Raw genomic sequence first — 144,179 nt, 5'->3', positions numbered from 1 at the left:
CCCAGGGTTGGCAATACACTCAAGAGATTAAAAAGTTTGTCAGGGAGGCATCAGTTGTCCTTCAAGCCAAAACTGAGTGTTAGTCATTATAACAATACTACACTTATGTACTGCACGATCTTTAGTGGCCATTGGGAACAAAACAGACATCACTGCCAAACCCTTCAGTTCTGGTTCATGGGCCAGTAAACACAGAACGATATCCTCATCTACCTCCTCATACCTCCACACCTGATTACTATGAATAACTCCTGTCTTCACCTCCCTACCTGCCAAAAGTCGGCCTTTATTTTATATTACTGTATACTGTACTCACAAACTATGGTCCATCTTCACAATTTTTATTATTTTTTATTTATTTATTTTTGTTGTCATAAGTTGATGAAAAATTGGAGTTATTGCTCAAGAAGACTATGGAGGCAGTGGCCCAGAGTCTACCCAGTGTATCCCTCATCACAGACTCAGGACAAGAAGGTGAAAGGTCTCCATCCTCAGTGTAGTGCACATCAAACACATACTGGACATTATGGTTGGGTCACTTCGTCCTTTTACAAACACCAGCCTCTCTCAAACTGAGTAAAAGCAGATGTCCCAAGTGGCACTAGGGAAACCTATCCACCTATGGGCATGTTGGAAATTTACCAGTTAATTGGCTAAAATTATTATGACATCCGAGAGCTAACATAAATCACTGGCTAAGGTGTTCATAACAAAATAAGGTAGGGCAGATCATTTATGGGTGGTGCTTTGCGTATGTTTCTTTACAAATGGCTGTCCACTAGGGTTAGACATATTCCTGAAAACTCTGATTTAGACAGTAAAATATTTTATACACCTTGAGGATGTTTGAGTTGTGTTTCACCGATATACTGATAGTGTGGAAAATTTATACTATGATAAGCAAAAAAAAAAAAAAAATGGCAAAAAAGAATGAAAGAAATTTATTTTAACTATCTGAGAATTGATAGTCTGATCCTAATTCTATGCCTTTTAAACAAAGCTTACATTAATACTGTGGTCATATTACAGAAATATGTTCATAGCCTTGTTCTTACATCCTATTCCTCTCCATGCCATGTTTAGCCAATCTTCTCCTGTATACATTGTCTGCAGTGTGACACATGACAGGCAGCACCTAAATATCACCCCCAAATAACCTCCTTTCCCCACACACACACACAGAGTCATATGCAAGACCATTTAGCATGAGATCTCCCTATGGGGACTGCCCACGTTTTAATTTCAAGAAGCTTAGTGAATCCTCAACGTGTGAGCAATGCTCATTGATATTACTGGAATTATCGTGAGAACAGGGTGGGCACCCTGAGGATAAATCAGTGTTGACTATTATCATAATTGCAATTACAACAATGTTGCAATGCTTCTAGTATAGTTGACAAAAGTAATCATCATACATATATGATGAATTTCATCGATAGACATTCTTGCTCTACCCCCAAAAATGTGATACGTACTTCACATTTAGTTACCCAAAATCAGACAGCCAAATTTGAAACTCATCTGCAGATGACACCACAGTAAATCTCATTCAAGCCTCAAGGTATGTTTTTCTCAGTTGTATTTCCTATAGATAAATGTGTATTTGATTAGGTTAGTTCAAACAAAAATAGAACAGCAAAATGCTTGCTATTAGAATATTTTGTATATTCATGAATCCAGTGTGAATTTAGAGGAAGGTCTTACTGTAGAAATATCCCGTCAGCTTTGTTGATGTCTTTAGGCCTACTCTAATCTAATACACACGTGTGAACTCATTTGCCACTAATATAGAAGATACATTTCATAATTTTATTTAGTATACAGGTATCTTTATTTTTATTGCCCATAACTAACATTACAGTATGGGTTGTTTGACACACTCCAGGAAGATTTCTCTTCAGTCGTCAATATTTTTACTGGTGATATATTAATCAGATAGTACAGTATATTCAAAATTAATGAAATATTTCAATACTTGTAGCATATTATCCTAGGTCAGGGTTGAGTCAATACTGATGTTGAAATCTTTACTCTACCTCACACTCAAATGTGAACTCAATCATCACCAGTATACAAGATTTGTACAGTAGTACCCCGATTTACACGGTCAATTGAACCCACAGGGTACCGCGGAAAGTGAAATCCGTGTAAATGGAACAACAGAACATATGGGATTAATTCCAATAGAGACTGGCCCGACCCCCAAACTCCACTTTTTGAGACACAATACCTACGTTGTAGTAAAAATTACATCTTAATTTTATGATGGTATGCACTCACAATTAATAATTAAGAGAAATATCAATAATATTAGTTTTTTTAACACTTACATTAGTAGAAAAGATGGCTGGGCACACGGGGATGGGGGGTTGGTTCCAAGACAGAGGGCAGATTATTGGCCCTCACCTGTATCACTATCCACCACAGAGGCTTGCAGGGCCTCTTTGTCAAACCCCTCAAAGTCCATATAAGTCCATATCCTCACTATCTCTATCACTGACTTAGGCCGGCTGTGGTGGGTGGCGGGTGAAGAACTCGGTAATGTTTTGAAGACTGGGCGACCTTCTGCGCATCCTGCCTGCGCCGCTTCCCGCGTATATGAGTAGATGCACCGCGGAAAGTGAAAGTTCGGTTCTGGCGAGGCACCGCGTAAATGAGAAATTGCGGAAAGTGAAACCGCATAAAGCGGGGTAATACTGTACTGTACTTTCTTTTAATGTGCTCCCGAACACGTTTTAGCTGCACGACTGAGTAGGGTTCCTGTCCAGGATCCATGGAGTTGAATGCCGCCCTAATTTCGTCCCAAGCCCTCTTTTTCTTCTCCACGTTACTGGGCTCATGTCGTTTATCTTGAATGATTGCTTGTTTCTTGACTATCAAGGCAACAAGTGTCTGTCTCTGGCGCTCAGAATGGTACTGTGCATTGCATCTTCGTCCCTTTGGCCTCCATCATCTCCGTGAAATGTTTGTTATTGTGATCAGCTGTTTGCATATGGCATTCCAACATTCCCCTTTTTTCCTATGTTGGTACACCTGAAGCAAGTCCCACGCAAACACCACGATTTGTACCACCTAGGAAGCGACTTAGGCCCATGGCTTGGGCAAACCTTACCATGAGGATTCCTCATGAGGGGAGCCAGCATAAAACAATCTTGCATACGGCCGACAGTCTCACCTCAGCCTTGGGTCCCTCCTGAGCCCCTACTCCACAGTCCTCCTTCACTCACCTCCCCTCCTCCTCCTCCACCCTTCCCCTCACTCAATTTCCCTCAAGTTATCACCAAATACTGAATTATCTTTATCGATATGGTTATGCAATTTAATTTTAATATGTTTGTATTTGCATTCATTTTAAGTCAGTTCAGTAAACCAATTTTGTTACATCATGGGATACAGTCCTTGAACCCTGGCCAAAGGTCATCAAGTCATCAGACTTCTCTATGCTAGTTTCCAGGAAATTGGAAGGAAAATGAACTCTTGCTCCTTCCATGCTTGAGACTAACAATCCTCTGACATACTTGAGTTTGTCTGTATATCAAAAACGACTCCCATCCTCTTCTTAAGAACAGTAACAGATCTAGATTTAGGCCCATTTCATTAAATGAAATCAAGCATTCTGTTACATTCCTCACACCGATTATGGTAACTTTTATAGGATTGATAGGCAAGTCATCATCACTGACATCACACCCAACAAAATAAAATGTTCCACTATTAGAATCATAAGACCAAACAAATAAGGAGAATACCAAGATTGCTGGTCATGTTGCAAAACCACTTGTGAAGATGCTACGTGAGCAATTACAGCCATGAGAAATGTACTCGTAGAAATCCCCTAAGAAATGCATCACATGGGATTACAGTCTGGAGTGAGCCCACAGTCGCAAATGGATAATGCTGTATGAGGGGCAGTAATCGAAATAAGCCAAATTATTTAAGCGGGGGTGTCAAAATTCCAAACTTCCCGTCCCGGTAGGTGGCAAGCAACAAAGAGTGCCTGGGCCCGGGAGTAGACCCAAAGGATTGCCACAACTGCAAGAATACAAATTAAATGGGTTTTAACATTCTAAACAAGTAAAAATTAATTCACTCTTTATACAACTACAGAAAAAATAAGTACAGAAGTACTGTATAAGTAAATTAAATGGTAAAATATTGGGCAATCTTCTCCTACGGATGGGGCTACACGTTTCATATACAGTAAATTAAAACTTGAAAGCTTTAGATAGAGTAAATTTATAAACCATATACAGTGACCCCTCGGTTAACGAACTCAATCCGTTCCAGAAGGTCGTTCGTTAACCGAAACCATTGTTTCAATGGGTTTTTGGGTAATTGGTTCCAGCTCACCGAAAATTTCCTAAATTCAACAAAAATGGTAGAAAAGTTCACTTCCTTTGAGGTGTGTATGTAGAAGGCTCCTGGATGATGATGATGGGAATTAGAATGGGGGTGGAGGAGAAGGAAGAAGAAAAGGCATTGGGGTGGAAGAGAAGTCACCCCATGGCACCATTTCATCCATAAAATTTTAGTTCTCTTGGTGTATTTCAAGATTATTTTCTCTAAATCAATACTGCACCGCATTATATATTGTCAATATGTAAAATATATTTAAAAATGACCAATAATTTGCTTGGAAACACAGAAAAAAGCATTTAGTTGAAGAGAGTCTCAAGCAAGATGTTACCTCCACTGAAAACAGAGAGAGACTAATGCCTGTCTGGTGTGTTAACAGGCTGGATGGCACGCCAGAAACTAGTTTCTTTACCTTCAATTATGTTCAATAATTGTTAAAATGACTAAAAAAGTTAAAATTAAACTTTTAAAATTATTGAATAGTATAAACTTCTTGATATTTACTAAAATAGTAAGGAATTTAAGCCCTAGAACCAATTAATGTATTGGCGGACTGATACTAAAGCTGGTTGCCCGGTCAGTGCAAGCGAAAACATGTTGAGGTCGGTTCGTAAGAAATTCGTTAACCAAATTTTTGTTCGTTAACCGAATTGAAGATCCTTATGGAAGGCAGTTCGTTAACCGAAATTTCGTTAACCGAGGCGTTCGTTAAACGAGGGGTCACTGTATAAATATTTACAGGGGTCATTACAGGATCCACCCTGGGTCCCCTTGGACAGCATATTTCTATGGGTCCCATGTAGATTTCAGGTCAACCCTCCCACCTCTATTCCTTTTGATCACTGGTAAGGGTAGTTCAAAATTAGTAGGAAAAAGGTCATAACCTACAGTATATGTCGTATAAGTTCAACCCTATTCATAGTCAAAGGATGCCAGATCCCCTAAAGGGTTCCAACATAATAATCCTTCAAAATAGAATCTTATGTGCAGACTCAACAAACTCTAAGGCAAAATAAATAGTGTGACTTTCCAAAATTAAACTTCCTTGAAATTCCAGCAATAATCCAAATAACACAAGTGGACAATTTTAGTATAAGCATACAATTTTTCTAGACCGTTTTTTGATGTCGTGTTCAATGGTTATACCGGGTAACACCTGAATTCATTTTGGGGGGCAATATGTGATCTCAGTGACATGGCCCTTTTTTTCCCCAAGAATACTGAATTACCATAAAAGTGGGCAGGGCTTTGAAGCTGGGTGAAAATGTGTGGTTATAAACATTTAAAAACACATAACCTAACCGTGACTTATCTAAAGCTAACCTAATTAACCTACTGAAACTCCCAAAGTATTTTTATAAATTTACCTACTGTGGTAGTGGGTATGCTCTGGCAGTCTCCTTGGAGATAAGCCAGACCAAGTCTCTGGTATAAACAAAGTGCTGAGCCACATCCTGTTAAATTTGGGCATGACAGTGGGCAGTCCTGACCTTGAATATCAGCTCTCCAGCAAATTTACAGCCAGATAGTTAAAGGAAATGGGAGAACATTTGCAATCCAATAAATACACCTATAATACTAGCACCTAAGCCTGCATGGTAAACAGTCAAAACCTGAAGAAACTGCACAAAATATGCCAGAGGAAGCATTTAACTGCCAAAATAAAAAGAATAAGTTTGGAGGAGGTCCAAATTTGTGTGCTCTAGTGACCAGACCTAAATGGTTTGATCATATTTCCTGTTTTGTTACCAATGATAAAGGACTGAGTAGTGTAAGTGCAGCAGTGTAACACCAAAAACTTTCAGCTTTCATTTAGAGTGGCAATTGATGCCTCCCAGATCCCCCCCCCCTTTATATACGGGATTAAGCTTGTTTTACAAAATGCCAAATATTTTTTTTACGATTTCGTAAATTCAGTTCTACTCATATATATCTGGAGTTCTGCAAATCCAAGTTGTTACATTAAAATCTTGGTGACTATACAAAGGTCTCCCAATCCACATGTAAACTATAAAAAAGACTAACCATTAAGGATGACCTGGGAGGTTGTAGCAGGTGAGGATGGGTCGAGGCTGCTGGCTAATCCTGTCTGGGAGTGACTCACCTCCCCGTCACTCAGGATATCTTCTTCCTTAACTCCTCCACCCAGAGCTCCTAAAAAAATATTAAATTTAAACCATATTGCATTTTCTAACAAATAAGAGACAGATTAAAAGTTTAATCCATTGGTATTGAGCACGTATATGTGACACACCAGGTCAGTAACACGACTCGCTAATCCCCACCTCACCTCCATCGCAAGTGATAAGATGTGATTATAGTTGCCGATTACATTCAGCAGAGTGGATAGTGTAGGCTCAAGATGATACCCTCTGTTGGTGAGTAAAGTATAATAGTAGTCTATATTTTATTTATATTTTTACAGTACTGTACATGTACGTATTAACAATATATTGTACATGTACAGTGCTGTTTGCTTAAGTAAATAAAGCTCCGTGCGAGATACGTCGTTTAGACTCAGGAAATTTTTTCCCAGTGCAGGGTGGAAAATTCCAGTCTTCACTATGACACAGCTCCATTCACATCCAGATCATATGGATTTTTTTTTAAATGCATTTATTTAACCAAACTTTAAGATAGACTATTCAGGATTATTTTGGTAAAAATATAGTATTTCTAACTTAAGTAGAACTTATTTTCTATGCTCAGATATCAACATTTCTTACATTTTTTCATAAAAATTGAAATATTGTGTTTGAGGATTTTTTTTTATTGAAACAGTCTTGTAGAGAATTTATTCTGTATCATTATGGTATAAAATTTCTCTCTCTAACAATTAAAACAGATGCTGTGAAAAAAATTTTACACACTTTTTTGCTAGCCATAAATATTTTCACTAGTGTCCACAGTCTAATGTGTAATGGCCGAATGTTTGTCCATGGGAGATGAGATGTGTTATTTAAAGTCGAGATGAGATGCATAGTACAGACTCTCTTAGACTCTCAAAAATCTTTTCCCAATACCCGGAAAGATTCTGGGGATATGGGATATTTCCGGTTTTGAGAGCTGTCTCGTTAACCGTAAATTTTTCATCCTTGGAAGAGCTCTGTAACAATTGTTCCGACTAACGGGGATATCACTGTAGTAATGAAATCTCCTACAGGTGCTCCTCTACTTACGAACGAGTTACGTTCCTGAGGCTTGTTTGTAAGTCCAACTTTACTCTTGTAGATGCCAAACATATTGTAAAAAATGAAAAGATTATGGATATTTAGTACAGCTATACCCTTTAATACAGCCTTAAAACCTGGCTCACTCTTCTCCTCTTAGGTAATGTTTGTTCTATCTGGAATTTTCTTCAAAATAATCCAGTCTCATTTACATTAAACACCTGTTCTGGCAGGTAACCCCCCTCAGTGATGATGTTTGTATCTCTGAAAGTTTGTAAGTTGAACGTTATTAAGTAGAGAAGCACCTGTATTTTGAAAGCCCTTGAGCTGAAAATAATTAAGTTATATGTCCGTTAGCCAGAATCCCTCAAACCCGGAACTCTCCGGTGGCCGGAAATTAAATTTTCTTGGAAAATTCTTCCCAAAGCCGTAGTTCTCCGGAAAATTACGGCTTTGGGAAAAATTTTCCGAGGTGCACATTTTCTGGAAAATTCCGGGGATGGGGGAGTTTTTCCGAGTTTGAGATGTGAAAATCAGGCGCATTTTGCGAAAATTCTGAGAAAAATTTTCTGGAACCCAGAAAATTTCGGGAGTAAGGAATATTTTTCCAGGTTTGAGAGATACTGTAATGACAATTTCTGGAACTTCTGAGAAAATTTTTTTGTTACCCGGAAAATTCTGGGGATGGGGTATATTTTTCCGGGTTCGAGAGTCGTCTTGTTACCCAGAAATCTCTCATACCCAAAAGTGCTCTGCACCAATTGTTCCGGCTAACGGAGATATCACTGTTATTAGGATATCAGTTTTAATGGAGTTTTGGCTTTAGCGACTGTGGTCTTCCCCCAGTTAGTCCATTATCTCGAGGCTGTACTGTACTGTGAAAATTGTTGGACCCCATTTTAAGTTAACTTAAAAAAAATCACATAAATATAATACATTCTTCACATTTTATACTGTCCTTACCTTGGTCAAGGAGTGTGGCATGCCTAACCTCTGTCCCGGTTACCCCTGATAAGTGTATCGACATTGGATCCTGGGGAATATCAACATAATTTGGATTAATCTGATGAATATTTGTATTTCCCTGATGTTTACAATCTAAACCTTAGAAAAAATAGTAATGTTTACAGTATATTGACATGTATGTCTCAATTAACACCTAATATGACAGAGGAGCATAACTTTATTCAAAGTCAGTCACTTAACCAAAACAACCAGATCTTGAGCATCTGTACATGAATGACCCTTCTATAAACATATGTTGGGACTTGGGAACCTTAAAAAAAAAAAATTGTGACTGAAAGCTTTTAGATTCTAGAAGCTTATATACATCGATTAACACTTTAAATAAAAAACAAGTGAGCTTACTGAAAGTATATCATAAGTATAATATTTTACTTGAACTAGTTATTATGAGCTTAAATAAGCCAATCTCTGTTAGTGTAATACGCTGGCTGTTGTTTTGAACAGTTGTGCCTCCCTGCTGATATGGATGTCCGAATATCGGATTCCATCTGAGTAACAATGGCGCTGAGGCTTAATTAGTCCAGTACTCGGGGTTTTTGCTATAGTGTATTGTTATAGTTATTAAAAAACTAAGGCTTTAAAAGACAAGTAACCCCCCCACCCTCCCTACCTCCACCTGACATTGCATCAGGTCAAGTCAGTTACACAAGACCCACTAATCCCCCACAGCTCCATGGGAGTGGAAAATAACAGTCTTTGCTATAACACCAGCTTCATTCACGACCATATCCTTTAGATTTTTTATTTTTAAATATATTTATTTTACCAAACTTTTAGATAAACTATTTTGGATTATTATAGTAAAAAAATTAAGTTTTTAACTTAATTAGAACTGTATTTACGGATTCCAGTAGTTTAAGCTTAAGGAAAACATCTCCAGCACCCAGAAACATTCTGGGGAAGTGGGCTAGTGTCAGTCTGTGCAAGAGGTCTAGTTTAGACACAAGGAAACTTTTCCCACTAACCGGAAAAGGTTCAGGGAAAAGGAATTTTTCCGGGTTTGAGAAAGTCGTCTTGTTACCCGGAAATTTCTTATCCCTGGAAGTGCTTTGCACCAATTGCTCCGACTAACGGAGATATATACAGCAACTCCCCGACTTACGACCTACTACCTCCCGCACTTACAACCTGCCTCAGTCGGTGCGACCACCCGCACATACGACCGCCACAGTCGGTACCAAATTTTTTTTCAAATGACACAAGTATTTTCTAGACCAAAACGTTTCCGTCCCGTACCAGAGCGTCGAGTGGCTTGGGTCGCCTCATGGCTACAACACCCATGCCGCTTAGTTGGTGTTTGGCTGTCATTGTATCCGCAACTGATTGCACTGTGTACTGACATTATTTTCGTATCTAATTCACTTTAGAATGACTGGAAAGCATAGAAGTGAGAGTGCTGGTGGTGCTCAGAAGAAAAGGAGACAGTCAATTACTTTTGAGACGAAAATGAAGATAATAATGCAGCATGAAAATGGAAAAACTGTAGCAACCATTTCACGCGACCTAGGCTTCTCGCACTCAACCATATCTACTATTTTGAAGGACAAGGAATGTGTTCGTGAGGTAGTGAAAAGATCAGCACCTATAAAGGGAACTATACTAACGAAGAAAAGACAAGGTCCCATTCAAGAGATGGAAAAATTACTTGTGATATGGATGGAAGACCAGATACAAAAGCGTGTACCCTTAAGCCTTCTAACCCTACAGGCTAATGCAAGAAGCCTTTTCGAAAGCCTGAAGGAGCAGGCAGGAGATGAGTGCGACCAAACCTTCAAAGCAAGTCATGGGTGGTATAACAGATTTAAGAACCGCTACAGTTTACAAAGTGTAAAAGTGAGTGGAGAGGCAGCTAGTGCTGATGTTGGTGCTGCCGAAGCTTTTAAGGAGCTAGATCGTGTAATCGTCGAGGGAAATTATTTGCCATCGACCCTAGAGGGTTAATTATTGTCAAACATTTCTCTCGTCATGGTCATACCACCACACACCCTCCCCATTTTTTCTCAACGGATCTACGCGATTCACGTAAGTCATCTAAAACGATGGAAAAAACGGAATACTGGAAAAAAATGGAAAACTGGAAAAAAAATAGAAAACTGGAAAAAATTAAGAAATCACATCCCTGCTCAAGGAAAAAAAAGAAAAAAAAATCTAAGAAAATATTTTTCCTTCCCATTTTTTGCACTTTTCATGTGGTATGAATACATTAACTTTTATAGAAAAATTTCCCAAAGCTGTTGGCTAACATGCATATTGCATAACTGTTGTCCAGTATTACCACTGATTCTATGGGTCACTAGGTCAGTTGGAAGCAGTGTAGCTGTGATGTATTGTTTTACTTTCTTCTTACCTTTACTTTGTGCAACTTTCTTCATTTTTGTATGGTTCTTTTTATTTCTCCATGGTGTACCAGAACATTATACTTTTTTGTTTGTATTCAGTACCAGTAAGTAAATAAAACCTTTTATACATTTTGGGGTAATTTTGGGGGGCCTCCAGTCCTTAACCCCTTATTTTGTATTAACCCTAAGGCACCGGGCCGATATAATCGGGAAATAAAAAAAAATATATAAAAACTAATTCTAATCTCACAAAATGGACATGAATGATATAAACAGTAAAGAAATGCATGTTCTTACCACAGGTTGGCATCACAGAGGGTCAGGAAGAGTCAAGCATATATATGAAGTGACATGTCTGTGTGTGTGAGGCAATGGGATAAGGTTGACAGTACAAGGTACACAGGACATTTGTTTTATTATGTTATTACTTTTTATACTATTTACACTTATTATTACTGCCTTCAGTAATTGATCATGAGTCTGCGCCTAGGGGATAGAAACATGTGGTGAGGCACGTAAAATCCAAGGGTGAGATCCCGACATCACAAAAGCTGACAAGTTACTAAGAACGGAGACTGGGAGGCTTGCATGTGTGAAAGAATGAAAGATAAATGTCTACTTGGCAACATAATCTAACTAAGCCTGTGTGGTAATTCAAACAGTACCTCAAAATTACAAAAGTCCTGTGAGCACATGTCATATAATGTGAACTGAAGCCTAGGGGTTAAATCACATGTACAGTACAGTATTATTATACTGCATTTTTTTTTCACGAATGTTCTTGGTCCCTATCTTGCAAAGTAACCAGAGGCTACTGTAGAATCTTTCCCAAACACAAAAATTACCACACTGATAAACATCTACAATACAGTATATACATATCAGTTTGAATGAAGTGGGTAGTACACATGATGAATAAATAATAAAGTAATGTGGTTAGTCTGTCTGAGATTGGTGTATTATTGGAGATTTTTTAGAAACATGTTAAAAGTTTGGTGTATGAAGAGTCTAAATGACCCATCCTTCTGTATAGCATGAGAACTTACACTGTATTATTTAGAAAGGTCGAGAATTTTTAAAATCCATGGTACAATATTGTATAAGGTCTTCTGTCTTTCATGAACAACAGGATGAACATCGACTGTGTACAAATTCGGAGAATGCATAGATTAAAATAGAGAATATACTGTTTTAACACAAGTGTGATTATGTCATTTATACAACTTACCTCCATAGTTTCTACAACTATTGACTGAGTCTTGACACCACTTGATAGTGTGGGTGTGAGGTGAGTGGAGAGCTGAGGGAGTTCAGTGGTGAGCTGTGTTGTGAGTGTTGGAGATGTAAAGGACTGTGGCTGTGACACCATCACAGTGGCAGACTGGCATACTCTTACATCCACACTTTGGGCTAATAATGCACTCTGTACCAGTCCACTTAATCTTGACCCAAAGTCCTCTTCAGTTTCATCTGGGAAAAAAGTAAATTTTTAGTGGAAGATCCTGATGTTTTAGAAGATTTATTTTAATTCAGTCTTTATTTTAGTACAATAACTGACATATTTAATAAACAATGACAAATGATACAAATTAAAAATCTGAAACTTAAGGAGCAATTGAAACTGTAAACAACACAGCATGCTGTGTTGTGGATTATATGATAATGTTGTGATCAAGTTTGCAAAAATTTGGGAATGACTTAGATGACTGTGAACTGTCTGATGGATAATGACTTTAAGACGAGTTCATCCGCACTTGCTGACTCCCCCACTTACTTTAAGATTATTATCTGTAGGTTTTGACACCGAATTAATTTTACTTTACTACCCATAAAGAGAACTGAAAATTCCATGGCAATATGCATTCATCATGGACTGACTTAATATGTTTAAAAAGCTGTACCTACAAGCCACAGGAGAAAAAATATCAGCACGCAAGAAGGCAAAACATGTTTATATGCCAGCTACCAGCCAGCCAGCTGACACATCACTCACCCTCCTTTGTACACTGCCAAACTTTACTGCATTTCCAAATTCAACGCTTTCTCTTACAATTTTACACCTTCATTGTACACTCTCACCAAAAACTTATCGAACACTATAAGCACTATGTAATCTGAAAAATGAATGAAGAATCTGAAACCATTTCGAGGTGTTCAAGAAGTTTTTGTTGAAAGTTTACATAATTAGCATATAAAAACTAAGGATACAGATTAATTTTCTTTGGTTTAATTTTCTACACATAACATGAAAGTAAATAATGAGTAATTAGACAAGCAACTGGCTCAGTGACTGCATGGTGGTGTGAGTGAAGAGTAAACTTGTCTTCTTGTGAGTTTGAGGATTAAGTTATATGGTGATTGAAGGAGAATGATGAAACATAGATAGCTTATTCATAGACTTTGTAACATTGTGAGTGTTAGAGAATTATGAAATAAGTAAGAATGCTGGTTGTAAAAATAAAAGGAATTATTTAATTGCAGTACCCCTGTATACAGTACAGTGTTTTCACTACGTTTGGGGTTTCACAAAATAAAATTGCATATGCAGTAAACCCTCGACAACTCGGTACATATGGGGCTTTCCCCCCGCCTACAAAAATACAATAATAAAAAATTATCGATCCATATAGTATGTGTACATGTAATTACTAAATGTAAAAAAGTAAAACTTACTAGCACAGTAGGTGAAGAATGAAGCATCTTAGTAGGTGACACAGAGGTATGGTAGGTGACACAGAGGTATGGTAGGTGACACAGAGGTATGGTAGGTGACACAGAGGTATGGTAGGTGACACAGAGGTAAGGTAGGTGACACAGAGGCATGGTAGGTGACAGAGGGATGGTAGGTGACACAGAGGCATGGTAGGTGACACAGGCATGGTAGGTGACACACAGAGGTATGGTAGGTGACACAGGCATGGTAGGTGACACAGGCATGGTAGGTGACACGTAGGTGACACAGAGGTATGGTAGGTGACACAGAGGTATGGTAGGTGACACAGAGGTATGGTAGGTGACACAGAGGCATGGTAGGTGACACAGAGGATGGTAGGTGACACAGAGGCATGGTAGGTGACACAGAGGCATGGTAGGTGACACAGAGGCATATGGTAGGTGACACAGAGGGATAGGGTGTGACAGGCATGTAGGTGAGGTATGGTAGGTGACACAGAGGCATGGTAGGTGACACAGAGGCATGGTAGGTGACACAGAGGCATGGTAGGTGACAGAGGGATGGTAGGTGACACAGGCATGGTAGGTGACACAGAGGCATGGTAGGTGACACAGAGGGATGGTAGGTGGCCACAGAGGCATGTAGGTGACACAGAGGCATGGTAAGTGATGCAGGTGGCCAGATATGCCAAGATATTCCCAGATAATTTTATATATCTTAGCATTTCCTGAGTTATACTATACTGTAATACATTCCGAAACCATATCCATGCAGAGTTATTTGAAATGCTGAGTTATCAAGGGTTTACTGTACAGTAACTAAGAACTTTTTTTTTTCAACTAAATCATCATAAAACAGGGTGTGCCTGTACAATAATGGTGTAGAGTTGTACAGTATAAGAAAGTGTTTATTACTGGCTCTCCCACATCGGGTTAATGGAAAACTCCAGTTAACAGAAGGCCAGTTAGTGGAAAACACACAGTATATACACTCTCAGCAATAAGCACATTACTGAGCACTTTGTGAAGCATCATTTGAGTGAACCAGCTATCAAAAGTGTTCAAAACAAAAGTGACAACAACTTTGGAACAACATTTCTTCTCTCTAATAATAATTTTTCAACTTTCTCTCAGCTGCAATACTTCATAACACTGTTCTCATAACCTTATTCTTAGTTTTAAAATACAAATCTTAACTATTTACAAATAAATTATAATGAGAGTAAGACAAAACTACTGTAATAGGGTGAACTACATCTTTGGAGGCAGGACCAGCTGATATACATAGAACATTACATGAAGCTCATATGAGGCACTCCGCATCAGAAGGGGGTGAAGCAAAACCCCGGCCAAAATGCGTTTTTTGATGGATATCACTATTTTCACCCTTCCTCTACATGTTGGCATTGGATGTAATCCTCTAGCTAGAATAGCAATATGGAAGAAAGTCATTCAAAAATAAGGTGTGATTTCACCTCAGGCTTGGAGCTACGTATCTGGCTGTGCGCTCAGTCCAAGAAAGTGGCAACATCCCGTTCAGAGCGAGAAGAGCGCGAACCAATGACAGTGCACCTCCCTCAGACCATACCCCCCCGAATAAGCCAATCACAATGGATTTCCCTTTGCTACGTCACAGCTCCTCGGCCAATCCGCGTGCCCAGATGCTGCCTCCTTGTTAGTTTTGGCGCGTTGTATAGCAAAGGAGGTTCAATGTACTTTCTACTACTATTTTTGATAACTTTTCGGCGTAACGTTGACGTTATTCGCATTCCACGGGTGTGAGAAGCGCTGTGCTATATCTGCCCGATATTAGAGCAACACTCAAGTGAGGCGAGGCCTTCTGGGGTGGGTTCAGGAGCCTATTATTCCTGAGTGTGTGTTTAGTAATTACAGTGCTCACGTGGACACCTCAGGAATGCTTGGTGATAGTGATAGTGATTTTGGTATACTCATAATACAAAAAGTGACTGCTATGCATCAAAAGACCTTTTGCAGACTGTGTTCCGGTACAGAGTTACGTGACATGCACTGACGGCAATAATGACGATGAAAGTGAAGATGAAAATGATGAAAGTGAGTCTAATGGTAACACAAACAGTGACACTAATGTATCACAACAAGAACATACAGACTGTGAGGGGGTAGAAGTGGACAGTGACGAGACATGCATTGACCTTGATAGTGATGAAAGTGAGCCTGACCCAACGAATGCTAGTGAAAGTGAGCCCATACCTCAGTTTTATAATGAAACTGAGCTGTTGCCGGCATCAATAATCAATGATTTAGTTGAAGAATCTGTGTTGCGATTTTTAGAGAGGGCACAGAAAGACTTTGATCAGTACGTGATTGATTATGACGAGGCCATTAAAGTTATACGCACTCCTCAGGATTTACGTAACTTCAAGTTGCTACGATCTTCAGGGATAATAAAAAGAAGGAACTAAACAAAGTAAGATTGTAATACTATTATCATAATACTGTTTTTACCAAAGATTATGCAAACTTTCTCCGCCTTTGTATTCGTATGTTAAATTACGTTGGGGGGGAGGGGAGAGGTTATTGGTAGGGAGGATGAGTGTAGTGGTGATTCCTTATTATTACACACTATTATACTTAACAATATTATAAATCTTTGGCTAATAATAGGGATGGAGAGATAAATACTGATAGGCAAATGATTTTTTATTATAATTTTATTTTTTGGGAGGTTGGGGGGTTTATGGGGGGGTGGGTGTAAGACGAGTGTTGTTTCTGGTGATCATTAACTTGTTTTACAGTATTAGCCCACAATAATAAGATAATTTTGCAGAAAAATGAAATTATTATTGGTTTGAAGACCAAACAACCATACATGATGGGTAGTTATTCTTATTCAACTTGTGATAATAACTATTCACAGTACAGTGGTCCCTCGGTTAAAGAATACAATTCGTTCCAGAAGGTTGTTCGTTAACCAAAAATTTCGTTCACCGAAACCATTGTTTCAATGGGTTTTTGGGTAATTGGTTCCAGCTCACCGAAAATTACATAAAGTAAAAAAAAAAATGCAGTAAAGTACACTTACTTTGAGGTGTGTATGTAGAAGGCTCCTGGATGATGATGATGATGTGAATTTGAAGTGGGAGGTGGAGGAGGAGAAGGGAGAAGAGAAGGAAGTGGGGGTGGAGGAGAAGCATTTTACTGCTTCTTGGAAGGCAAGTCACCTTCCATGAAAATGTCAAGAACCTCTGGACTGACAGATTCTCCAGCAGGAACATCCTCTCTCCTTCTTGAAGTGGAAGGCTGAGGGGTAGCATCTTTCTCTCGCTGCCTCTTAGAGAAGAAACTGTCGATTTTTCTTTGTGGGGCATTTTTCCTCCTCATCATTAACTGATTTTTGAAGAAGGAGACCACTCTGTCCTCAACATTACACAAAATAGGTTCTGTTGTTTCCACATCAGGGTGCCTTGAAGCCAGTTTCCTGAACTTCTCCCAGCAGTGAACAACATCTTTCAAATCTGAAGTACATATGGTCATCACTTTCCCTTTCCTCCTCACCACTGTCAGCCTCTAACATCTCATCCAGTTGCTGCAAGTCTTCAGGAGTAAGTTCCTGCTCATGAGACATCACAAGCTCTTCCACATCAACCTCCTCCACTTCGAGGCCCAATGACTGACCAATGGACCCAATCTCCTTGTCCAACTCTGCTTCTTCCTCAAATCCCTCAAAATCATGAACTGCTGATGGCCACAGTGCTTTCCATGCGGAATTGAGGGATCTAATGGAGACTTCTTGCCATGAGGACACAATCAATTTTACAGCCTCCAGGATGTTAAATTGTGTCTTCCAGAACTGTGCCAGTGTTAGTTCAGGATCAGTGGAAGTTGCCTGATAACACCTCCTGAACATTTTCTTCATGTACAACTTCTTGAAGTTGCTGATCATATTCTGGTTCATTGGCTGCATGATTGATGTAGTGTAGGGAGGCAAAAACAACACTTTGACAAAGTCAAATTGAGCCTCCAAAGTGCTGGCAAGTTCAGGGTCATGACCAGGGGCATTATCCATAAGGAGAAGAGCCTTTAAAGGGAGTTTATTGGTGGTTAGGTAGCTCTTCACAGAAGGGCAAAACACCTCAACAACCCATTCATTAAAGAGCTGTCTTGTCACCCATGCCTTACGGATGGACTTCCAATAAGATCCAAGCTGTCCTCTTACCACTTTTTGTTGCTTGAACACCCTGGGGTTCTCAGAGTGGTAGACAAGCAAAGGCTTCAGTCGGAAATCCCCTGAAGCATTGGCACCAAGCGATAGAGTGAGACGGTCTTTCATGGGTTTATGCCCAGGTAAAGAGGCTTCATCTCTGGTGATGAATGTCCTTTTGGGCATTTTCTTCCAGAACAGCCCAGTTTCGTCCACATTGAACACTTGCTGTGGAAGATAATTTTCTTCATCCACCAGTTTCTTAAACTCCACTACAAACTTTGCTGCTCCTTCTTTATCTGCACTGGCAGCCTCACCATGCCTAATAACACTGAAAATGTCACTTCTTTTCTTAAATTTTTCAAACCAGCCCTTGCTGGCCCGAAAATCTTCAAACTCTGTGTCAGTCGAACCAGGTTGATCTTCCTTTAAATGTTCGTAAATTTTCCTGGCTCTTTCACAAATAAATTCAGTAGAAACTGAATCACCTTTCATTTGTTTTTCCCAAATCCAAATGAGAAGTAAGCTCTCTGTTTCCGCTATTAATGATCTACCTTTAAACAGTCTGGTAGATTTATCTCTCACTTTCACTTCCTTGAACTTGTCTTTCTGTGCAAGAATTGTCGACACAGTTGATGCCGACATGCCATTGTCTTTACTAAGCACATTTGTTCTAATGCCCTGTTCATGTTTCTTTATTATTTCCTGTTTTACCTGGATTGAAATAACTTTTCTCGATTTCTTTGGAGCCATGCTGGATTCACTTTCAACACTGAAATTTTAAGTTTTATTGCTGTAAATAAAGAATATTTTCTTTAAATCAACACTGCACTGTGCTATATATTATCAATATGTAAAATATATTTCAAAATGACCAATAATTTGACTGTAAAAACGGAAAATAGTTTATGTTCAAGAGTCTCAAACAAGATGTTACCTCCACTGAACAGAGACACAAACTGACGCCAAGCTTGGTGTGTTGAGTGGCTGTTTGGCGCGCTAAAAACTAGTTCCCCGTACTTCAATTATGTTAAATGATTGTTAAAATGACTAAAACTTTTAATATAAAACTTTTAAAATTATTGAATAGTACAACCTTCTTGATATTTACTCAAATGGTAACGAATTTAAGCCCTAGAACCGATTACTGTATTGGCGGACCAATACTACAGCTGGTGAGCAGGCGAAAACATGTTGAAAGGAATTCGTAAGAATTTCGTTAACCGAATTTTTGTTCGTTAACCAAAATGAAGATTCTTATGAAAGGTAATTCGTTAATCAAAATTTTGTTAACCGAGGCGCTCGTTAACCGAGGGATCACTGTACAGGTACTAACTTCCAGTTTTCACAGTTCACCAGGAGAGGGATTGAGCTGCACGATGAAAAAAAAAAAAAAATAACCCTCTAGCTTCAAAAAAAAAAGTTATGGTTGTTTGAACTTCGAAAAACTTTTAAACATGTTTTTCTCAGCTTTTTTAATTTGGCGCTTCACCCCCTTCTGATGCGGAGCGCCTCATATATTGACTGTCTATTTTCTTAAACAACCACAACTCACAAAATCTTAAATAACTGCACTGTAGTTTGTGTGTTAGTTGTTATCTTATATATTGAGAACCACTCCCTCCCACCCACTTTTCATAATCCATAAATGACTCGTAGAGCTACATACCTAAACAACTGTGGTGTAAAGCAACATCAATTGGCATGTTTCTTGTCATTTTTTACTCTTTTATTCTAGCCCATTCACATAAAGGTAAGCAATTATAACGGCTCTAAAATTTACAAACTTGACTTGTACTTATATTCTCCTAGAAGCTGCACATTCTTTTACAAACCAATTCTTTGTATCTCTCACCTATTATCTCATTAACATACCGGAATTAATTATATGAGAAAAATTTGCAGCTGGAATGCACAACTTGATGGTACCAACAGAAACACAGTCTTGACTTGATCCTGTTGGGGATTTGTTCCCAGGTGTGGTAGCAGAGGCAGCAGTCAACACAGTGGCATTAGTTACAGAGTTGAGAAAGGTTGCTGGCAGCTCCACTAGGGTCGACTGGAGAAGGCTGAGAGACTGCATGTTATAAAGCTGTTGGCACATTTCTGGTAGGAGTACAAATATGCATTACTAAAATTTTAGTCAACAAACAGTGAAAACAACACAAGCTTATACCGTAACTAAAATGAACATTGATGGATAAATATATATATATATGCTGATAACCACAGAGGAAACAAGAAACACAAAGTTCCCAAGTGCTTTAGTGTAATTTTTGGTTAACGAACGACCTTCTGGAACAAATTGAGTGAAAAATATATGACGTTTATATGTTTATATTCAAATTATTCGCTGTCTTGCAAGGATTCCAGCAATGCAAATCTATTCTCCTAACTTTAATCTGTGATATTATTGAAGATAAAAACTTAAAGCCTACTGAAAACCCCCAAACCTTTCTTGGGAAGGTGGGGGGTAGGGAGGGAGGGAGGGAGGGAGGGGTGACAGTGACATGTTTGACAGTTGGCGCTGAGGTGTGAAGTATTTAATTGTTTATTTATGTCCTTTAGATTGAGTTTTTGTTTTTTGCTTATAAAATTTAATAGAAGTGACCGGGGGGAATTTAATTTGCATTGCTGGAATTCTTATAAGATACTGATTAATTTGAATGTAAACATGCCCTAGTTTGCACTAGACAAAAATTTTAGTAATCATTTTGTACATTATTCTGATTACATGTACAGTTCGGCTTTGCCCTTAGGACAGTGTGTGCATGTAAATGAGTTTCAATAAATGAATAAAGTTACATATATCAAGCCAAAAATAATAGTTGAAAAACTTTATGTAGACAGAGCTTGGATGGCTAAATTTTAGAATGACCAATAATTTTAATACAAGTACTGTATAAAAAAATGCACAAATATTAAAGAGCACAATTTTCTTGATATTTACTCCATTGGAAACGAATGTAAACATAGAAGAGATCACTGAATTGGCTGAGTACCTCCTCAGCTTATCAGCTGATGTTCAAAACAAAACGTGATTTTCGTAAGGATTTCGTTAATCGAAATTTTTTCGTTAACTGAATTGAAGATTCTTATAACCGAAATTTCGTTAAAGGGTAATATATATATATATATATATATATATATATATATATATATATATATATATATATATATATATATATATATATATATATATATATATATATATATATATATATATATTATATATACTATATACAGTATTACCCCGCTTAACGCGCTTTCACTTAACGCGTTTTCGCATATACGCGGTGCCTTGCCAAAGCTGAACTTTCACTTAACGCGGATTTTTCCACAGCAACGCGGTGAGTGTCCGGCTCGAGAGCTATTTTTAGATTCGCACCACCCCCCACCCGCCACCCTGCCTGACTGCCTGTTTTAGCTCATAAAATTCATACAAATTACCCAGCCAGAATATAGTTTACATTGCTGGAATTCTTATAATTTGGTGATCATTTTGAATATAAACAACATATTTTTTGCATTAAACATACAATTTTTAGATAAAATGTTTAATCTGAGTAAGTATGTTATCTTTTGTCCAAAATATATGACATTTATATTCAAAATATTCCTGGTCTTACAAGGAATCCAGCAATGTCAATTATATTATCCTAACTTTAGTTTGAGGTATTATTTATTAAAATTTAGTGGTTATCCCACACATCTCCTTGGGACGGTTGGTGGGGGGTGGGGGGGAGGGAGGGACCAACCGACCGACCATCTGTTACCCGGTGAAGAATTATTTTTTTTTAACTGAAGATATTTGTTTTAGCTCATAAAATTCATACAAATTACCCGGTCAGAATATAATTTACATTGCTGGAATTCTTATAATTTGGTGATCATTTTGAATATAAACAACATATTTTTTGCATTAAACATACAATTTTTAGATAAAATGTTTAATCTGAGTAAGTATGTTATCTTTTGTCCAAAATATATGACATTTATATTCAAAATATTCCTGGTCTTACAAGGAATCCAGCAATGTCAATTATATTATCCTAACTTTAATCTGAGGTATTATTTAATACTGAATGGAGGATTGGTGGGGGGTGGGGGGAGGGTTGGGACTGACCGCGCGGTTGGAAGAGGGGGGGAGGCAAGGTGGGGTACTTTGATTGACAGATAGTGTTGAAGAATATATTTTTTTTTTTATTAACTGTAGATATTTGTTTTAGCTCATAAAATTCATACAAATTATCCGGCCAGAATATAATTTACATTGCTGGAATTCTTATAATTTGGTGATCATTTTGAATATAAACAACATATTTTTTGCATTAAACATACAATTTTTAGATAAAATGTTTAATCTGAGTAAGTATGTTATCTTTTGTGAAAAATATATGACATTTATATTCAAAATATTCCTGGTCTTACAAGGAATCCAGCAATGTCAATTATATTTTCCTAACTTTAGTTTGAGGTTATCCCACACATCTCCTTGGGACGGTTGGTGGGGGGTGGGGGGGGGGAGGGAGGGACCGACCGACCATCTGTTAGCTGGCTGTGTACTGTAGTGTGAGAGGGGGAGGGAGTTGAGTCCATTATTTGAATGGACATTAACTTGGCGACTGTATTTCTCTTAAGTATTAATTGTGTGCATGTACCATCATAAAATTAAGATGTTATTTTTACTACAACATAGTTATTTGTCGTCAAAAAGTGGAGTTTGGGGGTCGGGCTGGGTTCTATTGGAATTAATCCCATATGTTCTGTTATTCACTTAACGCGGTTTTCACTTAACGCGGGACCCTCTGGGTTCAATTGACCGCGTTAAGTGGGGTACCACTGTATATATATAATATATATATATATATATATATATATATATATATATATATATATATATATATATATATATATATATATATATATATTATATATATATATATATATATATATATATATATATATATATATATATATATTATATTTTAGCCCCCAGGCCCCAATGTGGGTCAGTGACCTGTGCCCGGGTGGGCTGATCCCTGTATAAAAAAAAAAAAAAAAAAAAATTCTGAAAACCGAAAAATTCCAAAAACCGAAATGCATCTGGTCCCAAGGATTTCGGATAAGGGGGTAAGTTGTCAAGTCCATGTATGTATGTATGTATGTATATATATATATATATATATATATATATATTATATATATATATATATATATATATATATATATATATATATATATATATATATATATATATATATATATATATATATATATATATATATATACTTGTATATATATATACTGTATAATAAAAACAGCATGTTACATCTGAAAGACTAAATCTGACAAGAAACAAAATAAAGATATATAAACAACATTAGTTGGGTGGCTCCTATGACAATAAACGCTTTTGATTCAATGAAATCACCGAACTAATTCTACAGTCTTCCTATAAGTTCATCTTTTTTAATTCCAATTACATATGACCAATCCACTAATCCAAGGAAGGACAAAGGGTAGCTTGATCCACCAGGCATTAGACAGAGTGAAAGGACTAACAGATCATATACTTAACAGTATATACAGTACTAATTTATTGAAGTGACAAAAAAGGCTCATCACCACGTGTCAAGTGTGCTTCTTAAAATGAGACACCCATCATGCTCGCAAGCCAATAAGTGGGATTTCAGGATTCAATCCTACATTTATCCCAATTCCTTTCATATTAAAAATAATTAAAAAAAAAAAATATATATATATATATATATATATATATATATATATATATATATATATATATATATATATATATATATATATATATATATATATATATATATATATATATGCAAGTAAATCACTGTAGGTGCGTGATCTAGGTATATGCTGATAACCACAAGGAAAGAAGAAAACACGAAGTTCCCAAGCGCTTTCGTGTAATTCACATCTTCAGGGGTGAGTACAGACTAGAGAGAGAAATACAAACCAAGGTGTATATATACAGAGGAGGGTGAGACCAGGTCCACAATGGTCAGGTATTAGGTAATGACCCTACTAATCTTTAAATAGCACACAACGGTTGGTGGTCACGGGTAAAGGAAACAACATATATATATATATATATATATATATATATATATATATATATATATATATATATATATATATATATATATATATATATATATATATATATATATATATATATATATATATATATATATATATATATATATATATATATATATATATATATATATATATATATATATATATATATATATATATATATATATATATATATATATATATATATATATGAGGCACACAGCCAACTTCCTGATCTTAAATAAAGTGCTTAACTTCTAATAATGTCTCATATATACCGTAGTGGGATGTCATTCTGTGTAAGAGGAAAGTTGACTTAAACTGTTTGCGAGTACTGCACTACATTCTACTGTATACAGTACACCACAGAAACAGGCATCCTGAAAGACCTTTCTGGCCCTAAAGGGAAAGTTTCTAGAAAGCAAAAAGTAACTACTGTATTACTTTGTTACCTGCAAATGAGCTGTACATCATCCGCTTTGCTCCATTCTACCCCAGATGTGCGTTTCCAGTTGAGGAAATTAAGCCACTTGGTGCGACACTGTTTTTCTGACCGTGTCCTCACTCTGTCAGACACCTCACCCCATGAGATTCCACTTGTTACCTGGATTATTAAGTAGTAATTAAAAATATTTTACAACAACAGTGAAATCTTAGATACAATAAAATCCCACTTTCATCAAGTGGCTTGGGTCTAAATCTATTCTGAATAAAAGGAGCTTCCTCAAAATCAGTACAGAACAATATTGGGAAGAGTATGCCCAGTTATGCATTCAAGAAGAAGGAAAAATTTTAACTTTAAAAACATTAACTTTAATGAAGCAAATGTACTGTATCAAACTGTGTATTTGTATAAAATGAAAATAAAATATTTAAGAGTTTCACTTTTTTATTATGTACTTTAGCTCACAATTCCTCTAGGTCTTTGAATGCTCCAGGTAGAAACCTATAGTTTTCTTTACCGATATTTACAAGGACTTATATTACTTTTGTTTCAAGTAGTAGATAGTAAACAGCTACCAAACAGAGGTACTACCGCCTGGGAGAATATTGGAAGCATAATGTGTTGTCTAATGGTAGACCCTGCTGCTATATGGCATCACAAAAATTGTGACCAAGTCCCAGGTTGCTGATCTGACTTTATGCCTCATTTACACACAATTGCAGGGTCTCAATTGTTTCTCTTACTATTGACAACACAACATACATATCGTTTCTCACTCTTGATCTATTTTTTTCTTTTTAATTTGTTTTTATGTATTCATTCTTTGACTTATTTTTATTAAATTTACTTATTTTTTTATTTTTCATCCACTCCAGGCTCCAATGTGGGTCATTGACCTGTGCCCAGGTGGGCTAATCCCCATAAAAAAGTATACACCCTCAGATATATGAAACATGTATCACCCTATACTGTACAGGTAATGTATACAATGGTCCCTCGGTTAACCGAAACCATTGTTTCAATGGGTTTTTGGGTAATTGGTTCCAACTCACCGAAAATTGCCTAAATTCAACAAAAAAGGGAGAAAGGTACACTTACTTTGAGGTGTGTATGTAGAAGGCTCCTGAATGATGATGGGAATTAGAATGGGGGTGGAGGAGAAGGGAGAAGAGAAGGCATTGGGGTGGAAGAGAAGTCACCCCATGGCTCCATTTCACCCATAAAATTTTAGTTCTCTTGGTGTAATTCAAGATTATTTTCTTTAAATCAACACTGCACTGCATTATATATTGTCAATATGTTAAATAAACTTCAAAATAACCAATAATTTGCTTGTAAACACAGAAAAAAAGCGTTTAGTTGAAGAGAGTCTCAAGCAAGATGTTACCTCCACTGAAAAGACAAAAAGACTGACGCCTGTATGCTGTGTTGGCAGGCTGGATGGCGTGCCACAAACTAGTGACCCTGCCTTCAATTATGTTCAATAATTGTTAAAATGACTAAAAAATTTAATATTAACTTTTAAAATTATTGAATAGTATAAACTTCTTGATATTTATTAAAAGGGTAAGGAATTTAAGCCCTAGAACCGATTACTGTATTGGCGGACTAATACTACAGCTGGTGGACCGCCAAATGCAAGCTAAAAGAATGTGGAGGACGGCTCGTAAGAAACTCGTTAATCGAGGGATTGCTCGTTAACCAAAGTTAAGAATCTTATGGAAGGTAACTCGTTAACCGAAATCTCGTTAACCGAGGCGCTAGTTAACCGAGGGACCACTGTATACATTTACCGGTATTTGTGCACATTATGAATAGATGCCTTTGTTCTAAAAAGTTACAAAAACTATGATAAAAAAGCTGTACAGTATGAACCATTACCTGTTCTCCTGGCAGCACATGAGCCATGTCATAAACAGCTGCTGCAAGGCGATCTTCCTCATCTGTTGACCAGGCACCTCTATTGCAGTTTTCATTCAAAAGACGACAACGATCTTTTACAGAAGCAGCTGACCGGCCGAGATGGGCTGCAATAGCCTGCCAGTTTTTACCGTGTTTCACTCGCAGTTCACGCAGCTTGTTAACCTCCTCAGAGGAATATTTGCCAATGTGGTTGTGGTAATCATATATTCTGTAATGAAGAATAATTCATATTTTCTGACTACGTACTGTGTAATTGACTCACATAACATACTGTACTGGGTATACAATGTCACTACACCTACAATACAATACATTATACAGTACAATATTTAAAAAGGGTAATTTTACTACAAAACTATTACATTCAGAGGTGAGCAAGTGGATTACAGTACTGTAAAAATGAAGTCATGTTAGTTAACATGAAGAACTATCTGTTATCATGTTCCAAAAGCATAGCAACAGTTACTGCTCACATATTTTCCTTTACAACCATATCTGGATCTATCAATTGTAACTAAAATGAGTCTCCAATTGATGTAGATCTCATCTTCAAAAGCCAAATGACAACAGTACCAAGATGATTGCTCACAAAAGAATCATAAATCTGACATGATTTGACCATAGGCAAACTGAACCTTCAACCCCTCTATTTAGCTTCTTTCCTCCCTCTCCTCACCACACGGATGACTGCAGGAAATATGCTATTTTCTCACCTCTGATCATAAAATGGATTTCAAGATCAATCTCCTCTTCATGATCATGGGACTCTGCAGATGGTTCATGTTTATAGAAGCTAAATAAATAATCAAAGGAGTAGGAAATTAACAAAAAGATGGAAAAAATGCTCAAACAAGTTGAGAGGCTGGAGGCAACAAAGAGTGACTATAATGATTCCAGAACTATGTCATCTTGATTATCCTTAGGTCTAGCAACTCTTCAGACAAGACACAATGGGAAAGATCTCATAGATACATTCAGAATCTTGAAAGGGATAGAAAATGTGAACCCAGATAAATTTTTCATGGTCATACATACCACCAACTTGAGGGGGACATAACTTCAAACTCACCAAGATATCATGCAGGATGAATATAAGGGTATACTTCTGCACACAGTCTGTCACCTCAAGTTGTGGAATTGAGAACAGTACTAGGTTTCACAATAGCCCTAAACGAGACTACAGTATCAAGAACAATGGAGGGGTCCTACACAGGTCACTGGCCTTCTTCCCATGGCAAATACAGTCACAACTTTTTTCCTGTGGCAGCATGTATCTAAGTACTAAAGGAAGTTTGGTGAAGATGAAACTAGTGAAGTAACAAAACTAGTGACAAAATATGAGGTTAAATTATCTTGCAGCTGGCAATCTCCCTGCTTACTGTAGCAGATGATGCAAGTGCATCACAATATGCAATTGTCAATACTCTTATGTCACATTATGTAAACATTTAATGCAATTTTTTTTTTCTTCATAACTTGAACATGTATATCTCCATCATAATGTATTTACTTTGCCTTTTGTAGTGGTTTTTATATGTGCATCCCACACCAGCGACCAATTGCTGGCCACAACTTTTGTCAAAATATAAATTCATGAATTTTATTAAATACAGGGTATACTGTACACTGTATGGGTTCCTGGAGTAGATACAGAGGACCCCATTATTTGTAGGAGTTACAGACTGAGGAGTTTATCAGGGAACCTTTACAAGTTTTGGATCACATACAGTATGCACAAGTCACTCCAAAATGGTTGCCAAGGTATACTATAATAGTACTGTACAGGTATACCCCGATTTACAAAGCATCAGTTATGGAAATTCGGAGTTAAAAAAATAATAATTTTGTCCCACATTTTGATTTACAAACAAAAATCCCCAAATTAAAAAAAAAAAATTCAATATACAGTTCTATATTTGAATATATTTTTTCTTTAGTACTGAAATACATGTAATGAAAATATGCAAAAAGAATGCAGATTTTTTTTACCTCAGTATTCTTGCTTATCCAATTCTGGATTTTCCACCATGAATCAGTGGAAAGAATAAAATGTTAAATGGAAGTCCAGTAAAACCTTGATTTAAAGGGACTCAGTTTAATGGGTTTCAGATTTAAAATACTTCAGTTTAACGGACCAAATATTGTCTGGACACATTTGCTGGAAATAATGAAAGCTGTATGATAATTAATTTGTGAGTGTACCAATAGAGCGCATTGGGAGATGGGTAACCAGCCACTCTATTACCGGCTGCGTTACCCATCAGACTGGAGAGTAATGCAGTTCTTTTAGATTTCATGGCTTTTCTGTTGTTTATTACTTGAGAGCTTTTATATAACTGTATACAGGTTAATTGTTTAATGATAACCATTATACACAGTATGGGTTTATTACAATAATATTTACAGTAATGAAATACAGTATGTATATAAGCTAGTTATATGTTAACGAAAATATCACTTCAATTTCTCAGAAGTTTGGCATCAACAGACACCTCTTTCCCCTTAATAATCCATTTAATCAAGGTTTTACTGTACGAACATATCAAGAAACACAATAATAGCACCATATACAGTCAAGCGCCGGTTAACGTCCGACCGAACAACGTCCGATCGCATATACGTCCGTGCCCCCCCCCAAAGTGACGCCTGCTGGACCACCACTCCACGACCCCCTGACGGAGACACGATGATCCTCCCCATACTGGTCAGATATTATGTGTTAAAGGAATATGCTTCCTTACTTAGGCTTTTTTTAAGCATTTGCCTACAGGTGAAATGTTAACCTACATCTATTGAGGATAAAATCTTTCACCTACAAATTGACAATAACACATTTGCTGTAATCAGACATATCTAGTTGCCTCAACAATTGCAACCCCAGTTGCAATTGGGGTTGCAATTTCAAATTCTGTGGCATTACTAAAAATAGTAAAGTTTCTGGTGCACTCTAAGATTAAGAGAGAAAACGGAGGACTCAGGCGTCCTGATGTGAGAGAAAACGGACTCGTATGATGGGGGACCAAATAAAAAAAGCATAGCTACATGTTTTGTGGACTACAGTATTAAGCGTACCCTTTTCATCACTTTGTAATAAACCTAGCCATGCCTATGTGTGTTTATGATATTTACCATAACATTATATATATATTTAGTGGGTATAAATGGTCGTAAAATGGGAAACTTGGGGTTGGGTCTTGGGTGCCTGGAACCAATTAGAATAAATCCCATAGGTTCTGTACTTTCGTTATCGGCGGGGTCCCAATTAGGCGCAATAACCAAGGGATGACTGTATATACTTGTGACACTGGCTAGTTGCTTCTGGTGTTATGGTACAGGGGTACCAAGTGACAGCACTAGGATCCTGCTTCCTCTATCAAGGAATAAACAATTAAAATTTAAATTGAAAAAAAAAAAAAAAAAATCAAATAAATTACTATCTTACAAGAATCCCTCCAATGAAAGTTATATTCACCCAGGTCATTTGGGTGGAAAATTATGAAAAGAGCTTAGTCACTCTTAAGTAATGATAAATAAACACGCAGGCAGGCAGGCCTTCAGCGCCAACTGTCAAATCATATCTCAAATAAATAAACAAACAAACAAACGCCAGACATTCTGTCACCTCACCTCCCTCCCCCCCTTCCCGCCATCCTCGTGTTCAAGATAAAAAATTGGTGATTTCTTTATGTTTATTTTATATAATATCTCAGACTAAAGTTATGATAATATAATTTGTATTGCTGAAATCCTTGCAAGACAGAGATTAATTTGAATATAAGCATCATATATTTTGCTCAAGATATAAAAAATGTAGTACATTAGTGTACAATGTACATTTTATAAAAAGTTTTTCAACTGTATTTTTGGGTAGATTTACACAAATTTCTACATTTATTTTCACCCATTTACATTCACACACCATACTAAAATAAACGTAAAATAAATTCGTGCAAAGCTGGACTGCACATGTACTAATTTGATTACGGTTCTAAAATTGTTTTGTCTAGTGCAAATTATAGCATGTTTATATTCAAATTAATCAGTATGTTACAAGAATCCCAGCTATGTTAATTATATTCACCCAGGTCATTTCACTGGCTTTTTATAAGAGAGAACCTTAGTCACCTGAGAACTGATAAATATACACACGTTAGACCTGGGCCTGTGCCAACTGTCAAACGTACTACCTCCCCTCCCCCCACGCCCCCTCGCACCCTCTCTCTCCCCTATCTGCTGGCGTTGCTGGAATCCTTGTAAAACAGTGAATAATTTTAATATAAACGTCATAAGAGATAAAATTTAATCACCTGTATCACACTACAGTAGTGATTTAAGAGTAAAAGTGTATATGTACGTATACAGTATTCCACATACACGTAAGTATAAATAAAAAGTTTGTGATGATCGGACAATGTCCATTTCGGTTAACGTCACGTTTCCAAGAACGTATCTAGGACGTTAACCGGCGCATGACTGTACAGTAATCCCGTGTTTTTCATGTTTTTTTTTATTGCGGTTTTGACCATTCGCGTTTTTTTACTAAAAAATTATGTACAGTATACTTCCCCCCTATAAAATATCCTTTAAAAACAAAAATTTAAATTTCGCGGTGCGGCAAACAGAAGCCACCCTTTCCCGCCTCAGACACCCTCTGCTCTGAGAAGCCTCAGTCCACACATGCCTACCGTACTGTGATTACCTCTTCTGTTTGTCCTCCCACGTGCATTCCACATGGCTCTGGGACGTAAGCCAGCCTCATCAAAGGCAAATATTACTAGCAAAGACTCTAAAGTGACCAAGAGATCAAGAATAGTGATGGCCTTAACGGAAAAAACAGTTTTATTGGACAAGCTTTAAGGTGGTATGAGCTATGGCTCGAGATGTGGTGAAGACTGACAATTCATTTGTGTCTTTTGTCAGTGGAGGAATGTGGGTGGAAGAGGACTGGTTGGCTGCCTGCGTGAGGGCGGGCAGATGCTGGGACAGCAGGGAGAGGCTGGCAATGCGGGTGTTGCCGACCTCAGCAAAATACTGTATAACATTTTTTATTTACTTGTAAAAAATTTTGTTTTTTAAATAACTGTTTATGTTTTTCCATTATTATACTACAATATGATTAGTTTCAAATAATGATGTTAGTAAATGCTGGTACAGTGCATCAGTGATCAGTGTGACCACTGGGCCGTGAGTGGAGAGCATGGTGTGGTTAAGTGCATGACCTGCCTGAGCTGTTTGGTGGCCACAAGTACAGTGATTCCTAAAAGAGTGTTCGCGTTTTGGCTTTTCTCAGGAGTTTCAGGAACGTAATTCCCGCAAAAACACACGGGATTACTGTACATATGCACTGAGGTATCCTGCTGTAAATGGAAGAACATTGTTTTCTTTAAGTGCCTGTCTGAACCATTTACTTTTTTTCTTTCTTTTTTAACATTCGGGTGACATACCTTTGTGGATAGTATTTTGTATATTGCTTCCCTATTCCTAAGATTTTATAGAAATTTTTTTTAGTTATCATATATCACTCAGGTAATATAATCATTACAGATATGGCTTGTCATTTCATATTGTTCATATTGTTTCCAATCTCGTCAAGTGTCTCGTAAACATAAAGTTATTACTATACCATACTACAGTACTTGTATTACACTTAGATGTTTTGGTGAAATTCTTTATTTGTAGTAAGGTAACTCAGCTTTTATAGTGGGAATCAATGGAAAAATGGGCTTTGATTTATGAAAAATCTATTTACGAAAGCTTTTTCACAAAAGGAATCCTTTCGTACATCAGGGTTTACCTGTACAAGGAAGATATTGAATGGGTAATACAGCTCAAGCAAAAAAAATTATTTGATAAAAAGAAGATACTGTACTGTAGTTTAATGGCATCATACTTGCCTAATAATTCTTCTGTACACTGAGAAGAGAGGTCTGTTCAAACCCCGAGCAACAACCCGGTAGAAACCACTTCGCTCCTCCTTTGACATCTTGAATATGACGGATCCTGGATCAGACACACCTCTTTGGGCACAATACTGTTCAATATTGTGCTTTAAGAGCTCTGTCTCCTCTCTCGACCACATACCTTGACGCCAAGCATGACCACGCCATCGCAACATCTCCTTATCTTCCCGGGATGTGAACCAGCTTTGGTTCACATTTGCATTTCCAGTCTGTAAGTTATTAAGTTTCAAGCTTATGAAAAAAGCCTTAAATAAAAAATACTTTATAATTAACATTATTACAGCTCCAAGATCATCAGATGAAAGACAAATAGGACAAATTTCAGTAGAGACAAAAAAAAAGAGAGAAAAAGAGACTGATTTGAACATCAGCCTTTTGCTGCTGACAACATTAAATTACGATTATAAATGACATACTGATCCCATTTTAAGACAGAGCCTAGAACCAGGTGCCCAGTATAATGTACTCAATTAACAATTGGTCTACTGACATGTCTTCCCCTATTGCACCTGATGCTCAGAAAGGGAAATTCAACTAGAGGGAAGAGGTTCAACAAGGTTGTAAAGTCACATCAGTTAAGGCATACTGTACTTCACCTTTATTTTTGGATTAACCATGATAGTTTTCATACATCAACTCCAATTCATTCCTGGCCAGCATTCACAATAATCCATAGGAGTTCTGGGCTCAGTCATGCAGTGTATAAATCCCCCATAATTCATACTCCCCTTATTCAAAATCACCCATAATTCATAATGTTTTGCTGTTATGAAATATGTTAAAAATTTCATATTTGGTCAAAATTTTAAATACGAGAGACATTTCAAAATACTGTAGTGTATTACGATAAACTGTTGATATTCAAATTTTCGAAATATTGGTCAAATTTTGAATTATGAGATACATTTACGAATATGTAAGATGCACATGTTGCCATTGGAAGTGACCACCTGCCTCAGTGTAAGTACAGTATATGTGTGTTAGTCAGTTCAAGTTGGTCAGTCGTGGAGTGCAGGTCTATGGTTGACTGCGCTACCTTTTTCCACTTGCTTTTCTATCATTGCCCAGTGTTTAAGCCATCATGTCTGATAACCCTAATTCTGGTAGTGTACAGTACTTAGCAACTTTAAAATTTTAATTAGGGCAGATAACGGAAAAGTACCGGTGTTTTGTTTGTTTTTCCCTCGAGAGAAGGTGCCCCTCATAATTTGTGAAATCGCATAATTCGTAAAGGCTAGAGCCCTAATTACAGTATTTCGAATTACGAAGGTTTTACTGTACTGTATATGTATATGAGAAATTCATCCCAAAATTCCAAATGAAAGCTTATCACAATCTATAAACTCTTTTCAGTTTAAAGTAACAGGGTTGAAAACCTGAGTCGGAAGCCGTGGATATGTCTTTTTAGTCATCATCATCATCATCGTTTTAGATGTTTTCCATACTTGTGTTGGTTAGCCACAGTTACCTGAAAGACAGTTTTCCATGTTGCATGGTCTTTTGCAGTTTATTGTGTCAAGTTTTTAACTCTAAATACAATCCTTACAACCTCTCCCCATGTAATTCTTGGCCTAGCCCTGGCTCTCCTCCTCCCCTCCATATTTAGATTCACGCACCTCTTGGCCTAATTGGTCTCATCCATTCTCTCCTTCATGAGTGTCAAGTGTTCAGGTACAGTCCAACAATTCAAGATTATCCCTCAGTTTATAGCTTATGCAACCACTCCCAAGTCACTTAATCTGTACATGCCCACAAGCCAGAATTTCAGGATCAGTCCCTCAAACAGTAGATATATTGGCTAAGCCAGGGGTTCTCAAACCTTTTTCAACCAAGGACCCCTTATATACCATGATGCATACAAATATTTTCAATAATCAAAGAATAAATCATAGTCCAAAGCATTTGTTCATTTCAACCCAAATCCAAAATATCCTGCTAATTGGAATCATCAAATCTCTCACAAACGTTAAATGCACTATTTCTCAAAAACTTTTCGCGGACCCCTGGGGGTCTGCTGAACCCAGTTTGAGAATCACTGGGCTAAGCATACCTGATACCTCAAGCAACTCCAGTCACCCAAAACCAACAAGAAACAGTAGGGAGGATGGAGGTAACAAAAACCTCCACCTGTACTCAACTTACATTCTCTTTATGGCCATGCAATCTTTATCAAGTATAAGTTCATTAGGGTACTTGGTGATGAAGTCCCCTCAACATTCGTGCACCCTCTCCAGATCACTTAATTCTCCAGATTTATTGCAATTTACTTAATCACCGTTCACACCTCTTCGAAAACCAAGATTTATTTTAACCAACATTCACACTGAACCAGAAATTGTGTTACATCATATTTGCAAAAATATCATATTCCTGAATGTGAGTATCTTTCATCTGCTGTTTATTTATGACTTACCGGTACTACCTGAGGGTATTTAGTGTTTTCAACTCTGCAAAATAGACACACCATCAAAGGAGCCACCTTTATGCTTACCTCCACCTGAGATGCTGAAGATGTCTGTAAGTCTACTTGGACCTCCTCAACATTTAAGCCTTCTGTCTTGTTCACACCACTCTGAAAAGGTAAACATAGAGGAATGATCCTGATACTCCAGCTAATGATTGAGCTCACAGCTTGGTAACTCAATTAACATGCTCATTAAACCTAGTAGGGTGTAGACTAGTGGTGTCAAACTCAAAACCTTTCGAGGGCCAATTCTTATTTTAGTTACCCTCTTCAGGGCCAACACAAGTGCTATATCACATATTTGCAGGATTGAAGTTTACAGCTTCACACACTGCCTTACCTGGCTTACCAGGAATATCTCATTTGGGTTTGTCTGATCTTAAGTACGTAAAATTCATTTTACTAAATAAACATGATTATATCTATTTCTATCATAATTTCAAGGGATGATAAATTTTACCATCATCCCGCAGGCCACACCTGACCATCCCAAGCGCCACATTTGGCCCCTGGGCCATGAGATTGACACCCCTGGTGTAGACCAAGGAGACCTTGAGCATTAGTAGGCAGATAGTATCTACTGGTTACATCTATTCATGGAACTATTTTATGGTTAGTTCTTCCACATCACAACTACATACCTTATAGCAAGAGGTTTGAAAGCAGAAGTCACCAACAAAGGCAGTAGGTTGCCAGGCTACGGTGTTACACTTGCATCTATGCAATCACTTGTCAAATGCTCAATCCCCATTTCCCAGCCTACACATCACTAATACAAAGGAAGGAAGGAAAACATATGAGTGGCTCAACTGTGGGCTCAGTCATAAAAAGGATTTCAGGATCAATTCTCCATTTCTAAATTAATGCCCACAGCTAGGTGACTCAAGTAACTAAAGCCAACAAAGGGTATGGGAGGGGTGGTTCTTATTTAATGCCACTGTTAGGTGAGATTATTTACCCTTTGAGGACAGTGATGGCAACTCATGATCATTACCACTGGACAAGGGAATAATAATAATAATACAGTAATAATATAATGAATCTTACCCTAAACTCTTGATTTACACTATCAAAATTCAGGTGTCAGGGGGAATAAATGGAGAATCACTCTAATTCCATGTGGGAGCCTCAAGGGTGGACACATGGCCTGTAGAAGCTGCCCCGCCACCACCACCAGCATATTTCTAGTCCTCACCCAAATTCCTCTTGGATTCACTAGATTCACTTGTCAAATCTTGAGGAAAGTTATCACCTTCACTTGTAACACTGTCACCATGCATGGAGGGGTAATCCTTGTTTCCAGAATTAAATATACTGTAATGACGCCAATTTCCTGCTGTGTGTGGCACTGCACACAAACGTATGTGCTATGTTCTTGACTCAGCCATGGTCCATCCATTATAAATGGGCAAGAGGCGTACACTGCCTCGGGCCAGTTGCCAAAGGCCCCAACAAAGATGCTCAGCAAATATAAAACATGATAAATTTAAATTGGGCTCGCTGGAAATTTGTCTCAATACGGGTATAGTTGTGAGATATGTCCTGAAACCTTGAAAATTAGTAAATTTGTCATCACACCTCCTACAGTCAAACAAAACCTTGGTCACCACCCCCTTTTCTTCCATAGAGGAATTACAAGAGGAACCTAATTTAAAACTAAAGAATTATTTGAAAATGGGCTCATGAACCTGAAAGGTTCATAAGGGTGGTGCAGCTAAACCTTTGTCAACCAATGAGGCAAACTGACCAGCATTGCACTAACTACTTTCATCTTCCAATTTTCCAACTAAACCAGACACCCATTACAGCTGGGTCAACTGCAGAAACCCTGTAGCCAAAGGTGGTAAATCAGGCAACCCTATCATTACAAAAACAAAAGACTGGGATCCACCGCATCAGTGCAGCATTTGAAAACTATTCCTGAAAGACTCATTAAATGTTACGTACAACCATGAAAATCCCCAAGTCCTGTAATAGAGGCATTGGCTAGCAGACTTACTGGCTATACAGAGTTTCTTGATTCAAGAAGTAAGGTTGCAAAATTTTAAGTCAATTATATGTTATGGTACATGCATTAGGGTGCAGAACATGGCATGTGTGTGTGTTACCAATCAAATTTTCTTACTTTGTTTATATTTCAAATTTTGATCCATCTCTGCTTTGTGTAAAAGTGTGCAAAATATTCTATTTTTAATGCTTGGTTGCTTTTATGTCTTCTTTCACTCTGGGATTAGTTGAGGAGAGATACAGGAGGGAGGGGGGAGGGAAGACTGAGGAAGTCAGCACTATATTTACTGGACATCATAGGTGAGGACTGTATTGTGCACTCTCCCTCTATACATTTGTCATCCTTGAAACTACAAATGGGATTACCTAAGTAACCATAACTCCATTATTATATTACAGTACAGATATTCCTGAGAGTTAGATTTTCAAAATGAGTGAAGCACCCTTACCAAACCATTACTGGGTGATTATACCTATATAGATACTGTATATGTACACCTTAAGGGACTCTCTTACAAACTGGCAGAATGACAGACCCATAATCTGATAGCATCTAGAGACCAATTATAGGAAAAACCATATCTATCAATGATCAGTGATCAATCTAGTTGACAAGTCACCCCAATTTATTTATTTTACTTACTATAATATCAAGACTCAGTGTGAGTACTGAATGGCAGCCCAAAGGTGTTTACAAAACTGGCAAACATCCCCAGGAAGATCCTCTCAGCGGAGGGCATAAGAACTATTGCTTATCTAGACGATTGGCTGATAGTGGGAAACTCTTTCGAAGATTGTCAAAGGGCGACCCAATGTACACTAGTAGTGTTTCAGAACCTAGGATTAAAGATAAACTGGGTCAAATCAAATCTCCTACCATGTCAGAAATTGGATTGGTTAGGTCTCCAATGGGACACCAGTCAGTCAGTCAGTCTACCAGAAGCAAAGATAATAGATGTGATAACCCAAGTAGAGGCTTTCCGTGTAAAGCAAGAGGTTTCTTGGCACGATTGGGAAAAGCTATTGGGTCTTCTGAATTTTTCCACCACAGTATAGTTCCCTTAGACAAGTTAAGGAAAAAGCAACTAACTCATCTGGGGTCGAAGTTGCTTTGCAGGAACAGAAATATTGCTTCTTCTCTCCCAATTCAGATCAAGAATCATCTGTCACGGTGCACAAGGTTGGACAATCTAATCGGACCATCACCCTGGGTTCCCCCTCAAACAGACTTGGTCGTTTGTACGGAAGTGTCCGACATAGGATTGGGATACCATTCATCAAAATGAGAGTTCCACCAAGGAAAGTAGAACAACTCCCTTCAGGAGCAACTTATAAACATCAAAGAATTAGCAGTAGTCTTATTCTTTTTGTTGGCGAACCCAAACTTCAAAAACATGACTATTCTGTTTGCCATGGACAACAGAACGGCAGTGTTTTGTCTTCACCACCAAGGCTCAACCAGATCTTGGACTCTTCTCACACTGTCAGAAAATTTTTTCAAGGTTTGTGTAACATGACTACTATACCTCAAGGTAACTCACATACCGGGAGTACAAAACAATTGGGCAGATGCGTTGTCCCGTCTCAGGCCAGTGTCGACGGAAACAGAATGGTCCCTGAAGCCATCGCAGTTCAAGAGTCTAGCGAAAAAGTTTTGGACTCCACAAAGAGATCTCTTTGCCTCACAAAACAATCACAAGCTGCCAATTTATGCTTCTCTTGAATGATCGAATCTTCTGGGAAATGCTTTACTCCTAGATAGGAACCTTTGGAATTCAATCTATCTGTTCCCACTTGTGAAAATGTTATCCAAAGTGGTTCACAAACTCAGATCTTTCCAGGGAAAGGTCCTCTTAATCGCACCACACTGGATTTGTTGGAATGGTGCCCGCATCCACTACGATTTTGCATCAAGGATGTCTATGTCTAGACCAGGTACTGCACCCTCAGTTCGCGATATCCTTGGCACTTCACGCTTGGAGTTTCTCAAAAGATGTTTAACCCTTTTGACGCGACATGCGGGATAACCCGCGCTTAAGATTATAGCAATTAAGCGCGACATGCGGGTATATTTCACAGCCTTGAAAAAATCTTACTGATAGAGGCGACATGCGGGAATATTGGAAGGACGCTCAAATCGCCGCCAAACGGCGAGTGCTGCCATCTAACGAACTCCCAGGCAACTACAATCATACCGATGTCTGTTGTGACGTCTCGTTGGATCATTTGCAGTAGGTGATTTATTGTCACTTTGTTGATATTATATGTTTTTTCATGTTATACCATACATGTATATCGTCATGTATAAGCTACTATACCAATATAACCTTGTCATTGTGCAATAAGGTGGAAAAATGCACATCAATGTCAGTGTTTACTCATTTTTATTTTGTATTTATTTTTTTTTTGTACGATGTTGTATTGATATTAATCTCTGCTTTGTACTATTTTGAATTGATAGCACCCCAATAAAATTATAATACCTACATATATAAATTTCTGTTTATTGACTAAATTGATTCCATTTATTTGCCATGTATCGGACACTCATTTACTATACCAATTTTCTGCATTTTAGGGTATAAATGTAATTTTTTCTCTAAAATTTGCACACACCTGTGACTTTTGGTTCCAGATTCGAAAAATATAAAAAAAGTTCATTATAAAAAATATATAAAAAATGTGATTGTATGAAAATCGTTTTTGGCTGATAATTGACACTTTTCTGGAACTGGCGCAAAAATTAATTACGCGTCTAAAGGGTTAAATAGATTGTTGGGTAATTCCAATACAGTCAACCCTCGCTTTACGCGGTCCCACTTCACGCGTTTCCACGTTTACGCGGTACCCTGCTGAACACGGAATGCTCACTTTCCGCGGTGTGTGTACCCTTTTACGCAGAGAGCAGCGCGAGCAGGGTGCGCACAAGGTCGCCCAGTCATCAAAACATTACTGAGTTCTTCACCCGCCACCCACCACAGCCGGCCCAAGTCAGTTATAGTGATAATGATAGTGAGTATATGGACTTTGAGGGGTTTGACAAAGAGGCCCTGCAAGCCTCTGTAGTGGATAGTGATACAATTGATACAAGTGATACAGGTGAGGGCCAATAATCTGCCCTCTGCCTCGGAACCAACCCCCCATCCCCGTGTGCCCAGCCATCTTTTCTACTACCAGTATATCACGGCCTATAAGGCGGCGGGGTGCATAAGACGCCCCCCCCAAATTTCCATTTAAAAAGTAGCTTTTGAGCTCTATTTGCTGTATAAGACCAGTACCCCAAATGTGACACTTACCCACTGACTCAGTAGTCCTTTACCAACCATCCTTGATTTTTTAAAATAAGGCCAATTCACTTCAAGTAATGTCATCAAATTATACTCGCTGGTGTAGTGTAAACACTAGTGACGTCACTGAAGCGTGGTGGGAGTGTTCCCTCGTCTGGGTGGTGTGACTATTTATACAACATGTGGTTAACAGCAACCACCGTATTCTAATTGTGATGTTTCATTAGGATTTGAGTGAAAAAGGTTACCAGTATGTACTTACTACATACATTTATTACACAATATATATATATATATATATATATATATATATATATATATATATATATATATATATATATATATATATATATATATATATATATATATATATATATATATATATATATATATATATATATATATACTGAATATACTATGTACAAAAAATGAATGTTCAATGAATTATTTATGGTGCATTAGGGTACTAGCCACTTCTGATGGGCTATAAATAGCCTTCTTTATCTCCCCTACATCTCACCCTGAGCCAGACGGAAGGGTCTTGGTAAATAACATGTTTGCTTATTTTCCATTTACTTTAAATAAATTTACCGAATTATTTGTTTTATTTATTTATTTATAATATACTGTAATATATTAAACACACTGTAATTATTTTCTTTAATTTATAAACTGTTTTGCGACAAAGGAATGTTCTCCAGTAGTGTTTCATTAGGATTTGAGTGAAAAAATATTACGTACTTACACAATTGTTCCTCTTACTTTGACAACACAACATACATACAGTATATTATTTCTCAGTTTTGATCTTTTTTTTTAATTTTTGTATTTATTTATAGTTAGTTACTTAAAATAAGGCCAATTCACTTCAAGTAATGGCATCAAATATTACCAGCTGGTGTAGTGTAAACACTAGTGACGTCACTTGAGCGTCTGTAATTAACCGTCGATAGTTTCAAGAATTAATGCACTTTTCCTTTCTTGTCTCCTCACTGGCAAATGGGGGGGGGCGTGGGGAGGGGTGTGTGATGATAGCTGTGTTTATTACAGGGGTATAAATCTCTTTTACGGTATGTTAGACAGGTTTATAATACATTTTTATTATTTTAATATACCGGTAATCTTAATTTGAATCCAGCTTGCCAAACGTAAGTTTCAGTATAAAATAATTAGTGGTAAGACCTTGTGAGTGGCTTACGATGTTTTCATCACCACTCTTGACACACTAAACCACAATATTTAAGAGGTAAGAATTTTAAACTTGGTGGTTTAGACGACCCCCTAACTTTGGGCAGATTTTTTTAATGTTCAAATTTCGTCTTATAGGCCGTGATATACGGTATGTAAGTGTTAAAAAACCTAATATTATTGATATTTCTCTTAATTATTAATTGTGTGTGCAGACCATCATAAAATTAAGAAGTTATTTTTACTACAACGTAGGTATTGTGTCTGAAAAAGTGGAGTTTGGGGGTCGGCCCGGTCTCTATTTCAATTAATCCCATATGTTATGTTGTTCACTTTACGCGTTTCTCACTTTACGCGGGCCGCCATGGGTTCAATTGACCGCGTAAAGTGAGGGTTCACTGTATAGCAGGTCATAGGCCCCAAACTTCTTAGCAATATGAGACAGTTTGGAGCCTTTTTCAACAATTTATTAAGTTAACTGCTCCAGACACATTGTTAGAGACAGTGGTGTTGGAATTTTGGGATTTTCTGTTCAGAGTTAAAGGCCTTCAATGATCTACAATTGCATCTTATAAATCATCATTGGTTGACCCTCTGGTGTGGGGTTTTAACATTACTTTGAACCCAAGAATTTATCACATGCTCAGATCGTCCTTTTTCATTTTTGACCCCCTCGGCCTATGAGAATCCCACTTTGGTCTCCAGATAGTTACTAAATTTCTTATGGGGCCTAATTACAATATAAATCTGAACCGGGATTGATTGCTCCAGAAGGCAGCCTTCCTCCTGGCAATAGCAACAGGTATGAGAATCAGCGAGCTGGTTTCAATTTCCAAAAATCCATCATTATTGGTATTTTCTAAGGAAGATGTCACTCTATTTCCTACAGAGATTCTAAGAAAAATGAAAGGGAGGATTTTCAAGCTCAACCTATCAGGATAAAACGGATAATGAATGAGACAAGGGTTCCTCATATGTTGTGCCCAGTTAAGAACCTTCAAGTGGTTAACCAAATTCCCTAATCAAGGCCCCTATGTATTCTCATCACAGGATGGTAAGAAATTGTCTCCTAGTCAAATGACAAAATATTTATCTCAGTTGGTGTGTCAAGCAGACCCTGGCAAGAAGTTTTTGGCACATGACACCAGGAAATATGCAGGGTCTGTGGCCTTCCTGTGGCATATGAGCCTCAGTCAGATCAAAGAAGTGGGCCTTTGAAAATCTTCAAAACCTTTGAAAACAGCTATCTTCATCTATCTCTTAAAGATGTTCCACATGTGGTTGTCCTTGGTCCCCTCGTCCATCTCCATAACCAGGACCTTCTTCCTCATCAGAATAAAGTGAGAATCCTGACATGGGATATGTAGCTTATAATTCTACCTTCCAGTAAATGCTTCCTTTCAAGGAAAATATTCCAAACAGGTTTATAATTATTATCTGAACCTAAGCTAGCGGAGCCTTATACACAATGTCACCTCCCTCTCCACCTCCTACTCGGGTAATCAAAGCTAGAAGTTGCATTCTGGCCTTTATCACAAAAACTGTTTTTTAGAAGAAAAAAAAATGGTTATTTTTTCTATGAATATGACAAATGGAGATTTATTCTTTTATGGGGAGAATTATCTTGGTCTTATGATCTTTCAATTTTAAATGGACAACTATCATTTCTTTTGGAATCCCTTTTTTTATAAACTGAAGTGTCCAGCCATGAAGTGATAAAATACTCTACTGTACTATCAGTGTAAGATAGCCTAGTTAATATAATGAATAAGAATAAGGTAAATAATCCCGGATATAACCCAGCTGCATGTACCAGACTATTTGCCTTGCAACATCTGGCATTTGCTTAAAGCCGGTGTACAGTAATTACAGTACTCTGTATAATTTATTATTGATTATTATTACTATTAAATTTACAATGCAATCCACACATTAAACCATGTATTTTATGTATTATAAATTCTGATTGACATAATTTTACAGTACAGTAGTGCTAAAAAATTCAAGCAAGGTGAACCAAAATCCTCAAACCTTTGAGGTAATTTCTACATTAGTCAAAGTTAGTGGTGTCACATATCATTTACCGTATGTGTAGTACTGAAACATTAATGTTTTTCCCTACAATCCCTTTTTTGCTTTCCTTTATCCAATCCCTCCCACTCATTCTCACATCTGATTAAACCACACTTTTTTAAAGCCTTTTCCAGCTTAGTGCAAGGGGGCCCAAAACAAGGTAGACACAAATTGTTTTGTTATTTGTCACATTCATACTGCAGTAAAATATGTTTAACTATGGTACTAGTCCACCCTTTACACAGTCCTTCAGTTTCCTTCCTAATCATACCTTCTCTCTCTTATCATCTACTTCTAACTGATACACTCATTTTACCAGCCTTTTATTTCCTTATCACATAAGAAGACATTAGTCTGCTCTCTGCCCAACAGTTCTCTCAACACCACACCTCCTTCTCTCTGCATCTTCCCTTATTACTTAGGCCCCCCTTGTGCATGTACACCCGTACTAATAATATCTTCCCCTTTAAAGGTACGTCTTCTGCTGTATTTCAGGATGGGAAGAATGGAAAGCAAACATGGACTCCCTTCATTTGTTGTCATCCACTCAAGCTTACTCATGTAAACTCTCCATAACAAGTCAATAACATGCTCTCTTTAAATAATGACCATTATTTATGACCAATTGTTACCTTACCAGGACACTGGTAGCAAGATGGTCATGAGTTAAGTCTGTGGATGCTGTTAGTCGTACTTCTTCGGTCTCTGATTCACTTAAGGTCTCAGTATTGAGAAACAATGGGTCGAGCTCCAACTCCCCAAGACTGTTGACTCGCATCATCACTGTCTGAGAGCCGTGGCCACTGCTGCCACTGTGACAGGAGAAAACATTAGTAAATAAATTATTAGTACTGTATTAACAGTAAACTTTGGACTACAGGTGTACACAAATAGTACATCATGCAATAGCCAAGTTTTTCAGTTGTGTTATTGAAACATATGCTCAACCTACAGGAACTTTATGAGCAACATATGAGTCTGTTTTTCATCTTGCCTATGTGTACTGCATCTGAGGAAAACAGCTCTTGCCGCATAATGCACTTTGAGGTTGCTGTGACCACTGGCCAGCAACTGCTACATTGGTTATCTGGGAGCAAATGAAACACAGGCTCAGAGAGATAATTTTATTCCTTATGTTTCATTATGAAGAACGTTAGGAAAGAGTAATCTCTCTGAGTCCGTGTTTCCTCTGTTATCAATAATGCTGACTGTCACATAACCATTTGTCCAAATGAATCATATTTAATCAGCTTGTTGTGACCACTAGCCATTGAATGTAACTACAGGTACTACAACAATGTTAATAACCTTCTAGGTTCCAGCTGTATCTGGGTGAGTACGGTAGCTGTTTTAAAAACAATTTTAGTTTAAAAGAATACTGATGTGTTTTCTACTGTTGATTATCACACCAAGACAAGGCTGACTCTCACATGGGGGATTCAGTGCGATGGATATCAAGGTACAATCATCTCAGACAAAAATGGGATTCCAGGATTCAATCCTCCATTCTTTTTGTTATTTTGGTGAATGTCTCTGAGAAAATAAAATTTCTAGCAATGTCCCTGTATATACAGTACTGTATGTGGATAGAAATAATAATGATGAATGTCAACTGGGATTTGTTACAATCAAATAACAAAATATGAGACAAATTAACAAACCATTAGGCAAAACAACAAACTATGAGACATACATGCCAGTACTGTACATACAAAGATGTGCACAAATTAAAACTTAATAGTATAATTTATTTGAGTCACAACACAATGTGGAAGACAAGTACAACATCACTAATTAATACTGATATAATGAATAATATTAAGATACTATAAATTGTCAATCTGAATCTGCAAAACTTATCATTACATCAAAATAATAGGCACGTTACCTCTGAGCAGCGGTCTTGTCCGTGACGTCAGTAAGAAGCGGCATTCTTTCTTCCTGGAAATTGGTCACCTGAGATTTTACTTGCATCTCGGTTTGCAATACTGTTTTTTGAGAGGAACTAAATGTTGACTGAGATTTAGTTTGTATGTCTGTTGAAATGAGGATTTTTGTGCTCACCCCGCCAGATTTTGTCTGTAATTTAGTCAGTGCATCAGATGACATATTTTTAGGCCCAGATATAGAATTAACCTGTTTGGACTTAGATTGTATGATGTGTGGCAAAAGTTTACTGAGGTTTGTATCACTGTGAGGAGGTCGAGTTCTCACTTGACGGACAGTGATGACAGGTCCGCTCTTCTGTTTCTTAGGACTATTGCCAGGAGTTTCCAACACTTTCAGAGGAGTGGCAACATTTACTGGTGTAACTGGTTTATCACTTTTAACAACACCACTATCCAGTGGAACAGCAATAATGTTTTCATTCATGCTGTCCATAACGATTTCAGCAGGAACTGTGTAAACAAAAATTAAATGTATTAAATGAATTTTTTCTTTGAAATACTGTACAGTATATAAAAATGAGGTATGAAAATTTTTATAGGGATTTACTTACGTTATTGTACTATGATTACCCATGGAACTACATAACTATCTTGACTTGAAGAAAAAGTTACTTAAGCAAAATTACTGAATTGATATTCTGAGAAAAATTTCCTCAGGTAAAACAAATAAAAATTAAAACAATTTGTACTGTACAGTACTGTACTTAAAATTAATCATTCTGATTCACCAGGTTCCTGACTGTAACCCGTAGGCAAGCATATCCTGATAATAATAATAATAACAACAAGATACACTACTGTATAGTACAGTACAGTATTTATTAAATGATTCAACTCATGATTTGCTTAGATAAAAAAAAAAAAAATTTATATTGGGTACATACACAGTACAGTACAAATTACTACATAATGATAAATATCACCCCACCATTTTATGCATATGTTAGGCTCAAAGACTGAATTCACTCATTGAGAGTAAGAAAAAAAAAAAGACCACAACGTCTTGTGGATGTTTTTCCTGAAAGCCACAATGCATTTTAGACAAGTCTCAAAAGTCCTCTAACCAAACCACATCAAATCTAACTTCAGCTAACATATCCTAATCTAACCAAACCTAAGTGAATTAACCTAATTTAACCCAAACTAATCTAACCAAACCAAATCTAACTGAAGCCAAACTAGAACTAACCTATACAGGCAACCCCTGGGTTACGTACAAGTTCCGTTCCTACGGACATTCTTAAGTCGAAAATGTATTTACGTTGAAACATATACCCATTGTGCATACCATACTAGCAGAACAATGTTTAAAATCCCACTATATCATAGTTAAAGTCCTTATATACATCTAAAATCACTTTAAGACAAAAGAAGAAATAGAATGACAAAATACAGTAAATGAAAGTAAAAAATAAGTCATCTGGTAAAAGAAGTAGGCACTGAAGCTATCAAACAGGGAAGTACTACTGCCTGGGTATTGGGCACATAATGTGTTGTCACAGTCTAATGTGCCAGGGTGGGCTAATCTTCAGAAAAAAAAAATATATTTTAAATTTCAACTTTATGGGACATTGTTCGTATCGGCGGATATTCGTAAGTCGGACATATGTAACCCGGGGACCTCCTGTAGTGAAATTTTGCTTTCTGGTTAAAATATTTTGAAAACATCCACAACACGTGGTCTTTTTCAGTCTTTGAGCCTATCACATACACATTTCATTATTTAAAGCACAGTCCTTTCATTTAATCTTAACAAAAGCTAATGTTTTATCTTTTTTATTTTTTGCAGCCATTTTGGGGTTGACAACACAGCATGCACTGAATGCTAAGTTATGATTGGTTGGAAGCATGTCATAACCTCACTGAGCTCTGATTGCTTTGGAAAATATCACACTCACTGCTAAGAAGACCAGAATAAAGTAACACAGTAATGAGACACTAGAAAAAATAAGTAATGAAGTAAGATTACAGTATTGTACTTATAATTGTCTGAAATGTTACTCACGTAAAAGTACAGTATAGTACTGACAGTGGTGCACCCAGAAATTTGAACGAAACACACATAGGCAAAGTATTGTTGAAATAGAGATAATTAATAATGTTCTGTACGTTCATTATGAATTTACCGTTCAATTAGTGATGCTCATATTTTGTATTTATTTAATTATTGTTAGTATTTTTCTTTTCTTGTTAAAATGGTTTACTATATTTGGAATAATTTATTAGCTCGAGGGGGGTCGGCGATCGGATGCCCCCTTTGGTATGCCTAAAAGTACTGAGAAAAGAAATTACTTTCATGTATTTTATTTATTAAAAAAAGTTTTTTGGGTCTGGTTACTAAGTAACTATACTGTAGGTACTTTGTTATCATCCACCTCTGTTTAATACAACATAAGTACAAAACAATACTGGAAATTATTTCTAGTATTCTTACTCTAATTTCCTGTAAATGAGGTGCATAATATTAGTGGATCTCTCAAATAAATATTTGTGCATCCTCAACTTATTTAATATGCTTCAGTCAAGTTTAGAAATAAACAGACTTTCTAAATGAGAAACTGACCTAGAAATCCCATTTTATAACCAAATTGCATCAGGACCCCTCTATAGTACTGACTGTAGTACAGTACTTGTGTGAATGGGCTATACTCCAGGGCTGTATTTAGACAAAAACTAGATCATTAATGATACGATGTCTCCTGTCTCACCTGCAGGCAATAAAGATGAGGTAACAATGGACACATCAGAGGTTAAGTATGTAAAACTTAAACCATATATAACAAACTCGTTTATTATTATCATTAAGGAGTACAGTACTGTACTCAAGTTTACCACCCTGCCACTTAAATCTGTTGATAGCCCTCTGTGCTTTGCTGTTATCCTTCGTTTAGTAATAATTTCGCTTATCGTTAGGTTTCCGGGAATGCAATCGCATTGTTAAACGAGGGATACCTGAACATATTTATTCAGAGCTTCACTTTTTACTATTGTGTACATGTGTGCTTCTTCCATTTGTTCCTAATTGTACTTTGGGTAGTTAGGATTCACTTCAATACATGAGATGGATCAAGTACTCCCTTAGGCATTACTTCTAGTATCTCACATATAAATGTTTGTCACCCACATAAGCTCCCTGATTTGATTACTTCAAATACATTGTCAACACAAAACCCAAGTGTGCTACATACCCAGATGGCCTTCACAGCTGTACAGGAACACACTAGTAGTCTGCTCACTGCTACCACCTATGTTTGCTTTGTTCACTTTGTTTGAGGCTGTTAAAGATTAAACAAAGAATCTATATAATCAAACCATTAATTATGTAAGACCTGAAAATTTGGATCATTAATGTAAGAGATAAGGGCCTTAATGGTATTAATCAGCTACCAGTACCCTTCCTTGAGACATAAGATTCACAGAGCATCATTATTGAGCTTAAGTTCTCACAAGATCTTTCAGCCCCTACATCATAACTTTAAATATGCTGGACATAACGGAACTGCCATCATCAATGATTAATACAGAAAACTGTGCAGAATCTCCAAATTGGGAGGTAGAAATTTGGTTAAATTCAATAGTAATAAAACTCAGTATTTACCAAATACACTTTCCAAATTAGATGATCTCTCACCAATCACATTTCAAGATGAAATCATTCTGCCAAATTCTAAAATAGATATGATAGGCCTCACCATTTCCTCTAATATGTCATGGAAACCACACATCCACAACATTGCTAAAGCTGCCTCCCAAAAGCTGGGAATGCTGTACAGATGCCGTAGCTACTTCACTCCTGAGCAATTGCTTCAAGTATATAAGCGATTCATTCATCCTAACTTGGAGTACTGCTCTCATATCTGGGGTGGCTCTTCTTTTGTCCAACTGTTAGATAGGGTGGAATCAAAAGCATTTCGTCTTATTAACTCTCCTCCTTTAGTTGATAATCTTTCTTCCCTTTCTCTTCGCCGCAATGTTGCTTCACTCTCTCTCTTTTACAGGTACTTTAACGGGCAATGTTCGGTGGATTTGGCATCTTGTGTACCGCCGGCAAGGCTGTAGGCTCGTTACACACGTCTTGCCCGCGGTGCCCACCGTTTCTCTGTGGATGTCGGTCACACTAGAATAACCCGTTATAGTACATCCTTCTTTCCTCACACAGCCAAACTGTGGAATGCTCTGCCTTCTTCTGTGTTTCCATACTCATACAATGTCTCACTTCAAAATGCTGGTTTTCCAGCATCTTCGTGGTGTAGCTTAATACAATCTTTTTCTTTTCTATTTTTAATTTATTTTTACTCTTATTTTTTCACCCCCCAGGCCCCATCATGGGTTGATGACTTGTGCCAGGTGGGCTATTCCCCTAAAAAAAAAAAAAAAAAAAAAAAAAAAAAGCCAAGTTATTGTCCAGTCCTGGCTCAGCTAATGGAAGCTAGAGAGCATCCCAGAAAAACAAAGTTTAAGAAGAATTTAGGTCCAATTCATAAACGATCATTCTAGCTTCAATGTGCTGAGGATGAGGTCAACATGCAATTTTTTTAAATTAAAATGTTGAATCAAAATACAATATACCTATGTTTCATTAGCTTGGTCATAGTAGATTATAGGGTCTTTTGAACGGGATGGCGGTGAAACCCAATATTCCGTCTATAAGTTTATTGGCCTTAAACGTTCAAACTCCTCACAAGCTCCTCTCCAAGACGGAGTCTGGGAGACACTGACTCGTGGACGCTGCCACGGTCTGCCTCCCAACAAATCTAATTATCCTAAATAGATATATGTGATTCCTTAATTCTTCATGAAATACTGTACAGTACTGTACCGTACAGTATAAGACTCAAGAAAACTATAAGATGAGCACAGTCTTTTATAACTTTAAAGATACAGTACAACCATTAAAGGGTACTGTAGTTACTGAAGTAATGTTTTAATGTGACACTTGCAAGTACTGTCTATGCAAGTCATTAAATAAAATGTATTAATAAGTCAAAGAATGCTGTACATACTGTAGATATGGCTGTTTATGTAATGTACTCAAATTAAAAATATAAACAGTTACTGTACTTACATGCGGCATATCATCAAACAACCTACAGTACATGGTAATATTATCTGAAACTAGAATAATTACAAATGTGAAAATTGCTCGCATATAAAGAAAATGATTTACAATTTGTCTATTTTGTTCATTTGAAATTTCAGACACCTAAAGTTTGTAAATAGAGAAATACCAGTAGCTGTAATCCATTTCTTAAAGAAGTGCAACGATATAAAATTTAAATTTTTTTCATACAAGTAACAAATTTCTGTTACACAGGAGCATGAAATAAGTGATACCCACCTTCAGTGTCAGGTGTCACCAGTAAGCGTATTCTTTTGGTGCTTGTACTACCATCTTCTCCACTGTCGACTGTTTCAATGACTTCCATGATGATCTGTTAAATAATCATTTGGTAAACAGTATGTTTGGCATATACAGTACAGTATACAATTAATAAGGTCCTGACTAATGACACAATTTTTGTTTTCCCTTACAGTATACACATGACAGTATTTTATCAATTACTGGCAGCTCCAAGAAAAACTTCAAAATACTCTACAGAACTGAAGATTATAAAGACCTCCTTTCAGCAAGCAGTTAATTTAAAAACCTAACAATTAAATTTGATAATAACAGAGTCTGAAGATTTTATGGTGGAGGGATTGTTCTCTCTGTTGTTAATATAAAATGACTAGATTTCCTCCTCAAACAAAGTATCTTTGACTGACTCAAACATAAATTCTGTAACATTAAAAGGCAATTGCAAAGTTCTTTTCTAAGTGATGCCCAGAAATTTAAAATGCGTGTATGATATTGATGGAACATTTCCACACACACATAAAAAAATTAAACATATAGTACATAACTTTTGTTGTAAATATTAATTAAAAAGTTGAATCTTCCAGTTTCATAGAAAATACATGCCCCTATATAAGGTGCCGAACATGTCTGGGTTGCTGATGAAGTCACACTAAAGAGTGTTGGAGAGGGTGCCTAGATAAGGTGTGTAAAATGCTGCTGCATAAATAAGCTGGTTTTTGATGTGGAAACTAAACTTCAATTTGTCAATGAATGATCCTTTGTGCAACCAATATTGTTACTAATTGTGGTCATATATCGATAACTACGTACTAATTTCTGATGGAAATGAAGGTCAAATTTGTATGAGACACGATGAAACACACTTTAAATACCTATTTTCCATAGTAGTAATTTCAAAATAGTTACCCAATTCACTAAAGGCATTGTGGCCAAAGTCACTTCCTAACTACATTTAAATAACATAGATATTCTAAAACCAAATCCCCTTTCTTAATGCTAAATATCTAATAAATAATATCAAATACTTTTGTCATAACTAAAAATAAAAATAATACACCCAAGCTAATATTTTTTTCTACCATACTTTTCACTGGACATGTAGGTTTTTTATTGTTTACAAATCTGATGCGCCCAGCAACCACTGGCTTCTCCTTCGGTCCTCCTCCTTGAGGTTGAACAATAAGTATACTGTATGAACAAACAGTTCACCTAGAATCCAATGCTACTCAAAAGGTATTGGAAATGAATCAAAACCCCAACCCCGTAATAGGATGGATTTTGATTACAACAATATGATCGCAATCATTTATAATGTGAATAAGTTTAAGAATATATTGTGCAGCGATAAAAATTTACATGGGATTTGTGAAGATCATAGACACAGGACTCTGGACAGTGAAGGTAAAAAAAATAAATAAATAAATAAAAAAATAAAATAAATAAATAAAAAATCAAGCCTATAATAAAGGTAATAAAATCCCAATAAAGTATACTCAATCATTTATTGACATTTAAGTGAGACCAGAATGAAAATTTATTTGCTTATGATCGGATGACAACTTACAGGTACTTCGATATCTGATACCAAAAGAAGCAACTCTTGAAACGGCCAGAATTTTAAACAGAATATTTACGGTAAAAATTACATTTCTTTGCACACAAAACACCTAGAGAATTGATTTAAGTGTCATACAATCAGTTTTTGCCATGTTTTTACCCCATACTTTCCCACATCCTTCGTGCCTAGCCCACTACAGGTAATTTATGATAGTAGACAGAGAAAGAGAAATATTAAAAAAATATTTATAATGAAAATACAAAGTTGTTGTATCAATTTTATTAATATCATCCAAAGTATAATGTGGAAAATATGAAAGAAATATATCAATGTGTTCTGGTGCTAATCATCTCCTCCACCTGCGACAGTCAGATGTACAGTAGTTGAGTGGTGTTTAATTTCAAATAATTAACCCCCAGCAACTACCACCAGAAGAAGTTTTATTATTTTGTTCATTTTTTCCACAGATATTGTTATCATTATAGTAAATATCATATAAGAGGCTACATTTACTAGTACCTAATGGAATCTGACCTAACCAACCTAAGAAACCTACCTAACCTTACCTAACTTCCTAGTCGGTGGAGGGGGGGGGGGAATGATTCACCCCCTCACCATATTAAATAGGAAGTACAATACTGATTTTGATATCTGGTACCAATGAAAGCAACGTTGATAAAAGCATCATGGTGTAGTTTTACAATTTTTTGTGGACATGAGAGTATGCTCAGACCGAACTGGTTGTCACCTCTTTTAAAATACTTACTATAAATGATAAGAACATGTGGAAAAAATTAAGAAAATCGATCAACTCCTTCTGGAGCAAGCAGTTTCCTCTTTTAGAACACTTACTACATGATAAGAACACGTGGAAAAAATTAACAAAATCAAACAATTCCCTCTGGTGGAAGTACTGTTCCCAGGAATTACCAACCCCTTCACTATAGGATGCAATTTTTTAAAATTATTTGGCTAATACTAGTTAATTTTATTCATCACGGAGAGACATCCCATGCTCAAGGGGTTAAATGCAGGCAATTAGGTAAAAGTAATGGCATATGGGGAAAGGTATGTAACTGTTGACACATTCAGATTAGTCAACTAAAAACACCATTACAAATAAAAATTAGTCATAATCATTCCTTATGGAGGCAACCACAAAATTTGGCTTTACCTAAACCTTTTATCAAAGTTCACCAAAGGATGTGATTTTTTATGGAGAAAACCTGTCTTAAGGTGGCACCCTTAAAATAGGAAATTATATAAATTACTACCCAAAAAATGCATTATTAGCCATTTTTTATAATAATTTAAACTACATTACACGTATGCCGATATAATGAAGGTACTATTTAATAATGGTTGATAATAATACAGTATATCATCGTCCACCTTTTCCCTTTTGTAATATCACTCCAATCCGCCATTTTCCAGCTTGTGAAACACCGCCGACAAGGTGTTACTTGCATCTCCAGGGGTCCATGTAAGTCATAATTATTGAGCATGACTACAGGAGGTTATGTGAGGTCACCAGCTGAGAATTGTTTATTATTGTTGACGTCCGGGCACTTACTGTGAGAGAGCCAGGATGTGAGGTCCAGGATGTTGTCCTCTCCCTCACCACAGTCTACCTTTTCTTCATCATCAGTATAGTACTCTCTCTAATCAATCTCCTCTCATATTTATACAACTGAATTATCGGTTATATGACCTACTATAACGTTAATGTCCCTAATTTAACGATCAAATCTGGCATGGCAGAAAATGGATGTACTTAGCCTTATAAGGAACTAGTGAAAAAAAAAAACTGGACAAGCTGCTAACCGCACCAGTAATTGCCCAATGCGAAAAAAAGCCTTCCTATTTTTTTTATTTGAATGTTGCAGAAGCTCTAGCATTTGGACCATTATCGCATAACAAACATTTCATTCATATATAATTAATCTTTTGGTGAGATTAATTTACAAGAATCTACGGTAAAGTGATGTTTACTTTCTTATGTACTGTAGTCCGTGGAATACAACCTACGATTATATTATATTCGACAAGGTACATAAATTAGAATATTTTACTAAAGATTCTTGTAAATTAACTTAAGAAATGAATGAAGGCAGAGGAGAGTTAGTACCAAAGTTGGGTGGTACAGCGATAATGCGTCTCATGACAATGTCATGAGTTCGAGTCCTGGCCCAAGACACATGAGAAGGGTTACTTTACTTTCGTGATTTTATCCCTTTCGGGACCTTTGCCACTGGTCTGGTCTACTTATTAGTTGCTTGGGCGGTCGGTCACGTGACTGGTACTGGCTCCATAATGTACCTGTAACTGCGCCAGTGTTGGTCAAGTCTGGTATTGAATGAGATAGCACTCGGTGCCGTCACAACACTCTCTGGCAGCTTGTTCCAAGAATTTACAATTGTCACTCCGAAAAAGTTTGCCCTTACATTTTTAGACTTGTTGCTTCTTCAACCTTAAGCAGTGACCCCTTGTGGGGTGGGCATCCGCCAGTTCCAGATGTGTTCATTCGACTCAGTAGGTCCCTCCATGCTCTCTACAGTATAAACTAGGCAATTGCAGGCATTCTAATTTCTCTGGATAACTTGAGGTGCCATAGTGCAGACTGTGCAGGCACTGACAGTCGAGCATATCTCGGAGACCAGGTTGGATGGCAAGGTAAAGTTGCATTTTCAACCAATAAGGCTCTCGTGGTGAGCATGTGTTTTTCTGATAGTTTAGACAATTTTTTTTTTACTTTTCTTCTTTGACGTTTCGGTAAAGGTGTAGACAATGGCTACCACCAGAAGGAATAAAATTCTTAAAAAATACTGAAAATCATAATGGAAAGTTGTAGTTTCTTTTAATATACTTAAAATCATCAAAACAATAAGTATAGGAAAAGTAAAGAAAATCAACAAACGACTTCTGGTGGTAGCCATTGTCTACACCTTTGTAGTGGATACTCTCCCCAACAACTGCCTACTGATCACCTGCCGTTCGCTTACCAGCCAATCAGCTTACAGGTAGTAGAAGCCCCAGCTACATCAAGACTAGGTCTCAGGTACGGACATAGGGGTACTACTGCTCACTGATTTCTGACCTTTCCAAGCAGCGACGAGTTCAGCACACCAGGCCTCTTCCGCGGTGATTGGCCCCGCACACTTCACACCTCACTTCCCTGATCCTGACCAACCGTATAAATACGCGTAGGCCTGGCTGCAGAACTCATTCTACTCTACTCTCCTGAACCAGCAAGACCTCCAAACAAGCTCCTCACCAACCAGCTCCCTCAGCAAGCTCCTCACCCAACAGGACCTCTGAGCAAGCTTCTCACCACAGAGCAACTCCTCAGGACTGCACTGTACATACAATATATATATACAGAAAATGCATTGTGAGTTTCTATTTTTACCTCCATCCTGAGTGTGAGATATCTTACATGTACACTCGCACCAAAAAGTATCGGTGCAGGGTGAGATCGACGAGTTCCGAAACGATACGTATACACTGTGATATTTCGGGAAGGTTGGTAAGTGTATCCTCATAACCCATCCCCCCCCCCACTAGGTGTTGCCATATGGCTGACAATCAGGGCTGCCAACATACGGTTGGAACAACTCGCCTTTCCCAATACCTATCGTCAGGTGGTCTCAAATTGTTCACACTACAGTATGCACCGATACTTTTTGTTGAGAGTGTACGTACATATGTGATCCCATACAAAGAGAAATAGACAAACAAAGAGAACTTGACAACTGGCCACATACAGTACGCTACAATTGGTGACCCCCGGAGTACAGTACGCTACAATTGGTGATCCCCGGAGTACAGCACGCTACAATTGGTGACCCCCGGAGTCACCAATTGTAGCGTGCTGTATGTGGCCAGTTGTCAAGTTCTCTATGTTGTAAGTTGAGTATGTCGTAAGTCGAGCATGTCGTAAGTCGAGGAGTACCTGTATCTGAGGTGGAGGATGACCCACACTTCTCTTCCTGTAAACTCTGTAACTGTCTCAACACTAACACCCTTCAACACTATTGTCTTGACTGTCCCACTGTCAGGGACCTCCCACCACAGGGAGAGTCACTGACCACTATGTCACCACCTACTTATTCGTAATAATTTAGATTTTATTATTGTATGTTACCCACGCTATGATGGGTGTTAACTCCCACTGTCCTTAATTCAAATCCATATTGCCTCCATGTCACAAGTCATAGCATGTCCTGTGAGACACAAGTACCAATGCATTAGTGTCTGATTGCATGGCCTGGTGACTAGGCTTCTCTCCCCCTGGGGTGCAATAAATTAATTAAACAATAAATAATAAGCCCAGCATGACTAACAGATGCTCACAAGCAGCAGATGCAGGTAGTGGGGTGTTAAACGTGAGAGATAAGTCACATAATGTTGGGAAAGACCTCAGTATCTCCATCCCATCCCCTGGGCATGACAAGTAACAATCAAGCTCCTTAAGTTGAGGAGTTTGTGGATGATTGTTGGCTCCATAGTGACTGAGTCTGACTAAGACTCGCTGTGAACTGTCCTAATTGGGACATAACTGTGGTGATGTCACTTTTCGATTCTGAAGCGTGCTGGGAGGGAGCAGGTGTACCAGCAGTAGTGACCACTGGCCTTGTGCTGGAGGCCCTTTATGCCTATGTGTGACCTGATTTGACTGCACTTCCCTAGGTCCAAGCCTGGGAGGACAGGTCAGTCCACATAATCAGCTCAGCAGCTCCCTTTAAGTTTTAACATATACCAGTGTAGCAGCCAGACAGCTGCTTAGAATATTAATCTAGGTGGATTACATTTGCTTGTGTGTGTGCATGCGTGTCACTAACCTAAAAGAGGTCAGTGTCTCGGTGACCTGGAGCAACTCTATGATCAAACTCCATTAGTGTGTTAAGTTGTTTTCCACTAACATACCAGCAGGAATACGGGCCCAAATTTCTTCGGGAGCAAAAAAAAATTTGTCTGAATTTTAAATTGTGTGGAGGTGTGTTCATGCATTGCAATCCAATCAGAGCTAATTTCTATGGATTAAAGGTTGTGAACTCTTGGAATAAAGTAGCCTGCTAGTGGCTGTTCTGACAGCACCAAGCATGAGCTCATTAAAGCCTGGACTTGATTAATACTGTCACATGTTCAGGTACATTCAAGAGGCCATACATGCCCAGTACTTGCCAACAGTGCCTGACAAAGGACTGACTGCCCACCCAGCTGGGTAGTAAGCTGTTAGAATATAGCATTGTACACTATTATGTCATGTCTTAAGGAACATAAATACATGGGGGTTGTTAGACTGAAATCCTCCATGAGTCATAAAGTTGTATAAAATAAATATACATAAAATCAAGGTAAATTTAATAAAATAACCAAATTTTATTATCAAATACATTCATTTTATTTGATGTATGAGAAATGCATACCCATTAATCTTTCAGCAGAAACAAAAGTTTCTTGTTAACTTCACTTGGTGCCATACCTTGGACACCTTTGCTTTGAATTTTTTCTGGAAATAAAGAAAAAAAGATTAACATTACCTAATTAATTCAGGCCAAAAGTGTATCTCATCAAAGCTATTCTATTTTTTATAACAATATACAGTACAGCATACAGTATTAATTTATTTTATATTTATGTGCACTCAAAGGAAAAAGTTGCGTTACACTTATGGTGTCTTATGTTCTGAAACCCATGCCGAAGGATTTTGGTATATACAATAGTTCCCTGTTGAGACTCGAACCTAGAAGCTTCGCTATGACTTTACCCAAATTCTTCATCTTGGGTTTCAGAACATAATGCTAAAGTGGGGTAACACGACTTTTTTCTTTTGACTGTACATACGTGAAAATCCTCTAAATTTTAAAATACTCTACCCCTGTACATGTCAATATTAACCTTCTGGCATTCCTGGCCATGGTCGGAAATCTCACCCCTCTCAGTCTTTCAACGCAAGTTGCATGGATAACAAGAACAGTTTTTCCATTTTAATTATCATTGGGTAAAGCGATCCAGACCCAAATTACACCCATAGAGATGCATCCACCAGCCCACGAGGCTAGTGGGAGGAACCTAGGGCTGGTCCACTGTTCCTGCGTTTCTGCTTCCTGGAGGGGTGCTCTCAGTGGGAGAGGTTGCCCCCAGCATAGGAGTGCTTAGCAATGCAGTTTGTGTCGAAAGACCACGAGATGGTTAACTACAGACCTGTTTAAACTTCATGCACAGCCAGGGTCAAAAGTTTGCCCCCACAAAAAATGAAGCAGCATTGACCCTAAACGAGATACAACAGTCAGGGCAAGTCAGTTTGGAGACTCATTCCTATGACTCAGTTTCACCACGAGGAGAGAACGTTTGTCCGTGACTGTACTTCCAATAATCCACAATAAATTAATATTTCAAATTTGAAACAATACTGTAAAGATGATGTAAGTGTGACAAGTATTATGGGAGTCTAATTAATATCAATCAATCTCATGTCACCTGAAATACTGTACATCTATCATATTCCTCTCCTAATGGTATTTCTTTGTGCATTTCATCTACACCTTTTCATTCCAGATGGCTTGAGAGGTTTAAGGGATGACAGGGACTGCACAACATAAAGACGACGAAGGTAGCAGCAAGTATGGACACTGTTGCTATGAAACAACATCCTTCTCAGCTGAAACAGAACATTTCTGAGGAAAAGAGTCTGTCCTGGGATTTTAAACAGCCAGAGATCATCAGATGCTTCTTCTGGGTTGCAATGCTGCGGGTGATCTAAAGTTAAAGCCCGTATTAGAGTACCAATTCCTGAACCCTAGGGTTATGAAGGGAATTGCTAGGGCTAGTGTAGTGGACACTCTCCCCTACAACTGAGTTCCCGTCTTCGCCTCAGCCAATTAACAGCGAGTTCCATATCTCAGTCCCCGCTTCTGAACTGCTCGCTGATTAGTCACTTGCCGTTCTCTCCTCAGCCAAACAGCAGCAAGTTTCAGACCAAACTCTCTTTCACCAAATCGCTCGCTGATTAGCCTGTTGCCGCTTCACCACAGCCAGCCAACAGCGCCGCACACTTCGCATCTCCGTTTCTTGATCCGGCAAAATCATATAAATACCCCCCTGCCTCGCTGTAAAGGTCAGACTACACCAAGCTCTTAACCCTTAGACCCCGGGTGACGTTCCAAAACGTCCGCCTATTTTCCCGCCATTTTTTTTTTAAATTAATTTTGGAAATGTTGATTTTTTTTTTTTATTTAACCCCGCGTAGGGGGTACTGCTAGCAGCACCCTAACCCGGGGCTTAAGGGTTAAGCAGAGATCTCCTCTAAAGAAGCCCCTCCACAGCAACTCCCCAGCACCTGACTGCTCTGTACATATAATATATATTGTATAAAGAAAACGCCATTATGAGTTTCCTTCCTCACCTCCATCCTGAGTGCGAGATCTCCTCCATGTACGTACATATGTATGTATGTATGCGAGTCTAACAAAGAGAAAGTTGTCACACAACAAAGAGAAATTAGTCAACTGGCCACATACAATACGCTACACTAGTCTACCAGTGCACTGATGTGCCAACAAGAAAGTGTAGGCTTTATTAAGTATATTTCAGGAATGGTTCCTGATTTATGTTTGTCCTGACATCAAGGAACACTGTCAACAAGAACAATGTATGACAACAAAGTCTTGTTAATTTTAAGCAATGCTCCAAGCCACACAATTAATTCAACCCTTTTGTCAATGAAATCACAAAATTGCAATTCTAACTTAAATTTATCATCTCAACATCACGAACATTTTACAGCCATTTTCCACACTTACATGTGTCAGCCACAATCACCTGATAGCAGCTCTCTATGTTGCACAGTCTCTTGTAGTCTCTCTTGTCAGGTTCTTAACTCTAATGCTATTTTTTACAATTATAAGTGACCAAATGAAGGGTTTCATCGTTTAGTTTAAATTAATTCCAACTCTGAGTTTTAAATCGAGCTTTGCAACGCTTCCTTCTCAGAGTACCACAAACAATATACTGTACAGTAGATTGTTGTTATTTCATGGTTCAATACTTTGCTTTCTCTATTTTTTGCCACCCTATACTACCCCCTTTATTTTTTATTGCAGTCATACCTCTTTAGTTTGCCGAGTAAGCCCAGAATTTTTTTTTTTCAAATGGACCAGTGTTCATCAGCCGACAACAGGTGAGAGTTCCCCTGTATCCTGTATCTTACTAGATGGCAGCCAAGGCCAGCCATGATTATTATGCCGTTCTGTTTTCAATCGCCATAACATGTGGACACTTGCTATGCCTCTCCTCAAGTGCTTCTTCTACCACTCCAAGTACAGTGACCCCTCGTTTAACGAACACCTCGGTTAACGTAATTTCAATTTACGAACTGCCTTCCATAAGGATCTTCAATTCGGTTAACGAAAAAAAATTCGGTTAACGAAGTTCTTATTAACCGACCTCAACATGTTTTCGCTTGCACTGACCGGGCAACCAGCTTTAGTAACAGTCCGCCAATACATTAATCGGTTCTAGGGCTTAAATTCCTTACTATTTTAGTAAATATCAAGAAGTTTATACTATTCAATAATTTTAAAAGTTTAATATTCAATTTTTTAGTCATTTTAACAATTATTGAACATAATTGAAGGTAAAGTGACTAGTTTAATGCGCGGCATCCAGCCTCTTAACACAGCAAACAGGCGTTAGTCTCTCTCTGTTTTCACTGGAGGTAACATCTTGCTTGAGACTCTCTTCAACTAAACGCTTTTTTTCTGTGTTTCCAAGCAAATTATTGGTCATTTTGAAATATATTTTATATATTGACAATATATAATGCAGTGCAGTGTTGATTTAAAGAAAATAATCTTGAATTACACCAGAGAGCTAAAATTTTATGGGTGAAATGGCACCATGGGGTGACTTCTCTTCCACCCCAATGCCTTCTCTTCTTCCTTCTCCTCCAACCCCATTCTAAATCCCATCATCATCATCAACATCCAGGAGCCTTCTACATACACACCTCAAAGTAAGTGAACTTTTCTACCATTTTTGTTGAATTTAGGAAATTTTCGGTGAGCTGGAACCAATTACCCAAAAACCCATTGAAACAATGGTTTCAGTTAACAAACTTTTCGGTTAACGAACGACCTTCTGGAACGGATTGAGTTCGTTAACGGAGGGGTCACTGTACAGTACAATGATATTCCCAACAGCAGAGGCTCTCTTGATTTGGGGTTCCACTCGATGCACTCAATTTATCCTATTGAAATACGGTATCTAGTGTAGATCAATATATCATGATTCTACATTTCATGATAATTCTCGGTCGAACTCTCATGACACCACGGGTCTGCTGTACACATTCACCACTCAACCCTTAGTCTAACCTCTCTGATGATTCCCTTACTATTATAGTTTTAACTAAATCACAAAAGAGATGTGAAACTTACCTTTTATCTCTTCTCTACTCGTAAGGACCAAATGTTTGAATTTAGTGTTGTCACGTAAACGAAGGATGATGGCAGAATCCAGGAGGGCTTCCCGAACATCACCACGGACCAGATCATCTACAAGTTGATCCACCCACACACTAATATTTCTACAACTGAGAAAATAAATAAAGCATTTACTACCTCATAAAAATATATGTAAGAACTAAAATGCTTCATACAAGCTTTCACTGTGGTGGAGTGGCACCTCTTGTCTCAGATGAGTAAGCTTGACCTACAGTTTACACACCACAGTTTCTGTCTTTACACATATCCTGGTCAATGAGATTTAGACAATGATTCAGGCCAAGAGATTCAAAGACTGTAACATTAATTCATCTACAGCATGACAACCAAATTGGTAAAATATTCATGCAAAGCATCTGATTAATATTATGTTTAAAAAAAAAGCACATTTCATTACTTTTTTACCATTATGTTATCAAGTGACCATGACCTTTGACATCCTGACCCTGAATTAACTCATACACATTTCTCTGGGAATCATAATTTTACATTTAAATCCTTCATTCACAACTGCAAGTCAATGAATATAAGAGAATATAATTAACATTGCTGGAATTCTTGTAAGATAGTGAATACTTTGAATATAAACATGCTACATTTCGCAATAGACAACAATTTTAGTACTTAATTAGTACATACCCGTATGACTAGAATTTTTATCTCTTGTGCAAAATATATGTCTATATTCAAATTCTTCGCTGTCTTGCAAGGATTCCAGCAATGTAATTTATATTCTGCTAACTTTAGACTGTGCCATTTTATGTCAAGTTTAGTCACTTTTATTGGCCTCCAGAACCTAACCCTATTTTCCCCATTGATTACATGTAATTATATATCGCGATTCAGTATATAGCGAACATCCTTGGACCCTATCTCGCGATATATCCCGACCCTACTCCATGTCTAGCGTGAACAAAACAATCCAATTATATATAATATAATATAATAAGATAATGTACAGTACAATTTTATATTTGAATATATTAATAACTTTTATGGTGGGTTTGTATTGAACAAAAACTGTAAAAATAATAGGTTGTAGGCAGCTATCAAACAGGGAGGTACTACCACCTGAGAAGATATTGGAAGCATAATGTGTTGTCTAATGGTAGACCCTGCTGCCATATGTCATCACAAAAATTGTGACCAAGTCCCAGGTTGCTGATCTGATTTTCTGCCTCATTTACACAATTGCAGGGTCTCAATTGTTTCTCTTACTTTGACAACACAACATACAGTACATATATTGTTTCTCACTCTTGATTTTTTTCATGTTTGTATTTATGTATTGTTATTATGATTATTTTATATTATAATTGTTATTATTATTATTATTATATCCCCCCCCACCCTGATGTGGGTCAGTGATCTGTGACCTGGTGGGCCAATGCCTGTAAAAAATAAAATGTGATGGAGGGGATACTAGCATATCTAAAATGTTAATGGTCATGTTACAAAAAAGGATTTTACATTTTCTCTTAATTACCTGGTAGCAGGCTTGGATCAATTAGTAATTGTAATTGAAGCTAAATGTAATTAGTAAAAGTATTTTGAGTAATTGTAATTTGCTGTTTAGTTTAATTAAATTACAATTATTGTACAACATTAAACTGGGATATTATGAAGGATTACTGAAATACTGACAAAAGTAAAATAGGTGTGAATAAACCATTTATACATTACAGTATATATACTTGACACACATTTGAATCAGTCATGTCCAATATTCGTAGGCCAAGTCACCCAGCTCGGAGCCCACTGCGATACTTGTTGTTCAATATGGATGTTGTCATGCGACCCACATCTGAGGTTTCAGTGGCATCTTATCCATTTTTATATTTTTATGGTGTGGAGGGAGCCAACAGATCATGCAAGCAATTGTTACTATTCCATGGGGTCTCCAGTTAGGAAAGGTGTTTAGAAGAAGAAAAAGTGGACTTTACAATATCCGAATATACCATCTGCTATACGCCCGGTACCTCACGGCGAAGGACTACCCATTCCTGAGCCCCCAGACTCATTCTCTCTGGAGTCAGAGGACAACAGAACCTGCAAAACCTGTGAGCCTTCAACTTAACAAGACCCTGATTTCGTTCATAACTTAACATCTTCTTTACCGCACAAGATAACTCAGAATGAGCTAAACAACCTTGTCAGAGATCTGGAATTGCCAAAGAGTAAGGCAGAACTGTTGGGCTCTAGACTGCAGCAGTAGAATTTCCTTGCTGAAAATGTTAGTGTGTAAGTTTCGTGACTGTCAAAAAGATTTCGCCCCATTCCTTATCATGCCCCAGAACTTGAATACACGGGACAAGCAAAAAAGCGTCGGGTTTAATCTGGATAAGTGACCATTATATGTTACTAATATATTGTATACATACTGTATATACAAAATGTGAAAATAAATTTGTCTTGGAAACTGTAGCAAATCAACTGTTTTTATGGTTATATTCGTTTTCAGCGCCCCAAAATCCATAGAGAAAACCATTTTATCTCCAAAGCACCAAATTTGAAGACCAGTGATTAATTACAACATTATATGTAATTGAAATTGTAATTGTACAATAATTTGAGAGTATATCATGAACCAAGTAATTTTAATTGTATTTGTAATGTAAACTTTAGAAGAGTAGTTGTAATTTAAATTGCAATTGCCCTTAAATAATGTAATTAATCAAGCCAGCCCAGTAAGTTTATTAAGTACAATCTGGTTTAAGGATTGCATGCCTGCATGTCCTGGTTTTCATCTGTTACTCTGGTAGGATCACCCATAGTTTGAACTCCAACCTTTTAATGTAAGGTTGATAAGGCCTAATAGGGTGTGGTACCTTGTTCATATCAAAATGTTTTTTTTCAATAAGATAATTTGTTTCTGGCCTTTGAGTTCATACATAGGTGTTGTAAATTCCTGGCATTTTGAGATCATGGTCCCAAGGTCCAATGCAACCTTGCCACACTACTGGCAAATTTGAGATTTTACTGTAGATATTTATTCAATGTTATCATCACACAATTTCACATTGGTTCAGCTAGTACATAAACAGTGAAGGTATACAATGGCTAACAGATAGTCCCTTCAACTTAGGACATCCCACATATGTAGGGTTAAGAGATGTACTACTGTAGTACTGTGAGAATGAGAAGAAAAAAAATACTAAGAAGAAGTCAGTATAATTCAGAGATGGAGGGAAGGAGGGATAGAGGAAAATTAAAAAGGATGGTCATCCAAAATACAACAGTGTCCATAGAAAATAAGCTGTCATTGAGTTTTAAATGGGATGAATGCTCTTAGGTAGTGTGAAGTAGTAGGGTTAAAGCAGATTTATCAAGAGGACTTGTTATAGAAGGGGAACACCACAGTAAAGCAGGGCACATCTGTTACATCAGTACACGATAATCAATGACAGGGAATCAAAAGAGAGTTTGAGTTTGCTGTTGGTTCCAGCTACCCCTTAATATAGTGGGATAAAGCTTCCAAAAGTGAAAAAATAAAAACAATAAAGATCTGTTATTCTGCAGCTAATAAGATATTACTTTGGGATAAAACTCTGAGATGTAGTTAAATTACAGTGTGTGTGTGTATGTCTTCATATGATAACTTATGATATTCTGTTGTTTTTCAACAGCAAGTAATGAAACTGGTTTTTTGGTTACAGCTTTTTTACTTTTGTTTTTGTAAGAAAAAAGTACATGAATCTTTATTTGTAGATGTTGCCTAAAGCTTCCCAGTGATTATCATTCATAAAAACATAACTTAGGCTATAAATACAAATACCTTGGTGAGTGATACTTACTCCCACAGATATGTATGGTCAACATCAGTGGCAGCAAGAAGAATTTGTAGCAAGAGCGCACGGTCCTTCTTGAGAGGGTGGAAATTCGAGTAGCAAGTCTGGGCTGCATTAACCAAGATCTCACCTTGTGATTTAGGAATTACTTGAAGTAAATCCAGCAAAATCGTCACCACAGAACCAAGATTGTACTGTCTATCCTGATTACCATCACGAAGTAATTCTGGAACCCAGTTTCACAATTATTATATCAATTACAATTTATTTTGACAAGTCTATGTTTATATCATTCACTACAAGCTCTGATTAAAAGGATTATTCAAATGTTTTTTCCAGAAAGAGAGTGAGTGAGTGTCAATAACAATCTTTTGTGCTTGTGACCATCAGTAATGACTTTACCAAACAAAAAGTATCAGTTAAGTTTATTTCCTTTACTTTTTGCTGCATGAATGTTTACTACTGCTGAGCAAATCACTTTTAGTTTAGTTGTCTTGTTGGGATGCAGGATGACCACAACTTTAAATCAAGTCCGTAGACTTGCTACTGCTAGAATTGTTTTTAAGGGCACGCCTCGCGCAAAGCACGGCGATTAAACCTGAAGGCGGAAGCGCGGATCGGGTTACCCTCGTGTCGGGGAGACAGTCAGCAGGCACCGAACTCGCAGCAACCGATGGATGTATATTTATGTGGAATCTAATTTCATAATTTAATTTCATATTATTGTATGACATGGGTCCCCAACCCTTCCATGGATTTCTGAGCCAAGAACACTACCTAGTGTCTTTTTGCTGGAAATCTTAACATTTTGTCATGTCTTTCAGTCCCAGCAAGCTGAATTTATTGATCCCTGAATACAAGGGCTTAGAAAAATTAGAACCTGTAGGCATGGGTTAGGGGTTAGGTCATGTTAAAAGAGGTTTAGCAATACAATAGAAAGAAAGAGAAAAAAAAACACTATAGAATCATTTTAAAGGATTCTCTGAACATTATAAGCACTAGAGAATAAGTAATAGACATTCCAAACTTAATAAAGCCACTCACTTGAAAGGAAATTTACTGCTTCCTCTTGAAAGACTTCAGAGGAAGACAGCTGCATAGTTAAGAGGGCCAGAGACACATTAACATCATCACAGTGCCTCAAACTGTAATCTCCCTCAGTGGTCAACTTTTTGACACCTGATCTGCTGACGAGAAAAATATATGAATAAAAATCTTTAATATCAAATCTAACTTATTCTTATCACAAGGTTAGCATACATGTTAGTTCATACCCTAATCATGAGTAAGGGCTCTCTAACAATGTTTACTTTTAAGAAACAAATGAGTAATGGAGAACATTTTCTAAACATGACAATAAGCAATAAGTAGTTATAACAGGATCACTCTTCCCTTTCTGACTCTTACATCTTTTCCCAGGCAGCTTCTCATAATCCAATGTTAACTGGAAGAGATGAACCTTTTTTTGGCCAACTGTGAATGTTAGAGGTATGCTGAATTATAACTCCCTTAACTCTCTTTTATCAGTTTTTTTTACCATATTCTTGAACCTCTGATAAGAAGCTTTAGGTAATCAAAGCCCCAAACTAGTACACTGGATAACAAGTACTACTGGAGACATGTCAGTTACCAATGCCTCCATGAGTTAACCATTAACATAGCATGTGGGTTAGGAAGGGAGGATAAACCAAAAAGAATAATAAAGGGAACCCAGACTTTTCCCCACCACAACCAACAATTCCATGGAATGATCAATATACCTACACCTGCCAAAACACCATGGAAATGAAGAACTCTAGAATATCCAAATACGAAACTTATATTCAAGATGATGAGGAGAGAACATTGTACTGTATCTAGACTTAATTTCTGAGACAAAACTGGGAAAGGAATAGGATGTGGCTTAGGATAAATTTAAGCAAGAGAGAAAACTAGTATCCCTCAACACAACATCTGCACAAACCTTCAATTTTTCATCAATATTCTTCATGGCAACATGCAGTATCTCCTGACTAAAGAGAGTGATTGTGAATACAGGTACAGTAGAACCTTGATAAACCGGACTAATTGGGGCAGACTCCAGTCCGAAAAATGCGAAAGTCCCAAAAAAGTGAATACAGTATAAGGGGGGAGGGAGATAACACTGCTTATCTGAACTGTTTAAAGAAAATCAGTTATTGTCATGTTACTACTGCACTTCAACAACTAAGGTCTTTAGCTGTATAACAAGGTTATCAAAAGAATATTACATCAACAAGAAAAAAAAATATGAAACAACTCTTTTGGTTGAAAATCAGACATCTAAGTCTGGTTGTCAACAATTGTTGTCACCAAAGATGATTGTTATTTACTGTAAAGTGTTATATGTAAGTAACCACAGAATTTGTCTTATGAATAAAGAGAAAACTGTATACTGTACAGTACAATAAAGATAAAAACAAGAACAAATAAGTGTAGGAGTATATTGTATGTGGAAGACGAATGTTTATCTGGGAGCAGCTGGCAGAGGGAAGGGGGGTAGCACAAGTGGGTTGCTCCCTCCCCCTCTCTTCCACAATTCTTATATAATTTAGGATCATTTGGTGCGAGGTTGATAAAATAGTATCCCAAAAGAATCGGCTTTCATGAAAAAAGAATTCCACACTGAACACCATGAGTCATTTGTTTACAAAGGGCAAACAGCTGATAGGCTTACCACAATGTCTGTCTTCAACACTTAGTAAATTAGTACAGTACAGTCGTGTATTTATCACCACTTAATAAATACTAATGTAGTGTAAATTATTAGGTATCTGCATATACCCTGGTTTGTTCATTAATCATTTGTCTAAGTGTACAAGTAGCCAAACTGAGCCATCATATAACACTTAAAGGGAGTAAATAACGTTGTTAGGAAGGTATCTTCATATCAAATACTATACAGTGTGTTATTGTAACCCCTGATGTAAGCTGGTCTGCTGAAAGCTCTCACATGAACACATCTTAAATAAAGAACCTTCTGATACAGCTTATCCTTTGATTTTTAAGTCATATTACAAATTACATACAGTATTGTGATTTTTCTCTATTACTGAAGATGTTATATTAATCATCATGAACCATAAACCATAAGAGGCCAATCATATGATAATATAATACTGAATCAATAAATAAATAAACTTGACAAATGTGGCTACACCTGATCAGCCGCTCTTGCCTCGCAAGCGAGATGTCACGGGTTCGATTCCCGGGCCGGTGGAAAGTTGTTTGGACACACTTCCTAGCCCCCATTGGTCCCTGTTCACCAAGCAGTAAAGTAGGTACCTGTTGTAAATCGAAAGTTGCAAATTCGTATTCAGGGAAAGTTGTTGGAGCTTCCAATAACTTGATGATAAAAACTATTGACTCTTCAGGCTTCTACACCCTTGACAAAAAAACCTATGACCCTTCAGGCTTCTACGCCCTTAACTCATGAGACATAAAGGCAAGCATGAACTTAGCATGCTTCCCTAATGGGCACTGTAAACACTTCTGCGGTTCACGTTGCACAGGATGTGGGGGGGGGGATGGGGCAAAAAAAAACTGATCAGCCCCCAGCCTGCTTACATACTCGGGAAGTGTTTTAGTTCTCAGTAGGCCTATAGCAAATCTGATTAGACCACTGTACAGTATTCAGTAAGTGTTGTTCATTTCAAAAGATTTATTTATTAATCTTCCCCATTTTTTAAAACACCTTTTTTTTTATCAGAGCAACTCAAGCGAATTCCGATATATACTAAAGTCTGAGTTACTGAGGTTTTATACAAGAGTAAAGGTGATGCAGTTGAATGTGGAAACTACAGGGGCCTGAAGCTGTTACATCAGGTTAAGAAAGTTATATAAAGCGTAAGCAAGAAATTTGTTAAGAAGAAAGTGGACGTTAAATGCAATATGGTGTTCATGCCAAGTGGGTGGGTCTATGGAGGCAATATTTATGGCCAGGTTGCTACAAGAGAAATATCCAAAGAAGGAGAGAAAGTTGTAGTTTGTATTTATAGACTTAGTGAAGGGATTTGACAGGGTGTCTCATGAAGTAATGCAATAGGCACTGAGAAAGTTAATGGTCATGAAGTGTCTTGTTCAAGAGGTTATGTCATTGTATGGGGGCTCAAGAACCATTATGAGAATAAATGATGACGAAAGTGAGGAATATGAAATGAAAGTAAGATTCAAGAAGAGATTCTCATGAGCCCCCTTCTGTTTATTATTGTGCTAGATGCACAATTGCAAGATTTTAAGATTGGTCTGCCCTAGGAGTTATATGCTGATGACATAGTGTTGAAGTATTGAAGAAGCAGTGGCAAGTTTTATCCAGGTACTGTATTATAGTTTCCTTCTGTTCTAACGCTGAAATATGAAGATTGTTACAGAGAAGAGACTGACCACCCGAACAGCTAGTAAGCTGATAAGTGATAGAAATGATAAATTAAAATATTAATGTCAAGCTGTCAATTGCAGGACGATACTATTTCCATGTCTGGCAGCACCATGCTGAAACTTTAAGAGGTCACCTATATGGATGTCTTTTACATTATGTTTGAAGCAATTTTACATTTTTTATGTTAAACAGTTTGTTTTGATAGCAATACAAATAAATAAATAAATAAATAATGAAATTTTTATATAAAGTATGAGTTGTCACAATTTTTTTTCAGCTTTGGAATCAGATTATCATACATCTGCCAATATGCACAGTGTCTGAGCTGCAGCTCCAGCCTAAATAGATGATCCGCCAAGGAACTTCAGTCATTTACAGTATTTGAATGTTGTTTTATCTTATTATTATTATTTTATGATTTCCAGTTTATTTTATGTGTGAAGCTTCTGTTTGAATTTATGAAATAATGGTAGAAATGGGTACACAAAGACAATCAATATTTCCAATGAATTGTAAGGTTTTGACCAAAATTCACATGTGCAATCTTTAAAGTACAATTGTAAAACCAGTTTTACCACAATACACTACTGCAATACACACCTGAGTTTCTTCTGTGATGTACTCATATGGCAATAATATGGAAATCCACACATGATTTTGGACATGTACTTAGATTTTAGCTGCACCATGAACCATGTACACTGCAGGGAAGAGAAGGTCACCAGTCATTACTTTCCATAGAAGTACATGAAAAGCAAAGTTATGTGAATCAATTGATTACTCTCAATACACTGCATTCCCTCATTTGCAAGTTTTTAATTATTGTAGACAAAACAGAAATATACACACAACAACAGTTGCCCACCTGTGATGGTTGTTGGTTTGTACAAAGTTGTGTAATGTGCCACAGGTGTGTGATGATGCTCACAATGCAGCTGAGGGTCTGTACACCTTCTCCACTCAAGGTATTACCACCTATAAACAGACGAACAACTCATTACTATACTGTTTTGTCAGGAAACTTTAGGTAAATACCCTAGGTCTTGTGTCCCCCAGTCCCCTCATGAAACATGTTTGACCAGCTATATTTTATGGCACTGCAGGAAATAGTTGACTGGTGAACTAGAGAAATAAAATTATGTATTGTACTGTGCATTATAATAAAAACAACGTAAACATAACAAATGAAAACAAATGAACGTAAATGAAGTAAAAATTGGAATTCAAAAGCCTGATATACTGTATGTACTTAATTGTATTGCTACATGATGAACAACACTGCCATGCTTTGAACATCCTGAGAACCCTTGGTTGTTTGGACCCCAATGATCCAACTTTTGGTTAATCTGGTCTAGCCAGCTGGCCTGGCAACCGAATGGTGTCAGTTGGTATTTATCTGCCACTTGGTGAAGAGCATTGAGCAAGTGTCCACAAACCATTTAATTTTTCTTAGCTTTTAACCTCAGTAAAAAGTTCAAAATGCATCCCAAGGAAGAATGAATGAGGGAAAAAGAAAAAATGCTGCAGATAAGTTATAAATAATGGAGAAGCTTGAAAGTGGCATTGCAAGAGTAAAGATCATGAAGGAGTTCACAATATCTAAACAAGTACAGTAGTGTCTGATATTAAGAAAAAGAAAATAAAGCGATGATGCCTGAGTGAGCATCAAGTCACCCGGAAGAGTTGACAGTACTGAGCTGCTACCATAGCACTCCATTGGCAAACATCATTTACCATTACTCTAGCAAGATGTATTGGGCTGAGAATTCCACCCTGAATGGTTCTCATTTAACCCATACTGAGGATACAAGATTCATCCCAACATAACTCTAGATTGCTAGTAAGACCGGAAGGTCAGCGTCCGGAAGGATCACTAAGACTAGCAGCCTCGCAAAAGTTCGTCTGGAAAGGCTGAACCCGCTACTGAGGAGATGAATAAAATAGAGTTCTGAAGAGAAAACTTAACTCTGGCCTGCATGCTGAAAGTAATCAGAAAACACGGGGAGGAAGCCCGAAAAGTTTTTGTGAACGAACATGAGAAGAGGGAGAAGGGTAGCCACATATATCATGGTATTCATACTTGCACGTGTAAAATTGGGAGAAAGAAAAAATTTATATACAGCACAGGGCTGCCTCACTTATCGCAAAGGTTACGGGCATGAAACTCGTTGCAAATATCGAAATTGTGAATAGCGGAGCAATTTCTCCCATAAGAAATAATGTAAATAGGGGAGATACGGGTGGTCACGGCCGTCGGATTTTAACACTTGTTTTACTCAATACATATAGAACATGAAATAGATAAAGAAACAAGGGCATAATATCAAATAAACATCAATAACAAACACTTTGAGATTATTAGGCGTACATGTTTACAAGTACAGAATACTTTACATGTTTGAGTGTGTGAGTGTTTGAATGTTTATGTGCGTAGGTGTGTGAGGTAAGTTTTAAACGTAGACTGTTTATTTACCCCTGATGTGTTGTGTTGCTTGCTTGCTGAATTTGGCATTAGGGGAGAGGGTGAAGGTTTACTGGAGTGAGAGGAGGCTGGGGTATTCAGCCACCTCACTCTCCTCACTACCAGGGTCGTCAGCCACCTCACTCTCCTCACTGCCAGGGTCGTCAGCCACCTCACTCTCCTCACTGCCAGGGTCGTCAGCCACCTCACTCTCCTCACTGCCAGGGTCGTCAGCCACCTCACTCTCCTCACTGCCGTCAGCCACCTCACTCCTCACTGCCAGGGTCGTCAGCCAGGGTCGTCAGCCACCTCACTCTCCTCACTGCCAGGGTCGTCAGCCACCTCACTCTCCTCACTGCCAGGGTCGTCAGCACACCCTCAGCCACTCCTCACTACCAGGGTCGTCAGCCACCTCACTCTCCTCACTGCCAGGGTCGTCAGCCACCTCACTCTCCTCACTGCCAGGGTCGTCAGCCACTTCACTCTCCTCACTACCAGGGTCGTCAGCCATCTCACTCTCATCATCACTGCAAAGGTCGTCAGCCACCTCACTCATTATCGGTGTCAATTTGCACTGAAAGCTGTTGTTCTCCAATGGTTGAAGGCTGTGGTTCACTTGTTGAAGGCTGTGGTTTTACACTGATCTTGAACAGTTACCTAAAAGCTGTTTTCTGTTGGATGTAGGTGGGGTGGTTGGTGCACTGGAGGTTGAAGGTTTGGCCGTGATAAATGCATCGAGTCATTTGTTGTGCATTCTTCCTCTTCTCAAGCACCTCGTAGTATGCTCGTATGTCTTTCTTGACATTGTGGATGAAAGTGCAACTTCGGTCAACATTAGGGTCCATTTCTAGTGCCATATCCATCGCCATCTCAAATGAAGAAATCAGCTTCCTTAGGTTCTGTACAGTGAGGAGTTGTGTTGGAGTTTCATCTGCATCTTCTCCCATTGCAAGTGGCATTTCTTCCTGCTGAAGCCTCTCCAGTTCTATCAGGTCTTCATTGGCAAGTTCTTCATTGTGAGAGTCGAGGAGGTCTTCTATGTCAGCGTCATCCACTTCATCGAATCCAGCCTTCTTTGCAAGAGTCACAATAGTCTTCCTTATTGCAGGCACTGAAGGGAAACCAACAAGTTGTGCACACACTCGGGCCACAGCTTACGCCACACATTGTTCATGTTCTGTTGTGTTATTTCCTCCCATGAATCACTGATGTTTTTTATGGCTTTCCTGATGTAATGTTTTTTCCAAAACTCCCGGATTGTAGGTTTCCCTTCTCCATCGGTCCCCTCAATCAGTTGCTCCATGATATGCTGAGTGTAAAGCGCCTTGAATGTAGAGATGATGCCCTGGTCCGTGGGTTGCAGCAAAGCCATGGTGCTGGGAGGCAAAAACACAACTTTAATGCTCTTACACCAGTCAACCATAGCTGGTGGATGACCTGGTGCATTGTCGATCACCATCGGAGCTTTATCATCAAAATCAATTTCCTTATTATTGCGATTAATGCAACCGGACACATAGTTGAACATGCAGTCATGCATCACAGACCCTGTCACCCAAGCCTTAAGGTTTGAACGCCAGACTACAGGAGGTTGTCCCTTCACAACCCCCCCTCAGAACATGGGGTGTTTCAGACCAGTACACAAGGAGAGGCTTTAACTTCAGGTCACCCTCAGCAGTTCCACCAATCAATAGAGTGAGGCGGTCCTTGGCAACTTTGAATCCCGGTGCGGTCTTTTCCTCCTTAGATATGTAGGTCCATGAAGGCATTTTCTTCCAGAAGAGTCCGGTCTCGTCCAAGTTGAAGACTTGCTGAGGACTGTACCCACCCTCCTTAATTATGGTTGCGAGAAACGGTGGGAACTTCTCTGCTGGTTCATGGTCGGCGCTAGCTGATTCTGCTTGTATTTTTAGGTTGTGGATTGATATACGTTTCCTAAATCTATCAAACCATCCACGGCTGTTACTGAACTCAGGTACGTTGGGTTTATCTTTAGTTATATCTTTCCACAGCGATCTTGCATTCTGTTGAATCATGCGTTGCGATAAAGGTGTTTTAAGGCGCTGGGTCTGGTCGTCAATCCACGTGCTCAACATCCGCTCCATACTCTCCATCTCAGCATCACTGAACCTCGTCACCTTCATAGCCATCAGTGGTGTTGCAGACCCGGCCATCTCCTGGATCTTGTCGACGCTTTTAACTGTAGAATGCACCGTAGAGGGAGCCAAGCCGTGCACGTGCCCAATCACTGACGTTCCTTCTCCGTGTTCATCTCTTTTTACGATATCCATAGTTCAGCATCAATAAGAATGACTTTTAAGCAGTATTTAAATAAATATACTCTATAAAAAAATCTATACGATAAGGGCCATCAAATGGAGGTATTTTTGGGGCACGAAAATTGAATGGAGCTGTGTGTCACAGCCGAGACAATACACACTGCTATTAGGTGTATGAGAGCTCCCAGCATCACCAGCCACTCGGTGACTCACCAAGAGCCAAGCTGCCGAGAGAAAATGAGAGACCAAGAAAAATTTTACTTTATTTAGTGTGTGTGTGTGTGTGTGTGTGTGTGTGTGTGTGTGTGTGTGTGTGTGTGTGTGTGTGTTGGGAGTGATTATGGTGGACTGGTAGTGTTGGTGAAGTGATTGTAGTGGTAGCAGTGCTGGAGAAGTGATTGTGGTGGTAGTGCTGGAGCAGTAATTGTGGTGGTGCTGGTTGGGAAGTGATTGTGTCAAAGAAGATAAAGTAAAGGACAGTAAAGTTATTTGACGGGCAGTGCGGCGTGGTGTGGTATTGGTGGTAATCTTGTATATATGTGAGGTGAGGCTGGCCATCCATCACCCACCAGTCCCTTCCTACAACACTGTTTGACCTTAATTATTAATGTCCTTTTCAATTCATTGGTGAATGGAATATTGCTTTAATCCTATGATGATTATGACTGAGCACGGCACAGCTATGTTGTTGTGATGAGGGCTGGGTTGGCGGAACCACACGGTCTATGCCACACCATTCCACAACATTAACAAATGGACCTCATGATTGGCAAGAAAATTTATTTTTTATTTTTAAATAATTTTGGACAAAGATTCATGCTATGTGACAGTAGTAGTTAATCATAGCTTACAAGCACTTTGAGCCTACCCACCCATATGCTCGGTACATGATGCAATCGCTCGGAAATTCATTTGCATGCCTAAAAAGGAGAGATTTTTCTCGGAATGCTAAAATTTTATTTTTCAGGTAATGGAAAGTTCCAGCTAGCAGGGAGATTGCTATACTGTATACACCTGTACACATTACAGTGGAGCCTCACTGCTACCAATGTTCAGTCAAAGGGATGCCTTAAAGGTTATTTTTTGAGTCTCCAGTCCTGTACCCCATTTTCCCTATGGTAATTCATAAAATGATATATCACGAAAATATAATTTTGCTGTAAGTATTGGTTCCCATCCCTCAAAGCACTGAGGTTCTAATGTATAAGGACTCACCCACCAGGCGTCAGTTTGGCTTTGTTTACAGTGGAGTGAACATCGATTTTGTTGGTGTCTAGAATATTTTTGCATTTTTACATTAAAATTATTGGTCATTCTGAAATTTAGTTAACAAATTGATAATATATAGCGCAGTGCAGTGATGATTTAAATAAAATAATCTTGAATTACACCTAGTGAACTTAAAATTTTATTGGTGAAATTACTGCATCAAGCATGGGTCCCCTGAAAGGTGATTTCCTCCATCCCCACTTCCTTCTCTTCTCCCTTCTCCTCCACCCCCACTTCTAATTCCCATCATCATCATCATCAACCAGGATCCTTCTACATACGAACCTCAAAGTAAGTGTACTTTACTGCAATTTATTTTTTACTTTGTATGTACTTTTCTGTGAGCTGGAACCAATTACCCAATATCCCATTGAAACAATGGATTCGGTTAACGAGCGACTCTGTGGAACGAATTGTGTTCGTTAACTGAGGGACCACTGTATTTTAATTTTGACTCTTTTGCTATGTAATAAAGAAAACGGTTTTACTCGGGTGGATTATAATATCCTTAGTGATATAAGTTAAGTACAGTAATCACGTGTTTTTTGCGGGAATTACGTTCCTGAAACCCCCGCGAATACTCTTTTAGGAATCACTGTACTTGTGGCCACCAAACAGCTCAGGTAGGTCATGCACTTAACCACACCATGCTCTCCACTCACGGCCCAGTGGTCACACTGATCACTGATGCACTGTACCGGCATTTACTAACGTCATTATTTGAAACTAATCATAATGTAGTACTGTATAATAATGGAAAAACGTAAACACACTTCTATACAAAAATTGTTTATTTACAAGTAATTAAATTTTTTATATTTCGCCGAGGTCGGCAACACCCGCATTGCCAGCCTCTCCCTGCTGTCCCAGCATCTGCCCGCCCTTACGCAGTCACAGTAACATTCACAGTACGGTAGGCACGTGTGGACTGAGGCGGGAAAAGGTGGCGTCACTTTGCCGCACCGCACAGGGAATATTGAAAATGGCGCGAAATTAAAATTTTTGTTTTTAAATGATATTTTATATATACAGGTACTCCCCGACTTACGACGGGGTTAGGGACCGACATCCAGGTCGTAAGTCGAAATGGTCGTAAGTCGGAAATGCTTAAATAACACATAAAAAATAAAAAATTTGGGTCTCTTTTTCTTCTCAGCACCACAAACCACTCACTTTTAAGCTTGCCAGCCATTTTAAAGTGAATTACAGATGAAAATTTTGTCTGTGTACTGACTTTGGGACTCAATAATACATAATTTGACCACATTTTGGTACAACTGAGGCGGTCGTAAGTGCGGGTGGACGTAAGTCGGGGACTACCTGTACAGTATATATATAATATTTTAGTAAAAAAAAACGCGAATGGTCAAAACCGAAAAAAAACGAGAAAAACACGGGATTACTGTATTTATTTACATACTCAGAGTTGAATTATACTTAGAGAACACAATTATTTTTGTTTAAATTCATTTTATTTTGTAAGTGACCAAATTACAGTAGAATACATAAGTGCCACACTGTTTACTGTTTATAGCAGTCCCACTCCATCACATTCGCCACCTGCGTCACCTACCATGTCTCTGTCTCCTACTATGAGGTTTCATTCTTTGCCTACAGTGCTGGTAAGTGTCATTTTTTATATTAATAATTACAGTACATGTACACGTATATGGGCCGATATATAATGTTTTATTATTGTAGGGGAAGTGCCTCGATAATTCGGAATTTCAAATATTTTGGCAAGGTCAGAGCCCCATAGGTGCCGAGTTATCAAGGGTTTACTCATTAAAACATTAATCAAGGCTCTACAAACTTCTGTAACTAACCTGTATTATCATTAGTTTCCTTAACATCAACTTCAGCCCAAATCTGAAAGAGGAGAGGAATGATGGAGAAGCAGAACTTTTCCAATTGCCAGGGATCGGAAAAGACCCCAGACTCTTGTGTTTTGCCCTGTACTGAGTCTCCGCACACCACTGGTGGTAAACTTCCATCAACAATGGTCTGGAATGAAAATTATATTAAATTATATTAGCATTTTCAAGTTATATGAGACATGTCATTTTCTTGGTATGGAAATACTTCTGAGAAGAAAACTTTCTTATCATACTCACAGTTTCTTAATTATGACTTCTCTTCTCACTCCAGCAATTAAGTGAATTCTGCCAATTACCCCTTGTACAGGTTCCCTTAAGTTACAGAAGCTCAGGTTACAGAATTTTTGCATTAAAAAAAATCAAAAAAATATTGAATGAGTTTTACAAGAGGGAAGATTAATTAAGGCTAACAAATTCTTCTGGAACTTTCCAGAGTTTTAAAAAAAATAAGGAAAAATTTAGAATTTTTGCCGATTTATATTCTATATATACAGTACAGGTACTGTATATAAAGGATAATGTCTGTTAGTATGTCTGTACACCTATGCACACCTACAGGTTTAAAGACAGAGATTTGAAATTTTGTTTAAGAGATGCACATGCAGCCCAGAAATATCCAAAAGTGGAATTTTCATGGGTAAACCAGTGGAAGGGGGGGGGGGGGTTGCCAGGTGTCTATACTGTCAAATAACATTCCCTTCACTCCCCTCACTGTCAACATCCCTTACCAACCTGCCAGATGTAGGAACATTCCACCAGCACATTAAAAACAAATTAAGTACCCTAAAAATGATGAAAAAACAGAGAAACAAAAATATATATTTGTAGCATAAGGGCCACCCACATAACAGAACTGACCACGGGCCATCCATACCACCCAAGCCCATAACACCCACATTCCCACAGGAAGGCACAGATGTTTGGTCTTGTGTTTATAACTCCCATCTAACTTACTTGCGTCATGAGTAGTCAGGCCAATGGTCCGTCCCCTCCCACTGTAGTCAGTTCTGCCTACAATATTGTGCGACCATTCACAATGCAGAAACTAAACCTGTGAGGTTTGGAAAAGCCCTAGGAGTGTGTAGGGGAGGATGAAACTTGAAGCCGTGAGTGCTGTGGGGTGGTGGTGATGCATGTCAACAAGGGCAGTCACTTTTATAAGTAAGTGTTAATTCTGGTAATTGTACGAGTGTATGAGTGAGGACGTCCCTCAACGGTAAAAGCTACTGGTAAATGTAGGGGATATGTCATATAATCAAATATTGTGTCCAGTGTAATAAAATAAGAATAAGTTAACTTCCCTTAACCTATACAATAATAACTAAACAGAGTTCCCCCACAACTGATGGACAGTTGATAATATTGCTCTCTTTTATTCCTCATGAAGAAAGAACAATGAGTGAGGCTATTAACATTATGTGCTTTTAATAATTAATTGATGATACACCCCATTCACTAATAGATTTAAATTACATCAGCAATTAATCATGCACATATACCCCTTCACATTAAAACATCATAAAACATTAAACAATATCCCTGTTACAAGTTGTTCCCAGTAAGATATGTTCACTTAGTACCAGACAAAATTATTTGGATGCTGTTTTAGTGTCTTAACTTAAAATAGGTAGTTAAATGAAATCTTATATCTACAGTTAAAAGGAACATTCATAGTACAGTATAAACCTCTAAGGAAAACCTCACCAATACCCTCAATAACCATACATCTTCTTAGCTCTGAGCAGGGTTTCCTGTTTCTTGATGTTACATTACAGTACATATCCATCACCATTCTTATTTCAACTTGCTCATTTCTTGAGCCTTCATGCAGTGCCATACCCACTTGAACAAGACAACTCCTTGACCCCATACTTTCTCATTTCCCACTGCCCTACCTCTGTGATACCTCGTCAAATGTCTTTCCTAAACCTACAAATGCAAAGTGTTGAACAATTTTCTCCCCTTCCCTAGATATTTCCCTTACATTTATCCGACTATAATTATTGCCTCTGTAGTCCCTAACCTGGCATGAAACCAAACTGCATTGTGATAATGTCATGTTTTTTAGAATAAAACTGTACAGTATAAAATTCTGTTACAGACAAGTTTCACACCAAAAGCCAGTGAAGTGTTGTGCCAAGCCACCTGTAGTGTTAGTGCCATGTGTAGATTTACACTGTAACCAATCATAGTGATCTGTAAGATGATTGGCTGAGACAAGTGCACACTTTTAAAAAATCAGTCTGGTCTTTGGAGTGTAACAGCAAGGACATAGTATCGGCACGTGGCAAACATGGCAGTTATTTGTGTGTACCCTATAGGTAAATTTTGATGTCATATTATGAAATGTGGTCACTTTAAACAATTAATTAAGAATATAGCATGCCCTTAAAATTCGCAGGGGTCTAGTTCTCAAAAAGGCTGCGAATGGCCAAATCCACGAATAACATTTACTACTGGGGGTTACATTGTTATTCGTGTGCAAAGATATGTATATTCCCTTTAAGTGTTTGCCATCAGGACAATTATTTCTTTTACCTGTATTGTATACAAGGTGTTCCTTAAATACCTTTCATAAATCAGAGGGTGTATTTCTGAGACATAAATAAAGATAAATGACTAAATGACCAAATTGTCAATTCTCAATATTTTCAGAGTTACAGCACATGACAGGTTTGGGAGGAATGTGATGAAACCTATTTGGGGTGTACATGAAACATCCACTGTTACTAGTGACAATTAACAATAATAATGACATATGATTTGTACTGGTATTAACATTTAGAGCAAATTTTCAAAATTCCGCCCCTCTTGTTCAATGCAGGCTTCAGCCCGTTGCACAAGTGACTGTCGCACACGTTCAAAGACCCCAGGGGTGTTGCGAATGTTTGTCACACTGTCCTGTACACGGCACCGCAATTCCTTGCGGTTTGGGACCTCTGTAACTGTAGGAGGTCCAATAACATACAGGCATACATACAAACCCTACAGTAACATACACCTTGCTTTCTATGTGACCCCACAGGTAGAAATTTAAGGGGATTTATGTCAGGTAACTGTAGGTTTCATCACATTCCTACCAAACCTGTCATGTGCTGTAACTCCAAAAATATTGAGAATTGACAATTTGGTTATTTATCTTTAGTTATGCTTCAGAAATACACCCTCTGATTTATGAAAGGTATTTAAGGAACACCCTGTATATATATACCGTATGTGTGTGTGTAGACACACACACATACACAAAATACATACAAGTAAATAATAATGGGAAAATCCTCTCACAAATACCCTGTAATCAGAAATAAGACTTTAAACAAAGCCCTGAGTTGACTTGAGGGTAGACTCTGACATTTTTTTTAAATATTGTTGTCTTGTTTCTGATTATTTGTGAGAGGATTTTCCCATTATTATTTATTTGCATGTGTTTTGTGTGTGTGTGTGTGTGTGTGTGTGTGTCTACACACACACATGCATTTACAATACAGGTAAAAGAAATTACTGTCTCTAGAATGAATGGCTCCCTGTCCAAACTGCAAAAATGCCAGCAACTTTAAAACTACCCTTAGACATTCTAGGGTACAGTACATCCAAGTGTCATCCGCGAATAATTGAGGTCCATGAATTTAAAATCTGTGAATTGTCAGGGCATGCTGTATATGTTTTTTTAAATGAATACTGACTGTTAATCCTCCTTCAAATACATCTCCCTTATTCCTACGATCTGTGTGTTGTAATGAATTAAGTGAGTAGTACACCAATTATCCCGATTCCTTTATTCATCCAGTTATTATTCATTATTCCCCTCTCTCACCCTACAAATGAGAAACAGAATAAGCAGAAAAAATAAGGAGGAAATAAAGAAAGAGAAGTAAATAAATAAATAATAAATAGATTGAACAATAAACTAATATTACAGCATTTCATTAATGTTCAATCACTCCCTTATCAATTTCTACAACATTCTTTCCATAATTTTCATAAACTAGATCTAACAGCTTCAGGCCCCTGTACAGTAGTTTCCACATTCAATTGCATTGGCTTCACCCTTTTAAATATTCATAATCATGCTCTTCATTCAGTCAGCTGGAACTGTAATTCCTTCATAGTTGTTTTAGTCAATTCAGTAACCATCATCATGCCACCACAGTAATTTACTTTCAGCATTTCTAAAACTATTCCATAGTGACCAACAGCCTTTCAGTCTTTATTTTGTCTTTTGCTTTCATTACTCATTCTCTTTCAATCAATCCCTATACTGACTCTGCTGTTTCTAGGTTGTTCCTGTCCCTGCTGAACTCCTCATTCATCAGATGATCATTGTACTGTATTTTCTTCAAGCATCCTTAATTTCCTCAATATCAACAACTACATTACCATAATCATTTTTTGCATAATTAAATGGGTATAGAAGCAAAATGTCACTATCATATGAAAAAATGGTTGTCAAGGAGGTTTGAGTCACCCACCTGCCAAAGAGTGTAGGGTACTTGTGCCTGTACACGCCTTTGTTCCCCAAGGATGGCTTCCAGGAAGCTGGACAGTTCCTGCAGTAACTGTAACCGCCACTTGTGAGCAGTCAAGTTGTTGTTGGGATTGACGTGCAGAAGACGACTGAAGTCCACTTTATTTGGTTTACTTCTTGTAATCATCTGTGCACTGGAGGCCTGTAATGGTAGCGATATTGATCAAAATACAACATTTGGTGACACTTTATTACTGGTAACATGAACTTGAACTGATTCCTGCCTCAGAATGACTTATTACAACTGAGTCAAGGTTCCCTTCAACTAAAATATTTCAACTTTCAAAAAAAAAGTGAATACAAATAAATAAATAAATAACTTTCAACACAGAATAAACAATCATAAATAAATAAAGTTGACCGAGAATTGTCACACAACATCAAATAGCATTATATCATTATATGTACAGTATTTCAGTGGGAAATATTGGGTATAGGACTGCAGCCCTTAACACACACCACAAAATTCCTTTACACCACCACCTTATCTCATTTCAACACTAATTCCATCATTTCAAAACAACTGCTTCCTTGAGTGTTGAGGAGTGCACCAAAGAAGTGGTGAATTTTTTTAAAGACATGGCAATAGTGTTTGACCACTACTCCACACCAAGCCCAGGATAGACGCGAAAGAACATCGACAGGCAAGGCAAGGGCATATTATCAGTTTGTGCGTGGCTGGGTACAACGGGTTAGAAATTGCAAGGACGTTGGTTAACCTGCTGGGAGAGTCAGGAAACTTAGAAAAGTGACTGCCATGAGTAGCTTTGATTGTTTGCTCTCATTTGATATATTAAAATTACTAATTTTGGTTGTGCAATATAAACAAAATATATTTGAACTCTTAATTCATATAAATTACGGGATATAATTTTAGGCCGGGGAGACCACGACTGACAGGCGAGGAAGACATTGGATGGGCTATCGAGATTCAGTATGACCTGTAATGGTAAATATTAAAAATAAATGTGATTTCCACCCTCTTATTCAATATTTCTCCTCTTATCAACGTTATTATATAGTACTATATATAAATATCTTTGTTTAACCCTTTAGGTGCGTAATTAAATTTCGCGCCGGTTCCTGAAAAGTGTCAATTATCCTGCCAAAAATGAATTTCATATAATCACATTTTCTATATGTTTTTCCTAGAGAACTTTTAGTATATTTTCCAAATCTGGAACAAAAATTCACATATGTGTGCAAATTTTAGAGAAAAAATGACATTTATACCCAAAAATGCAGGAAATTGGTATAAATCAATGTCTGGTATATGGCAAATAAATTTAATCAATTTGGTTACTAAACAGCAAATTTAGATATGTATTACATATTCAGATAATATCAAACAAAATAGTACAAAAATAAGCTATATTGCATTCAGGAAATACTCCTATACCTCAATACATAATATGTCCGCATGTCGTCTCATTTGGGGAAGTTTTTTCAAGGCCGTGGGATATCCCCGCTTGTCGCATTTAATTAATATAATATTTTGGGCGGGTTTACCCGCATGTCGCATCCAAAGGGTTAAAGCATTAACAATAACATGAAAAAATTATACTGTACATAAAAAAATGGATGACACATTAAAATAATCAAGAAATACGAGTCTTCATCTATTACTCTTTCAAGCATGTTAACCTAAGACAATACAGTGAACCCTCACTTTACGCGGTCAATTGAACCCACGGCGGCCCGAGTAAAGTGAGAAACGCGTAAAGTGAACAACATAACATATGGGATTAATTAAAATAGAGACCGGGCCGACCCCCAAACTCCACTTTTTCAGACACAATACCTACGTTGCAGTAAAAATAACTTCTTAATTTTATGATGGTATGCACACACAATTAATAATTAAATGAAATATCAATAATATTAGGTTTTTTAACACTTACATTAGTAGAAAAGATGGCTGGGCACACGGGGATGGGGGATTGGTTCCGAGGCAGAGGGCTGATTATTGGCCCTCACCTGTATCAATTGTATCACTATCCACCACAGAGGCTTGCAGGGCCTCTTTGTCAAACCCCTCAAAGTCCATATAAGTCCATATCCTCACTATCACTATCACTGACTTGGGCCGGCTGTGGTGGGTGGCGGGTGAAGAACTCGGTAATGTTTTGATGACTGGGAGACCTTGTGCGCACCCTGCCCGCGCCGCTCTCGGCTTAAAAGAGTACATGCACCGCGTAAAGTGAGCATTCCGGGTCTGGCAGGGTACCGCGTAAACGTGGAAACGCGTAAAAAAAAAACGTGTAAAGCGGGGTAATACTGTATAGTGAAAAAACTTACATCCTTTCGTCTCTTCCTTCTTTCATTAATTTCCCTGCTTTCTTCAATCCCCTCCCACTCTAATGAACTTGCATTGCATATCACCTTTCCACACCTCTCCCCCCACCAACAGACAGCCCTCCTCCAAGTTGACCATTCCCCCTCTCCACCCCACATGACTTACCATGCAGAAATGACCCGACCAAGCAAAAGGGTTAAGAAGTGGAGTGGATGATTACTTTTGACTGTGACTGTACAGTACTGAACATAGCACAGTGGACCATGTATGCCTACTGTAGGCTCATGTGTATGTATTATATACAGTGCATATAATCCCTCCTTCATGGAGAGAGAGGAGAGTGGCAGTTAGCAACACCTGCTACAGTAGATGGTAGAAGACAAAGGCCGGCCATCTTGTATCACCATATCACCATTTGGCCTACGTACATCACAAGCTGAAGACCAGTGTATACAGTACATTTTGAGATGTTTTGTTTTTGCTGGATTTGATTTTTTGATGAGGTTCAGATCAAAGTCTTGAGATACTAAAGATATCAACATTCCCACAGTCAAAATACCTTGAGTTATGATAATTAAAACACTACGGCATATGTAATTAATTTTTAGTTTAGTTAACCACTCTCAATACAGTACAATACTGTGCACTGTACAGTAATATCCCCTTTAGCCAGAACAATTGGTGCAGAGCATTTCTGGGTTTGAGATATTTCTGGATACTGTATAGAGACGAATTCTCTTATCCCCAGAAAAATTCACACATCTTAAGGAATTTTTCTGGGCATTGGTGAATATTTTCATGTCTAAACTATGCATCTGACACGGTGCATCGTTGCTACATAGGCTTAACTACCGTCAGACAGTGGACAGATACAGAGCTGTATATATTTGTGGAAACTACAGTACACGTACAAGGGCTAAAATTTTTATCTCCTGTGCAAAATATATGACGTTTATATTCAAATTATTCGCTGTCTTGCAAGGATTCTAGCAATGCAAATTATATATTCTCCTAACTTTAGTCTGTGATATTATATAAGATAAATACTGTAAGCCTATAGCCACCAAACCCTGGCTGGGAAGAGGGGGGGGGGGTGGGTGACTGTGACAGTGACATGTTTGACAGTTGGCGCCGAAGGTCTAGTGAAATATTTATTTGTTTATTTATGTCCTTTAGATTGAGTTTTTGTTTTTTGTTATAAAATGTCACAGAAGTGACTGGGGAGAATATAATTTATATTGCTGGAATTCTTATAAGATAGTGATTAGTTTGAATATAAACATGCTATAGTTTGCACTAGAAAAAAAAATTAGTAATCATTTAGTACATTATTTTGAGTACATGTACAGTACAGCTTTGGCCTTAGGACAGTGTAGCCTGCCCAGAGAAACATTAGGAGTGAATTTTAAAATAAGATGTGCCAGATTGACTGGCGCAAAATAGGAAGATTAGCTTTAAATTAAAACAGTGTCCTTAATTGTGGGTGTCGCTTTAAATCAATAATCTTAAATTGAATTGCTTTAAATCGACGTTCTCCTGTAGCAACATATTTTTTTATATACATACAGGTACACTCCATATAACGCAACAAAATGACTACAACTACAATGTTTGCAAATGAGTACAGGTACTTATAAACATTTAAACAAACATTTACTATTACCATATGAAGTGTAGCGACTCAAGAATAACTACACAATGTTCTCTATTCAGATATATGCCTTGAGATATGATACCAATTTTCATTTATTGTATTCTCTACTTGTATTTAAACTGTTATCCATAGGTATTACACAATCATGTTTTTTTAATGTAAATGTAACTGAACAAATGCCTAAATACATTTTTGTATATGCTCATGAAATTGTAAACTAGTTGTTTTGTTGTTGTAACAGTTGTTGAGTCGGTTGGCTGAAGTGGCTGAACTTGGTTCGAGACTTGAGCCGAGACAGCTTCATTCAGTCAACCGGTATATATACGCTCGTGGGTGGCCTCGGAACAGTCACTCACTCTCGCCGTGCTCTTGAGGACGGTTCTCCTCGCCACACAAATAAACTTGCAATCGTAGCCTGAGTTTTCTTCCTGGATCCAGTGCTACACAAGAATTCTAATGTGCTCAGAACGTTTTTTCATGTCAGGGTTTAGAAGGACAGATACATAGGCATGGGTGATTGTCTCCTGTGTGAGCTACATGTGAACGGTCCCAGTGAACTTAATCAATTTCTAAACCAAGCAGGTCCTTACAGTACAGTAATTTTTCTTTGCAAAAAAGTGGGGTATGGGTTGTGAATATCAAATAAGGGTGTTAAAATATAAATTCCGGATAAGCTGGGTTGCGAATAGCGAGGTATTCCTGTAATGATATTCGAGGATTTTTAGATTAGCAGTCACTCCTAGAATGTATCTCTCATAAATATTCTGGGATTAGTGCACACGTAAGGATATTAATCCTTTAAATACCATTCCCGCACTTGCCATTTTATTCTGGCTACTGCCAGAGGATTTTATTCAGCTTAGGGTAACCTACCACAGCCAAAGGGTTAATTGGGGAAAAATAAATTCCAGTAACCCTACATCCACCACCATCCTGCCTCACCATCACCCTCAGTACTCACCCCCAAGGTATCTTGTTAGCAGAAGACGTTTTATTTTGGATTAAACTTATTAGAACTGTATTGCTGCACTGCATGATTATGATTATCATTCTTAGTTTGAACTATTGTTTTCCTTAAAAAAAATTAAATCAAATCAAGTTTAGTGAATTAATTATGTGTCATGTCATTTCTTTCATCGCAATTTTTAACCGTGTTGGTGAAAAAACTTATTCGAGTTATAGATTTTCATATTATGGAAATTTCTTTAGAAATGCAACCCTTTCTGTAACTTGAGATCTACCTGTACATAGAGATGAAAGTCTGAAAAAAAATAAAAAAAAAAATAAAAAATTGTGGGATATCCCATAATGTTTATTATACCTGACATCATTAGGTTCTATCTCTGCTGCCGTACAAGAAGTTCGACAACTGTCCAGCAGTCACGGGCAGACACCCAGCCAGTATGATTTATGAGTGTCGGTTGTATTCCAGTCTCTACACAATAAACATATCGCTCGCCACCCGGCTTTACTTCCTCACAGACACCGTGCAACATTGTTCAACAGTTGTCCATTGGGAGAAAATTTGGTTAAATTTAGAGAAGGTTATTGTACATCATTTGATTAATTAATATGGAATGACTCACAGAATGAAGGAGCAAACAAGCTAAAAAATAATTAACATACCTTCCGGGAAATAAGGCTAACAAAGTTCTTCAGCAGTGTATCAGCATGGCGGGCGATGAGTTGAGGAGTGTGCCTAGTGAGTACTCTCATCAGTTTGAGAGAATCTCCTTGTACGTTAATATTGAGGTGTACCATAGCACAAGACAAGTGAGTTGCCACAATGTTGAAGTATGGCTCAATGCTGTTACCAACCTGAAAGTATGAGGTTAAATAGTATGAGAAACATAAACAGCGAATAAAATAAGTTTGACATGCACTACTGTACAGTACATGTTGGAATGCATATACACCTAATTACAGTATATTAATTCTTATGGGGAAATATTCTGCATTATAAAATGTTTTATTACAAGTCATGTTTCTCTGGAAATGTCTAACAATACAAACTAAACCACTATTATAACTCCACAAGGAAAGAAACTAAGATAAAAAGACTGGGTCTTATCCCTGTTTGGAAAGCACTGCTCCATATGCTAGATACTGTACTAAGCTCCAAACAACACTTTCTCCCTATTCCTTTAAATCTCTCTTCCTCTTACATAAGAGTAAGAGGAAAAAAGAAGAAAACTTAAGAGGAAGAGGAAGAAAGATTTAAGAGGATGGGGAAGAAAGACTAGAAAAAAACTAAGAGGAAGAGGAAGTACGGTAGTTCAGTGTTTGGGATGTTGTACTGTAGTGTCACTAAAACTTACTGGAAATAAGTGTTCTAGTGAGCAGAAAGATGCCGGTATTAACAGTCTCAGGATCATACACACATAAGTGGCGTTTTGATTTAATGTAAAGGAAACCTCTGCCTCTACCTATATTACTGTAGACTGAAAATTTCCACAAATAAATACCCAATTTTTGCAATACACGACACAAAAAGTGAACAGCATGAAGTATCCATATGGGTATGTTAATTCCTTATGTGAAATGCAAAAGAAATTCCTAAGAGTTAAGATCAGCCCCAGCTGCTTTAGGAGGATAAGACATGATGGATCATTCTTTCATTCTCAACATACACAATAATGACAGCTGCCCAGTGAAAGGCATCAAGGTAATAAACATAATTAAATAATAAACATCTTCACAAAATCATTACTTACTTTCAAAATAAGAGCATCCATGAATTTTATGGCAGAGGTTCTGATGAGAGTGTCAGTGTCAAAGATGCTCGGTGCCACTCCCTGGATCATAGTGGGCAAGAAAGGCTCCAAATCAGCCTTCTGATTTTTCTTCACTATTTCTAGCAAACCAGTTACACCATCTTGACGCACATATGAACTACTGTGACTCAGCCTTGACAACAATTCCTGCAAAATATCAAAACAAAATCCTTCTACTAAACAAATTACGTACACATGATAGAAATGTTAGCTTATTGAGACAACAAACAAAACTTACTACCTGTACTGTATTTAAAGTTAGTAATCACTAGCAAAAGCTTCTTTCCTATGGTTTCTTATTGTGTTACAACTTGTGACCCCATCCATTATTCAGTACTACAGTATACAGGTAATGCATATTTCCACACAATCACAAACTCAATACAGTAATATCCCCATTAACTAGAATAATTGGTGCAGAACTCTTCCAGAATGAGAGATTTCCTGGAATTGAGATGAAAATCTTATCCCTGGAAAAAATTGCACATTCTTGGAATGTATCCAAGTGCTGGGGAAAGTTTTCCAAGAGTACAAACTACACAACTTGCACAGACAGATACAGAGCTGTATTTATTTACGCAAACAACAATGTACATGTACACTCAGTAAAAAAATACCTTACAGGTGGGGTCGTATGATTTTCCAACTGAACACTCCCGTTCTCTCGCGAGGGTTGGTAGGCCTGAATGCGAGACATTTCGTACTTAATTTGGTAGGCCGAAATTAGCTATTTCATTGACAATATTGAATTACTTTGTTACAATATGACTGGAGAATGTCAGTATAACTAGATAAGTTAAACTGTATTTTATATTAAATATTCCACACACCGTAGACTACAGTAACCATGGAAGTGGATGAGTTGCCATATAGGAATGCATTATATGTTTGGCAGAATTACCCGGTAGTTGATACAGTAAAGGTATAAGATTATTTTGCAACTGAATTTTGAATCTGTATTTGTATTGCTACTTCACTTTGGGCTAATGCCACATTATGTCATTCTTTATTTATATTGGAAAATATACCATGCTGTTCTGAAACATCTGAATAGCTCCACAGTTCATATAACATACTACACATTCTTTATGTAAGATATCAGGAAATGTTGGTAGCACTAATTACATAAATCACAATATTAGGCTGCTACAACACCACCCACAATGTGTATTCGACATGGAGAAATGAAGCATAGAGTTCCCATCAAGTTTCAAATTGTGTTAGTGTGGCAGCCCTAACTCTGACTTGTTTCAGAGTGCCGATCATTTGTTTCGAGCACGTGTGGCTGAACCCAGGGCTACCAATGCAAGGAATACCTTAGGGTTTTTTTTGAAACACTCTGTAGTGTCAATTTTCAGTTTGTTTCGCACAGAACTGTAACGGCAGTTTTTTACCGGGTGTACAATATAATGTAAATAAACAAAATACAGTACAGTAAACCCCCGCTTTACGCGGTTTCACTTTACGCGTTTCCACGTTTACGCGGTACCCTGCCGAAACCGGAATGCTCACTTTCCGCGGTGTGTGTACCCTTTTACGCAGAGAGCGGTGCGAGCAGGGTGCGCACAAGGTCGCCCAGTCATCAAAACATTACTGAGTTCTTCACCCGCCACCCACCACAGCCGGCCCAAGTCAGTTATAGTGATAATGATAGTGAGGATATGGACTTTGAGGGGTTTGACAAAGAGGCCCTGCAAGCCTCTGTGGTGGATAGTGATACAATTGATACAAGTGATACAGGTGAGGGCCAATAATCTGCCCTCTGCCTCGGAACCAACCCCCCATCCCCGTGTGCCCAGCCATCTTTTCTATTAATGTAAGTGTTAAAAAACCTAATATTATTGATATTTCTCTTAATTATTAATTGTGTGTGCAGACCATCATAAAATTAAGAAGTTATTTTTACTACAACGTACATATTGTGTCTGAAAAAGTGGAGTTTGGGGGTCGGCCCGGTCTCTATTAAATTAATCCCATATGTTATGTTGTTCACTTTACGCGTTTCTCACTTTATGCGGGCCGCCGTGGGTTCAATTGACCACGTAAAGTGAGGGTTCACAGTATACTAATGCATACACTATACACTTCCCCCTCCCTTAACTTTGGTTTGTTCAATGCGGATTTGCTAGAATAGGTTATTTATTATCTGCTTGAACACGGGTGAAAAAGTTTTGCACAGGCCAACTGTCAAGTCCATTACAGTCCATGGGTAGAGTGGGCCCAGAGTTTAGCTAGTGCTTGGTCAGGCTACAACCAAAAACTTAGCTTGGATTAACTTCTGTTTTTTCACCTGCTTTTGTCACCCTGGCTCCACCTACACGTTTTCTAAGTGCCACTCTGCCTAGGGACACTCCAGCAAATAAGAATAGGACCATGTTTATCCTCGAGAGTAAGTTAGATATTGTTCAATGACAAGAGAGAGGCCAGTCTCTACTTCTGTCAGATGTGATTTTTCTGTGAACTAGTCAACCATCCATACCATCAAGAAGAATGCTGAGAAGATTAAAGCCGCTGTGCAGTAGTCTACTTCACTGTCTGCAAAAAAAGACTGGAGCAACTGGAGGCAGGCCCCTCAGACAACAAGCCCTTTATAGCCAGCAAGGGGTGATTCAGGAACTGCAAGAAATACCAGTACCTCCACTAACTCAAGCTGAAGAGTGAAGCTGCATGTGTAGATGCTGCTGCATCTGCTTTCCCGGCCGTGTTGATGGCAGCAGTAACAGCTGGAGGTTACCGTACATGCTACATGGATGAAACAAGTTTGTTTTGGAAGCAGATGTCCAGCTGAACTTTTATCTCCAAGGAAGAGAAATTGCTCCAGGTTTTAAAGTAGCTAAGGATTTTTTAACCCTTCTGCTGTGTGGCAATACCAAAGGTGACTTCAAGCTGAAGCCCATGATGATGTACCACTCCCAGAATCAACACAACTTCAAGGGACCCAGCACTTCAACCATGCTAGTGCACTGGAAGGCTAACAAGGTGTGGATGACTTTGTCAATATTTGAGGATTGGTTCATGAAGTGTTTTTGCATGGAGGTTGAAAGGTACTGCCAATGCTCCAACCTGGCTTTCAAGGCTCTGTTGCTTCTGGATAACACCCCTCGTCACCCTGCCAGCCTTAACGACATGCACCCGAATGTGAAAGTGATGTTCTTCCCACCGAACACGACTGCTTTGATCCAGCCTATGGATCAGGGGATCATAGCTGCTTTTAAAATGTACGACCTCGAGCGTATATTCACTCAGTTATTAGATGCTACTGACAGACCCAACAAGTCATCTATTCAAGAGTTCTGGCATGGCGACAACATCCTCCACGCTGTCAACAACAGTAAGAGTTCCTGGGACGAGGTGAAAGACACGGCAAAGAAGTGGAAAGACCGCGTTCATTCCGTCACCGGCTTTGACAACCCCCCAGAAGTGGCTGAGATTGTTAAGCATGCACGAACTGTGGAGGGCGATGGGTTCCAAGGACATAGGAGAAGAGGATATCCTTGACCTGCTGGAGTCCCACACTGAAGAGTTGTCTGCTGAAGACCTAGATCATCCTTTCCTTCAAATTTTCCAAAACAGCTATCATTGGTGGAACAAAAAATAAATTTTTTACCTAACCCCAGATGAAGAAATTAAAGGGGCTATCAAAGGAATGGGTCCCCTAAGCCTGGTTCAACAATCAGGTACATAATTAATGCCCAGCTGTTAGATGACAAGGACAAAGCTTAAGTTTTACTTCAGCAAGATGGTGCACTGCCCCATTTTCAAATGGAGGTTACAACATTATGGAATAAGCAATTGCCTGGAAGTAAAAAAGATGTTGATACAGTATTAAGAAGGTCGTGAGTTTGGTTAGGCCCATTCAATAACAGATACCATAGTGAAAGGTAAAGGTCAAGCTATGAAACTTGTGAAAGATGATGCAGGTAATCAGCAAGTGGATAAAACAAGTTAAGTTAAGGTAAGAAACAGGGAAATTATCAGCATATTTTGAGAAGGCAAGAATCTAGCTATAAAATCAGATAATATTAGGGTGAGTTACAGATATGGTCCATGAGTTGAGGTGAAGCAGTTGATACAATCATCAATGTTTTAAGGCCGTTTTCCAATCTTACATGGGTTAGCCAAAATTACTTGGTGGCAGTTATCCATGGTCTCTTGCAGTCACCTCTTATTAAGTTCTTAACTCTAATGTCACTTCCTATAACCTCTCCCTGTGTCATTCTTGGCCTGCCCCTAGCTCTCCCCCCCTCCATAATGAGACACATCTCTTGACCCAATTGGTCTCATCCATTCTCTCCACATGTCCAAATCATCTCACCCAACCTCTACACAAATTTTATTTTTCAGTGTCACATTACACATCCACCCCACCCTTCTCATTTCAGCTCATTCAAGTCTGCCTATGTAATCATCTTTAGCTGCTCATGTTTCACTGCTATGCAACATCACATCTTCCCTTTCATGCAGAGGAAGGTACTCTTGCTGTTAACAAAGGCAGCAACTCCCTTGCTAAGGCCAAATGGTTTTCTGTGCACACAGAACATATAAAGTCTGCAACATCCTGCTGTGTGTCATCCAAACTCTTATGTACTCACCTTCTATACTTACTGCATATCACCAGGTTGCTGCCAACACCTTTCTTACAGAAAGCACATGGCCATTTTCCACTTTCTTTAAGTCTACCAATTACCAATTACCAGAGCTGTTTGTCTACAAACTACAGTACTGGATACCCAAAAACCATAATTTTTTATGGGTGTCTTCTTAAAATACAAGTTTTTAATAATTCATGAGATGTAAAAAAAAATCCATTTAATTGACACAATGGGTCAAATACCTGTAATTGATAAATTAAGATGGTGCTAATTTGAACAACTGTTTCTTCATTATAGGAAAGAAAACTGCAACACAAACTTATTTAAATTATCAAAATGATAAGAGAAAATCAAATAAAAAATAATGTTCTACTTTATTTTTCTGCTGATTTACATCAATTCAACCCTGAAGGTACCGTCCCTGCTATAGTGTTTTAAGACAGATCAGACAAGATAATCTGATTCATCATACACAAGATGCCTTTGTTACAAACATACTTCCTTACTGTCTTATAACAGATTTTTCATACCTTAATATTGTGCTTCTTTTTGGTGAGAAGAGTTTGGTCAGACTTTTTTTCCAGTTGCTCCTTCAAAATAATCTTCCGTGCTTTGAAATCCGTGCGAGTTTCATTCTGAGCTTTTTTTATTTTTTTTCCCACCTTCAGCTTCACCTTTGCAAAATCTGCCTTTTTGTTTTTTTTTGCCCTGGCACTCTTCGTCATTGTAGATCTGAAAGCCAAAATTTATATTCTTTAGAGTAAAAATTAAAAGAAATTAAAAGACATGTACAGTCGGCCACAAGAATAAGTATACACCAACGGTTCGTGTTTGAGACAAAATATCTGGTTACACTGTCCTGAACAGAAGACAAAATTACAAAATGACCCGTAATTTAGGTTTTATTCCTACATACAGTATATGTTATAAATACATTTGTTGTGAATGTTTTACTAGTGTCTTGTGTTTACATTACAGGTACTGTAATACAGTACAGTATATTGTTGCCGAATGGGATTACAGTGACCCCTCCGTTAACGAACTCAATCCGTTCCAGAAGGTCGTTCGTTAACCGAAAAGTTCGTTAACCGAAACCATTGTTTCAATGGGTTTTTGGGTAATTGGTTCCAGCTCACCGAAAATTTCCTAAATTCAACAAAAATGGTAGAAAAGTTCACTTACTTTGAGGTGTGTACTGTATGTAGAAGGCTCCTGGATGATGATGATGATGGGATTTAGAATGGGGTGGAGGAGAAGGAAGAAGAGAAGGCATTGGGGTGGAAGAGAAGTCACCCCATGGTGCCATTTCATCTATAAAATTTTAGCTCTCTGGTGTAATTCAAGATTATTTTCTTTAAATCAACACTGCACTGCATTATATATTGTCAATATGTAACATATATTTCAAAATGACCAATAATTTGCTTGGAAACACAGAAAAAAAGCGTTTAGTTGAAGAGAGTCTCAAGCAAGATGTTACCTCCAGTGAAAACAGAGAGAGACTAACTCCTGTTTGCTGTGTTAAGAGGCTGGATGCCGCGCATTAAACTAGTCACTTTACCTTCAATTATGTTCAATAATTGTTAAAATGACTAAAAAATTGAATATTAAACTTGTAAAATTATTGAATAGTATAAACTTCTTGATTTTTACTAAAATAGTAAGGAATTTAAGCCCTAGAACCGGTATATTTACTGATCATAATACTTATCTCCTATAAATAATTCATTTAAAATTTATTTTTTTACAAAGAATATTCAGTAAATGACTGCGATAATTCTTGAAACTACCGACAGTGGTAGTTTTCTTCATGCTAAATTTAGGCTGAGAATGAAGAAGCCGAAGTCACGTCATCTGATTCGGAGTTTGATCCTTAATGATGATGCAACCATAAATGTAGCAGGTAAATTTCACCTACCGGGTATAGCCTTCCTTTGTCGAGAAGCAAGTTTATAAATTAAAGAAAATACTTGCAGTGTGTTTAATATATAACAGTATACTATAAACAAATAAATCGGTAAATCCATTTCAAGTAAATGGAAAAATTTTACTCGACACCAACATTAGTTCCAGTTAAATAACAGACGCTTAAGTGACGTCACTAGTGTTTACATTACACCATCCGGTAACATTTGATGCCATTACTTGAAGTGAATTGGCCTTATTTTAAATTACCAAGGATATGTAAACAGCACTGGTCAGTGGGATGGTTGGTAAAGGACTACTGGGTCAGTAAGCTCCCAATGGTAAGTGTCACATTTGGGGTACTGGTCTTATACAGCGAATAGAGCTCAAAAACCTACTTTTTAAATGGAAATTTTGGGGGTTGTCTTATATACCCTGTAGTCTTATAGGCAGTGATATACGGTACACAGCGCAATCACTGACGTTGGGACTCGAAAATACGTAATTTGACAGAATTTTGGTACAACTTAGGCAGGTCGTAAGTGCGGGTGGTAGTAAGTCGAGTAGGTCGTAAGTCAAGGAGGAGCTGTACAGCAAAAATCAATAAAATCAACAAACAACTTCTGGTGGTCACCCTCTTCTACACCTTTACCAGAGCATCTGTGGAAATAATGAAGGTATTATTGCATTTTCGCACACAACATTCCTACCCCTAACCTATTATCATATTCTAATAAGACGTCTAATTATTAGATAATTTTCTTCTATTACATTACCGTCTAAAATGTATAATAACGGAGATAGCGTATCCAAATCTTTCTCTATTTTCTTCCATTAATCTACCGCCATTATCGCCTACCTCACCTCCCACACTGCGTGTCTCCTTCATAAATCATCACGCGCATGCATTCCCATACACGTCACGCGGCCAATCAAAAGCGTTTTTGGGGGGGCAACCAATTAAAATGATTTGTGGTTTAATTCGTGGTATTTTTGGCCGAATCAAATTTGATTTTTATTTTGGGTCTCATATTTTGAAATTCAAATTCATTTCCGACCATGGAAGTCTGCGATGGGAGTCACTTCAATTATATGGAGCCGATTGCGAGATTTGGGGAAAAAACAAAGAAATTATAGCATTTTTTTCGATTCTCATGGTGTTCTCCCGACCTCAGTAAAGTGTCCTAAGAGTAAGAACGAATGTAAATATCGTCAAGACCAACATTGTGGTAATTCGTTCAATAAGGTAAGGGTAAATTTTTACTTCCACTTCCCCATCTGTTAGAAAGTTAAAAATAATTTTTTCTAGTGTATTTGTGTGTGTTTCGACCTAATATGACCTTCATTTCCGTCGGAAATTGGCCGGGTTTTTTTATTGAATTTTTTTCGACTTTTTCGAAAAAAATTAATCGCTAAGCGAATAAAAATACACCAAAACACACTAGAAAAACATAACCTAACCTGACCTAACTGACTCTCACCATATGATGGAATCACCTATTTCTTACCTTACTGGCCTGGTTCTTGTTCGTCGTTGGATTCTGAGATTCTTACTCAACGCCACATATGTTGGTCTTTGCAATATTTACATTCAGTCTTGCTCTTCGGACGCTTTACTGAGGTTGGAAGAACACCATGCGATCAAAAAAATGCTATAGTTTCTTCGTTTTTTTCCCAAAAACTCGCAATCAGCTCCATATACTTTAAGTGACAGCCATCGCAGAATTCCATGGTCGGAACTAAACTTGAATTTCGAAATATGAGAGACACAAAATGAAAATCGATGTTGATTGGTCCAAAAATACTGCGAATTAAACCCCAAATCATTTTAATTGGTTGCAAAAAAAAAAGGCTTTTGATTAGCAGCGAGATGTATACGGGAACACATGTGCATGATGATTTATGAAGGAGACACAGGAGACATGCAGTGTTGGAGGTGAGGCAGGTGATAAATGGCAGAAGTTAATGAAAGAAAATCGAGAAAATATTGGATTTGCTATCTCCGTTAATATACATTTCCGGCGGTAATGTAATAGATGAAAATGATCTTATAATTAGACGTCTTATTAAAATATGATAATAGATTAGTGGTAGGAAATGGGATTGTTTAAAGAAAAGAATACCAAGGTAAGAAATAATTGATTCCATCATATGGTGAGAGTCAGTTAGGTTAGGTTAGGTTAGGTTTGGTTAAGTCAGGTCAGTTTGTTTTTCAATTTTTTTTTGTATTTTGTATTCGCTTAGCTATAATTTTTTACGGAAAACGCCCCCCCCCCAAAAAAAAATAAAAAACCGGCCAATTTCCGAAGGTAATGAAGGTCATAACCGATCTAAACACACGTAAATACTTTCTAACAGAGTTGTGTGCACTTATGCAAATTTACCATAATGAATGAAATCGAACAACTCCTTCTGGTGGTAGAGGTGTTACCGTAAATTACCCTGACAGCATGTACATTATCTTACTCCTGTATTGAGAAGTGTCCCCCTAGTTATTGGTTCAGTCTCACAACTGACTTAAGGCGTGACCTTACACCCTTATTATTACATTGTAAAGGCTTTCGAAAGTTACAAGAAGGAAAGGTTAACAGCACGAGCGGCTAGTAAGCTATTAAGTGATGAAATAATAACATAAGCAACTTACCACGTGAGGTTTGTTTACAGATTGAGGGTTGGCCAGAGGGGTTCATGGACATAACTCGGATTCAAAGCTACAGCTACAAATCCGGATTTAATTTATTCACCCTACTTCGTTATTAACAAACAGCTTTATAATAATTCAACCAATTTAAGTCAATTTGACCAAGGACAGCTGTGGTGTTCTTAGGGCCAGGCGGTCACCCATCCAAGTATATCTCGCTGATGGAACAAGATGGAGTACAGACAATAGTGTAATGACACGAACTTTTCTTTCTTTTCTTTTATCCTCTTCACCATTGATCGGCTGAAGAGCGGTAATAACATTATAACAACCAAAATTCAATATCAATATTATTTATTACTATATCCGCCCCAACACAAACTGTTAACTGACCCGAGAAAAATATATTGGATGAATTAAGCATGTCTCTATTAAGGCCTCCGAATGGCTCGCCATCTGTGGTCAGGCGTGAGGAGCATTTGGGTATTTTTCTTGAACTGACTCTAGACAAGGACTCTGGCAATGGAGCGCTATATGGGGCGGACGAGTTGGTTCACTCCCGAACCCCAGTGTGGCGCCTACAACACACAGCCCGTTGTGCCTTACATAATATTGTGCTATAACACCAGATAATTCAATAAAAAAATTCATGTATAGTCAATACGTCATTGACATCCAACTTTAAATATCTAGGAATACATTTTAAAAGCAACAAATTGGTTGTTTTGCAGCAAAAGGTAATTATTTGCCTACTTAAGGGAATATACTGCCTTCGGTTCTTCAGTAAGGGATGGTGATAGGTACAGTACAGCTTTACACCAGCTTTACACCATTTAATATGAACAAAAATATCGCAGATAGTTAACCACTGCACTTTATTGTAGTGTTCTTTTTAATAGGCCACTACTTTAATATAGTTATATAAAGAACATCACGGTATTTACAAGTGATAACAGAGTTGGCATTGACATCGCCCTTTTATATCTTATACTTTTACTGTTTTTACTTTTATACTCTTCACCACTTATTGGGTCGTTGGTCGCTTGGGCGATCGGTCACGTTTCTGTTACGCACTGTTGGCAAGTATTGGCTCCTGATTATTTCTGAACCTGCTCCAGTGCTAGTCAAGTCTGGCCTTCAAAAAGCTCACACTCGGTGCCGTTTCAGCACTGTCTGGCAAGTTGTTCGAAGAGTTCACACTCTCACTCCGAAAAAGTTTGCCCTCGCAGTTTTCATGACTTGCGGCTTCTTCATCCTTGAGCTGTGACCTCTTGTGGGGCAGGTGTTTTACACCTCAATTAGGTCTCCCCTTGCCCGTCTGTAGTATAAGCTAGGCAATTTCACACACACACACACACACCTCCCCTCTCACCTGCTTACCTGTGCAATTAGTAGAGTAACCTAAATGACTGAACCTTCTACAGTACTGCTGCCTTGCTGCCACTCTATACCCGACAGCCATCCCGAACACATTTGAATATCCGAACGACCAACCCGAACACCCGAACGACCACCCTCACCACACCGAACCTTCACTATATTGTATCGTCCATCGTTTGGGATTGGGTAAGAGCTTGGGATTTGATCTGTGTGTGTATGATCTGCTGATTCATTTTAGCTTCTATTACACTCCTTATATTAGGGATATAATATTCCCTAATTTCTCTCTCCCTCCCTATCCCCCCCTCCCTCCCTATCACCCCCATTCTCTCTCTCTCTCTCTCTCTGATCTTCCTAATCCGCGTGTCTTCTATCCTTACCTTTCTCTCTCCTCTTCCTCTGTCTCCTGACCAAGAGACAAACTTTTCCCATATGTTCTCTTACTTTTCCTTGTATGTTTATATTTATCGCTTGTTTCTTTGTTCACCTGTGTTGCGGTGTTGTTCTTTTTACCGATATCCTTAATTAATGTCTTTCTTTCTTTCTTTACCCCGGGGGAATCGAGTGAGAAGGATGAATAGTGTATAGGAAGTGTCGTGGTTAGAGTAGGTTAGGTTAGGTTAGGTTATAAACAGTACACAAGTCAAAATATCCGGAAAGAACTAAAATCAAATAGACGTTATAGAAATACACACTAGAAGTTATCTATATCAACGAGTTGTTATAAAAGGTGAGGGAATTGTTTGATTTTAAATTTCCGATAAAAACAGAAGAGATTACAGGTAGTTAAGTGTGTGTGTGTGTGTGTGTGTGTGTGTGTGTGTGTGTAAACTTTCACTATTCTCTTTATACTTGCTACTAAACACACACACACACACGCACACCGCTTACCATGTACGCCTCCATGTGCACGTGCAGGTCAGAACACACATACCTACCTGCGTGGGCGATATCAATACTGATGATATCTCTCAGGTGTCATCTAAGGTGTGTCTCAGGAGGAGGAAGAAGGAGGAAGAGTGGAGGATAAGGAAGAGGAGGAGAGTGGAAAAAGAGGAGGAAACGGAGGAAGATGGAAGATTAGGAGTAAGGAGGAGAAGTGGAGGAAGAAACAAAGGGAGGAAGAGGAGGAGGAAAAGGAGGAAGGGGAGGATGAGGAAGGGCGAGTTAATTGAGAAAGGAGGAGGAGGAAGGAGGAGAGGAGGAGGTGGAAGGAAGAAAAAAGGAAACATAGAGGAACACCAACACCAAACACTGTCGGTAAGAGATATGTGGGTATTGCTTCCTCTTCTCTTCCTCTTCTCTTCCTCTTCCTCTTCCTCCTACCGTTTACCTCAGGAGTTGTGGGTAGAGGTGAGCGGGACAGACATAGAGACAGAGAAACAGACAGACAGACAGACAGAGAATATGAATAACTCGTCCTCTGGTTCTCAATATTAAACATAAAAAAAAAAAAACTTGTGTTCAGTGGAGCCTCATTGAGTCGACAAAGTCTCACCGCTGATTGGTCATCCTTTACCAAGTCTCTCGCTCCAAGTTTGCTCTGATTGGTTCACTATTTAATGCATTTATCTTATCGTGTATAATTGGTTGATTAGTCATGTTATTGCTTATTATAGTTTCCGTAGGTAGTCATTATGTCATCTTTGGAGACGTCTTCAAGAAGAAGAAGAAGAAGAAAGGGAGGAAGGAGGAGGAGCAGGAAGAAGAGGAGGAGGAGGAGGAGGAATAGAGAGGAGGGGGAATAAGGAGGAGAAGGAAGGGGAAAGGGGATAAGGAAAACAGGAGGGGTTATACGGAGAAGAAAGACAAAATGGTTAATAATAATAATAATAATAATAATAATAATAATAATAATAATAAGACGAAGAAGAAGAAGAGGAGGAGGACAAAAGCCCGGTGCCATAATGAGTCTTAGTGAGGGTATCTTACATAACCTGGATTTAAGACATGTGTACAATTTTTTTTTCCATTTATTGGGCACTCCCCTACATCCTTGTGTAAGGTGAAGCGCAGAAGCGTTTACAGTACCCAACAGGGGTTAAGACATTGTACTCAAGGGGTTAAGACACCATACACTCGGGGTTAAGACATCGAACTCATGGGGTTACAACATCGTACTCAAAGGGTTAAGATATCGTACTCAAGGGGTTAAGACACCATACTAAAGGGGTTAAAACGTCGTACTCAAGGGGTTAAGACACCATACTCAAGGGGTAAAGACACCATATGCAAGGGGTTAAGACATCGTACTCGAGGGGTTAAGACATCGTATGCAAGGGGTTAAGACATCGTACTCGAGGGGTTAAGACATCGTACTCGAGGGGTTAAGACATCGTACGCAAGGGGTTAAGACATCGTACTCGAGGGGTTAAGACATCGTACTCGAGGGGTTAAGACATCGTACGCAAGGGGTTAAGACATCGTACTCGAGAGGTTAAGACATCGTACTCGAGAGGTTAAGACATCGTACGCAAGGGGTTAAGACATCGTACTCAATGGATTACTATCTTCATTAAGTCTACCACAGGGTCAAAGGTCACCGGGTTTGTATAGCATAACAGGTGACCTTAGACAACCTTCAGAGGTGTGACCAGGCGATACCTGTGTCAATGTGCCAATCTTACCTGCCTCCTACCTGCCTCTTAATATACAAAGGCGGAAAACATGACTATTTTCTTCGTTTTACCTTTTCCTTGCACTGACCTTTGGCGGGTTATCTAGGACAAAAATAAGAGGCAGTTTTATCCCTATTGTTGAGAGACGTGACACCTGTGTTTTGTTCCTTCCTTCCTTCCCTCCTTCCTTCCTCCCTTCCCTCTTCCTGCTTAACTTTGGTGGCTCTCTCTTTCTCTCTCCCTACTTCCTTCAGTGGCTCCTTTCTTGGCTCCCTTCCTTCCCTTACTCCCTCTTCCTTCCTTTCTCTCGATACTTCCATTGGTGACTCTCTGTTTATCGCCCTCTCTTTTAGTTCCTTCTCTCCTTCCCTGGCTACCCTCTCTCTCTCTCTCTCTCTCTCTCCCCCCTTCCCTCTCTCTACTAAAGATTCCGGCATCTGGTCCTCCCTTCCCCTCCCTCTCATATTTTCCCCCTCTCTCCCTTAACCCCCATCCCACATGTTTAACCCATTATTTCAGAATTATTAAACACCCATTATTCCCGTATTTAATATTTAACCCACTATTTCACTATTTACAAAAGCTATATCCACACTGCCCCTAAATGGCAGTCATATGTACGGTACCTGCTGTTGCTCTTCACAAACTCGTACTGTCAATCAAACCAGTGCGTGATGGGGGGTGGGTTAGGTTAGGTTAGGTAAGGCTAACACCGACACCCCGCTCATACTAGGCTATATCTTCCAGCTTAAACCTTTATGTATTGATAATCTGCTGGTGGGTGGGTGTTAGGTCTGGCTACCACTATTGTAACCTGTTTTATTGCCACACCCCCCGTCACCACCCCAAACAACCACATCCCTCTCACAGCCACAACCCCGTCACCACCCCTAACAGGCCACATCCCTCTCACAGCCACACTCCTGTCACCACCATCTCCCGGCAACAGGTGGTAGGAGAAGGCAGGCAGGTGTCGTGTCGTAGCCTTAGAGACGGTACACCCACTGTCTCCTCCTTGGAGACTGTGTGGGATGAATACTGGGCACGAGAGAGAGAGAGAGAGAGAGAGAGAGAGAGAGAGAGAGAGAGAGAGAGAGAGAGAGAGAGAGAGAGAGGAAATTTCGATTCCGGAAATGAGGTTGAGAGAATTCCATATTACCTGAGGAAACCTTGAGAGAGAGGGAGAAAAAGAGAGAGAGCATTATCAAGACAAACACCTCTCTCCCACTCTACGCCAATAAGACCAAACATTATCGCCTGTGAAAGGAATATCATTTGCGCCAGACGAACGTCTCTTACACTGACGCCCAATTAGGGTTGAAATATTTTGAATCGGGCGTAAAAATTTCGCCAATAAGGCAATTAGCAGCTTCGGGACACTCCCACTGGCAAGACTCGCAATAGATCAAGTAAGATGATGATGCCAATAATGATAATGATAACAATAATTTTGATAATAATAATAATAATAATAATAATAATAATAATAGCAAAATCAAGAACAAGAACAACAACGACAACAACAATAATAATAATAACAATAACAATAAAAACAATAACAATAACAACGACAGCAATAATAATAATAATAATAATAATAATAATAATAATAATAATAACAATAATAATAATAATAATAATAAATAATAATTATTTTAATTCACCAAAATAAATTCCAAACCTTTTCAAAATAAAAAAAAGTAAAAACAAAATAATGAAGAGAAACTAAATAAATAAATCGAGCTCAATAAATAATAAGATAAATAAAGGCATTCTATTGCCTTTGACAGACGGACAGACAGATAGTCGATTTGTGTAGTGTGGAGTGCTATTGGGCGGGGGATAAAGGCTGTGTCGATAAGTCAAATATGTGCCTGTCTGTCTATTTATTTGTTTGATTATTTTATTCTTTTTCTTTATCTTTCTATCTCTCGTCTTATATCTGTTTTCTCTCTCTCTCTCTTTTCTTTCCCTCCCTCCCTGCCTACCATTCACTCATTTCTCTCTCTCTCTCTCCCTCTTTCTTCCCCGTCCCACTCTCTCTCTTTTCTCTTTTCTTTCTTCCTCCTTGCCTACTACTCTCTCTCTCCCGTCCCACTTTCTCTCTCTTTTTCTTTCCCAGTTCAACTCTCCCTCCCTCTGTCTGTCTCTGTCTTTCTCTCTCTTCCGACTCTCACTTCCTCACTCTCTCTCTTTCCCCTGACTGAACCCTAAGTTGACAACGAGGAAGAGGAGGAGTAGGAAGACGAGGAGGAGGAGGGAGAGGAGGAGGAGGAGGAGGAGGAGGAGGAGGAGGAGGAGGAGGAAGAGGAGGAGGAGGAGGAGGAGGAAGAGGAGGAGGAGGAGGAGGAGGAGGAGGAGGAGGGAGGAGGAGGAGGAGGAGGAGGAGGAGGAGGAGGAGGAGGAGGAGGAGGAGGAGGAGGAGGAAGAAGAGGAGGAGGAGGATGGAGAGAAGGAGGAGGAGAAGGAAAAAATGAGTGAGTGAGTGAGTGACATTTAGATTTTTTTTTAGATTGCCAACGAGGGGGCTAGTTTATTGGGCACCCCCTTACATCCTGTGCAAGGTGAAGCGCAGAAGCGTTTACAGTGCCCAACAGGGAAGCATGCGGAGTTAATGCTTGCCTTTATGACTCATGCATTAAGGGCTTAAAAGCCTGAAGGGTCATGGGTTTTGTCAGCAAGTTACATAAAGTGACAGAATGATGAGTGTGTGGGGGAAATTTCCAGGTACAATTTATCTGTTTATGGCAAAGTGTGACAATGTTACTTATACAGTCTTCGTTCGGGTCAACACAAAGACTCACAATAACAATATTTTCTTTAAGCAACCACAGAGTTAACATTTTTCAGAAGTGATATAAATAACTAAAGCAAGATGATTGTTTGACATATAAAATAATAATAGTAACAATTAGCAAGTACTGTATTATTACTGATTAATTATAAACTTTAGTAAACTTAGTACATGTATAAGAAACTTGAATCATGACACACAGCAATATACAGTTAATGAATTAATGATGGCAATATAATATATGATATACAAAATTATAGAAATAGCATATATATATATATATATATATATATATACAATCAACACCTCAACCCACCAGGATTCGAACCCACGGCCCACGAGCCCATGACTGTGACCGGGAGCACTAACCGCTGGACCGCCATGATACTAAAAGCATTTCTAGACTTTGTTATATTTCACACAAAGCCTGTTCAACGAGCTTAAGGCGCCGTGAACCTCTAATGGGGACTACCAGTATCACGTAGGTGGTCAGAGTAACGTTTTACCAAATCCGGCGTCGAAATGCTCGTGTTTCGAAGCCGGATTTGGTAAAACGTTACTCTGACCACCTACGTGATACTGGTAGTCCCCATTAGAGGTTCACGGCGCCTTAAGCTCGTTGAACAGGCTTTGTGTGAAATATAACAAAGTCTAAGACTGCTTTTAGTATCCTGGTGGTCCAGCGGTTTGCGTTCCCCGATCACAGTCATGGGCTAGTGGGCCTTGGGTTCGAATCATGGCGGGTTGAGGTGTTGATTGTATGTAGAAATATATATATATATATATATATATATATATATATATATATATATATATATATATATATAAAGAGTAAGGCAACTTGACTACCCGAGCATACACTGTTTATAATACACTTTCTGAGAACTCAATGCGCCAGCGCTGTGTCAAACCAATTTTCCTCAAACACAGGGTGGTTGTTCGCTCCCTCTCGTGAACAATGAGAACAACCATCTTCAAGTCTCAAATCTGGTATGCCCTCAAGTGTCTTTAATTTAGATCTTGAGTAACGGTATAAAGTTTTATTAGGGTTTGAATTGGACTTGCTTGTAATCCGCCTTTGAAACTTTTTTTCTCAGCCCTTCTGCACTCTGACTGCTCCTCGTTTGTCGAGATCCAACTCTTGAAATCCTGAGATTTTTCTTAACTTTATCAACCGCCGAATGGTTCATACTTATGTAGCAGTCTCCCAGTAGTGCTAGAGCCGATAGGTTTGGTTTTGATTATATATTTATCAATTAAATAGTTCACTGTCTATGATATTCCTGGGTAGTATCCGCATTTTTGCTTGTCAACCTCCCTCATCCTGTTCTAATCACCATTACATTTTAATATTTGAACACTGGCCTGCTCTCATCATGTACTACCAATTTATGAACAATTCACACCTCTGAACTAAGATGAAGCTAGGATGGATGATTCGATATTGTGTAAAGGTCACATTCAGGAAATGAGCTAAGCCGCGCTAAGGAATACATATATTAATAAATTTGATTTGTGTATAACTGCACTTGTATTTAAGAATTTAGAATTAAAAGGTTGGTTATTTATATATTTCCTTTATCCATACGGTAATAGGCGCCGAAAAAACACTCCACACTAGGCATTTCTTTTCCCTTGGCTTCCGCGTGTTTGTGTACAAGTCAGCTAACTTTAGCAATTGAGAAAAAGTTTTCATAATGTTCTCATAAGAAAAGTACAAGTTCCTTATAACAAGTACTCAAAACTTGTTCAAAAGAAATTAATCAATTCAACATTGTCCTCAAAGTTTCTTCACACTCAAGAGTTCGATCCAACTTTTCCGGAAGTTCTTTAAACGAATACCAAAATGTGAACCTGGTTCCATTCTCAAGAAAATCTTTGGTTGTGCGTGTTAGGTTTGTGTCAGGACAATTCCTCCCGCCAAAGACTGCTATTACATGGTTAGTGATAAAAAAAAGGGAAGGTCATAGTAAAGGAAGTGACGTAACAAAGGCTGCAGTGACAATTAAAAATAAATTGACTGTCTACGTGCGACATGTTGAAGGAAAAATTAAGTGCACTTAAGCTAGTGTGATAGATACAGCTAGTGTAAAAGTTACTTGTGAGGAAGACGAAAATGAAGGCACCAGGAATGAAGTAATTCGTAGTTTTAAAAGAAAGGAAACAAAGGAAGTAATGAGTAGTCAGCTAATATTAAAATGAATGAACCTGGAGGAAGCTTTTGTGGTGCTGACGGATGCATCCGAAGTTGGGATATGAACAAATGTGAACTGCGATGAGGTCATTAATGAATTTGGTCGTAAGAACAGATTGCTTGACTTTGAACTTCACAAGTAAGCTGATACTATGCTCTCTCTCTCCCTCTCTTTCTTCACAAGTAAGCTAGTATTGTTCTTTCTCTCTTCACAAGTAAGCTAGTACTCTATCTATCTATTAACTCCATTGTCAGGTACAGTGCTTAATTTTGCAACAATCTTAGTAGAGAAAAATGTGTTTTCTTTTTACATGTATGTATATTTTTTGTGTTCTATGAATACAATTGCCTGTACTGTACAATGTATTATTTGTTATATAAGTTTCCAAAACTGCAACTGCAAATTAAACCTACTGAATATGTGTTTATTTTACTGTTATGTAAATAAAATATGCTTGGTAAAAAAAATAATGAAAAAATAAAAAGGGTATCCTTTTACACAGCCTTATCTTGAGACTTTGCCCCCCCCCCCTTTCCATGAACATATATACGTCACTGCTGATAGGTACTACTTTCTGATAGAAAAGGAATGTTCAACCATAGTGTGGAGTATTAAGAAACTTTATAGATACTTGTATGGCAAACAATTTACCTTAGAAACGGACCATCAACCTTTGCGTTACGTGCAGACAACAAGCCAGTAGATTAGTAAGATGGAGTATGTTCTTGCAAAAATTTAGTTTTACTATAATTGATATTAAGGATAGTAAGAATGTTTGAATGGATTGTTTAAGTTGGTTGTAAAGTTGCACTTTGTACAAAATAAATTTGCAATTTCTTTATTGTATGAGGAGGGATTGTCAGGACGAGTAGCAACTGATAGACCGTGAACCTCCCTCCCCTCTTTGCTAATAAAATGTTTTAATAACTTCGGCATATAGGAATAGAGTTCCACTAGCTAGCACCTCCACAAGTGGTGGAGGAAGTCACGGGAGATGTTTAAGGTTAACTACTAAAATCCTAAAAAAAATGAAAAAAAAAAATACGAAGCAATCTAACAGTCCAACAAATAATTCATGTCCTACTTTATTTTAGCATTTAGTTTATCTTCAACAAGTCATTTATGCAATGAAATTTGAGTTTCAGGAAAAATATTCATATTTAAAATGGAGGTCATACAGCGGGAGCGTACAGAATATATCAATCACACCATGAAACTACTGTAAAATCGTATTTCTGAATATGACAACGATAACGGGTCCATTTCTAATGTCAATAACTATAATCATAGAAATTACTATACCATATTCAAAATTATGGATATCCATTATGGCTGCCATTATTAAATAAAAGTTTCCGTGATATATTTGGTGATCATGGTTATATTTCACGTATACATATTTAGAGGGAAATTAAGATCAGATTGCTGTAAAATGGCCAGTTTATTCAATAATGTGCTATGGTAATTGATAATTACATGATAATTACAGTTTATATAACTGTTTTTTTAATATTTTTAACAAAAGTACGGCAGAAATTAAGTAAACAAATAGATATGTTCAAATTGTAAAAAAATACTTTTTCTCTTAAAAAATACATTCCTTGTATTAAACATAACATTAATGAAAACTTTGTCACATAATAGAGCTCAGTCATCAAAATCATCATATTCCTCATCATCACCTAATATTCCCTCTGTTACGACCCTAGGCCTCTTAGGTTGTAACAAAATCACAAATTCAACTTCTCATTGTATTATAGGTCCAAGGAATAGATCCCACCAAAATCATCACCTCATTACTATGGGGTATATTGAAATACACGAAGTAAATTTGATTACAACCACTAATAAAACCTACAATCCTCCCAAAACAAAAACTTAATATACCCGACCTTTCTAACAACCCCCTTCGACCCCCCCCCCTTAAAAAAAATACAGATACCATACTATAAATTAATCTAACAACCTCCAAAGCCCCCCTCTCCTCCCCCTCCTCCCAACAACTCACCATACCTGACCTTACTAACAATTATCCTCCCCTTCCCCTCACCCCTTACTATATTGACACACACACACACACACACACACACTCACACAACAACCCCCTTAAGCAATTCTAATTCAGCTCAAACATACCACCGCCACCCCAACCAATCCCTAATACAAACCCCCCCCACAACCAATCTCCAAACACAACCCCCCCGCCAGACAAAGCCTTACATAATACTACAACTCTCCAGAACCAAATCAAACATACCCAACCTCTGTGACAGCCACTCTCAACGAAATCGACCTAACTCAAGACTGAAACCAATCAACCTATATCTCATTCTCATCTCCGTTCACAATTTAACAAAAGCTCAAATCTGTCTCCTGCTATTACTAAAAACTCTCCTACGATACGCTCATCCTTCCTTAGTACGAATACTTTGACATTTCAAGCTCAAAGATTCAAAACTCTTCCTCCAACTCGCTCCGTCCCTCTTTGACATAGCTCAAAGACTTTACCTTCATCTTTCTCCAAAAAACCCTACGACTAGCTACATTTCCATTTTTTCACCTTCTTTGTTACTTTGATCGTGTGTTGCCTGTGCGTCCGTCCACCTGCGCTTCTCGGCTTGCGCCGCCGCCGTGGCGGGGCGGTTCTTCCTCCGCTTTGCCAACACTGCCTAAGCTAAGACGACAACCAGAGCACCCGCGTTGGCCCTTTGCTTGCCCGGTCCTGCTCCCGCCCTCCCTCTGCCTCGTCCTGATTGTGATTGTTACACCTACCGGGCACATTGCCTACCCCCTCACGCAAGCGGTGTTTAGCCACTGCACCTGTTCTCTCCTTCTAAAATTCACTTCTATCCTCCCTTTATCCTTCCCCTGAACCTCTTTCCCCCCTGTCACTGGCTTTTATGTATGTATGTTCACCTAGCAGTAAAGTAGGTACCTGTTGTAAATCGAAAGGTTGCGAATTCGTATTCAGGGAAAGTTGTTGGAGCTTCTAAACTTGAACTAACACAATCCGGAGGAGTGGTGACCCGAGGATCACACACCTAACACAGACAAAACCCAATACGTGCGCTATGCGCTAACCAAATAAACGCAGTCGTGTAAAGCCACGGCACTATCTCTCCCACTACAATTCCCTTCCTAAACTCCTGCTCCTTCCTCTGTCCTCTTCCCCGCTCTGCCTTTCGCTACCAACAAGTTTTTTGGAGCTTCTAAACTTGAACTAACCAGGGAGACCATTCTACTCTGACCTACAGGACCAGCAAGATCTCTCCAGCACCTCACCACCCAGGTTCCTCAGAGAGCTCCTTGCCCTACAGGAACTCTGAGCAAGCTACAACTCACCAAGTAACTCCTTAGCACTACTCTGTACAACATATATATATATATATATATATATATATATATATATATATATATATATATATATATATATATACAGAAAACGCATCGTGAGTTTCTATTCTACCTCATACCTGAGTGTGAGATATCTACATGTACGTACGTTGTGTGGCCATACAAAGAGACAATAGACATCTAAAGATAATTGACTACTGGCCACAATACAGTACGCTACAACTCAACCGAGTGACAAAATAATGAACATAAAAGTAAAAACTAAACACTTATTTAGCTTAGCAATTACATGAAAAACGTGGTATATCCACCGCACGAAACCTCATAAATAAGAAAAGTTATTTTCCGTAGAACTCTAAAAATATGATTAACAACAATCTTTCACAAATAATACTCGGTGTTCTAAAAGTCGAGCAAGGTTTACACGTTATACCACTAGAAATATACTGTACAATAAGAAAAGAGATACTTAACTTATCACTGCCGGGCCAATACTAGCGTCATGTGGTTGGGAAGTAAACAAAGCGAGCAGAAATGACATCACACACAAAAGACGTTCACGTTGCGAATCCACAACCAACCATGGAACGCTCACTCGTAACACCTCAAACTCACAGTTCTGCTCATCTGAGCGTTTGTTAGTGACCAATAAATCGGTCAGCTCAGCTGGCATACTTTCGACGATTCATTTTGGAGCGAGGTGATCAAATAAATCCATTTGCCAGCCATTATTGGTAACATCAGGGATATATGGCTGTGCATGGGTGGCATTTTCCATATAAAAACTTGATAGTTTGCCCTCAGAATGTGTTGCTGTAATGATGCTTGACAAGAGGGGAATAAACTGACATCCACACCAGTTGAACTGCTGATGAGGGAACCAAGGGGAGACGAGGACTGCACATTTTTTTTTATATTTATAGTACCTTTGTTGATCAGGTGGTCATTCTGATATCCATAAATTTTGTTAGTAAAATCCCCCAATTCATTTAATACTTTATCAGTTAGATCTGTACGTTCACCCTTTATCTGAAAACATTCCATGAAGTTTGGATGTTTCTCCAGGTAGGTCCATGGATGAACTTTATCTCTACGGGCAAAGGCACTCACACTATCGCAGCCCGTGAATGCATGGCGGCCGACCAGAGATAGGCTTAATTCTCTCCCAGTTTTAATGACAATGCTCTTTACATCTATGATCTATCATTACCCGTTTATCAACTGCTCCAGAATCCATCATGACTTGGGTTTTGAGATTGTTTGCAGCGTAATGATGGACCAGCAGACATAACACATATGTTATGTGGTGTAATTGGTTTGAGAGGCTATGTTAATCCGCTCCACCACCTTTGAGAGTGCTAACAAGTGGAATCATATTGCCTAGGTCATACCAAATTAGAAATATAACTTAGCAAAAAAGATAAGGGGGGGGGGGTCTATGCCCGCTGGACTATGAGGCTTGGTTTGGTTGTGGTTTGCTAGAGTAAAAATGTTTCAATTGTTTAAAGTTGTTTGAAATTGCGCGTTCACACTTGCTATATAAGACGTGTTACTAACAATGCTATGTAACATGTTAGAGTGTATTTAGTAAAATTTAATGTTATATAACAAAAAAAATCAAGGTTTATAGCATGTTAGATATTATCCTTTTGAAGTCGGGAAGATCAAAGGATGTTACGTAACTTGTTATATAACATGTTATAATTGCGTCCAAACACAGGTTCTTCATAACCTTTTGTTTATCCTTTCGGTGTAAATGAAGGGGGGGGGGGGCAAAGGTGTTTTATTTCACTATCTGTTAATATGTGTAAGAGGTGAGAGGTTTTTCTTATATAATTATTATTAATTTCCATTTCTTTTATGGTACTATAACTTATATATCTTTCTTTAATTCTCTTCGTTATGTTTTCCAAGTTAGTTTCTTTGTATTTCTTTCAATGTTTTTATTTATTTATGTATTTCAATATTCCTTATCTTTCTTTTCTATATTTATTAATTCTTTCAATGTATTTATTTATTTTCCATGTTCTTATTGTTTTCTCAGTGCTTTTGTTTGTGTATTTTCTCTTACTTCTATTCTCAACTGACTAAAGCTGCCAACAATGTTTGCAAAAGATAAATAGAAAGGATGTCTACACCAACTCAAGTATTAGAAACATTGTGTAACAGTTTGGACCAACACTGTTCCTAATTATAATGTAGCCATCATTTTCGTGAATTCGTCACAACATTGCTGATAACAATATAGCCACACATGTTACCGACAATGTTTGCATTGGCTCCACAGCAACGCAACAATATTGGTAACATTGTTGGTAACTTTGTGGAATAATTGTTACACAATCTACACCAGCTGCTCCCAACAATGTTAGGTTGGTATGGCCCTGTCCTATGAGCGGTTATGTAGTTTTAGTGTGTGGACGTTAGTGGCGGTACTCCAGCAATGTAGCTGCAAGTGAAACAGCAAGGTTTGTCCTACCAGAGTAGTGTAGAGGGAGTTTTACAGCAGTATTTTTCTCAGCATCGTTGATATCTAGTGGACGAGTGTGCTGTAGTTGAGGTGCCTGTCCTGGTGAGCGGTGTTCTTACTTGAGTGTATCCCAGGTTGAGAACCCCTGTTACTAGAAGATCAACTATTGTAGACACTGGCGCTAACTCCCATGTGCATCAGTGGTTAGTAGTTCTCTAAGAGGGAAGTTTAATTCATCAGTCAGAAAATTACTAAATGTAGAGTTACATGTGTGTATGTTTATGTTTAACAGCGTCATTGAGAGCTGTCGAATCAGAGAATCACTGCACATCTTGTGACAATACAAGAAAGCTCATGCTGTTTCCAAGAGTTTCAGTTCCCCCAAACCAGCAGGAAATGTTTTCATACTCGTACAGCAGTAGATACACAGGGAGGCTTGTAGGGTAGTTTCTCTACTCTCGGTGCACATAATTACATCCCACTGGGACGAACGTCTGTTTATGCCATTTAACTTAACCTGATCTAATCGCTAAGTGAGCCGAAAAAAAACCGCATAAAGTTATGATCGCTCTTAAGGGAATCGTCTAAGTGGGATGACTGCACATACTACAGTTAATTATGGCTTTTGTTTATGTTTGTAGATATTTCATTAAGTTCACAATACAAGCTATAGATAGTCTTAAGAATGCTTGACACATGTGTTCCCACTTTGTAACGTTCTGGTGTATTTTGCATCAATAATTTTAATATCTTGTATATGAGGAAGTGTGCGACTATTTTTTTATTCTATATTGTCTCTGAAATTAAAACCAAAGTGAACTTGACATAATTGTTTATATCTTTAATTTTTCATTGTTGATGAACTAGTGTAATTATTAACCTGTATTACAATTCTGTATTTAGCAGAGCAAGGCATGTTGAGTGATAAAACTATATGGTATTGTATTTACTATGATCACACATGTCTAGTATAAAAACTGTTCCAAACATCTCCCCGTTTTCGATCATTTTGAACTCCAGATACTTGATCAAGTATTCTAGAAGGAAAGACACCACACTATAGCAATGCGAGGAAGACTACACCTGCGACTCTACAGTTTTGCCACAACTTTTTCCTGACCTTTGTTACACCGTAATAGTGGTCCTGTTGTGACCCTGGTTTTGATTTGTGTTGCAGCATCAAGTGTTGTATTTTGTCGCCACAAGATTTAGTCGGATCTCAGTAATAGTCAGGCATATTATATGCAGTATCATGGGAGGCTCATGCACATATTTATCGAGGACAGATAAATGAAAGGCCTTTATATTTGTACATTTAATATTCTATATGTTCACGAATTTTATCACTCTATAATTCACATGAATATAGATTTGACTTTTATTGCAGGTTAAACTGAATAAATACTGACATGTGTGGGCGTGTACTGCCCCTGGCGTCGCGGCGCAGGCGGTGCAGTGTAGCGGTCCCGGTGGGCCCGGGCGGTCCACCAGGCCGCGGGTCCGCCGGGAGCGCACGGCTGCGATGGCCGCACCGCGCCACGACTTTCACCACAAGCCACAGCGACACAAACAACACGCGATTGTCGACGGCCCCACGCGCCACCCAATTGTTCCAGGAACAACTGAGCCCCGGGTAGCGCGTGGGGGGGGTTGGCCCGGCCCGCGCCGCGCCCGGCTCTCTACCAGCCAGACGATGCTGGAGTGCGCGGTGCGGGCCACAAGGGCCAGGCTGGGCCACCACTAGTGCGGCCCGGGCCAGGAGGCGCGGCCCGCAGGTGCGTGTGGGCGGGACGGCCGCCTGGCAGATATGCGGTGGACCCTGGCTGGATATGACGAGTGCGGCCTCAGCACCAGCACCAGCAGCACTGCTCGCTCGTCCTCCCGTCACCAGGCGCCTGGCGCACCTCTCACCGCTGCTGGCATTCTCACCTCTCACCGCTGCTGCTGGCACAACACTCTCACACTCACACCACACTCTCACCTCGCTCCGAACAGAGAATCGTGCTCAGCTGTAGCACAAGACCTGCGGTGGCTAACATTACGGCAGCTAGGTTGGACACGCTCCACCTGGCCATACATTCCCACACCACACTTACACATACACGCAGGCAGAGGCACGCGGCCCCTACCTCATTTACTCATCATATCCTCACTCCTTGCCTTGGTCAGCGGCTGCAAACATGAGTCACCATTCTCCAAGAGATGCAAAAGCCCACCTTGAGTGGTGAGACACTTGGTGACTATCTACCAAGTCTTGGTGAGACTTGGTTAGTCTCTACGTCCGCATGTTGCCTAAACTTGATGGGCTGAACCACTGAACATCTATCATTCATACTGATACATGGATGAGCCACACATCCACAGGTGACGCTCATCATGACAAACACTCCACAACTACCCGACCGTCTGTGTGTCGTACAACACACACACACCACACAGTATACGATACAACATACAACGTGGAAGAACTACAGCAACACCGCGCCCAGACACGGCGAAGCGCGGAGGAGGTGGCAACACTGTAGAGGGACCACTGGGGAGGAAGTGGCAACACTGTAGAGGGATCACTGGGGAAATGGCAACATCGTAAAGGGACCACTGGGAAGGTGGCAACACTTCAAAGGAACCACTAGGGAGGAGGCAGAACTGTAGAAGGACCACTTGGGGGTGTCAACACTGTTTAGGGACCACTGGAAAGTGGCAACACTGCGGAGGGACCATGGGGAGTGGTAACACTGTTGATGGACCACTAGAAAGTGGTAACACTGTAGAGGGACCATCGGGAAGTGGGAACACTGTTGAGGAACCACTGGAAAAAAAAGGCGGCAACACTGGGAGGGGAGTAGTAACACTAGGAACCACTTAGAGATCAAGTGTTAACACCGTTGAGGATCCATTCGGGAAATTGGTAACACCGTAGAGGGAGCACATGGAGAAGAGTGGCACAGTGGAAGGGCCACTCTGGCAACAGTGAAGGTCCGTCCTGGAAGGAAACATCGATCATATCTACATAAAAGGAAGGGCAGGAATAGGGGACACGCAATATGGATTGGCTGGAGTAGTATGGAACACCTAGTGGGGAACACGGGGCGGGAACACCTAATGGAGTGGCAAATATGTAAGAGGGAGCCTGGCGGCGAGGGAACACATATAAGGAACCAGTGAGGAGGCTCCACACGAGAATGATAAGTGGACCAAGGAAATCATCCCTGGGGAAACACAGCACTTTACCATTGGGGAGAAAAACACGATACGAAAACATTTTTTGGAGAAAACACGATGGGTAACCGTATTTGGATGGGGGAACCCCTCAAAAAGGCTCCACTGGCCACGGAAAACACCTAATCTGAGCCAGCGGGTGCGGGGAACACATTAAGGAAAAGTGAGCACTCGCTAGGCATGAGGGAATATGTGCACAAGGATCATTAAACACCCCGAGGGCACCATTATCATAGCGAACCCCACGAGGCTTCGCTATGATAAACCGCACAAAGGATCCCTGCAGTGATCGGTCAAAAAAGACCCCTGGGATACCACCTCGCACAACACCCTAACGGTAAGCCTCACAAGGGACCCCTTCCATAAAATTGACAAGAGATCTCTACTACGAAGACAGTAAGAGAACACTGCTGTAAGGGTTGTAAGGGATCCCTTATATAATGAATACAAGGTTCCCCCACTGAAACGTGGTGTTCAGGTCTTCCGTTGGAGGTTAAAAAGAAACCTCTCAATAAGATCATAAGAGGTCCAAGTTAAAGCTTACAAAGGATCCTTAATTAAAAGTTTCAGAGGATCCTACGTATAAAGCTCACCAGAGAGACATGCCGAGTGAGGCATTATAGAAACAAGTAAAGGAAACCTCGGTGACCATCGGGGGACTTGAACTAAGGCAAGAACAAATGTTTGGCAGTGAAGATGAACTACTAAAGGTGATCACTTCACCAAAGGGACACGGAGTACTCGGCAAGAGAGGGAGTACTGTACTAAGTAGAGAGAGGATGTACTGCACTCAACAGGAGAGAGAAAGGACTGTACTCAGCGAGAGAGGAAGTACTGTACTCAGCAGGAGAGAGGGAGTACTGTAGTCGGCAAGGGAAAGACTTCAACGCGGTGAAGGGGGTTAGGGAGCTCTTTCAGTAAGAGGCAAAACCTTTGGAAGAGGGAGGAAGTAAAGTGGTGTTGTTGAGTAGGTTTTCAGCAGCGGTGAGGGAATCAAATTTTAGATAAAAGCTAGTGTGGGATTGCCTTTAGAAATAAGCTGCTGTATAGGGGAATCAAATCTTAAGAGAACAGCTGATCTTGATAAGTAGTTCGGTCTTCAAGTTAGGTTGGGAGACTTGACATATACAAGACACACTACTTATTACGTTAACTCTTAATTAGCATAGATGGTGGTAGCTAACATTAATAGTATAAGGGAGTGAACCCTTAGTTAAAACATGATTTAGGGGGATTTAACCCTTAGTTAACATATATAGTTTAAGGAGCGTTACCTCTTAGTTAATATAGACGGAGGAGGGAGAGGTATACTGTTAGAAAACACGTAAGGGATCGTCTTCAGAAAATAGGTGGTATAATCAACCATTGAAGGTTATCTGCAGTATTATCTGTTACTGTACTTCACGTGAGTCAACCTAGAGTAACAAGCTCACCTAAAGAAGAATGATTTTAGGGAACAGCCGGTATAGTGAGTCGGCGTTTAGAGAACAGCTGGTATTGTGAGTCGGCGTTTAGAGAACAGCCGGTATATTAAGTCGACCTTTAGAGAAAAACTGTTATAGTGAGTCGACCTTGAGAGAACAACTGTTATAGTGAGTCGACCTTCAGAGAACAACTGGTATAGTGAGTCGACTTTTAGAGAACAGATGGTATATATTGTGTACCTTTAAGAAATTCCAGGTATACTGACTCGATTTTCAAATAACACCTGGCGATGTAATGTTGACGTCACAATATTGCTTAAAAAAAAATCTTGAAAAAAAAACAGCAAAATGAGTCGACAGTTAACAGATATCTTGATACGTCGACCTTGACACAACACTGCGCCAAACCTCTGGAGAAGGCGGCTGGGACAAGACAAACGCCAGAGTACATCAACTACATAAATTCTTATATGGAACGTCAGCCGACAAATAAGTACCTTTATAATGAGTGCTACTGAGGGGGAAACCAAAGGTGACACGGGGAGCCAACAACACAATGTAACCAACGGTGTAGGCAACATGATAATGGAGGTGCCTAACTCCCTCACCCAACATCACGAGCAGGTGATACAGATGGCACGGGACACCTGACTGTAAATTATGTTTATCTTTGAAAGTGGAGACGAAGAGATAAGAAAACAGGTGCTTGTCCTCAGTATAAAGACCGGATTACACTTACAAAACGTCACAAGTGAGATCTATGCATCTTGCGAGGGTCTGAAGGATGGTCTTATAAGTCAATTATTATGGTAGGTAAGCTCAAAGGCGGAAATGCTACAGCGGCCCGCCCGGAAACCCACATAGCTGTGTGTTGACGAGTATGCCACCATGTTGACTCCTGGTCGTAGCACACTACACCCATCTCCTAAGTTTATGAGACAAGGAGCCGTCGTCTACACTACCATGACACACTGAAGGTGATGCAAACCAAGTGAAGCACCACACTCACCTCACCAAAAGACAGGGACATCATTTTGGTACACTGATGGTCATACTGAAGCCTAGTGAGGCCCCGTACTACAGGGTGGTCATATGACAACGTCGGCTAACGAATAACCCATTTAAGTGATGGGGTTAAGCAATAATAAGTGAGTTTAGAGGGATGAGCAGTAACGTCATAAGGGCGGCCAGGAATATAACACTATCTGGGAGGAGCAGCGTTAGGCTCACAATCACCCACCTTTGGCCAGGAGTATGAATAAAAGGATAATTGGGTGAATCAGGTGAGGAATGGATGAGTAGGCTGGGCATAGTGTGAAGGATGTCGAAATGGGTGAAAGAGAAAGAGGACTAGTAGCATGGTGGATGAATAGGCGGATGACGTGTAAGAGGGCAAAGAGAAGAATGGAGGACGAGGAAGTTGAGGTTAAGTGAGGCCAAGACGACGACTATTGGGTGCTCAGAGGATAATAGATGCTCTGTGAATGGCCACATAAACAACCTTACTCAAACAGGCCCTGCAGGGGTGATGAGCTGGACGAAGGGAGGAGGAAGTAGGAGTGAGGCGATGGCTGTTGGAGGTGTGGCTGTCGAGAGATAGCCTGCACTGTCAATAATCTCAAGTTTTCAACATGGCCGCCCATTCACCTGCCCATCACCTGAACACCTGGCTGCCCACTCACTAGGCCACCCACTCACCTAACCACCCAGCTTATCTGGTTCAGTTGTGGGCTGATGCAGTAAGAGCCAATGTGAATTACTCGTAACTGAATTAGTACAACCTATTGCCGCCTGGGTCAGATAGGGCACATGCATGTGGGACAAGACATGGGGTAAGCATCTATATAAAGGAGGAGGGGGAGGGGGGAGAAGGCACCTGCATGTTCCGCGGCCTCAGGCAAAATGACGACAACTCTAGCTTAACACACTACGGTCAACCAAATAAATTTGCTTGACAAGTAAGTTATCCTTGTAAGACCAAGAATATAGCCATTACACGCTGACTTTATCTGATGACTGGCTGACTGAGAGAATCCACATCACAATGCTACAGAGGGAGAGGCCTCAGAAAGAGAAAATTTCAACGATTCTCCCACAACTCCCGCACACTCATCACCTTGGTGCTTTTCTCTTACACTCACTCGCTTTGTACCAATTTCTGACCTGTAAAGAAAAGACTGACTCGTCCTCAGTAGGTGGTCATGTCTGGGGTATATGACTGAAGACGCATGCCAGAAACCAGATCCTTCCTTCTCTTGGAGTGATGTTCTTATATGGAGGTTGTGTGGCCTCGGCGAGAGAAGGTGGCATAATTGAATGGCACTCAACAAGAACCATCACACAACTGAAACAGGAATGATGAAGACGCCCGTCACCGGACCTCAGCCCGGCCCGGCCAGCATATACTGTACTGACGCCACCTTTACATGTAAACAAACAACATGGAGAGAGAGAGCGGGGATAAAGAGCGTTAAGGGAGCGAATCTCATCAATATGCTTACATAAAATTTATCAGCTAATGGAAACATATGGCACAATATCATTCTGGTATGATATACTATTTAAATTAATACATATCAAAATACTGCATCTTTTTGTGAATTCAATAAAACTTGTTAATAAATCTATGGAACAAGCATTGAGGTATAATAGATCTTTTATAGTAAACATATAACAATAAAAATATACATTTACATCTCCTATGTACACTAATAACCCAACAGGAATATACACAACTACTGTGCACTAGACTTTGGATCAAGGACACCACACAGGAGCCATCTGCCACACTTTAAAGCTTCGGTTTTGATTATACAGCCAGAGACGGGTAATCTAACTCGGGGCCTGCCCTGCCTTACCTTACCTTGTCCATAACCATCTCACTGTCCTAAGTTACCTCCTGTGTGTCTCACCCTCACCTTTCCTGTTTTCTCTGTTAAGCGTATCCCACGCCCTACGCTCACCTCACCTCCCCAGCCTGAATGTTCTTGCCCTACACCTTTGCAGGATTGTTTATAGTGGGCAGCACTGAGGGTAATCACAGGCACATGACAGCACCCTCTCTCTCACTCACTGGCTGTCTTTTCATATCAGCATATACTTCTCCAGTGTTCTTAAATACTTGTACCTTGATGTTTTCCGTTTCATGTAATCCAATTTTTACTCCAAATATTTTGACAATAATAAGAGATCAGGTACGGGTCACAGGTGTTTTAAACCGTTGGCATGTGAACTTAAATGATGTTAACTGTACCAATTCAAATAATCTGTCATGCTAACCCGAAGAAAATCATGTCGATCTGTATAGTCATGAACATTGAGTGATTTACAGGTGAGATAAAGTGCGGAGGTGACATGAATGTAGGACAGATAGCGGGATATTCACCTCCTGGGGGCACCACTGTTTCATTAAACTCCCATTTCTGCTACACAACTCGCCTAGCCCTATATGCTGTAAGTGAGGTGGTATTCTGTGTTTACTCGTGTATGTCCACAGCAAGAGCCATACCATCAAAATCTAACTTTCCTTAGTTAACTCCTAGCAACCAGATATACCACATGACACAGGGTGGAAGAGAGTTGTGGGCGGCAGGACAACCAAAGAAAGTAAGATTCTAATAATGTAGGGTCGTCCACAGGTCCCTTCTACCTACTGTACGTGTTGACACTCCTCACCTGCCTAACAGTAGGACAGATTTCCCGGTCTGAACCGCCCACGACCGTCAAAGACCTGAGGCGCCCAGAACCGCGATGACTGTCGAGCAACGGGTCAGTAAGTAGTAACAGTGAGTGTTAAGTGACAACTGTGTTAAGTGACAGTTGTATGGTAAGTGACAATTTAGCGTTAGGCAACACTTTTCTAAGCTAAAGTGATAGCAGTGTGTTAAGTGAAAATTTAGTATTAAGTGACACGTTTGTGTTAAGCGACAGTTTTGCGTTAAGTTACAGCTGTGTGTTAACTGACGTTTTAATGTTAAATAACAGCCGTGTGTTAAGTGACACCGTTGTGTTAAGTGGCACATTTGTATTAAGTGACAGCTGTGTTAAATGACACCTGTATTAAAGGGCAGCTGTGTTAAGTGACAGCTGAATGACAAGTAGAAGGCATCACAGGGCATCACCGGGAAGGCACCCGTCTAGTGGCTGGGTGGCGATTGACTGACTGACGGCTGTGTTGAGTGTGTGAGGAGGTGTGTGTGTGTTGAGATAAGTGTGTGAAGGAGTATGTGAGGGAAAGTGTGTGGGTGTAAGGGAGATTGTGAGGGAGAGTGTGAGGAAGTGTGTGTTTGTGTAAGGGGGAGTGTGAGGGAGTGTGTGTGTGTGTGTGTGTGTGTGTGTGTGTGTGTGTGTGTGTGTGTGTGTGTGTGTGTGCGTGTGTGTGTGTGTGTGTGTGTGTGTGTGAGGGAGAGTGTGAGGTAGAGCGTGAAGAAGTGTGTGTGTGTGAGGGAGTACTATGACATACCTGGAGTTGCCTGTCTTCATGCACATCATACAGTGAAGGACACATTATAGGTACAAAAATGACTGATGGTCTTGAGAGAGCGTCACAGTCTGCACCTACAGAAAAGCGGAGGGCCCTCCTGGAGGTGCTGGGGCCCCTGCTGCTTGGTGATGGTGTTATGGGGCCCCTGCAAGTGAGTGGTGGTGTCGTTAGTCCCTTATAGCAGTGTGTGGTGGGCCCTTGGTGACGGTGGTGGTGGTGTGATGGGCCCCCAGCGGTGGTTGTGTGGTGGGCCCTCGGTGGTAATGATGATGGTGTGGTGGGGCCCCTGGTGGCGGTGTAAGTGGTGTGGAGGGGCCCCTGGTGGCGGTGGTGGGCCCCCGGTGACGGTGTCTGGGGTAGAGGCAGGTAGGCGTGGGTGGGTCTCGGTCACCACGAGCCATAAGCTGGCTGGTCACCATGATATGCGGTAACACTCGACGGCACTAAGAACAATACCAACATCGAGAAGACAACAGGAGGAGATGTTTGGCAACGTTGACGAGACTGAAACACTCGAACACTCAGATCCCATGTGACTGACCACACAGTATACAAACAGGGCAGAAGATACGTTGTTTGTGCTTTGGAGTGCATCGTCTTCAGGGAGAAAACTATTATATATATATAAATATATATATATATATATATATATATATATATATATATATATATATATATATATATATATATATATATATATATATATATATATATATATATATATATATATATTGGCGGTAGCTGGAGGCCGCGCCACTTGCTAACACGCCGGCACCACGCTGGCACCATGCTGACACATCGCTGACACCACACTGGCATCATGTTGGCACAATGGTGGCATCATGCTGGCATTCGTGCTGGCACCATGTTGGTACCATGGTGACACCGAACTGGCACCATGGTGGCACCGACAGGCTGGCCAGTACACCTGCTCCGCCCGCTACTGTTTATGGAATGCTTCAGATATTACTAGTTACACTCGCTCACTGTCAAGTTCGGCAGCAGGACGGCCCATGGCTCCTCCTATCTGCTCTGTGTGCAACATTTACCAATAAACTTGCTACAACCGTTTCAGGTAAATAATTGGTTTGGTTGTGTGTAAGGTAGATAGGTGTGTGGTAAGTGTGGTAGACAAGTGGTTGGTGTGAGTGTGCGGGCGCGGCACACCACCTCACACCCGACGTGCGTCCGTCTTATACACACACGTGCTGATGCTCGCCTCACACACTGGCCGCCCTCACCTCACCTCTCAACACTCCCAGCACCACGTCTCAGCTCCAGCAAATTCCTGGTACCAGTTTGTGAGAAACAGTAAGAGTCCAGACTGCCGTCCAGCCTTCTCCTGACTCTACGCTGTGGGTGATCTCGGGCCAGGATAATTTGCTGTCTCTGTCACTCACAATTCCCACGTTTGTTAGATAGGTGGCTCCGCCCGTGACGCTCACACCCGGCGTAGAGAGGCGTAGGGCGCTGGCCACAGTGCCTCTTGTTATAACCAAGTTCGGGGTGGAGTGACTGCTGGGTGGTAGTCGACAAACCAAGGCTGTGGTAGCCCCGGCCTCGACTGCTGTTGCTGCTACTGTTGTGGTTGATGCTGTTTGGAGGGTGTGAGGGAGGAGGGGGTAGGGTAGGAAGACAAAGCCGGGTTCTTGATGCTGCTGCAAAGGTTGTGGTGGGTGGTGAGAGAGGAAGACTAGGTGTGATTAAGGATGTTGGCGTGGAAGAAAAAGGGTGGAAGTGTTGTTGTGGAGGTGTGAGTGGAGGAAGAGGAGGTACAAGGGCCATTAGAGTGGGTGGGAGGAGGAGGCCGGGTCGGGTCTGATGGTTTCCAGCTTAGCTTGTTCGTTGGCCACCATGGAAGGCTCCGTGTTCCGCCTCCGCAGCTTAGACTTGGAGGTCTTCTTGAGCATGGTGGCCTGCGTGGGTGGGCAAGGGGTCAGTGGGTCAGGTGAACAAGGGTCAGTGGTAGAGTTAGGAAACATATGTTTAGGACACAGCGGGAATGTTAAGGTGAAGAGGAGTGAGGCAGTGTAGTAACCATGAACAGTTTGAAAAGGTAGGTTGGATTTGATAAGGTTAAAAAAAAAGTGGGACATAGGGCAAAAATGGCAGGGAAGAAAAATAGGAGAGGGATGCAATATGTGAGGAGAGAACGTGGGAATAAGGAGAAAGGAGGGGAGAAAATAGGGACCATAAAAGGAAACATTATAGATTACTAGGCTTTGGAGAGCTGTACATCAAACCAACAAAATCAGATATGGTATTAACAACTAAGAAAACATGGTGGAGAAAATCATTTGGGCGAACATCAGAAGGAAAGAGCTAGAATACCAGTTATGGTGTGTGAGGGAGCGTCCTAAGACCCGCCACGCCTCTCCTACACACAATCTTCGACTTGTTAATGTGATACTTCAAGGCAACGTATATGTGAGTTTTATATTCATCATGTGTCACACAAGGATTCTGAGCATTGGTTCTTGCCTTCATAATTAGAAGACAAAACACGAGAAAAGGGTTTAGAGAAAACGAGGTATGCGAGAGTAAAATATCACAGCCGCTTAACCAAACACAAAACTTGATGAACGGAAGAAAACGAAGTGTATGGATGGTCACTCCTGGAAGAGTATATGTGAGAGGCAGAGTGTTAGTGAGAGGTAGAGAGGGCATGGGTGTGGAATGTGAGGAGACATGGGTAGGGTGAGGAAGGCTAGGGGTCGGTGGGCTCCTTGTCACCATTGGAGGCATGCAGCGAGGGTTCCGTGTTTCTTCGCTTGATCTTACTTTTCTTCAGCATAGTGGCCTACAAAATAAACAAAAGTAAAAATGCAACAGTGACTAATATCTACGTGTTACCACCTATATAATTTTAGAGAATGTGTTTTTATATATACTGTATATATAGATTTTTTCTTCAATTCCTCTCTCTCTATCTCTCTCTCTCTTCCTGCCTCCCATTCCAGGAACAAGAGGGTGGTGTATTACCTTACACGATAATGTGTCGCATCCAAAAAAGTTAAACAAATATCACTTGACTGACCATTAATGATGCCACAATGAAGAACTATTAGTGTATATTTATGACCATGATGCTGACCTCTGCCTGTGATAGGTCAGTGTTGTCAGTGTGTGTGTATGTTGTTGTCAGTGTATGTGTAGAAGGCAGTGTGCTATTGTTGCTAGTGTGCATGGCTGTCAGTGTGTGAAGTTGTCCAAGTGTGTTGGTGTTAGTATGTGTGTGTGTGTGTGTGTGTGTGTTAGCACGTAGTTGTTAGTGTATATTTGTTAGTAGTTAGTTGTCAGTGTATAGTTGTCAGTATGTAGCTGTGTATAGTTGTGTATAGTTGTCAGTGTATAGTTGTCAGTATGTAGCTGTGTATAGTTGTGTATAGTTGTCAGTGTATAGTTGTCAGTATGTAGCTGTGTATAGTTGTGTATAGTTGTCAGTGTATAGTTGTTAGTATGCAGTTGTGCATTGTTGTCAGTGTATAGTTGTGTATAGTTGTCAGTGTATAGTTATGTATAGTTGTCAGTATGTAGTTGTGAATAGTTGTCAATGTATAGTTGTCAGTATGCAGTTGTGTATAGTTGTCAGTGTATAGTTGTGTATTGTTGTTAGTGTATAGTTATGTATAGTTGTCAGTGTATAGTTGTCAGTATGCAGTTGTGCATTGTTGTCAGTGTATAGTTGTGTATAGTTGTCAGTGTATAGTTGTGTATAGTTGTCAGTGTATAGTTGTGTATTGTTGTTAGTATGTAGCTGTGTATAGTTGTGTATAGTTGTCTGTGTATAGTTGTGTATAGTTGTCAGTGTATAGTTGTGTATAGTTGTTAGTATGGAGCTGTGTATAGTTGTGTATAGTTGTCAGTGTATAGTTGTGTATAGTTGTCAATGTATAGTTGTGTATAGTTGTCAGTGTATAGTTGTGTATAGTTGCCAGTGTATAGTTGTGTATAGTTGTTAGTATGTAGCTGTGTATAGTTGTCAGTGTATAGTTGTGTATAGTTTTCAGTGTATAGTTGTCAGTGTATAGTTGTGTATAGTTGTCGGCGGTGTATAGTTGTGTATAGTTGTCAGTGTATATGAATTGTGTATAGTTGTCGGTGTATAGTTTTCAGTGTATAGTTTTTCGGTGTATAGTTGTCAGTGTATAGTTGTCAGTGTATAGTTGTGTGTACTTAGTTGTCAGTGTATAGTTGTATAGTTGTCAGTGTATATAGTTGTGTACCTGTTGCTCCAGTGTATAGTTGTTGAGTGTATAGTTGTCAGTATGTAGTTACATGTATAGTTGTCAGTACTATAGTTGATTGTGTATAGTTTTCAGTGTATAGTTGTCAGTGTATAGTTGTGTATAGTTGTCTAATTTTCTGGTGTGTGTATATGAATTTCCAACCAGTACACTGCATGAAAGTTGTGTATAGTTGTCAGTGTATAGTTGTGTATAGTTGTCAGTGTATAGTTGTGTATTGTTGTTAGTATGTAGCTGTGTATAGTTGTGTATAGTTGTCTGTGTATAGTTGTGTATAGTTGTCAGTGTATAGTTGTGTATAGTTGTTAGTATGGAGCTGTGTATAGTTGTGTATAGTTGTCAGTGTATAGTTGTGTATAGTTGTCAATGTATAGTTGTGTATAGTTGTCAGTGTATAGTTGTGTATAGTTGCCAGTGTATAGTTGTGTATAGTTGTTAGTATGTAGCTGTGTATAGTTGTCAGTGTATAGTTGTGTATAGTTTTCAGTGTATAGTTGTCAGTGTATAGTTGTGTATAGTTGTCAGTGTAAAGTTGTGTATAGTTGTCAGTGTAAAGTTGTGTATAGTTGTCAGTGTATAGTTGTTGAGTGTATAGTTGTCAGTATGTAGTTGTGTATAGTTGTCAGTGTATAGTTGTGTATAGTTTTCAGTGTATAGTTGTCAGTGTATAGTTGTGTATAGTTGTCAGTGTATAGTTGTGTATAGTTGTCAGTGTATAGTTGTGTATAGTTGTCAGTGTATAGTTGTGTATAGTTGTCGGTGTATAGTTGTGTATAGTTTTCAGTGTATAGTTGTCAGTGTATAGTTGTGTATAGTTGTCAGTGTAAAGTTGTGTATAGTTGTCAGTGTATAGTTGTGTATAGTTGTCAGTGTATAGTTGTGTATAGTTTTCAGTGTATAGTTGTCAGTGTATAGTTGTGTATAGTTGTCAGTGTAAAGTTGTGTATAGTTTTCAGTGTATAGTTGTCAGTGTATAGTTGTGTATAGTTGTCAGTGTATAGTTGTGTATAGTTGTCAGTGTATAGTTGTGTATAGTTGTCAGTGTATAGTTGTGTATAGTTGTCAGTGTATAGTTGTGTATAGTTGTCAGTGTAAAGTTGTGTATAGTTGTCAGTGTAAAGTTGTGTATAGTTGTTAGTATGTAGCTGTGTATAGTTGTGTATAGTTGTCTGTGTATAGTTGTGTATAGTTGTTAGTATGTAGCTGTGTATAGTTGTGTAAAGTTGTCAGTGTATAATTGTGTATAGTTGTCAATATGTAGCTGTGAATAGTTGTCAATGTATAGTTGTCAGTGTATAGTTGTGTATAGTTGTTAGTATGTAGTTGTGTATAGTTGTGTATAGTTGTCAGTGTATAGTTGTGTATAGTTGTTAGTATGTAGTTGTGTATAGTTGTGATTAGTTGTCAATGTATAGTTGTTTGTGTATAGTTGAGTATAGTTGTGTATAGTTGTTAGTGTATAGTTGTGTATAGTTGTGTATAGTTGTGTATAGTTGTCAATGTATAGTTGTTAGTGTAAAGTTGTGTATAGTTGTCAATATGTAGTTGTGTATAGTTGTCAGTGTAAAGTTGTGTATAGTTGTCAGTGTATAGTTGTGTATAGTTGTTAGTATGTAGTTGTGTATAGTTGTCAGTGTATAATTGTCAGTGTATAGTTGTGTATAGTTGTGAATAGTTGTCAATGTATAGTTGTCAGTGTATAGTTGTGTATAGTTGTCAGTGTATAGTTGTCAGTGTATAATTGTGTATAGTTGTCAGTGTATAGTTGTGTATAGTTATCAGTGTATAGTTGTGTATCGTTGTCAGTGTATAGTTGTGTATAGTTGTTAGTATGTAGTTGTGTATAGTTGTCAGTGTATAATTGTCAGTGTATAGTTGTGTATAGTTGTTAGTATGTAGCTGTGTATAGTTGTCAGTGTATAGTTGTGTATAGTTCTTAGTCTGTAGCGGTGTATAGTTGTGTATAGTTCTTAGTATGTAGTTGTGTATAGTTATCGATATATAGTTGTGTATAGTTGTCAGTGTATAGTTGTGTATAGTTCTTAGTCTGTAGCGGTGTATAGTTGTGTATAGTTCTTAGTATGTAGTTGTGTATAGTTATCGATATATAGTTGTGTATAGTTATCAGTGTATAGTTGTGTATAGTTGGTAGTATGTAGCTGTGTATAGTTGTGTATAGTTGTTAGTATGTAGTTGTGTATAGGTGTTAGTAAGTAGCTGTGTATAGTTGTGTATAGTTGTCAGTATGTAGTTGTGTATAGTTATCGATATATAGTTGTGTATAGTTGTCAGTGTATAGTTGTGTATAGTTATCAGTATGTAGTTGTGTTTAGTTATCAGTGTATAGTTGTCAATGTATAGTTGTCAGTGTATAGTTTTCAGTGTATAGTTGTGTATAGTTGTCAGTATGTAGTTGTGTATAGTTGTCAGTGTATAGTTGTGTATAGGTGTTAGTAAGTAGCTGTGTATAGTTGTGTATAGTTGTCAGTATGTAGTTGTGTATAGTTGTCAGTGTATAGTTGTGTATAGGTGTTAGTAAGTAGCTGTGTATAGTTGTGTATAGTTGTCAGTATGTAGTTGTGTATAGTTATCGATATTAGTTGTGTATAGTTGTCAGTGTATAGTTGTGTATAGTTATCAGTATGTAGTTGTGTATAGTTATCAGTGTATAGTTGTCAATGTATAGTTGTCAGTGTATAGTTGTCAGTGTATAGTTGTGTATAGTTGTCAGTGTATAGTTGTGTATAGTTGTCAGTATGTAGTTGTGTATAGTTGTCAGTGTATAGTTGTGTATAGTTGTCAGTATGTAGTTGTGTATAGTTGTCAGTGTATAGTTGTCAGTATGTAGTTGTGTATAGTTGTCAGTGTATAGTTGTGTATAGTTGTCAGTGTATAGTTGTGTATAGTTGTTAGTATGTAGTTGTGCATAGTTGTCAGTGTATAGTTGTCAGTGTATAGCTGTGTATAGCTGTGTATAGTTGTGTATAGTTGACAGTGTATAGTTGTCAGTGTATAGTTGTCAATATATAGTTGTCAGTGTATAGCTGTGTATAGCTGTGTATAGTTGTGTATAGTTGACAGTGTATAGTTGTCAGTGTATAGTTGTCAATATATAGTTGTCAGTGTATAGTTGTGTATAGTTGTCAGTATGTAGTTGTGAATAATTGTCAATGTATAGTTGTCAGTGTATAGTTGTCAATATATAGTTGTCAGTGTATAGCTGTGTATAGCTATGTATAGTTGTGTATAGTTGACAGTGTATAGTTGTCAGTGTATAGTTGTCAATATATAGTTGTCAGTGTATAGTTGTGTATAGTTGTCAGTATGCAGTTGTGTATAGTTGTCAGTGTATAGTTGTCAATATATAGTTGTCAGTGTATAGTTGTCAGTGTATAGTTGTCAGTGTATAGTTGTCAATATATAGTTGTCAATATATAGTTGTCAGTGTATAGTTGTGTATAGTTGTCAGTATGCAGTTGTGTATAGTTGTCAGTGTATAGTTGTCAGTGTATAGTTGTTAGTATGCAGTTGTGTATAGTTGTCAGTGTATAGTTGTCAATATATAGTTGTCAGTGTATAGTTGTCAGTGTATAGTTGTCAATATATAGTTGTCAGTGTATAGTTGTGTATAGTTGTCAGTATGTAGTTGTGAATAGTTGTCAGTGTATAGTTGTCAATATATAGTTGTCAGTGTATAGTTGTCAGTGTATAGTTGTCAGTGTATAGTTGTCAATATATAGTTGTCAGTATGCAGTTGTGTATAGTTGTCAGTGTATAGTTGTCAGTGTATAGTTGTCAGTGTATAGTTGTCAGTGTATAGTTGTCAGTATGCAGTTGTGTATAGTTGTCAATATATAGTTGTCAGTATGCAGTTGTGTATAGTTGTCAGTGTATAGTTGTCAGTGTATAGTTGTCAGTGTATAGTTGTGTATAGTTGTCAGTGTATAGTTGTCAGTATGCAGTTGTGTATAGTTGTCAGAGTATAGTTGTCAGTGTATAGTTCTCAGTGTATAGTTGTCAGTGTATAGTTGTCAGTATGCAGTTGTGTATAGTTGTCAGTGTATAGTTGTCAGTGTATAGTTGTCAGAGTATAGTTGTCAGTGTGTAGTTGTCAGAGTATAGTTGTCAGTATGCAGTTGTGGATAGTTGTCAGTGTATAGTTGTCAGTATGCAGTTGTGTATAGTTGTCAGTGAGTATAGTTGTCAGTGTATAGTTGTCAGTGTATAGTTGTCAGAGTATAGTTGTCAGTATGCAGTTGTGTATAGTTGTCAGTGAGTATAGTTGTCAGTGTGTATAGTTGTCAGTGAGTATAGTTGTCAGTGTATAGTTGTCAGTGTGTATAGTTGTCAGTGTGTATAGTTGTCAGTGAGTATAGTTGTCAGTGAGTATAGTTGTCAGTGTGTATAGTTGTCAGTGAGTATAGTTGTCAGTGAGTATGGCTGCAATATGTGTTACTGTTTTTGTGTTTTCATTGTGTGGTTTTCAGAGTGTGTGTGTGTGTGTTTGTTTTGTTAGTGTGTGTGTGTGTGTGTGTGTGTGTAAGGGTCCAGCATCAAGGTACACAATGTGTTATGAAACATTCTCTAAAACGTCACTAAATATATAGCTGTTGGTAACTTCACCTGTGGGAGTTGGGGGAAGGGGGGGGGAGGCCTCTACTCTGAAATTTTGAAGGTTAAGGAGGAATGTCGTCTAAATATCAGGGGTAATACTTACGACGTACAGACACACAACGTATGGACTCCTTGACAGGTGTGCGTGTGTGTGTGGGGGGGGAGGGGGGTTAGGTGGGGCCCGAGGCTTACAGGATATACAGTATACTAAGCAAAAATATCTTACACGGATATATTGAGAAAAATAAATAAAACATATTAACATTTCTAACTCGAAAAAAATATCAATTGACGAAAAGAAAAAATCGTATCATTACATAAAATGGCCGTACATCCTTCATAACGAATGTCGACGTGTGATGTTTGTATGTGGCCACTGTGGCCACTATGTATGGGGTAAGTAGCCACTGTGTATGGGGTCAGTGGCCACTGTGTATGGGGTCAGTGGGCACTGTGTATGGGGTCAGTGGCCAACGTGAGCAACCTCACTTGGCCCATGGTAAGCCACCTCACCTGGACCAAGGTGAGCCACCTCACCTGCCCCGAGGTAAGCCACTCTACCTTGGTCCAAGGTACACCTCACTACTCATCCCACCAACACTATAGTTTACTGGGAATCATATTGGAACGCCGCGTTAATCCTATTTTATACTTGTTACAGCGACCTATTGACCGAACAGCCCTGATCATTCCAGCTTTTTCCTCTACTGATGTCTCTCTAGTGACGCCAGAATGACCAATGAAACATAGTGTGAGACAATAACACCGACACCCCGCTCATACTACACTAGATCTTCTAGCTTAAACCTTTATGTATTGATAAGCTGATGGTCTGAGAAGAAGCAATAATATATATATATATATATATATATATATATATATATATATATATATATATATATATATATATATATATATATATATATATATTAAGAATAGTAGGAATAAGAAAGAAAAAGGAACTAGTTCTATGAGTTTCTCACAGCTTATGTACATGACATGTTAACAGTAATATGCCACAGACAACAAGCTCTCGTGAGAGACAAAGTCTGAAACTCGTCAATCAAATACACGCGCAGTAATCTATAACCTTTTAATTACAGAGGGTGAGCACGAGTCATAAGAGGGCGGTGTGTGAGGGCGTCACCAACTCTAAGTCAGGTGTTAACACTAACTACTTCATAGAAACTGTTGTTATCAACTGCAACACTACATTGATGAATCATATGCCTGCAACACTTATGGCGGGCCTTCCGTGATGACGTTATCTTGTGTTTACCAACGGGTGCAGCTTCACCATTATAATGTTAACGTGCGGAGCTTAAACAAGCTTAAATCAATAACGAGACACTTAACTACACCATAATATTTTTTTTAAATATTGTATTAAAGGTACAAAAGAGTGTGGGAGAATCTAAAATTTGATGGGACGACAATTACAAAGATGATGGACACCACTTATTTATACCAGCAATGATTTCTGAAGTGATTGACGCTCGATTCGTAAGACGAGTTTATTAGTAGCATTGTATACTGATAGGCGGGTCAGGGGAAGGCAGAGACTGAGATGGATGAATGAAATTTAAAAAATGGGTCCTCAGAGAGATATAAAACCTTAGAGGATTGTTAAAAACAGCCCGAGAACGTTTAGAGTGGAGGACTGTGGTCGCCAACCCCCAGATGTGAGGACGGTACTCTGATTAACTGATCGATAATAATAAGTAATAGAGGTGGGTGTGGCTATGTCTAACTTCAGCTGCGTTTTGATAAATTTACATAAAACAGAAAAAGTATAAACTTCATTATAGAATTTCGTACAAGCAGCCAAGACTTAACGTGTTGGTAATATTGTACACCGGCACCGCTGAAATAGATTGTAATGTTTCTTTCTAACTCTTTTTATATAACCTGAAAAATATTTAAAATGGTCAAAGAAGAACAACATCGTAAGGCGATCTTACCCACATGTTAGTCTGACGGCGAAGTCATCAAATAGAACACGCACTTAAACCCGGATTGTGACGTCATCGTAACGCATACACGGAAGGCCTCATATTCAGTCAGGAATTTTCTAACTAATGATAAATGTGATGATCTGCTGGTGGGTGGGTGTTAGGTCTGGCTACCACTATTGTAACCTGTTTTATTGCCACACCCCCCGTCACCACCCCAAACAACCACATCCCTCTCACAGCCACAACCCCGTCACCACCCCAAACAACCACATCTCTCTCACAGCCACATCCCCGTCACCACCCCTAACAACCACATCTCTCTCACAGCCACATCCCCGTCACCACTCCTCCCAGCCAAACCCCCATCACTCCCTCCCAGCCACATCTCCGTCACCACCCCTTCCAGCCACACCCCCTTCTCCACCCCTCCCAGCCACATCCCTGTCACCATCCCTTCCAGCCACACCCCCTTCTCCATCCCTCTCAGCCACATTCCCTTCTCCACTCCTCCCAGCCACACCTCCGTCACCACCCATCACAGCCACACTCCCGTCACCATCCCTCCTAGCCACACCTTCGTCACCCCTTCCCAGCCACACCCCCGTCACTACCCCTCCAACATACCTTTAGAGCAGACTTCAGAACCACCACCTCCCCCGGCGCCTGATTCCAGGGTTCCCCGTCCACTTGAACTGGAAGTTCAGAGTTGAGCTTGATGCGGATGTGTCCTGAAGGGTAAGTCAGAGATGAGCGGTCCAGGATGACGAACAATGTACATGGCTGTCAATTTCTTATTCCACACACGCGTGCATGCATGCATAAAAATTTAAATTTACACAATTTGAATTTGTAACTGTTATTCAGGAATTTCATTATATATTCTTACTCACTTGAGTCCTAGTGTGAAGGCTTCATAGCAGGATGTCAAAATTGGCATGACAATGATGGCGCTATTAAAGTCTATTATCGGAAGTGACATCGACAGTGAATCTCTGGCAACTGTGAGTGTTGTGGTGTAACTTCATAAATTGGCTGAGTTTTTGTGTATATAATGGATCGACTTATATAAAGATTCACATTTGACACTTGTGAGCTTTGGTCCGGTACATACTGTTAATATTCTCTCTTATATGTTGTTAATGTCTCCCACACACACACACACAACTACATAAATAGTGTCGAGCCATTATTTACATCCCTGACATCACCACTTAACTCTGGAAATAATATAACCAAAAACAAGGCGAGGTCGCTGAGGTTTTGTATAATTAGTGTTCTGGCGATTATCACTCAGGGCGTCTCGGAAACTTGAAACCCAAATGATTGATATCGAACTCAACCAAGTCTCTGAGTACGTAATAATATAAAACTGGGTCCATAAAAGCTGAGTTTAGAAACTTTATAAAAAATCAGACGTAGTTTTTTTGTGTTATTTTCATTGTTCGCCATTTTGGATTTCGACACACTGGCCTGGCTTGAACACCACCACACACTGACGATGATATTATCGTTAATGCAAAAGTTTGTAAATCATTATCACGAACTCAAGCAGTCCTATAACAAAGTATTTATTAATAAAATATAATAACACAGTGCCTTCTGTGGACCTTGTAAAAATTAATAACCAGACGGCGCTTTCACTGTTACCCATAATGCAAATCACTTTGTTAAATAAGAGATGTTACAGTAAGGATGTTACAAATAAAATAAGAATGTTACTGTAACAATGTTACACACACGGCATGAAGTCCTTTTTGTTATAATGTTATTACTGCGCTTCAACAACGAAGGTCTTTCATTGCGTAACAAGGTTAGTAATACAGCAGTCCAATCCAACAACAACTGAAAATTATGAGAGATAGAACTCTCCGTGTCCTATATGAGGTAGACAGAGGAGAGCCATGAATTGTACGGTTGATTTTTTCGCAAAATGAATCCTGTTATATAAACATTAAAAGTATATATATATATATATATATATGGCTACCAACTCACCCCCCTGGGCTATCCTTATGGCAGAGCGGAGTCCAGACTGTATCTGGCCCAGGTGGACGATACCGGTGACACCAACCACTTCCAGGTGACCGTCCCAGTGGTTGGGTTTGTTGAACTGGTCGTCCTTCTCGGGTCCCCAGGGGTTGGCTCCCGAGCCCCACGACAAAATGTTGAGGATGATGACTCCCTCCACGGGCGGCAACTCCACCGTGCGACCGTCCACCTCCAGGCGGATCTCCTTATGTAGGTCCTTACACAACTTCCTTGACACCATCTTGCGCAGACCCATTTTTACGTAGACGCCCTTGTTGTGTAGCCTGGCAGAGGATACACAGTCAAGCTCAAAGCTACAGTCACACACTGTTGGCAGTATGACGTCACGTCCCTAGTGACCGGATGTATCAATTTGGTAATGTGCAATGAAACTGTTGCTGACCACACATGGTACTACAGCCTGGCCTTACCAAGATCTTACCTGGTCACTTTCGTAGGAAAATTTGGCATAAAAAATGGGACACAACTTCTTAACGGGTCGTAAGAGTTTGCTTAGCCTTTTTTCATATAGCGAACACGGTTGCTAAGGAAGTGACGTCATACTGATTGTTGTAATACTGTACTCCTTTCTCTACCATCTTCTGCCTCTCCCATGGTGGACTTAAAACACTAACACAACCTTTTCTCTATTAATGATCTCCCTCCCTCTCCTCCGTGGGCAGCCTGGCTCACCTGCTGTTGAACTTGTTGGGGTTTTCCTCACGGGCGTTGTGGAAGTCGAGGCAGAGCTCTGCCTCGATGCCGATACCGAAGTAGTTGTTCATAACGAAGATCTGTGTGTTGTCCTCGCTGGTGGAGCCTGCTGATCGACACACACAAGGCCAGGTTAGGATCATCACTCCACACCAGGGATAGGGCAAGGGAGGGTAGATAGGTAGGCAAAGGAAAGAGAGAGAGGGAGAGAGAGAGAAAATGTTTCTTTCTCTCCCTCTTTATACGAGTATATATATATATATATATATATATATATATATATATATATATATATATATATATATATATATATATATATATATATATATATATATATATATATACCATAGGGATAATTGCCCAATAGCGCTGACTTTTATGTATTTAACTTTTGGGGAAACTTCTAACTGGCCACAAACGAGTGTGTAAAACATCGGTAATACATATAAATTAACAGATTCACATAAAAGCTAACTCAACCTTACCTAACCTACTTTAGCTGTAATTTGGCTTTGCTATGATGGCAAACTACGTCTTAAATGAATCGGTAAACTTTACTATACAATGTACGAATTAATTTTCATAATTATAGCAATAAAAAAAAGTTATCCCCATTTGGCAAGAACGTCAGTTGCCTTTTCAAAGATTAATGGCGATTATCCCTATTTAACGATATATATATATATATATATATATATATATATATATATATATATATATATATATATATATATATATATATATATATATATATATATATATATATATATATATATATATATATATATATATATATATATATATATATATATATATATATATATATATATATATATATATAAGAAAAAGAGAGAGAGGAGACAATAACAGAAGAGGAGGAGATAGACTAAGGGTGTGGATGCAACACATGATGTACAAGTGTTAGTGTACAGCGGGGATGAGCACCTCTCCACACTACAACAAACTAGCTGGGTCTCTCACACATGAACCACTTTACTCAACAAATTTCCTAGAGACAAACACTAAGACATCTATCTAACGCCTATTATGAGGCATTTAAAGTTTTGACAAAACTAATATCAGTGGAGAGGATGTACATTAAAAACTCGTGGCGTGTGTTGTGTGAGAAAGAAATGTAGGGAAGGGGATGAGATGCCGCGAGCCATGGCGACCCCAACAAAACTCGTCCCACAGTGTATACCTCTGACAGTCATAGTTATCAAGAGCTTTATATCTTTCTTTATATCTTTATTAAATCATTAATATATATAGCTCATCTCATTCTTCAAATTTTACTGAGGTTATGGAAAATTTTGGTGTTTCTGCAACAAGATGGTCGCCCACGTCTCAGAGCTGTGAGTGTGCAAGACCAGACATGTTAGAGACATGTTACAGAGAGGACTGCACACGTCATTACGACACTACGTATACCGTGCATGGTGTGATGGTTGTGTTCTTTCGAGACACAGCGTCGTCGGTTAGAATCCTGTCCATGGGTTATGTACATTCCACGACGTGAGTGCCCTAAATGTAGAGAGTGAATGTTTCAATACAAGTTTCTTGCTTATCTTCACAACCTCTTACACAATAATTGCTCCACACTCTTAATACTTCACGCTATATAAATGTATATGTCTGATAGTGAAGGTAGAAATATACATTATTCTTATGATTATCATTATTATTAATGCTATAATTAATATCTCCAACAATACTATATGTTTAAGTTACCTCCAATTCCTCTACCTGTTGCTGTCCTAACCTGTGGTCCACTGATGGTGTCCTAAACCTGTGGTCCAGTATTGGTGTCCTAACCTGTGGTCCAGTATTGGTGTCCTAACCTGTGGTCCACCGTTGCTGTCCTAACCTGTGGTCCACTGATGGTGTCCTAACCCTGTGGTCCAGTATTGGTGTCCTAACCTGTGGTCCAGTAGTGGTGGCCTAACCTGTGGTCCACCGTTGCTGTCCTAACATGTGGCCCAATATTGGTGTCCTAACCTGTGGTCCAGTATTGGTGTCCTAACCTGTGGTCCACTGATGGTGTCCTAACCCTGAGGTCCAGTATTGGTGTCCTAACCTGTGGTCCACTGTTGCTGTCCTAACCTGTGGTTCAATATTGGCGTCCTAACCTGTGGTCCAGTATTGGTGTCCTAACCTGTGATCCACTGATGGTGTCCTAACCCTGTGGTCAAGTATTGGTGTCCTAACCTGTGGTCCACCGTTGCTGTCCTAACCTGTGGTTCAGTATTGGTGTCCTAACCTGTGGTCCAGTATTGGTGTCCTAACCTGTTGTGCACTGTTGATGTCCTATCCTGTGGTCCACTGTTGCTGTCCTAACCTGTGGTACAGTATTGGTGTCCTAACCTGTGGTCCAGTATTGGTGTCCTAACCTGTGGTCCACTGTTGCTGTCCTAACCAGTGGTCCAGTATTGGTGTCCTAACTTGTGGTCCACTGTTGCTGTCCTAACCTGTGGTCCAGTATTGGTGTCCTAACCTGTGGTCCAGTATTGGTGTCCTAACCTGTGGTCCAGTATTGGTGTCCTAACCTGTGGTCCAGTATTGGTGTCCTAACCTGTTGTGCACTGTTGATGTCCTATCCTGTGGTCCACTGTTGCTGTCCTAACCTGTGGTCCAGTATTGGTGTCCTAACCTGTGGTCCAATATTGGTGTCCTAACCTGTGGTTCACTGTTGCTGAACTAACTTGTGGTCCACTGATGGTGTCCTAACCTGTGGTTCAATATTGGTATCCTAACCTGTGGTCCAGTATTGGTGTCCTATCCTGTGGTCCAGTATTGATGTCCTAACCTGTGGCCACCGTTGCTGTCCTAACCTGTGGTCCAGTATTGGTGTCCTAACCTGTGGTCCACCGTTGCTGTCCTAACCTGTGGTCCAGTATTGGTGTCCTAACCTGTGATCCATTATTGGTGTCCTAACCTGTGGTCCACTGTTGATGTCTTGACCTGTGGTCCACTGTTGCTGTCCTAACCTATGGTCCAGTATTGGTGTCCTAACCTGGGGACCAGTATTGGTGTCCTAACCTGTGGTCCATTGTTGCTGTCCTAACCTGTAGTCCACTGTTGGTGTCCTAACCTGTGGTCCACTGTTGCTGTCCTAACCTGTGGTCCAGTGTTGGTGTCCTAACCTGTGGTTCACTGTTGCTGTCCTAACCTGTGGTCCACTGTTGGTGTCCTAACCTGTGGTTCACTGTTGCTGTCCTAACCTGTGGTTCACTGTTGGTGTCCTAACCTGTGGTCCACTGTTGCTGTCCTAACCTGTGGTTCACTGTTGGTGTCCTAACCTGTGGTCCACTGTTGCTGTCCTAACCTGTGGTCCAGTATTGGTGTCCTAACCTGTGGTTCACTGTTGGTGTCCTAACCTGTGGTTCACTGTTGGTGTCCTAACCTGTGGTCCACTGTTGGTGTCCTAACCTGTGGTCCACTGTTGCTGTCCTAACCTGTGGTTCACTGTTGGTGTCCTAACCTGTGGTTCACTGTTGCTGTCCTAACCTGTGGTCCACTGTTGGTGTCCTAACCTGTGGTTCACTGTTGCTGTCCTAACCTGTGGTTCACTGTTGGTGTCCTAACCTGTGGTCCATTGTTCCTGTCCTAACCTGTGGTCCAGTATTGGTGTCCTAACCTGTGGTTCACTGTTGCTGTCCTAACCTGTGGTCCAGTATTGGTGGCCTAACCTGTGGTTCACTGTTGCTGTCCTAACCTGTGGTCCAGTATTGGTGTCCTAACCTGTGGTTCACTGTTGCTGTCCTAACCTGTGGTCCGCTGTTGCTGTCCTAACCTGTGGTCCACTGTTGGTGTCCTAACCTGTGGTCCCTGTTGGTGTAACCTGTGGTCCACTGTTGCTGTCCTAACCTGTGGTCCACTGTTGGTGTCCTAACCTGTAGTCCACTGTTGGTGTCCTAAACTGTAGTCCACTGTTGGTGTCCCAACTGGTCCACTGTTGCTGTCCTAACCTGTGGTCCACTGTTGGTGTCCTAACCTGTGGTCCACTGTTGGTGTCCTAACCTGTAGTCCACTGTTGGTGTCCTAACCTGTGGTCCACTGTTGGTGTCCTAACCTGTAGTCCACTGTTGGTGTCCTAACCTGTGGTCCACTGTTGGTGTCCTAACCTGTAGTCCACTGTTGCTGTCCTAACCTGTGGTCCACTGTTGCTGGCCTAACCTGTGGTCCACTGTTGGTGTCCTAACCTGTAGTCCACTGTTGCTGTCCTAACCTGTAGTCCACTGTTGGTGTCCTAACCTGTGGTCCACTGTTGGTGTCCTAACCTGTTGTCCACTGATGGTGTCCTAACCTGTGGTCTAGTGTTGGTGTCCTGATCTGTGGTCCAGTGTTGGTGTCCTAAACTGCGGTACAGTGTTGGTGTCCTAACCTGTGGTCCACTGATGGTGTCCTAACCTGTGGTCCAGAGTTGGTGTCCTAACCTGTGGTCTACTGATGGTGTCCTAACCTGAGGTTCCAGTGTTGGTGTCCTGACCTGTGGTCTACTGATGGTGTCCTAACCTGAGGTTCCAGTGTTGGTGTCCTGACCTGTGGTCTACTGATGGTGTCCTAACCTGTGGTCCACTGATGGTGTCCTAACCTGTGGTCCAGTGTTGGTGTCCTAACCTGTGGTCTACTGATGGTGTCCTAACCTGAGGTTCCAGTGTTGGTGTCTAACCTGTGGTCTACTGATGGTGTCCTAACCTGAGGTTCCAGTGTTGGTGTCTGACCTGTGGTGGTGTCCTAACCTGAGGTTCCAGTGTTGGTGTCCTGACCTGTGGTCTACTGATGGTGTCCTAACCTGAGGTTCCAGTGTTGGTGTCCTGACCTGTGGTCTACTGATGGTGTCCTAACCTGAGGTTCCAGTGTTGGTGTCCTGACCTGTGGTCTACTGATGGTGTCCTAACCTGAGGTTCCAGTGTTGGTGTCCTGACCTGTGGTCTACTGATGGTGTCCTAACCTGTGGTCTACTGATGGTGTCCTAACCTGTGGTCCAGTGTTGGTGTCCTGACCTGTGGTCCCTGATTGTCCCTGGATGAGTCTTGGTTGAGTGGGTCCTTACCTGTTGAGTTGGTCTGCGTCTGCTTGTCTTCCACCTTCTCGTCTTGGTGGAAGACCACGGTCCACCTGTCTAGTCGGATATCTTCGGCGTCGATAACGTCCTTCAAGAGGTTGATGGGATCCTCCCCGCCGTTGTAGCCAGGGCCCCAGCGAAGGACCCGTGCTAGGTCATTGCCTGTCCCTAAGGGTACAATGGCACAGGCTGGGTGTTGGCACTCAGAATCCTGCCCCACATTATCCAGGCACTGCAGGACCCAACCAATGGTACCGTCCCCGCCACACACCAGGATCTTGTATTTCTTTACGTGACGGAACACGTACAACCTGCATACGAGGAAGGCTAGTTTGTAACGAGTCTGGGTTACACATCTGTTATCACGCTTGTAACACTGCACCAAGACAACTTATTATTATGTTACAGCAAATTAGTATCATTACAGCAAATTTGTATCTGTTACATGGCTGTTTCAACTTAAGCTCTTGTTTAATTTGTCGACAGACATTTGGTTACAGACGAACACACTCATTCTCAGGTGTCCTTTCCAAGAAGATTTCTGAAATATTAAAACTTGCCTCATAGATTTAATTGATACACAGTAAATATTATAAGGTCACATCACAACAAACGGCTGATAGTAAATGATATAATATGCGGGGAGCTATGCTATAAGACCATGTTTACATTGATGTTTAGATTATACAACAATAATTACTTATAGTAAACATGACTCAGCAACTTACCCTCTCCATACAACAATAATCACACACGTATTTATACAACGTCATTGAGATATACATACATACATTCATACAGATTCAGATTTGCCCCCGAGGGGGCTAGTTTATTGGGCACCCCCCTTACATCCTGTGCAAGGTGAAGCGCAGAAGCGTTTACAGCGCCCAACAGGGAAGTATGAAAAGTTCATACTTGCCTTTATGACTCGTACATTAAGGGCGTAAAAGCCTGAAGGGTCATAGATTCTGTCAAGTTACATAAAGTGAGAGAATGATGAGTGTGTGGGGGGAAAGTTCCCGGTACATTTTATCTGTTTATGGCAAAGAGTGGCAGGTCCCTAATAATGTCAAATGCCAGGCCTGTGACTAGGAGGAGGGATATATACATTCATACACACATACATACATACATACATACTTATACATTAGTAAACATTACCCACACAGAGACAGGAGAACGACAAGCGACTTACCCAGGTAGTGGTCCTCCATTATCGAGGTCGAACACCTGGTAAGGGTTGAGGAGCTTCCTGAAGGAGGTGATGAGTTCAAGACCCTGGCAGCCACCGGACTTAACGTTGACGAAGACGAGGAGCGGCTGCACGCCCTCTGGGATCATCTGAGGTTGTATGTTGGGGAGCAACATCACTGTTGGCGAGGGGGGAAGGGGCATCAGGCATTATAGATACACGTCATGACTTTAAGAACACGTCACCAAGACATTAAGAACACGTCACCAAGACTTTAAGAACACGTCACCAAGACTTTAAGTACATCTCGTCGCGGCTTTAACAACACGTTATTATAACTTAAAAAAAACATCTGACGTAGAATACAACAGAAACTATCGTCATGAAGTAATCAGACACACACCACCATACTGCAATAGATCAAAACAGTAATGGCCCAATATGAATCCACTCTTCTTTTTTTTTTTTTTAGAATACGAATAAAAAAACAAAACATTTAAAACTTGGGGATTTATAAAACTAAAACATTTTTCGTTGCTGGATGACGTGAGTGTGACTAATAGGATTTAGGACCTTATTGTTTACTACAGGTTGAAGGCTTCGTGTAAGGCTGGGAGTGTGGTGCCATTACGTATAAAAAATATTGTCTCCTATCACAACATATACTGTACAGGTAGTGTCTACAAATTAATATAGAAAAAACAGACACACACACACATTTATATATACACAGAAATATCACAAATAATTATAGATAGATAGAGAGAGAGAGAGAGATAGATAGATCAGATATAATATAATATAATTTGTATGATTCTTCTGTGAACACCCTTATAAAACTAAAGTCAAGAGAAAGTAGATTATAGTCACAGAGTATTAGACATATTATGTGATAATGTTAGAGTACTGAGGGAAGGTTCAAGACTCACCTGAACATAACTGGGAAGGTTCAAGACTCACCTGAACATAACTGGGAAGGTTCAAGACTCACCTGAACATAACTGGGAAGGTTCAAGACCTACCTAGGAGGTTCTTGTCGTCGTAGCAAGATTCTCTGAGGGTGTAGAAAGCTCTCACTGCCAAGTCTGAGTCTTCGTAAGTGAGGACCATTGAACCGTACTCGTAGTAGATGGGCCCGATGCTCGAGTATTTGTACCCAGCTGTAAGAACATTGTTCCCTTGTTAGCTTATGACAACCTGAGACTCACATACCCGCCTGTAATACCTGTTCAAGTAGTGTGTGTGTAATAATTTGGTTATGTGTACAGTACAGTAACCTTGCTGTGAAGATTATGTTAAATTATAGACATCACCTGAAGATCAAACCCTCGCCTTATTTCACCTAATGATTAAACCTCCTAACGTTACCTGGGGGGAGGTGGGACGGTTAGATTAGGCTAGGTTAGGTTAGGTTTAATTTGGCTAATTTTAAGGTGAAATAATCATTAAAAAAGAAGACCGTTCAGTGCAAGAGCGGGTTCATTCCCTCCCTCCATGTATATTATTACGTTACTTACTACCCGGAGTCTGAAGGTGTTGCTACCCGTTATCAACAACATTTATAACATCAATGAGTCAATCAGTAATAATTATCCTTCGTTAGTGAGTGAATGAATGAGTGAGTGACAGTTACTTACACAGTCTTCGTTGGGGTCAACACAAAAACTCTCACAATAACAATATGATGATTGTTTGACATATAAAATAGTAACAATTAGCAAGTACCTTATTATTACTGATTAATTATAAACTTTAGTAAACTTAGTACATGTATAAGAAACTTGCATCATGAGACACAGCAATATACAGTTAATGAATTAATGATGGCAATATAATATATGATATACAAAATTATAGAAATCGCACATATATATACAGTATATATATATATATGTGTGTGTGTGTGTGTGTGTGTGTGTGTATGTGCGATTTCTATAGAAAGCGAACGTCCCTCACCTTGCGACACTAACACAGTACTTGGGGAACAACACCTGAGTATTACACACACACTTTATGCACCTACTAATAATCAATAATAATGGTTGTCCCTCGTGTAACGACGATGGCCGTCACTAGGGCCACTTAGGCGTGAATTTGTTTAAGGTGTAGAAGCTGTCGCCAACACAACAACCACACTCTGAGTTAACGAGATGCATGACCCAGTGTCAAGGAATAGTCCGAGAAGACCGGACAACTCGCCAACTGCATTGGTTAACCATTACCCCGGAACACGATCCGCAAATCGATTAACACCCAGGTTCCCAATTACAGCTGGATAGACAGAGGCAAATGGCGTAAAGAAACTTGCCCAAAGTTTCACCCTGCCTGAGGATCGAACCCGGGTCGACTCGCTTGCGAGGCGAGCAAGCTGCCCAATTCAATACACT

The 144,179-nt window shown here is 39.1% G+C and overlaps 4 protein-coding genes across 11 annotated transcripts in view; all 4 read right to left on the bottom strand.

The window, feature by feature from the left end:
• The window catches only part of LOC121862276, a 22,000-nt gene extending 2,124 nt beyond the window's left edge, over window positions 1-19,876 (bottom strand). The window contains exons 1-4 of the mRNA XM_042360398.1: window positions 19,623-19,876; window positions 12,120-12,361; window positions 8,490-8,559; window positions 6,382-6,510 (exon numbers count right to left, since the gene is read on the bottom strand). Of these exons, the coding sequence (XP_042216332.1) occupies window positions 6,382-6,510; window positions 8,490-8,559; window positions 12,120-12,361; window positions 19,623-19,851 (670 nt within the window). The 5' untranslated portion in view covers window positions 19,852-19,876. The remainder of the gene's footprint in view (window positions 1-6,381; window positions 6,511-8,489; window positions 8,560-12,119; window positions 12,362-19,622) is intronic.
• A 4,416-nt stretch (window positions 19,877-24,292) lies between these two features.
• LOC121862275 (cyclin-D-binding Myb-like transcription factor 1) lies at window positions 24,293-53,865 on the bottom strand. Of its 2 annotated transcripts, none has more exons than XM_042360396.1 (9): window positions 53,648-53,865; window positions 50,496-50,589; window positions 48,346-48,432; window positions 45,097-45,607; window positions 43,846-44,020; window positions 34,681-34,761; window positions 32,124-32,398; window positions 26,188-26,437; window positions 24,293-24,465 (listed from the first exon to the last, which is right to left on the bottom strand). In XM_042360396.1, the coding sequence occupies exons 2-9, from the start codon at window positions 50,581-50,583 to the stop codon at window positions 24,310-24,312; spliced, it is 1,623 nt and encodes a 540-aa protein (XP_042216330.1). In that variant the 5' UTR covers window positions 50,584-50,589; window positions 53,648-53,865; the 3' UTR covers window positions 24,293-24,309. The 2 variants fall into 2 exon arrangements, with proteins under 2 accessions (XP_042216330.1, XP_042216331.1); XM_042360397.1 differs by lacking the exon at window positions 53,648-53,865 and adding an exon at window positions 53,467-53,641.
• A 3,589-nt stretch (window positions 53,866-57,454) lies between these two features.
• LOC121862274 (testis-expressed protein 10-like) lies at window positions 57,455-98,277 on the bottom strand. Its single transcript, XM_042360395.1, has 12 exons — window positions 98,041-98,277; window positions 94,022-94,223; window positions 88,840-89,046; window positions 87,752-87,943; window positions 82,120-82,317; window positions 77,600-77,777; window positions 70,630-70,739; window positions 70,365-70,465; window positions 66,413-66,552; window positions 65,375-65,594; window positions 61,515-61,669; window positions 57,455-57,586 (listed from the first exon to the last, which is right to left on the bottom strand). Exons 2-12 carry the CDS (start codon window positions 94,214-94,216, stop codon window positions 57,507-57,509), a joined length of 1,776 nt encoding a protein of 591 aa, XP_042216329.1. The 5' UTR covers window positions 94,217-94,223; window positions 98,041-98,277; the 3' UTR covers window positions 57,455-57,506.
• Window positions 98,278-114,148: 15,871 nt separating this feature from the next.
• Window positions 114,149-144,179, bottom strand: part of LOC121862272 (diacylglycerol kinase theta-like) — a 121,560-nt gene continuing 91,529 nt past the window's right edge. For 2 of the 7 annotated variants that reach the window (XM_042360390.1, XM_042360394.1), the window contains exons 11-18: window positions 142,815-142,952; window positions 141,796-141,970; window positions 140,589-140,911; window positions 136,964-137,056; window positions 135,512-135,641; window positions 134,786-135,102; window positions 133,415-133,518; window positions 123,748-124,774 (exon numbers count right to left, since the gene is read on the bottom strand). In XM_042360390.1, the coding sequence (XP_042216324.1) occupies window positions 124,682-124,774; window positions 133,415-133,518; window positions 134,786-135,102; window positions 135,512-135,641; window positions 136,964-137,056; window positions 140,589-140,911; window positions 141,796-141,970; window positions 142,815-142,952 (1,373 nt within the window). In that variant the 3' untranslated portion in view covers window positions 123,748-124,681. Of the gene's footprint in view, window positions 119,912-121,953; window positions 124,775-133,414; window positions 133,519-134,785; window positions 135,103-135,511; window positions 135,642-136,963; window positions 137,057-140,588; window positions 140,912-141,795; window positions 141,971-142,814; window positions 142,953-144,179 lie in introns of those variants that run through there. The other 5 variants (XR_006088209.1, XM_042360388.1, XM_042360389.1 and 2 more) reach the window with 5 other exon arrangements.

The sequence above is a fragment of the Homarus americanus genome, unplaced genomic scaffold (genome assembly GCF_018991925.1).
Source record: "Homarus americanus isolate GMGI-L3 unplaced genomic scaffold, GMGI_Hamer_2.0 scaffold31037, whole genome shotgun sequence".
NCBI lineage: Eukaryota > Metazoa > Arthropoda > Malacostraca > Decapoda > Nephropidae > Homarus > Homarus americanus.
This window is presented reverse-complemented; position numbering and strand designations above follow the sequence as displayed.

Bases quoted from the DNA above. Each gene is read 5' to 3' on its own strand.
- LOC121862275 (XM_042360396.1), bottom strand. From the start codon at position 50,583: ATGGAAGTCATTGAAACAGTCGACAGTGGAGAAGATGGTAGTACAAGC. The intron at 34,762-43,845 runs GTAAGGTAACAA...TTACCTTTTCAG, and splicing joins ATCTTGCTACCAGTGTCCTG to AGTGGTGTGAACAAGACAGA. The intron at 24,466-26,187 runs GTAATGGTTCAT...TTAATAATCCAG, and splicing joins ATGTGCTGCCAGGAGAACAG to GTAACAAGTGGAATCTCATG.
- LOC121862274 (XM_042360395.1), bottom strand. From the start codon at position 94,216: ATGACGAAGAGTGCCAGGGCAAAAAAAAACAAAAAGGCAGATTTTGCA. The intron at 70,466-70,629 runs GTGGGCAACTGT...TCTTCCCTGCAG, and splicing joins CAAACCAACAACCATCACAG to TGTACATGGTTCATGGTGCA. The intron at 61,670-65,374 runs GTAAGTATCACT...TTATTTTCTCAG, and splicing joins GACCATACATATCTGTGGGA to TTGTAGAAATATTAGTGTGT.